General features: G+C 50.8%; 7 protein-coding genes and 1 long non-coding RNA gene across 10 annotated transcripts; 7 read left to right on the forward strand and 1 right to left on the reverse strand.

Moving 5' to 3' along the window:
• The first annotated feature begins 8,165 nt into the window (after window positions 1-8,165).
• On the forward strand, window positions 8,166-19,823 carry LOC102534737 (keratin, type II cytoskeletal 1b). The gene is made up of 9 exons (XM_031682953.2): window positions 8,166-8,888; window positions 12,070-12,284; window positions 13,465-13,525; window positions 14,058-14,153; window positions 15,108-15,272; window positions 16,779-16,904; window positions 17,024-17,244; window positions 17,645-17,679; window positions 18,126-19,823. Exons 1-9 carry the CDS (start codon window positions 8,280-8,282, stop codon window positions 18,452-18,454), a joined length of 1,857 nt encoding a protein of 618 aa, XP_031538813.2. The 5' UTR covers window positions 8,166-8,279; the 3' UTR covers window positions 18,455-19,823.
• Window positions 19,824-27,930: 8,107 nt separating this feature from the next.
• KRT1 (keratin 1) lies at window positions 27,931-33,525 on the forward strand. Its single transcript, XM_006203020.4, has 9 exons — window positions 27,931-28,579; window positions 29,642-29,856; window positions 30,175-30,235; window positions 30,652-30,747; window positions 30,915-31,079; window positions 31,196-31,321; window positions 31,869-32,089; window positions 32,608-32,642; window positions 32,740-33,525. The coding sequence occupies exons 1-9, from the start codon at window positions 28,004-28,006 to the stop codon at window positions 33,042-33,044; spliced, it is 1,800 nt and encodes a 599-aa protein (XP_006203082.2). The 5' UTR covers window positions 27,931-28,003; the 3' UTR covers window positions 33,045-33,525.
• Window positions 33,526-49,275: 15,750 nt separating this feature from the next.
• On the forward strand, window positions 49,276-57,053 carry KRT2 (keratin 2). Its single transcript, XM_006203019.4, has 9 exons — window positions 49,276-49,938; window positions 50,938-51,152; window positions 51,509-51,569; window positions 52,400-52,495; window positions 53,101-53,265; window positions 53,582-53,707; window positions 54,706-54,926; window positions 56,037-56,071; window positions 56,176-57,053. Exons 1-9 carry the CDS (start codon window positions 49,330-49,332, stop codon window positions 56,634-56,636), a joined length of 1,989 nt encoding a protein of 662 aa, XP_006203081.4. The 5' UTR covers window positions 49,276-49,329; the 3' UTR covers window positions 56,637-57,053.
• A 7,389-nt stretch (window positions 57,054-64,442) lies between these two features.
• LOC102533992 (keratin, type II cytoskeletal 73) lies at window positions 64,443-75,855 on the forward strand. Of its 2 annotated transcripts, none has more exons than XM_006203018.4 (9): window positions 64,443-64,973; window positions 66,189-66,403; window positions 67,227-67,287; window positions 67,915-68,010; window positions 68,736-68,900; window positions 71,506-71,631; window positions 72,019-72,239; window positions 73,270-73,304; window positions 74,072-75,855. In XM_006203018.4, the coding sequence occupies exons 1-9, from the start codon at window positions 64,527-64,529 to the stop codon at window positions 74,326-74,328; spliced, it is 1,623 nt and encodes a 540-aa protein (XP_006203080.2). In that variant the 5' UTR covers window positions 64,443-64,526; the 3' UTR covers window positions 74,329-75,855. The 2 variants fall into 2 exon arrangements, with proteins under 2 accessions (XP_006203080.2, XP_072828853.1); XM_072972752.1 differs by having other exon boundaries at window positions 74,075-75,855.
• Window positions 69,077-71,498, reverse strand: LOC140700114 (uncharacterized). The gene is made up of 2 exons (XR_012078337.1): window positions 69,717-71,498; window positions 69,077-69,534 (listed from the first exon to the last, which is right to left on the reverse strand). It is a non-coding gene; the product is annotated as an uncharacterized lncRNA (long non-coding RNA).
• A 3,635-nt stretch (window positions 75,856-79,490) lies between the features above and the next one.
• KRT72 (keratin 72) lies at window positions 79,491-90,602 on the forward strand. The gene is made up of 9 exons (XM_006203016.4): window positions 79,491-80,030; window positions 81,501-81,715; window positions 84,198-84,258; window positions 84,633-84,728; window positions 85,501-85,665; window positions 86,264-86,389; window positions 88,339-88,559; window positions 89,193-89,227; window positions 89,997-90,602. Exons 1-9 carry the CDS (start codon window positions 79,569-79,571, stop codon window positions 90,185-90,187), a joined length of 1,572 nt encoding a protein of 523 aa, XP_006203078.2. The 5' UTR covers window positions 79,491-79,568; the 3' UTR covers window positions 90,188-90,602.
• A 10,157-nt stretch (window positions 90,603-100,759) lies between these two features.
• LOC102525527 (keratin, type II cytoskeletal 74) lies at window positions 100,760-108,689 on the forward strand. Of its 2 annotated transcripts, XM_015238146.3 has the most exons (9): window positions 100,769-101,349; window positions 101,962-102,176; window positions 102,613-102,673; window positions 103,168-103,263; window positions 103,742-103,906; window positions 105,129-105,254; window positions 106,299-106,519; window positions 106,987-107,021; window positions 107,480-108,689. In XM_015238146.3, the coding sequence occupies exons 1-9, from the start codon at window positions 100,879-100,881 to the stop codon at window positions 107,683-107,685; spliced, it is 1,596 nt and encodes a 531-aa protein (XP_015093632.3). In that variant the 5' UTR covers window positions 100,769-100,878; the 3' UTR covers window positions 107,686-108,689. The 2 variants fall into 2 exon arrangements, with proteins under 2 accessions (XP_072828854.1, XP_015093632.3); XM_072972753.1 differs by lacking the exon at window positions 105,129-105,254 and having other exon boundaries at window positions 100,760-101,349.
• Window positions 108,690-119,087: 10,398 nt separating this feature from the next.
• On the forward strand, window positions 119,088-127,932 carry LOC102533318 (keratin, type II cytoskeletal 71). Its single transcript, XM_006203015.4, has 9 exons — window positions 119,088-119,616; window positions 122,002-122,216; window positions 122,688-122,748; window positions 123,259-123,354; window positions 123,711-123,875; window positions 124,071-124,196; window positions 125,385-125,605; window positions 126,266-126,300; window positions 127,109-127,932. The coding sequence occupies exons 1-9, from the start codon at window positions 119,170-119,172 to the stop codon at window positions 127,318-127,320; spliced, it is 1,578 nt and encodes a 525-aa protein (XP_006203077.1). The 5' UTR covers window positions 119,088-119,169; the 3' UTR covers window positions 127,321-127,932.
• Window positions 127,933-137,892: the final 9,960 nt, after the last annotated feature.

A 137,892-nucleotide genomic window follows, 5' to 3' on the forward strand; every position in this document is an offset into this window, starting at 1 on the left:
TTTCGGAGGACTGTTTCAGTGAGTTTTGACAAATGTACGTACCTGTGTGACTACAACCACAATCAAAATCTAGACCATCATCCAAAATGCTCTCCTGCCCCTTTGCAGTCAGTCACCCACCAGCCCTCAGGCCCAGGCTGGGCTTGCCTTCTGTCACTACAGCTTAGTTTTGCCTCTTCTAGAATTTCATACAAACGGGATCATACAGAGCATATTCTTTTCGTGTCCGGCTTCTTTCGTTCATCAGGATGTTTTTGAGATCCATCAGATTTATGTATTGTGAACATTTTGCCCCAGGCTCTGGTTTTGCCTTTTCTTGTTCTCAGTCATGTGTTTCGAAGCTCCCCGTCCCCTTTGAATCGCTCTGGTGGTGCTTTGCAACCATCGGCACCTGCATCTAAAGGCTGAATGGTGGGCCCAGTCTCTCGGACTAGATGGAACTTGACATCTGGTCTGAAGACAGAGCAAGTGACTGACTCTCCTTGTTCCCCCAGCCTTTCATAAAAATGTAGAATTTTCGTCCTTTAGGAAGTTCCTTGTTTTATAAAAATTAGTCCATCAGAATTAAAGCAAACTGGAGCTTTAAAAAAATACAGGTGCCAGGGCCACTTTCCCTAAGATTCTGATTCCGGAGGTCAGGAGTCAAGAGTGGGGCTTGAGGCTCTGGATTTGTAAAAGCTGTCCAGTGGGCCTGAGTTGCCGTCAGCACTGAGGGCCGATGCACATAGAGTGAAGGCTCAGTACTGCAGCACAGCACACAGAGACCATCATCAGTTTCAACCCACAACTTCATCTCCTTATCACATGTCTTCCTCCTCCATGTCCCCTGTTCTGCAAGCAGATGGGATCTGTCACCAACACTCCTCCCTCACCCATATTTGAAATGTTTTCCTGTCTATTGGGGGTGTCTGTCTCCTATTGTCTACCCACTGGGCCCTCTCCTACTCATCCCTCAATAGCCCACTCAAAATGACCTCTCTGATGCCTTTCTTCCTCTTCTGCCCATAGTCCTTTGATCTTCTGTCAAAAACACTGATTCCCAATGTACTCTAAGGCATTGTTTACACAACTGACCCCTCCTTCAGTACATCTGTGAGCTTCTCTAGACCATGGACCCTGTCTTGTGCATCATTGCATTCCTCTTGGGTAGCCTGGTGCCTGACATAAGTGGGGACTTGGCTAATGATTGCTGAGAGAATGAATGGATGTTTGGAGAGATGACTGAATGGGTAGTGGTCCATGTTGGATCCGTTGGAGAGAATGAAGTCGTAGGAAAACAAGGGCTGGGCACTGCTGTTGGGTCCTCTGAACACTGTGCCTGACCTTACTTCCTGCTCTAGTTTTCACTCTTTTTAGCAGAAAGCAAAGTCAATGGTTAGGCTGGGATAGCAGACAGGTTCTGACTGCATCAGTCTTCAAATCTAGTTCATGCTTAATGCTTGTGTCATTTCCATCTGGAGTCATGGGTTGTACGAAAGTATTTTGTCTGTGAGTCACAGGGGGATGTGTGTCTGCGGGCAGTGCGTTTGCCCATTTGTCTGTCGGGTCAGATAAGTGAAAGGGTTTTAAAAAGTTGAAGACAGTCCACAGATGTCAGATATTATTAAGTATCGGCATATATGATTGTTAGGCTGTGGCTTGGCTTTTTAGAGGAACCAAGAGCAGGCTTCCTGAGTTGTACATGGCTGACTGGGTGCTGGGGAGGTAGGGGGCTGTCCCAGGTGTGAGGCCGGCCCTCCAAGGGCCTCCACACAGGTTGAATGGAGGGAAGATGTTCTTGTTTGATTTATGAGTGTGGTAGGGGCAATGAGTGTCCCAGGTGCTATGGGACAGGAGAGGCCAAGGGGCCAGGCTGGTCATCAGAGGCATGACGGTGGGGCTGGGCTGCTCTTTGGTTCCTCAATGATGGGCCCGTTTGGGCTATAAAGGGAAGAGGGAAGGGGGTTTAAGTCCGAGGACTCTTCATGGTCTCTGGGACAGAGGCAGAGCCAGCCAGAAGAGGTCAGTGCAGTGCCCGGCAGGAAGGGGTGGCCAGGAGATGGATGAGGGGAGTGGCAGAGGGGCCTCCCACTTGGGCCTCATTTAGAGGCCGGGGGAGGCAAAAGTCACCAACTGTGCCCTTCTTAGTGTCCCAGTGGTCCATGGCTCCAGAATGTGGCCCACCAGCTCACAAAATCAGGCCCACGACCTTGACCAGGAAGGAAAGAGATGGTGCAGCACAAACCATCCCCTCCGCTGGGGACCTGATGCAAAGTGCCCTCCCGGGGACCATGCTCGCACCAGTGTGTGGTGGCATCTGTGACTTTGCTCCTGATTCCACACTCTGTTTTCACCTGCCATTTCCCAAACGCGATCAAGTCCGAGTCAACTGTTTAGAGTCAGGGCTTCCTCCACGTGCTGAGCTCTGGGCAGGAACAGACACAGGACAGCCCGTGGGGCCACAAGCCTGGGCTCTGGACTGGGACAGAACTGAGTTGGAGGCCTGGCTCTGCCACTCATGGCCTTGGACAAGTGACTTAACTTCCAAACTCTATTTTTCACTCATCTGTAAAACAGAGCTGTGAACCTTCCCCTCGGGAAGAGGTCTGTCCGATGTTAATTACAGAGCCTGCCGGCAGCCAGCGCCCCTGGACTTGCCTTTCTGCTGCTGTTGTAGCCCCTCAGTTCACACAGCGCTTCTGCTCTCCTGTTTATAAAGTCTTTTCCTCTACTTAAATCACCTCCCAACCTCTCTCTTCAATAGGCAGAGCAGAGAGTCATTACTTTCATTTCATGACTGACTAAATGGAGGCCCAGAGTGTCGGAAGCCTGGAGCCAGGGCCTCCTGCTTCTGGCCAGGGTGCTTCCCAGGACACCGCTCTGATGGCTCCCTGGGTGGGAGGGTCAGGGCACTTTGGGGAGGCTGCCCTGTCCCTCAGAGTGCTCTCCTTCAGGGCTAAGCCCAGTTCAAGGCTGCAGCTGCCCTGCCCAAGACCTTCTTTGCTGAGTCCCAGATGCCAGGGGGCTGGCCCCTCCTTGGTGAGACTCGGCTCAGAGCTCACCTGGTGTCGAGGAGCGGGTCTTCATGGGGCAGCCAGCATTCCCTCCGACTGCAGGCCACGGGGAAGACTCTGCCCAGAGCACCAGAGCTGAGCCCTTCACCTGGCCCTCCCTGCCAAGGCCTCCTGGCCCGGGGCCTGCAGCTGGATGCAGCCCCACATGCTTCTCCCTCTATATCTCTTTCCCACATGCTGTCCCCGGCCCAGCAGCATGTGTCAGCTACTGGGCCACGCGTTGTCAAGTCTGTCCTTAACCCTGAGCACCCACATCTAAGTGCCTGGCTCCCCAGAGAAGCTGAGCCTGCCCGCGGGCAGGAGGAAATGCTCCTCTGCCTCCCTCGTTCCCCAAGTGAGGCTTCAGCTTCCCCAGAGCAGAGGTGGCATTGGTCATGGTGCTGGCTTGGGGGCAAAGCCATGGCCGTGGAGAGGAGCGGGTGCAGGCCTGTGTCTCTCCTGGGATCCCTGTGCCTTCACCTCCTAAAGAGGCCCATCTGGGCTAATTACCTGGCCAGCAGCACACTTTGTTTCTCTCCCCAAGAGGTAGCCCAGGAGAGCAGCTGGGTTTTTATGGGGGTGGAGGGTTAGCAGTGGGTGTGGGGGATCTTTGGACCTTGGCCATGAGAATGCACAGGGCTGCTCTGACACCTTGTGAGGACTTCCGGTCCAAGAGCCCCTCTTAGATTTGATGTGAGAGATGCTGCCTGATCCTTGGTTTCCAGGGTGTGGGCTGGGATTCTAGTCAAAAGGATATCAGAGGTAGGGTCCTGGCTGGTTTGGGGCCTGAGGAGGAGACTGAAGTCTTAGTTATTGTCCCAAATATCCACACTCGCTGTAATCCAGAAATCAAGACAAGGATTCAGCAGGGGTGTTCCTGCGAGCCCAGCACCATCTTCCCACCCTGCAGGAACTGAAGGTGGAGCTCCCCAGGTACCCATCCCTCCCAGGCACAGAGGCTGCCAGGAATTCCTCCTAGGCCTCCGGTCCCCCTTTGGATTGGCAGGGAGGATATTGAAGCTCTCGTTCTAGCTACTCCACCAACTTTTCCTTGTGACCTTGGCCCAGTCCTTTCCTCTCTTTGTATCCATTTCCTTCTCATGAAATGAAGGCACTGGGCTGATGGTCTCTGTCACCTGTCCAGGTCTGACACTCCGTGGGGAAAACAGTGATCTGAGGGTGTGGGCAGCCAAGGCTGGGAGCTTCGATTCCACCCCTGTGGCTCTTCTCCTTCATCCCTGTCACATCATCACCTCCCTTTGGGCCCAGGGGTCCAAAAGCTCCCATTTCAAGGAGATTAAAGGCCCCCATACCTACACCAGGGCTGTAGCTCTCCCCTCCTCCCCAGGTGGGGGCTGGTAGGGAAATTCTCCCTCCCTCCCTTTCTCTGCCCAAGGGGTCCTGTCCCTGTCCCCGTGCCCTGCCACTCTTCTATGCTGCCCGGTGTTATCCTCCTCCAGACGTGGGCGACGCAGGGTGAGATGGGGAGCAGATATGCAGGAGCTGCCCCTGCCAGTCACACCAGCAACTCCTCTCGAACTCTGCCTCCCACTGCTGCCAGAGACTGCGATCTGGTGGCTGATAGCTGTCCTGGGCCTCACCCTCTTGGCAGCTCTGGGTTTCAGTACCTGGGAGACAGGCAGGGCAAGTTGGAGCCCTCAACTGACTTCACACTTACCTTTTAAGGACAGCATGGGTGGCAGGTGTGAAGAGACATGGAGCTGAGGGAAGGGGCGCCTGTCTCTCCAGAGACCCCACCTCTTCTGCAATACATGTGGTTCTGGAGTGGGAGTGCCTGGGTTCTCGTTTCCATTCCACCACTTTCATCGGTGGGTTCTTGGACAATTTCTTTTATCTCTCCAAGTCTCCTCTCTGCCATCTGTAAAGTAAGGGTAAGAATAAGAATCCCTTCCTGACAATGTTAGTTTTTAGATTCAATGAGACTCCCTGCTGTAGACCCAGCACAGTGCATGGGCCGCTGAAAACACTCGGGTAGCAACCTACGAAAAACAAAATGAAGATGAATCTATGTCTGTATATGTATGACTGAACTATTATGCTGTACACCAGAAAATTGACACATTGTACTGACTATACTTCAATTCAAAAAAAAAAAAAAAGAAAGGAAGCACTTGTAAGAGGTTAACTGTTAGTACAATGATCACTATCATTCTTTTGTTCTCGGACTGAATGGAATCTCAAGATGCCATTTCATTCTTCCCCCTGCTTCCTCCAGGCCGGCGATTCCCAAACTTGTCGGCCCATTAAAACCCCTGGGACCTTTTAAAAAATTCCAAAGCCCAGCCTGCCCCCCAGATGAGTGAAATCCCGGTCTCTAGGGATGGGCACAGGCACCCGAAGTTTTTGAAGCTCTCCAGGTGATTCCAACATGTAGCAAGTTTCGAAACTGCTGCTCCCTGCCATCCAACAAATTGAAGGGTTTTCTTTAGGGATAGCATTTTGACCTAGAAACCCCACCCACTGTCTAACACTGACCTGAGGTTAAGTAACTCCTTCAGTACAAGTGAACTCTCTCTTGCCTCACTTTAAGCCAACTTTCTCTTGTGTGGAGGGAAGAGAGAACAGCTATCGGCCTCCACCAAAGGCTCAGTTAGCAGCATTTGCTGGGCACCCCCTTACCCCAGCGCTTCATGGGAGTCACCACCTGACGAGTTAGATCGGGGTGTGGGCACTGGGTGCTGGTATAGTCACAGCCAGAGATCAAAGCGGTTTCCTAAACTCTGTTATTTCATCCCAATTGAATACTTCTCCCTATTCAGCCTGGCAGTAAGATAAACCTGGGGAAGATTCTTGTTTATTTCATTGGCAGTAGAGACACACATGAAGGGTTTAATTATGGGCATCCTTCATACCAAGAGTTGAAAGTGAGTGATGCAAAAAGCATCGCAGCAGGTGAGAGCTCAGCTCACGTGGTCCAGAGCCTCCAGGGAAGACGACGACGACGTGAGGGTGGCGGGGGCGGGAACTCCACTTGCATGACCCTTTGGAGTTTGCATATTGGGTCAGCTATCCACTAGAGTCAGCCTGTGAAGCTAGGATTATTGGCCTTATTTCACAGGCCAGGAAATTGAGGCTCAAGGAGCTAAGTGTCTAAGCCATGAGGCCGGGAAGGGGCAGACGCAGGATTCAAAGCTGGGTTTTGAGATGCCCAACCCAAGGATCTTTCCCACACCATTGCTGCTTCCTGCCCGGACCCCATTGTCCCTTCTCCATATATCCTTTGTTTTCTCTGCCCAGACGTGACTCAGTATCCATGCCTTCAGGCAACTCTGTCTCACTGACCTGTCTCAATCCCTGGCTCCACTTTCCTTTTCTTCTTCTGGTTCTCCTGGTTTTCTCCTTATGCCTCCTGTGTTTAGGGGCTGAGGCTTGGCTTCCTTCCCTTACCAAGAGCTCCCTGAGGGGGTTAGGGTCAGGACAGGGCTGTGCAGACCTGAGATGCCTGGACTAGGCTGGCAATTGTCCTGACTTGCCTGGGACTGTCCTGTTTAAGCACTGAAAGTCCAGGCCAGGTGGGACCATTGGTCATCCCAGCAGGATCTAAGAGTAGCTTTATCTATGCGTGTTTAATTATTAATGTGTTCTGGGCTTTTTCCAATGCCTTATAGTATTGACTCCATGAGAAGCAGACACTCTGATTCCTTTAAGTACTCAAGCCTCTGGAGGAGGTGAGATCACAGGCGGGTAGAAGCAGCGCTGGGAGCTGAAACCAGCTCGTGTGACTGAATTTCAAGCTCACTCTCTCTTCTGTCCCATGGTGGCTTCTGGAGATGGCCCACTAGATAGTTGCTGAGCAACTGGGAAGGCGTGGAGGCGTGGAGGCTGCCCTCAGAGCCCCTCCCAGCCCCGGGATGTTTCTCACTGCTGCTCCCCAGCACCTCTCTTGCTCTTTCCCACCACACAGCTTTTGGCAGCTGAGATTTCAGCTCCAACTTTATTGCACAAAAACAAAGGAGCGTGGGTACTAGGAAAAAACTCTCCTACAGCCTCAATAAATCAACTTACTTCCTATGTTACTTTTTAGGCCACTCATCTCTGCATTCTTAATTTTTCTGAGCTCTCAGGCTGCTCGTTGAATGAGCTTTGCCCATGGTTGCTGAGCGGCGTAGCGCTTCCTAGAACGACAGTCCATCCAGCAATGCTGGCTCACACGTGGTTTGCTACTGGTTTGAAAAGACATATAAACAAAATATGAGAATAACTGTTTAGAAAATTATTCCTTTTAGCAATAGAACAGTTTTGTGTCTGTTAAGTTTAAAATAATAAAATTGAGACTGGTATTTTGCATATCTTAAAAAAAATCTCCCTTTAAGGGTAATTTTTGAAATTCTATTTTAGAAAAGCATTGGTCCATGGTAGATTGGGAATTAAAAAAAAAAAAAAGAAAGAGAGAGAGATTTTTGGAATAATTTGTCTTTTGGTCCAGAAGACAATGGTAGGTCCTGGGAGATGCTCAATGAATCTGCAACCACAGAGCTTTAGTGGCATAGGACCTCAGCTGTTTTGTATTTGAGGAGCCCGAGGTATACAGAGCAGCACATGATGCACCCAGAAAAATGTGGGCAGTCTTGGGCAGGGTCTCTTGGCTTTCGTTTGCACCCAATGACCGCAGAACCATGTTTTTATGTGATTAAAATTTGCGGGGTGTGCATTGGGGGAAGAGTGGGGGACAGAAGCAGAGTGTGGGGAGGTCAGAACAGAACTGTTACCCCACCAGGATCATGCCATGGTGGCAGAAGTCTCCACCCTTGTCCCAGCTCTGGTCCCAAGGCAACTAGACAACCCCTTGCTTTGCCCCAGTCTCCTGGGCGCTCCCCAAAACAAACAACTCAATGGTGGCGTTTCTGAGGAAGCTATCAACCAGTGATTTGGAGGAAACCAGATAGGAGTTTCCAGCAACTCGATCAGGAGAGAATATCGCACTCTGATTTCTAAATGGCGAGAGATGAATGATAAATGATCAAGTTGGGGAAGTTTGTCTACAGTGTGATTTCTGCAACTCAGAGGTGTGAAGTTTTAAACAGATGTTGCTGGCAGGCAAACCAAACATAAATACTCCCCTCCCAGGCTTCAGAAAGTGCCCAGCCCAAACGAGTCCTTGTATATATAGGGACTGAGCCAGATCTCTTGCCAAAGGAGTCATAGTTCCTTCTCTCCCCGGTCTCTGCCTCCTTCTATCCGGTTGGGCCCTTTCTCTTGTCTGCTTCTCTGGATGCGCCAGGAACCATGAGCCGCCAGTTTAGTTCCCAGTCAGCGTTTAGCTCAAGGAGCAGGCGGGTTTACAGCGCTGGCTCCTCTGCGGGCTCCGGTGGTGGGAGTCAGGCTGTGGGGTCTGTGTGCCTGGTCGGAGGGAGGTGTGGCGGTGGTGGGTACGGGAGCCCGGCCAGGGGGTTTGGCTCCAGGAGCCTCTTCAATCTGGGTGGCAGCAGAAGCATCTGCTTCAGCCTAGTGGGGAGAAACGCTAGTGGTTTCCGCCAGGGTGGGGGAGCAGGAGGGGGGTTTGGAGGCGGCAGATGCTTCGGGGGTGGCAGCTTTGTGGGTAGCGGCCTTGGAGGTGGTGGCTTTGGGGGTGGTGGTGCCTTTGGGGGTGGTGGCTTTGGCGGTGGTGGCTATGGAGGAGGTGGCTTGGGGGGTGCTGTGTTTGGAGGCAGCAATTTCAGGCTTGGGGGCTTTGGTCCTTCTTGTCCCCCGGGGGGCATCCAAGAGGTGACCATTAACCAAAGCCTCTTACAACCACTTCACCTGGAGGTGGACCCTGAAATTCAGAGGGTTAAGACCCAGGAGCGGGAGCAGATCATGGTTCTCAATAATAAGTTTGCCTCCTTCATTGACAAGGTGAGTGCCCAGCGACAGGCAGAGTCTCTGGTCTCTGACCAGATGACCTTGTGCCCTGCCGCCTCTCAGCACACTCCGCTGTCTCAGTTTGGTGGTGACAGTCCCTTCCAGATGTCTTGGGACCTTAAGACAGCATTTACTTCACGTAGGCCTCAACTGAGCTCACTGAGGGGATTTTTCTCTATTTTTTCCTTTTGGCAGGAAAGCTGATACGAGGTGTGAAAATATCCAACAGAAAAAAATACATACTGTAATAACCTCATTCTCATCCATCATTTTTCACTTTCCATTCATTCATCCACCCATTCACCCATCCACTTATCTGTCCAGCCACTTATCCATCCACTCATTCACCATCCATCTGTTCATCCATTCATCCATCCACCCATTCTCCATCCATCCATCTGTCCATCCATTCAGCCATCCACCCATTCTCCATCCATCCATCTGTCCATCCATTCAGCCATCCACCCATTCACTATCCATCCATCTGTCCATCCAACATCCACCCATGCAGCCCACAAACATTACCAAGCATCTACTATATGCCCAACACCTCAGGTGCTACAGGGTGACAAGGACACAGGTCCTGCCCTCAAAGGGCCCCAGATGGAAAGGGAAGAGGATGATGACCAAGAGTGGAAAGTGTGTTAGTAGGGACAGAAATCTCTGGGCCATGGTGGCGCAAAGGAGGGTGTGATGGGCTCTGGGCTGACATAGGTCTTGAAGGAGGAGAGAGTCAAACAGGTTCTCAGGGGAGAGGAAATTTCCAGGGAGAAGAATCAGGAGGCATGAGAGTTTGACACTTTTAGGGAATTTCAAATGGTTAAAATTCCTGGAGAACATGGTTTAACGGAGGGAAGAGGAGAGGGGTGGGGATGGCGCTACAGAGACAGGGCAGGAGAAGCAGGGCGGGTGAACCATGGCAGAGCCAAGATGAGCGCCCTGGTGGGGAAGGCTGGGGGCGAAGGCCAATAGCAGACTATGCAGGATTCTGCGTCCATCATTTTAGCTCATCCTGGGCCAACAATGGGCCAGATGGAGCCAAGGAAGCCCTTCTCCCTAGTTCCTTGATTAAATCTCAGGTTAAGTCTGGTTGGGTCCCAATCACCAAGCAGAGGCTGCCCTAGAGGAAGAGCTACGGTAAAGATCTGCCTTCAGCATTTCCTTTTGTCCAGGGATGGAAGCATGGTAGCTGTTGGAGGATCTCTAGAAAGTTCCTTAACTCCTGGGATATGGAGGGAGGCACCCCGGGGCACAGAGGGCCCTATATGCTGGGTGACTTTCCCACAGGAGTTCAGTGTCAAGGACAGAGCTTGACTGGTGGCCTGACTGCAGAGTAGCCATGGCCAAAGTCCACCACTGGGTTGTGTCCCTGGCCTTTGAGATGTGGGCAAACGCTGGGGACAGGACAGTGTGTAGGCTGGGGGCAGAGGGGCCCCAGAGGTAGCCATAGTGCTTCTGGCTACTTCCGATCACTGTGGATGGGAAATTTGGCTGAACAGCATCACACCTCAGGCACAGGCAGGGACTGGGGGTCCTGACTGGAGCAAGGAGGTGACAAGTGAAGGAGACACTACTGGAAGGTCAAGGCTAGCTCAAGGGAGGAGTTGGGAGGAGAGAGGGCTGGGGGTGAGTGAAACGGCCATGGGCTGTGGGCAACGATGTCCTGAGACTCCCATTCGATTGTGCTCCCTGCCATTAACAGGACATCTGTTCTGTTTTATGGCACGGGGCTGAGGGCACAGGCCAGGGTACAGGTGACCAGGGCTTCCTGTCCTTCCTTATGGGCCTGGCCTGTGATGACCATGAGGGGAGAGTCCTCATCCAGGAGGGCTCTGGCCTGGCTGGAGGGGACGCAGGTTCTATTGCAGTGACTTCTGACCCTAGTTTCTGATCTGAGCTTCCTCCTTTTACTCTTAATCCTGTGCAGCTTATTCTCAGCACCACACCAGAGCCACCCTTTAAAAACATAACACATCACTCCTCCATTTGAATCCTCTGTTGGCTTCCTGTTTCATTAAGAACAAAAGCCAAGATCCTTTCCGGCCCTATATGGTCTGATCCTCTAACCCACAGCTGCTGGGAACCCCCTGCTTGCGCTTGTGAAAATCAGGCAACATTGTGGCCACCGGGTGCAACAGTCCTCAAGCTGAAAGGTTTAGTGAGCAGCGTGAAGGCTCTGGGTGCACACGTGCATGTGTGCGTGTGTGTGTGCGTGCGTGCATGTGTGTGTGTACACACCTGAGCAAAGCATGGAGACATCCATTGTCCTCACCTAAGACGTGGGAGGGAAGGCTCCCTCTGCAGGCAGCCAGCAGAGGTAAAATGAGAGTTGATCATCATGTGAAGGAGAGTCCATGCACTTGGTCTGTGTAGCCAACCAGCTCTCTGGACCCTGTACCTGACATTCACATGCACAGTGCTGGGGGGAGAGGCAGTGAGAATACAGAGTGATGTCCACTCTCCATCGTCCTTGCTAATGAAGGGGAGAGTTCCAAACATGAGACAACTCCCATTTCTTTACTTTGGGGCACCAGAGTGCATCACACATTGACATTTTTTTTTTCTTTTACTTTTAAGATTCTGTCTGGGTTATGAAAGCATTGAAATGAGGTGACCTTCTTGAAAAACATACCGGTCAGTGGCAGAGGTGGCGGGGTCTGCAGGGTGAGGACATGTGGGCAAGTTTGCTCAGGAATCAGTTTAATATTTTAAGCCGAATTGTCCCTCCGCTCTTATTTTCTCCTTTCCTCAATCACATGAAGTGCTTCAACCACAAAGAGAAATGAACCTTGGATGGGTCAGTGTTTCAGATGCTCTGGACCACCATTTCCTGATGTTGGCATGGAGAAACTGAGTGTGGGGAGGGACAGCTGTAAAACATAAATGGATGGAGCCAAAGGAAACAGGGCACTCAGTTGACAGGGACTTGCCTTCATTACCAGAGTCAGCTTAGTGTTAATTTTAGGGAGGTTGACTTTATGGTCATTCATCAACCATCAGAAACCACACTGGGTTCATGTGTCCTGGTTCCAGAAAGAGAGACTTCTGACCCCTAGGGGGGCTGTCCTGATTCTCTGAGGTCTGGATATACTGTGAGGCTGCTGATTCTCCTACCTGTGGAGGTGCTTCCCTAACTCACAGCCTGGGAGTGAACCTGGAGGTCTCTTGTTCTCAGGTGCGATTTCTGGAGCAGCAGAATCAGGTGCTACAAACAAAGTGGGAGCTGCTGCAGCAGGTAAACACGTCCACTAGGACCAACAACCTGGAGCCCATCTTGGAGAGCTATATCAGCAACCTGCGGAGGCAGGTGGATTTTCTCAATACGGAGAAGAAGCGCCAGAATATGGAGATCAGGAACATGCAGGACGCCGTGGAGGACTTCAAGAACAAGTGAGGCTCCCGGAGGAGCAAATGTGTCAGGAGCAGCGAGGCAGGGGACTGATTCACGGAGCAAGGGGTTCTGCTTACTATTAACGTGTTGGGGTGGTGGGGCCAGAGCCACCAGGTGCAGCCAGGCAGGGTCTGCGCTACACAACCATAGGGACACCATTTTGCTTATGGTAGCCCTGGCGATGGTATGGCCAGTCGGCTCCCAACTGTATCGGGTGGGGAGGGGACGCTTCATGGATGTTGGAGCCAGGTAAGCCCAAGTTCCAGTGTGGGCTTTTCACTTCCTGGCTGCCTGCAAGGTCATCTTTCTAAGCTTTTAGTTTTCACATTAGTAAAGGGGGGATAGTAAGTGCCATCCTTGTTGGATTGTTGTGAGGTGTAGACGGGTAGTATGCATCAGCTTGTTAAAATCAGATTGATCGAGTAGGTCTGGGATGGGGTCAGAGTGTTTGCCTTTCTAATATGCTTCCAAGTGATGCTGATGCTGATGCTGATGCTGGTGGACTGGGGACCATATGTGGAAAACCACTGGTTTAGACGAAATTATTCTTAATACGTTCTTAGGCTGTGTGTGCAGGTACGAAGCATTCAGTAAGCACTAGCTATTATTAATAATAATCGTAGGGGTGACAGGACTTGCCTGAATCTAGGTCAGCTGCTCCTGCACCGTGCAGGCAATTGAGCGGCCTCTCCCCTCCATGCTGGGGGTGCAAGATGCTTCTCTTTACATCACCTGGGCCAGTAGAGAGTCAGGTTCATGTGAGTCAACAGGCAGAGATGAAATGCACCCTGAAGTTGATGGGGGTGTAGAATGGCAGGTGAAAAAATTTTCTTGTTAAAAACATTTACTGAAAGTGATTATTACTTTAGTTCTTAGTTAAAAAAATGATCGAGCTTGACATATTTACAAAGGTCACACATCAAAATAAAAAGGACATTTGTGGGGCATTCTATGTGGCTTTGGGTTTTCCATATTGTGATGTTGCCCCTCTGTTGAGCTGGAGAGCCAGGAGGTGGTTCTAGCTGCTTGTCAGGGAGAGCGGCGGGCCCTGGCAGGGAATGTCGAGTCCAGGGCAGTAAAAGTTTGGGGAACTCCGAGCCTCCTGCTATGGCAGAATCTCAAGGTGCTCAGCTCAGCCCCTGCAGCCTGTCCGAGGTTCTGACACCCCCCTCCCCCCAGGTATGAGGAAGAAGTCAACCGGAGGAACAACAGCGAGAATGACTTTGTCGTCCTGAAGAAGGTGAGGATTAGGGGAGTCTCAGGGGGGACTGTGGGCTCAGGAGGCTGAGCAGAGGGAGGGCTTCCCGTGGGATGCTGTGTGACCGAGGGGTGGACAGGTGGGCTTGGGGCCAGCCTATTGAACATGTTTCCCAAATGCTGGGGCCCTGGCATTGAAGCAGTAAGCCTGAAAGCGATGCTAATATGAAGCTTTAGGAATCCTTGAGTTTTTCATCTCTCCAGGGTCCTGAATGTGGGATTCAATTAACAGGCAGCCTTTGAGTGTCAGTTCTGTGGAGACTTAGGACATGGGAAGGGACCTGGGGAGGGACCTGGGGTATTTTGTGTGACTGATGGGGCTGAAGAGCTGGTGAATGCTTCCTTATGACCAGGAAAGCCGGGGTTTACTGGTCTCTTATTTGAGTGAAGTGAGGAAATTTGCAGGCAGGGAAATAAACCCAGAGAGGCTTTGCCTCTTGCATGAGGTCACCCAGACAGCTGGTGGCAGGCAACACTTGGGCAATAAAGTCAGACTGTCTTGGCTTGCTGTTCAGGATGTGGATGCAGCTTATTTGAACAAAGAGGATCTGCAGTCCAAGTTGAATGTTCTGCTTCAGGAGGTCGATTTCCAGAATTGTGTAATTCAATCGGTGAGTGAATATCTCCACTACGTAGATGAGATGATGAGTTCAGTCCTCCTAAGAAACCCTTCTTTTTTCTACATCTGACAAGGGGTATAGGCTGTAAGAGGGGGAGGGCTGGAACCAAACATTTCCCACTAGGGGTGTCTCTCCTCAGTCACCTCAACTCAGTGGGCCTGACATCAGCCATCCTCCCAACCCCCAAAGCTCAAGATTCCAGGGTTGGGGAGCTGGAGATGGGAGGCAGGAGAAGGTGAAGCAGTCCCCACTTTGGTCTGGGAAATGAGGTTAACACCCGGGACATAGAGGGGCAACCAGAAATCTTCGTGGGTGCTGGGAAGTCAGTGGGGCTATCAGGGAACTCTGTGGGAGAGGACAGTGTGGATCTTAAAGGGAACAGAGATGAAGACTGTGGAGGTGGGCGATGACACGCTCCTACTCCCCTGGTCCCATTATTGAGGGTCTAACTTGGGGTTACCTGCTGTGGGCCAGATGCTGTGCTGGGAGCTTTCCTGGGTCTTGGGTATCCCCAGTCTACAGATGAGAGAACTGAGGCAAGAGACACCCAGCTGGTTAATGGTGGAGCCCAGACTCAAAAGCGAGTCTGAACGCCTACACAAATGGAATCTTATCTATTGCCTCTGAGAGTTTGTGTGGTTTCAAGGAGCAAGCCTGCCTGTCAAGATGGCAGCCAAGTCAGATAAGGCAAGGATGGAGGGTCCAGGAGAGGTGTGATGGGCTCTGAGTTCCGGCTCCTTTCTTCTCCCTGGAGGCTAGGTCTGGGTGCCTGTATCTTTAGTGAAGGTGCCTCTTGGTGCACAACAACAATCCAAGGAACTTTCCCCTGAGGCTCCTGTCTGACCCAGGCTTCTGGCTTCCCCAGAGAGCTTTGGGGACAGTGGAGGGAAACTGAAGTCCCAGGAGGTGAGCAGAAGAAGTCAGCCTGTGCTTCGTGCCTTGCAGGAGCCGTCTCACATGTATACTAATGTAACGAACACCAATGTCATCCTGTCCATGGACAATAACCGCTTCCTGGATCTGGACAGCATCATTGATGCGGTGCGGACGGAGTACGAGCTGATCACACAGAAGAGCAAGGCTGAGGCTGAGGCGCTATACCAGACCAAGGTGAGCACTGCCATCCCCAGCCCAGACTTGGCACCCCTGAACAAAACGTGCCTCCCAGAACACGTATGGACTTTCTAAAATAAAATATGTTTGTTATAGGAGATGTCAAGATTGCAGATAAAGATCACTCATATCCCACTACCATTTTAAATATGTCAGCATATTTTCCATCAGTTCTTGGCAGCTAACATGTATTGAAAACTCCCATGTACCTGGCATCGCTAAGTGCTTTACATATATTATTTCATGAACTCCTTACAACTACCCGACAAGGTAAAGATTTGATTATCCCTATTTTACAGATAATAGAGTCTGAAATCATCTAATTTCCCTCACGTCTTGTGGCTGGGAAGCAGCAGAGGCAGAATTTAATTAAACTCAAGTGTGCTACCTACCAATCCCTGCACTCAACCACCACAATGTTTTTTATTCTGATTTTTTCATAATGACATCTTTAAAAATACAGTTTTGTACTTGTCTCTTTCACTTATTGCTTATGAATGCCTTTCCGGACATCAAATATTCTATATCATTTTTAACAGCAGCATGGTATTCCATGGTAAGAACATGCCCCCAATTATCAGATAAACATCTTTGTAGCTAAGTCGTTGGGCACATCCTTGGTAACTTGTTTAACATAAATAGACCTGGACCTTTCTATAAGGTGAAGACTGAAGTTCAGAGTCAAAGGCTAGTCACTTAAATTCTGAACACCTAGCACTCGGACAGCTTTGTAGATTACCTGTGGCCAACTCCAATGCCCGCTGACCTCTGTCCCGCTGCCCTGTAGGCAGACGTTCTTAGTGGCATGGATTTTGGCATCATACTGGGGAGGCAGGTGGTCAACATGAAAGTTAAATGCAGAGATACCCGTGCGCCAGCCCTCCCCCTTGCTTCCTTCATTACAGTGGTTGAAAGCATGGGTTTGTAGAGGGGCTGTGGGTAGAGTTTCCATTGATGGGGCCACATAGATGCAGAAATGGAGACAGGAAGATGCGAATAATTGTGGAGCATGCTGAGGACCTGTGAGGAAATGAGGTCCTGATGTTAGGGAAATCATTCTGGAAAAGGGTAGGAAGGAATATGGTGGGGTAGAAAAAGTGAGAGGGCCCCCAAAGGGTAAGGCTTAGATGTGAGCAAAGGAGATAAAAGAGCATCAAGAAGCAGGTCTGTCTGTTGGGGATGTGGGTCTGGCCCAGGGACTGATGGGAATGAAGGAGGCTCATACCTTGGTGTTGATGGAGAGGGTGGACTTCCTGATTTTGAATCTCTGTCTCAAAACACAGGTGTGTGTGTATGTGTGTGTGTGTATGTTGTCACAGCTCAGATGAGGGAGGTTCTGTATAGGTGTGAGTGTGTATGTGGTCACAGCTCTAGGGAGACTTACTCTAGGACCTTGCCTGGGGAAGAGAGACTTGGGCGGGGTCTGGGAAGGCAGACCCACTCCTTCCTGGGGGAGCTGGTGTTGAGCAGCAGGCTGACCATGATGCTGCTCTTGACCCTCAGTACCAGGAGCTCCAGATCTCAGCGGGAAGACACGGAGATGAGCTGAAGACCAGCAAGATGGAGATCTCGGAGCTCAACCTCACCATCCAGAGGCTGCAGTCAGAGATCAGCAACATCAAGAAGCAGGTGAGATGGGTGTTCAGGGTGGCCGACCAGATGTGCCACTTCCCATAATGCTCTGCTTCTGGAGGCTCTTGAAACTCACCACCCTGCATGGTTCTTCTCCATGACCATCTCCCGAGCAGATCGACCAGATGCACATGGCCATTTCGGATGCAGAGGAGAGAGGAGATCGGGCCCTCCAGGATGCGCAGCAGAAGCTGCAGGACATAGAGGCCGCCCTGCAGCAGTCCAAGGAGGAGATGACTCGGCTGCTGCGTGACTACCAGGCGCTGCTGGGAGTCAAGCTGGCCCTGGACGTGGAGATCGCCACCTACCGCAAGCTGCTGGAGGGCGAGGAGTGCAGGTGGGCTTGTTTCTGGGGCCGAGGCGCAGGTTGCAGCTGGAGCAGTGGGACTATTTGGAGAGAAGACAATCCCAGCTTTTCTGGGAAGGTTGGTAGCCCAGGGTGAGCAGAAATGTTCAAGTCAGAAGCAGAGGGTGTGTGAGTTGGCCGGGTCATTGTCATCATTGCCCCGCCTCCAAGCAGACAGTCCCCGTACCCCAACCAAAGCTGCAGCCAGGTGGTGACCCCCCAGTGCTAAAAGACTTCACGAAAATGTTTAAAATCCCCTCTGGTCCCACCGGCTCCCCGACCTTCCTGCCCTGCACACGCCTTCCCTGCTCCCAATGTCTCCAGGCTGCTGCCTGTGTTCTGACCTTCAGGCCTTGTGAGTTTGGCTGATGTGTGGGCTTTGGTTTTACAGGATGTCAGGGGAGCTGCAGAGCCACGTCAGTGTCTGTAAGTAGCAGAACCCAGGAGTGGGCTTGGCTGGTGCCGGGAGAGGGAGGGTCCAGGAGGGCTGGCCAGCAGGGACCTGGCAGTGGGCATTTTCGTGTTCAGTCCTACACAATGAAAACCAAAGTAAATGAACACCACTGCAAAGCCGGGAGAAATTGGATGCAATAAATTGTTATGATGTTAGTTCTTCTTTGTCTTGATTTCTATGATACCTAATAATCAGCAGTGGCTTAGAACTCTTTAGGGTATAGCAATAATGAAAATGTGCCCTGACATCCCTTTGTAGCATGAGGAATACTTTTGAAATGGGGATACCTTCACCAATGTATCTTTTGTCAAGTCAGACGCTGCCAGTGATGAAGGATGTAGGGGGCTGCCTCAAGGGTGGGTGCAGGCGGGGCCCTCTGCCCAGTCCTGCTCACCCCAGTCCTACCCTCCCCCCACAGCTGTGCACAGCAGCCAAGTGAGCGTCAGCGGAGGGGGCCGAGGCTCTGGAGGTTACAGCGGTATTTACAGCGGCGGCAGCAGCGGAGGCTACAGCGGCGGCGGCGGCTCCCGCGGGGGCGCGGGCGGCTCCGGAGGGGGCTCCCGAGGGGGCAGTGGAGGTGGTTATGGAAGTGGCAGCGGCGGGAGCTACGGAGGGAGCAGCAGAGGCAGCAGCAGAGGCAGCAGCAAAGGCAGCAGCAAGTACCAGGGCAGAAGCGGCGGCGGCTCCTCCCCCGTGCAGATCATCCAAACGTCTACCAACACGACCCACAGGCGAATCCTGGAGTAGAGGCCACGGCTTCTGCGACAGAGGGGCCTCTTGGCTCACAGGCCCTCACAAGGCAGAGCTCTCTCCTGTGCCCTCCCGCATGTCCCTCTTGACCCCTCTCACTTACCTTTTCACGATGGGTCTCAGCAATTTTGCCACTCTCCATAGGGAAGCAGGTGCATAACCCCAAACAGCAGATCTCTCTTTGGAGGGCACTGGCTGGCAGTCAAAACACCGCCTGTACATTCTCAACTCAGACTCCACTCAGCTGGCCCTTCTTCTGTCCCTGGAGATACCCAGGGGTCCAGTTTAGCCATGGAAAAGAAGAGCCTGTAGAGCGTCTGCAAGGTGGATAATGGAGAGTTGGTGCCAGGAACACCAGGTTTCTCACTCCCAGGCTCCGTCCTTTTCCTGGATCTGGGCTACTCTGTGAACAATAACCTAGCCCTTAGGGAACCTGCAAAATGAGACCTTTGGGCAAGTGGTTGATGACAAGGCAAGCTAGCTTGGCAAGGAGAACCTCTGTATCAGGGACCGATTCTTGCCTCTTGGTCTGTAGCCTCACACTTTATTATTAATGGAGAGTATGGATATACTGCCCACATCAGACACCTGTAAGTCCTGTCTGGTCTTGATTCTGGGTCTCTGTCTTAAGACATTAATAAGCATTATCCTCTGGGTTTATAGCCCAAGGTGGAGGTATTCAGAGACCAAGAGTCCTTGTTCATGGGGAGGATCGTAATTAACGGCGAGTGGAAGAGGTGATGGACAGCAATCCAGTTCTGTTCTGTCCTACCCCTCCTGCCAGCGCCATTCTTTGCAAGTGTGGCCCCTCCTGAACTCTGCTCCATACAAGCCCTTGAGAATTGTCCAACAGGCTGGGTGTGTGCAGCCCAGCACTGCTCTATCCAGGTGCCCAGGTCCTGAGGAATCTGAGAATTAGACTTGGATCTGAACCAGTCTGCAAGCTGCCTGTTGTTTGCAAGGTAGCTTAATGCTCTTTCCCAGATGATGAAGTCCCTTCTGCCTCTTGATCTCTGTTATGCTGAGCACTTTCTGAGAATGTGACTCTTTATTTGGGGTCTCACATAAGATGCTTGAGATGTGCTCAAGGGGGACAGGAAGGACAGCCAATGAACGGGGGGACCTTGTGGGCCCTAAGAGAGGAAAGGTGGCTTTGCTTCTAAGACCTGAAGTTGCCTCCACTTGCTTGCTGAGTCCCAACACAGTGTGCATGGCGTGATTCTCTTGGGGCAGCTCCTGGGCTGAGCCTGGGTCCTCTGGAGAGTGCTGTGACTCATCATTTCCTGGTTGAAGTTTGTACCTTGAAGGGATCGCCATTTCTGTTGTTTCTACAGTAAATTTCCTGTGATCTCAAACTGTTGTTTGGTCAGATGAGTTACTCTTCTTAACTTTTTGCAGGCCTCTGAAATCATTCACTTTGGGAAAGTAGAGTTTACTATTTTTATTATGATTTTTGAGTGCATAAGTAACACTCGATCTTCAAAAACCTGGCATGCATAATCATACTCATGTGATCCTTAAAGTGGCTGGTCATTCAAAAGTCAGGTACACATTTGTTTCCTAGGCATTTCTTCTGCTCCTACTGTGTGACAGGCAGTGGTCAGGCACTGGGAGTGCGATGGTGAATGAACACACTTCTGAATCTGAAGGCACTCACAACCCAAAAGATACGTCATGGAGGGTAGGGGGAGGAAATCCGAGTGTGGGCCCCCGTGGACCTCCTGGCCTGACGGTGGAAGCAAGGCTATATTGAGGACACAGGCAGACCCACCACACAGGAGCAGCGGGACCTGCAGGAGGTGTTAATGCTAGGGATGGGAAGTCTGGTCCCTGTGGGCTCCTGAGGGGGTGGGAAGTGGAACAATGTGAACAGAAGCAGGACAGGTATGAGCAGGGAGTCAGGGAAGGGCCCTCCAGACAGGGGAACAATTGGCTCAGATAGTCAAAGATAAGAGAGGGTGGGTGTATGTGAGTGACGGAGGGGCGCACACAGGAGAAACTGAGCTGAGGAGATAAGAGGCTGAGGCCATTGACTCAGCAAGGCTCATGGACAGGGCTGTCTTTGATTGATGCCCCTGAGGGAGGCATAGATGCAGAAATTCAAGAACGGAGGAAGTGGTCGGGGTTTCGTGAGTACCAGAGCAACAACCTCGCTGAGATCTACTGAAAGTCAGCCCTTGACACAAGAGTTAGTATTAAAAAAAAAAAAACCAAACAAACAAACAAACAAAAAGAATGGAGCAACTTAAGCTGTCCCCTTACCCTGTGTGATATTCCTAAGCCTGTGTAAAGGAGTCACAGAAATGATGTGACCTACTTTCTCATTCCCTGAAGGAATATAGTTGGAATTTGGATATGGGATGAATTCCAACATGACTGCAACTCACTGATAAGACGCTGTGTTCCCACGCACAATCCTACATTCTCTCTGAGAAGTTTCTCCCCCTCTTGCTTGTCTTGGCAGCAGGCCTGGGGGTGGGGGAACGAGGTGGGAAGGGGAAAGGTGGGCAGAGGAGCTGCCCGAAGGGAAGGAGAGAGGGAGCAAATAGATTTCTATACTTGAAGTCAAAGACCAAGAGCACGAAGACAAGAATGGGAAGATAAGGATAAACAGCAGTGGATACAAAAGTGATTTAGAATATTCAGCTGATGGTGACAGCACGTGAGCGAATAGGATGCAGTGGCCGCTGGGACTGGCACGGGGACAGGAGGAGCAAGTGTGTACAGCCTGCTTTGGCTCTTCTGTAGTCAGGCTGCGCTGAGGCCATGACTCTGTAGGAACCAGGACTATTTAGGGGCTGGGACTTGATGAATCAGAAACCTGATCACCTGAGGAGCTGTGGGAGGCTCTGGAGAAGGAAGTCTTGCGGGGGAGGGGAGGGAGATGTGTTAACTAACTGCAGAGATTTGAAGAGCTTCGCTAGCAAAGAGGAGTTTGCTGATGATCCCGATGGACAGGTGGGAACGCAGCAGATTTGGCCCAGAATAAGAAGCATGTTTTCATTGATGCTGATATGGGAGAGGCCACGTAGGGACTTAGCACATTTTAAGCAGAGATTTGCTAACCGTTTGGCAGGAGGTTGAGGGAGGGAGTGAAAGATGGGTGGGGTTGTGTGTACGGCAGCATTTCACGTCTTTGCTGCCCTACGAGTTTATGTGATGGAGCCGGAGAAAAAAAGGAATTTTACTCTCTATTTTATGTTTGGGGAAATTAAAGTCAGATACTAAGGAAGGATCAAGCCACGGAGAGGCCAAGAGCCCTAGCCAGGATTATAATGTGAACTCAGGTTTTCTGGCACTACCAGATCTATTCCAGGGCGGGGACTTGATTATCCTGGGGCCATGCAGGTGTGTCTGACATTCTTAGGATATCCAGATTGGCTTTGGAAAAAAGATACAAAGGCCAGGCCAACCAGAGGCCGTTGGGATTGACCCAGAAAACATGGCCCTTCCTATTCTCTTTAGAAGCCTTGACCATCTTAATCATGGAAGACTGGGGGACAGATGGAGGACAACATGTGCCTGAATCTTTGGCAAGTAGGGGCATGAGAAATGAAGGCCAAGGAGAGAAGAGTTAATCAAGGAGGATCTTGGGCTCCAATGAGACGTCTCAATGTGATATTCTGGGGCTGAGCACTAAAAGACACCGGAGGAGGTTTTCTGGTGTAAACAGTGTTCCTGTTAGAGACAATGAGTGCTCCCATCTGGAGCAAATGCCTCTTAGCTGAACTCACCCCAGTGGGGAAGAGACCTGAGCAATTTCATAGCCTTTGACCAAGTACAAAATGCTTGCCCCTGTGTTATCTCAGATGACCCTCACTGGCTCTGGGAGAGGGCTGGGGAGACACACGTGGTCCCTTCCAGGGACCAGGGGGCACTCCATCTCTGCTTCTGGTCAATGCTGTTCCCACAAGACAGATACTCGGAGAGCCTACAGCCCCAACCACTAATCAGCAGGGGGGCAGGTAGGAGGGAGCACAGCACTCAGGGAGGCAAGACTCCCAGGGAAAGTTTGCCAAGGGTTCCTCCCTCTGAGAGGCTGTGGTAAGGGCGGGGGCTCTGGGAATCTAAATTTAATCCCACTGTCTTCTCATTTACATAGATTTTGATCTCGAGATGTGGTGAACAGGAGGAGCAACCATAGCTCAAAAAAATTAACTCTGTCTGACCTTGGACAAGGCATACGTTTCTGGGCTGGGAAAGTCTTTGGTCTAAGGACATCTCTCAAGAATGCTGCCTTACCCTCAATTACTGGCCCTTCGGCCCAGGATGTATCGTCAGATTATGAGCCGGGTACGCTGATGTTTCCTCTTCAAACTGAGCGTTAATGCCCATTCTTTGGTTGGATCTGCTGCCCTGATCAGTCCAGGAAACTGCGTGTCTTCAGGTTGATCAATGCTGTGTTGCAAAGCTTGCAATGTTGGGAGGTTCTCGGGCGTGGAGGATCTGTTCTGAACATCCCAGTGCTGAGCCTGAAGGGCTTCTGGGAGCCTCCGATTGCATGCCTAGCCCAGTGTGCTCAGCCCTGGGGATCATCCCCACCCTGCAGAGCAGGCATCCCACTGCCAGAGTAATTCCCAGTCTAGTCTTGCTCCCATCAGCTCAGGTGCACTCAACACTTCTTCCTGTATGTGATGGCCCCCTCGCTTCCTATTACGGATTAATGGTCCACTGTTCCCCCTACTCCAGATTCCCTAAGACTTCCTCCCACAAGGTGTCCTCATTTCAAGAACTTGAAATTCCTTTCCAGGTCTTTTCACTGTTTCCAGTGAAACAGGGGCTTGTTCCAAAGCTTTTCCTGATTGTTGTATCATTTTCTGAGTCCTTCCAAATGCAAAGATGAGAAAGAATCCCTTCTTCTTCTCTCTGTCATCTATTCTACCTCAATCTCCCTGTAAAATAGATATAATCTCTATTTTACAGATGAGAAAACCAGGCTCAGAGAGGGTAAGTGACCTGCTTAGGGTCACACAGCTAGAAATTTGCAGTCTGGAGTGGGACCCAGTCTGGCTGATTCCATGCCTTAAAGTAAGACAACCTCCACCTCTTCTACATGCTCATCTTTGGCTTCCCCCTTTCTGACCTCTGCTCTCCTCCAGCACTGCCGGTGAGGGACTCCGGGGGGCCTCCTTTGCTGTCTGTCTTGGAACAGGCTGCCCCTAGTTCTGCATCTCTTCCTCCTGTATAAGAAGCCTCGACCCCTCCTCGGCTGGCTGCCAGCTTTCGACATCTCACCCCGCCTCCCCATTGTGTGTGATTCTTCTTTACGCCTTCCAGCCTTCAGCTTTCCCCACTGCTGTGACATTTTCTCCTCCTACGTCCCTGGTGGAGTCCCGCAGGGCTGGGCGGCTTGTCATTGCATGTTGCTCTTCGACACTTTTCTCAGTCCCATCCCTCCAAAAGCTCTCCAAATGTCACCACACCTGCCCTGACCTGTCCCCACAGCCTGCTAGTGGCAGCCCCATCTCAGTGACCGGTTCTGGAGTATGAGTGAGGGTCTTTGGGATTGGAGGTGTTCTGGTACTCTGTTATCCGGCTCTGGTGGGGGTACCCCTCAGAGGTAGGAAACCATGTGGATGGCTGGGCAAAGAGGGAGCCTGGGAGGGTACCCAAAGACAGAGGACTTAGTCTTGACTTCAGAAGGCTTACAGAGCAATTAGGAGACCAGCAAATACACAAACACACACATACATGAAAATGAGCCAATCAATACATACTTGAATCTGACAGCAACTGAGCTTAGGAAAAGAAACCATTGGTGCAGCTGAGTGGTGTTAATCAAGGAACACTCCCTGGAGGAGAGGGCCTGTCTACTGCCTGATGGAGCAAAGGAGATGTAGGCATTTGCCTTCAAGGCCCAGTGGACCAAAAGCAGATATTCAGGCCCAAATGCTCAAGAATTGCGATCATAGGTGCCCCAGAGCTTGACTGTGGATGGGAGTTTGAAGATAGTTGCCAAGGCAACTGCAAGGCCTGTTAGACAAGCGTAGAAATGGGCTTGGAAGAGAGAGAGGGACAGAGAAAAAGGGAGGAAGAGGATTTCATGGTGTGGGCAAAGCATGTGAGTGGAAAGGTCAAATGTGAGGCCTGGTGAGAGGGTGACGGGGAAAGCTGCAGGTGATGCAGCTGGCGGAGGCGGGCCAATGACCAGTGGAGGCTCACAGGATGCAGGCAGGCGTCCACTCAGAGTTTGATGAGCTGGGCTTGTCAGTTACCACCTAGGGGAACTTGGGCACATATTTATGAGCCTCAGTTGCCTTTTCTTTAAAATGGGGCTAATAACTACCACCAGGTGCATTTTTGTGATACTTAAATGAATTGTAGCTCCTAGCACATGGTTGGTGCCTGTTGATGGTAGTGTTTCTTTCTGCTTTCATTTTGTCTTTATTTTATAAATGCGGAGAACACAAACAAGCCAGGAATAAGGGAGTGTGGTTAACAACCTTCTCCTATATTTGCTTTTTAACATCAGCGCACACTCACCACAATCCTGGGGCCATCGTAGGATGTGATGAACGTGGTAGTGGGCAGCCTTACAGTTTCCCATCCTAGTAGGTAGCCTCAAAAGTGAGTGCTGGAAAGAGGATGGACATTTGATTCAGAAATTGGACGATTCCCAGGAATTGATTGCATAACTTGGAGAAATGTTTTGACTTCTGTGGATCTGCCTTCTCACTTCTTTCATAGGTGGGTTAGATGATGAGGTCTTGGAGTCTCTGCACATGGGAATATCTTGTGATTCTTTGCCCACTCATTTACAGGAACCAGTTCCCCCTTGTACAACCATGAGCCTCTTCTCCAGTTTTGGAGGAAGAGCGCTTGAATTGAAACCAGAAAACTCAGCTTCTAGTCCCAGGTGTGTCTTTTCTGAGCTGGAGTGTCTAAGCAAGTCACAATCTCTCTGAGCCTCGGTTCTCTATTTTGTCAAATGGGTTGAAAGCAGTTTAACGGCTTAGTTCTCAGGGCTCTTGTGGGGATAGTGTTTGTGTATACTCTTGGTGACCTGAAAGGGCAAATGTAAACTGATGGTAGTTTTGTGCCTTTTGGTCCCTTGCGGCTCCTGTGTCTCTCCCTCCCTCTGGTAGCAGCTAGAGTGAGGTTTGCAGCTCTGTAAATTGTCTATTGATTGCCTGACCATCCACTTCTTTGGTTTTCTCTGTGTCAGTTTCTTAGTTTGAGACTGGACCCACGGATCCCTGCAAAGACTGGCTGTGGGCTGCCGGAAGTAGGAGACGGACACACACCGAGAGACAAGCACACATGCAGGCATATCCATATGCACACCCCTCCAAACTGCTAGAAGGAATCAATTGTGCAGAGTGGTTTGTCTCAGGAGGGAGTTTGCTGAACTGAAAGAATTTTGATTGCCTCTCTCAGAAGATGATTAGGCAACAGTCATTACCACGCCAAGACCATCCCAGGTCCCATTGTTCCAAGTGAGGAACCAGATCTGGATTACTCATTCCGTAAGAGATGGTTGGTTTAGCAGCCCAAGGATGTTAGGGTTGGAACAGAGTCCTGGACAACAGTGCCATGGAGATGGGGAGCAGGCAGGGGCAGTGGAGAGGTGAGGTGAGGGGTGCTCTCTGGAGGACAGCGTGGGGCAAAAACTGCAGGAGAAGAGGAGGGACAGGGCGCAGTGGTGAGGAGCAAGATGGCGAGGGCTGATGCTCGGCCGTCCTGGTTCAGAATCACAGGGCGATGGGACCAGATGGTCTTCACAACCCCCCCTTCTCTTGCATAGTTTGTATTCCACAGTGCAGACCTCCCATGTGGGTCTGTGATTTACCACTCAGAGGTGCTTAGAGCCAGCTGAAGTTAGAGCTGGCCTCTCCTCACTGAGTCTTTAATTCTGTGTCTAGATGCAAGTGTGGGGAGCATGCCAAGCTTCTGAGAAGTCTCAGAATGAAAGTCTGTGTAGGGTTCAGGTCTTTCCAGATCCCAATGCCACTTCTACCCAGTTACGCTGATCAAGGACTGCTCTCCAGGAAGGCCCCTGGAGGTTTCTGGCCCGTCGCAATGCATGCTAGGTCCTCTTGCACCTGGATGGAAGCAAAATCTCCCCACTGAATTCTGTGCCTTGAATCTCCCCTTCTCAAGGTGAACTGAAGAAATGTTTTCCAAGCAGTTGCATGTGCTGGGAGCCATAGTTTCAAAGGGATCAAATGAGCTTTCTGCCCTTGGAGCTCTCTCCAGGGGAACCGATTCCCATGCTGTCTGTTTTACACACAGCGGGCAGCACGCCCTGAGTTCAGCTTTGTGCTGTCCTAAAACACATTAGGATCTTGTACACTATAGCTCAGCATCCTTTGTTCAAACCCCAGCCACGCCACTTACTGCCTATGTAAACTGGGGCTGGCTGTCCAACCTCCGTGCCTCAGTTTCCTCATTTAAAAAATGGGTGGCATAATCCCAACTATCTCAAGATTTTTTTGTGAAAGTTCAGCAAGTTAATACATATAAAATATGCAGACCAGCCCCTGGTACATGGCCAGTTTTTGATACATTATGATTAATTAGCTACTCTTATTCTAGTTAACTACTACTATTATTATTTCTATTGCCCAGAAACAATTTTACTTCTCAGGCCGGCTCTCCAGACTCCCATCATTGTCATCTCTTTCAAACCTACATTCATCTCACCATATAGTCTCGTGTGAGGCTGGAACCACCTATCAAATTTCACCCCCACCCCCTTGTTTTACAAAATGTATGAAATAATGTCCATCTGTTCATTTCGCTGACCACATGGTTTTCCAGCTGGCATTTGCATGCCATCCGTTTGTATTGTTTTCTGTTGCTGGTGTCACTTTCTCCTACCTGGGTCAATCTTTGAGGAGAAAGAAAAACTGGAAAACTAGAAAGGAACATGTGTCTCCCTTCTGGGCTTTCCAGAACATCTACCCATCCAACCTGTTTGCTGACAGTTTCTCCTCCTTCAACATTAATGCAACCAGTTTATAAATCTTACATTTAATAAAAATAACTCCTTTAATTTTTTCACTTATTAAAGATATAACTTGGTGAGCACTGAGGTTTGGAAGGCAGAGCTCAGAAATGGGCCAGAGAACTCCTTCCAAGATTCAAGTGTAGGGAATTGCACCTGCCAGGTCTGAGGAGTGTGTGCTTAGTAGCTTACAAGGGCAAGACACGAATGGTAACTTACATATCTTTGTGACAGGTGGTTATGAAATCTTACCAAGAAGTATCAGGTGGCAGATGTAGGGTCCTGTTTTCCCAAGTCACAGTCACTCGAAGGGAGATTTTGTCTGATAACATGATTACCACTTGAACAATCTCGCATACACAGCAATTTCGAGAGCCATTCTGGGAGCTAGGTGTGTAGTGTTTATCGTGTTGTTGAGGCTCGTAAAAATCTTGTATGGCTGCAGGCAAGCCGTTTGGAGAGGCGCTGTATCCCGCTGACTCGAGGACCAAGCCCTACTTACTCCCTGTATATAAGGGGAAGTCTCTGTGCTTGGGGTAGAGGAGTGTCAGCTCCTTTCCTTTCTCGACCTTGCTCCTTCCTACTCTCTCCAAGTCAACATGAGTCGACACTTTAGCTCCAGGTCTGGGTACCGCTGCGGAAAGGGCTTCAGCTCTGGCTCCGCCGGGGTGGTCAGCTACCAGCGCAGATCCACCAGCAGCTCCACGCGCCGCAGTGGGGGAGGTGGTGGGAGATTTACGAGTGGAGTATGTGGTGTTGGGGGTGCTGGTGGTGGTTTTGGGAGTCGGAGTCTTGTTAACCTTGGTGGCGGTAAAGCCATCTCTATAAGTGTGGCTGGAGGAGGTGGACGTGCTGGTTTTGGTGGTGGTTATGGTGGCAGTTTTGGTGGTGGTGGCTTTGGGAGTGGTGGTTTTGGTGGTGGTGGCTTTGGGGGTGGTGGTTTTGGTGGTGGTGGCTTTGGTGGTGGCGGCTTTGGTGGTGGCTTTGGCAGTGGAGGTTTTGGTGGAGGTGGTTTTGGGCCTGGCTATCCTGGTGGCATACACGAAGTCACCGTCAACCAGAGCCTTCTGCAACCCCTCAATGTGGAGATTGATCCCGAGATCCAAAAAGTAAAGTCACAAGAAAGGGAGCAAATCAAGTCCCTCAACAACCGGTTTGCTTCCTTCATCGACAAGGTGAGTCTCTCTGCTCAGGCACTGGGGGAGTTTCTCCTGGTCCATGTGGGATTGGCGCAGCCAAGGCGCGTTTGGCTTTGAGCCTCAAGGTGCTGAGTTTGGATGATTTAAAGGACAGTTTGTGGAACTGCCTTCTAGAAGATATATTAGAAGTATGTTTGTGAATGATGCTAGGGACTAAACTCTCTCTTGGACAAGGAGGTCTGTGGTCTACTGAAGTGTGGGTCAATTTGACATCACCTTAAACTGTTTTATATTCAGCTCCTCAGCTGAATTGGGCTTCATATATGTTGAATGAAGATCATAGAAACGGGGCTAACTCAATCTTTTGGTGTGTAAATGAGAACCCTGGAAAGGTCTTTCTAATCATAAAAAGGAAGTTTGAATGTGAAGAGAGGGCGCTGTGATATTATAGCAGAAAGTATGTAGCAAGTCAGTGCCAAACAGAGGGGAAGCACGGCACCCTGCAGATTTTACATTGGCACTGGATCAGGGTGGAGATTTTTTTATGCTTATCTCTCCAAGTCTCTGCTCTGGAAAAACCTGTAAATCACTTTTTAATTTTTGCTAGATCATCAATAATGTCAATACAATAGATTTGGAATTCAATTTTGGATTTTCCCAACACTTTTGAACTGTATGTATGCTCAGGGGATGCAAACCAAATTTTTTTTTATGGTAATCTACCTAAAAATAATTACAAGGCAACCTTGTAAGTATCGCGTGCCTATTTCCAAGTACAACTGCAGTAATTTTATATGTGCTTTGCTATTTGGTATTTGTGTAGCTGCTCCCTTCTAAAGTTCCAACTGAAACAGTACTATAGTTGCCATTCTCAGGGAAATTAAGTCTTCTCTGAATTAACAGTGAGGTGGAGTTTGTTATGAAGGTGATGCTAACTTGACCATCTTCTTCCTATTTCTCTGTCTGCCATGGCTGGCAAACAGTCATTGAAATTCTTTTCCAAATAAGGCAGGGCCTTGCTGTGTGGTAGCCCTCGGTAGTTAATGGTCCTAGGACTCCACTTCTGCACCAGTAGGTAATGGGGTCTTGTGCTCTTAGGTGAGATTCTTGGAGCAGCAGAACCAGGTACTGCAAACAAAATGGGAGCTGCTGCAGCAGGTAGACACCACCACTAGGACCCAAAACTTAGAACCCCTCTTTGAGGCATACATCAGCAATCTTAGAAACAAAGTGGACCTACTGAAAAGCGACCGATCTCGGATGGATTCAGAATTGAAGAACATGCAAGACATGGTGGAGGATTTCCGGAACAAGTAAGGATAACTGGCTGGGTAGCTCTTGACTTTCGTCCTAAAATATTTTGTGAAAATGGCAAGCTAAGACTATGAACAGGATGTAACAGTAACTTTTCTTAGGTTAGAGGCAAGTCAATTTGGCATTTTTAGAAATTTTAATTTTCTCAGAAGCTGGTAATAGTTCAGTGGTTTTATTGCTTAGAAGCAAGGGATGGCCAAGATGTCCTAGGTTAGTAATAGAAGGGCAATGACAGGCAAAGCCGATTTTAGTTCAGAAAGCTAGATTTCAGGCCTCACCTCCTCTGAATCTCCTAATCACTTCTGATTTCCTTGCAGGTATGAGGATGAGATCAATAAGCGGACAAATGCGGAGAATGAATTTGTGAACATCAAGAAGGTGAGAAAATTCTGTAGGGTGGATATCACCCCTGAAATAAGTAATAAATGAGAGTCACCAAAAACTAAGCGGAGAGAAGTCATGATGTGGAGAACCAGGTAGTGGGCTGAAGAATAGCTGAAGTGGAGTTTTTCTCCCACGTTACGTGGACTTGGACTCATCCAGGCACTCTGCTGTTCCAGATTGCCCAGCATTTCATGAAGTAAGCGAGGAGGCGGTTCTTAGCAAGTCAGGCAAGATATTTATGATTGTGATACCAATGGGTGGGGGTAGTCTAAGGATTGTGATCTGCCTGGCGTATAAAGGTGTGGAGAAGACCCCAAACACCTCTTCTACTTGGAAAATCCCCTCCACAGATGGTGAGAGGGGCTTGCCCTGGAATGAATATGACTTCACGATGTCCATTGTTCTTCTAGGATGTGGATGCTGCTTACATCACTAAGGTGGACCTTCAAGCCAAAGTTGACACCTTGCAGCAGGAAATTGACTTCTTAACAACATTGTACCAAGCGGTATGCTCTCTAATTTCAACCAAGTTTACCCAAAAGGAGAGCCTTTAAGCCTGAGCCCACCACTATCTAGAAGAATAGAGATAGATGTTCCACCTCCTGACCCTTCCCCTCTCTAAGTTGTCTTTTGTTTTATGCTATAAGGGTCACTGAAATATTCTGTCTTGCAGGAGCTGTCTCAGATGCAGACTCATATCAGCGAAACCAATGTCATCCTCTCCATGGACAACAACCGCAGCCTGGACCTGGACAGCATCATCGCCGAGGTCAAAGCCCAGTATGAGGAGATCGCTCAGAAGAGCAAGGCTGAGGCTGAGACCCTGTACCAGACCAAGGTGAGTGAGCTGAATGCCTGGCCAGTTTTCCTGAAATGCCTTGTCTTGCTATCTTGTGTTTTCTCTTCTATTGTGTGCGTGAGCCTCACCTAATTGACTTGATCCACCTCCTTTAGTATGAAGAGCTCCAGCTCACTGCCGGCAGACAGGGAGACAGCTTGAAGAGTTCAAAGATGGAGATTTCGGAGCTGAATCGGGTGATCCAGAGACTGAGATCTGAAATTGATAATGTCAAGAAGCAGGTACGTGCTTCCTTCTTCTACCGCTCAGCTCTATGGAAGCAGGGTGGGGTGCCCGGGTAACTGGAGGACAGATTCCTAACTTTGAATCTTGCAATCCATACCAATGTTGTGTTATTACCCTAGTTCCTTTGGTGACTAAGTTGGTTTCTAGAATTTGGCCATCATGCCGAGTTCTCCTTAGGGAAATTTGTGAAAGATGTGATGATCTTGAGTCATCTAGCCCACAGCCCGAAGAAAGACTTACACAGTGGTGAGTGAGAGGAAAGGCAGCCAGAGTAGACATTTAGAAAAATGTCAAGTCTGTAAGGGGTGAGGGAGCCTCAACTCACGGCCAAGAGAGGCTGCTGCATTACCTGTATTTAAGGAAATCGACACAGTGATGTGTTATCCACAGGCAGGTGAATTCATGAGATGATGTAAGCTCCTGTGGTTCTGTTGGACCCAGAGTACTGGCCTCGCTGGGTGGAAAGATCCATCTGAGATAAAAAGGCCAAGGTGGGATAAGGTAACTGGAGAGTGTATAACATGCTGGATTCTCCTTTCTCAGATCTCTTCGCTGCAGCAGTCCATCAGTGATGCTGAGCAGCGTGGTGAGAACGCCCTCAAAGATGCCCAGAAGAAGCTGGCTGAGCTGGAGGACGCCCTGCAGAAGAACAAGGAGGACCTGGCCCGCCTGCTGCGCGACTACCAGGAGCTGATGAACACCAAGCTGGCCCTGGATGTGGAGATTGCCACCTACAGGACCCTCCTGGAAGGAGAGGAAATCAGGTAAGGAAGGGACGCTGGGCAGTTTGGTCACTTCCTAGATGCTTCCTCCTTTGGAAACTGATCGAAGACGCAGCCATGTGACTGCAGCTTGTCCTGGGTATGGGGAAGGAGAGGTACACAGCCCAGGAGGAAAGAATTGGTTTCACTTTGGGAGCCAGATTCCCCAGCTTCCCTTTTTTGAGGGCTGTAGCATCCCCATGAAGTTCTTTGAAATTGAGCAGCTTACTCTCCATCTGGGCTGGCTCAGATGTCATCTGGCCTAAAGCCAACGCCTTTGGAGGTGACAAGCATTCGCTACAAGACTCTTGTCTAATTTACATGGAGATTTCGCTCTGTTTGTACTCATGCTGAAATAAATGATGGCGCTTGGGGAGGACAGAGGGGACTGGATTCGGTTTCAGATCCAGTGGATTAGAGGAGCCCCAGATGGGAAGGCTCCTGGAGGTGGCGGAGTGGGGGCTGGGGAAGCGGTTTGTGAAGCAGAAGTCCCGAGGGATTCGCTTTTCTTTCTCCTGCAGGATGTCTGGCGAGTGTGTCCCGAACGTGAGTGTGTGTAAGTACAAGCCGATGTCTCGGGGGTGGGGCATGCACAGGTTTTGCTGGGTTGGAAGGGAAGCGGGGATTGATGATAACTGAGTGCTCCCTTGCAGCTGTGAGCACCAGCCACACCAGCGTCAGTGGAAGCAGTAGCCGTGGAGGCGGTGGTTATAGCTCTGGCGGCGGCGGCGGCTACAGCTACAGCTCCGGGGGCGGCGGCAGCTACAGCTCTGGAGGCGGCGGCGGCGGCGGCGGCAGCTACAGCTCCGGGGGCAGCAGTGTGAGCCGTAGAGGGGGCTCTGGAGGTAGCTTCAGCTCCTCCGGAGGCCGAGGGTCCAGCTCTGGGGGCACCAAGACCTCTGGTGGCAGTTCCAGCGTGAAGTTTGTTTCCACCAGCTATTCCCGAGGAACCAGATAAAGAGAGGCACTCTCCATCCCCGTTAGCTCTCCCTCTCCATCGCTACCAAATCTGGCAAGACCAAGGCCAACTGCTCCGGTCTTACTGGAGAAAAGGGCTATGGTTAGTTACACTGGTTCATCCTAGTCCCCCAGCTCTTTCCTTTCTGCTCTGCTTCCCAAAGAAGTTTTTAGATCAGTGGCAATCTCAGCCCCCCAGCTGTGACCCTGCTTTGTGCTTTGCCAGTTCAGCAATCACCACTCCACACATTACATTTCAAAGCACCTCATTAAGTCAGCCAGGGGAGGGCTGGTCAGATCCACAACTTCTTTGTCATGCATGGAGCGCATGCTCTGGGCAGCATCTTAGTATCTGAACTCTTGCAGCAAACTCTGTGCTGCTTTGGTTTTGTACATAAGGTGTAAGCAAGTTGTCTTTTGTGGAGAAGTCTTTAATTCCCCGTTTCCTTGCATTGCTGCAATAAACTGCATTTGAAATTCTCTCTGAGTCTCAATCTCCTTTGTTCACGGCACTGTCTATCCTGCATGGGTGCTGTATTTGGGGCAGAAGACTGGAGCCCCATGGCGCGTGGGGGAGTGGGGACGCATGAACATGAGCAGGATGGGGAGGCTGGGCAGGCAACATTTAACTTGAAACATTTAACATTTAACTAGAACAAGCTCTTTCCCAGAGGATGGAGGTGTCGTGGAGAAGTGGAGAGACTGGGGTAGCAGGTTTTACTCATCTGAGAAGGCTTTCTTGAAAAGGGCAGTGAACAAGTCAGTTGGGAAGGAGAAGAGGGGACAGTATTACATGGAAGAGTAATTGTTCATGTGGAACAGCCAGTGACGAGAGGGTTGTGGGTAACATGGGGTCGGCAGCTACTACAGCCGGAATGCAGACTTTGGGGATTTCAAGAACCAAGAGTGGTAATGGAGAGCTGGATAATCATTTCCCCTCTCTTTCAGGCCACCATCCAAAGCCCTGCTTAGTGGTAGAAGAAGTGCATCCGTGGACATGTAGCCCATGCTAGTGAAGCAGTGAGGTGGGATAGCAGCTTGGCCAGAAGCATGGACACTTGGAATCAGATGTTCTTGGCTTTGGACCACCACCATTTACTAGCTCAGTGTTGATGAGAAGTTATAGACCTCTCTACACCTCAGCTTTATTACCTCTAAAATGGGGACAATAATGCCTTCCTGGTAGAAATTATTGTGAGGACTGAATGAGATAATGAACGAACATGACTTAGCACATAGTAAGCACTTGGAGAGTGCCAATTTTAATGATAATGGTGATGATGATGATGATGATGATAATGATCTGCCTGTTGTAACATTGTTAGTGGTCTCCAGGCAGCTCAGTAGATGTTTATTCTAAAGAAAAAACGAACATCAGCTTCCCAGCGATTCCATGATCACGAAAAAGTTCAGCCAACTTCTCTGAGGAGCAATTTTCTTAACCTCCAATTAGGAAAAGCATTTCTAGCTCCAGCGTCAGCTAGGGCTGAGGGGAACAGGGAGGGTATAGATTGATACGAGTATCATGTAAGTACCATCAGTGAGTGCTCTCCCTGCTCCCCAGTCACGCTTTCATCAGAGCTGCTTCCTGTCTGACTGGTGTGAGAGCCTGGAAGGTATTTTGGTGGATGGAAAGAACAAGGAACTTTGATTCTGAGACCCTGGGTTTAATCCACTGTGATGCTTATGAGGCAGAAAAAGGAAGACAATTCACAGCTTGTGTGGGTCATTGGACAAGTCACTTGCCCCTTCTGAGCTTCAGCTGCTTGTAGGTGAAATGAGAATGAGGACATTTGCCTCCAGACATTAAGAGGATAAAATACACAAGTTGAAAATGCTTTGTGAGCTGTGAAGGTGTTATACAGTAGCTAAATGAAATTAAAAGGGAATGACAAATGAGTAGACAGTGGTGGCTCGCTGTCAGGGTCACCAAGGAGGGAAGTACCTTGACATGATCACTGTGGCCCTTCATAGCTCTGCAGGGACATAAAATTGATATTGTTAGTGAACCCAAGTTGAATCTGCTCTTCAGGCCTGATCCTTGTAGGCCAAACATAGTAGAGACGGATGTATGGACCAGACCGTGTATTAGCTTGTGAGGAATTCACATTTTCGGTGACCAAAACACCAGAGCATCACCATCCTGTTATCAATATACCTGGGGAACTGAATTAGTCACAGTGGGTGGCTTGGTGCTTGTGGATTTAGAACAAGGGTTGGATGGTCTTGAGGGAAGTGGTTTCCTCTCCTGCATGGGAGGACAGACCTCTGAGGTCACCAGATACAGCATGGGGGACTCTGTTGGATGAACAGTGATGTATTCTAGTGCTCTGGCACACACATTTTCTAATCTCTCTTTAGGTTACAAGTTTCTTTAGTCACATTTCAGTATTGGGAATACCCTTGTTTGTCTTGTTTGGACTTGGGTTTTCTTGATAACATCAGATAGGAAATAGAAATCACTATAGTTTATAGTGAAACTTATCAAAAGTTGTAAGGTCACAGGACTATATGAAGACCCTGTGTTAGTCACTATATAATGAAGAACTAAAATGAGTATGATCAAGTGCCCAAATGCGTTAGTACTAGAAAGGCAGCGAAGGAAAAATCTGGATACTGATTAGTTCAAAAAACAGTTCTTGCAAACATACTATGTGTCTGGGAAACATTGGCGAAACATTGAAGGTATTCTGATGAGTGAGACATGGTTCTTGCTCTCAAAGACTTGGGTGATGAGGAGTATGAAAACGTGTCATAATGCATATGACTCATGCAATGGTAAAAACACGTACACGGAATAGAAATGGTACAATACAGAAGTGAGAGTGATGAAAAGTTATGCCTGGCTGGGTTTTAGAGGATAAACGGGAGTTTTTCAGGCAGACAAGGAAAGTCAAGACAGACAAGGACGTTTAGAGAAGGACACTCCAGGTAGAAGGAAAAATATGGATAAAGACACAGAAGAGTAAAATTGCATGAAGTAATTGATCATCTGAAGGATCATGAAGTTAGTGACAAGAAATGAGGGTGAAGCATTAGAGCCAATCAAGAAGGGCCTTATATATGTTCAACAGAGTCCAGATGCTAGCTTGTGAGTCAGAAGTTCTTAGAAGGGATTTTGGGACCTACTGGCTTATTGTAACCTGCTAGGTACTGGGTCAGTGGGAGGGAAAGGAGTTGCCTTACTGCTAGTGGAATAAGAATTGAGCATGAACCACAGTTTGTCTTGTACCTGATTATCCTCTAAGAAATCTGGACTCCTTCTGGGAGATCTGTTCATGAGAGTATCATTTAAAAAATATTGTATGACTGAAACAGCTATGAAAGATGAGGAAGAGACAGCAAAGGGATTTAATGGGGAAGTGACATGGTTAGATTGGTGTTTAGAGGGATCATTCAGATCAAATTGGAGGGGCCCATATTAGAGGTAGGAAGAATCATTAGAAGATTATTGCAAAGGTGCAGACAAAAGACAATCAAGGCTTGCACATCAGTTCAAGCCCTTAGAAGTGGTAGAGTGGCCAGAAATGAGGATCTGCATTCCACGTAGTTAGGAGTCAGATCATCAGGACTTGGTGATGGATGGATGTGGGCTGGGGAGGCGGGTGAGGTGAAGGGAGGAGTGGAGGGTGGCTGCACATTCCTGGCTTGAGTAATAACAGGGAACATAGCAAGAGGGCTAGTGGGGAGAAATGCTAAGTTAAGCTTTTGAGGTGCTGCCACTATCCCATGTAATTTTGGGCCTAGGGGTATAAACTGAAGAGTCATCAAAGTTCAAAAGTTAGAGTAAACCATCAGATAACTCAGGAGGAAGGGGTAGAGGGAGAACTGCAGAGAACCCCCAGTAGGAAAGCCAGAAATATGCCGGAGAAACTTGCTCAAATGGAGAAAACTTAAAAGACTGTGAGACCAAACATAATCTTTCAGGGATGATGTAGCCAAGATACTGAGGTCCCCCAGATCGAGTGATGACCTCCCAAAATCTTAGACTCCATTATTTCACCCTTGGGTAGGTTCAGTGTGGATTTGTTGTTTGGTGCTTATCCCAGTAATAATATTCAGGGGTAAAATCCACAAGTACAACTGGGTGATAAAAATTCTCCTATCCTGAGCCACCAAGGTCCCTTTTTCTACAGCAACTATAGTTTCTTGGGAATCCTTCCAAAAATATCTATGTACCTGCAAGTAAAAATGGACAGATAGATTTATTCTCTGTTCTCAGATGTCCTGTGTTCTTTAGCAGATAAGCCTTTTAGGATCTGGCTGTGAGGGTTCTGTCCATATGCTACATCCTATGACCCAGTTTAGCATCTGCCCTTACCTTAAGATATCTGCACACGTCTCCTCTCCCTGGGTCTGGATCCATGTGTCTTGCTGCTAGAGTCCCAGCTGGAAGGACAGAATCCTTCCCTCTGCCCACTGGCTGATGTTGACTTGGGGCTCCTCATGGGCCATTCTTCTTCCTTGAATGGTCACAATGTTGCAACCGTTAGTTCAGTGGCCAGTCTTCCTTCCATAAGTAGCCAGCTTCTTTTCATAACTGTGTGACCCTCACACAGTCACCTCTCTAACAGAGTCCTGAGATTCATCTAACTCGAGAGAATGGACTTCCCACCTTCTCCCTTCCTCACACATCAACTCCCTCCTGTCCCGCATCCCAGGACTAAGACAACCATCTAGGGCCCCTGGGGAAACAGCAGAAGCCAGCAAGTCTTCCTGCAACCCTTGCTTCCCAGATTCTAGTTCAACTTAGCTCAGTTCTGCCATCCCTACTCCTTCCCTTGGGGGAAGGTCTTCACGAGCCTCAAGGGCTGTTCTCTAGCCCCTGGGATAGAGAATTCCAAAAGGTGATCTTAAACCAGAGCCCATGGTTTTGCATGAAATTTTAGGAACCATAACTTCCAGAACAGTCTTCACTGGCATGAGGATCTTCTGTTGGTCCCTTGGAGGAACTATGAGGAAGTCTTTTAGTTCCATGGCCCTGTTCAAGCAAAACACGTGTGGAAATATTAACAAGAAATTTAGGGACATTGCTAAAAATTTATTTTGAAAAAAGACTTTTTTTTTCCTGTAGAATAGATAAACAAGATTGCACTGTGTAGCACAGGGAAATATACACGGGATCTTGTGGTGGCTCACAGCAAAAGAGAATGTGACCATGAATATATGTATGTTCATGTATAACTGAAAAACTGTGCTCTACACTGGAATTTGACACAACATTGTAAAATGACTATAACTCAATAAAAAATGTTTAAAATAAAAGACTTTTTTCATTTTAGGTCAGTTTCTCTAGAGGTTGCAGTCTCATTGCCTGATGTTTTACAACAAAAGTTAAAGTACCACCCTATTACTGTCAGGAAAAGAAAAACACTGATGGTATTATATGTTACAATCATATGCAATAAAAACAAATCAACACAATGCCTCAACTGCAATATGAAGGAGACATAAACTGAAAAAAAAAACCTGGTAATAACATCCTGTGTATTTCACTTGGCGTATTCTCAAGTAGGGCCCTATTAGAAAACATAGGAAGCATCAGCTGTTTGAACCAACAGGTAGAATGTGTTCAACCAGCTGCAAATGTGGACTGGTGCAGGTAAGCTGTATTGACAAACCTAAATACCATGAGCAACTTTGCAACTGATGACATAATTTTCCCAAAAGGTGAACACTCCCCAAGATTCGTAATGAAAGGAAACTACAGCCTTCTCTTGATTACCATAGCAGTAGCACCCCTCAAACACTCAGTGTATCTGCAAACTGAGGGAAGCCACTTTGCATGTGTATGTGATACGGTTTGGGTTCTGGGCTGAGCTATTATACATGGCGGGGCATGCAAAAGCCCAGGAGGTCCAGTAGCATCTGGATCATGCTTACTAAATGTCAGTAATAGCCCCCCATATCACGGTGACAAGCAAAACATGTCTCCACAGATTTCCAAAAGATCCCTAGAGAAGTATTGCTGCTTCAGGACATTTTTGTGGCTGGGCTATCAAGCTGCTTCCTAGAGCTAAAGTTGGCTGAAGGTTTGTGCCAGGTGAAAGGGAGAGTAAAGATGCCCATGAGACATTTGGGTGGTGCCTGCAATTTTTGGTTGTTCCTTGGAAGGATGGATACCCAAGCTACCCTGGGATGCTCTGTGTCACTGTGTTTGCCCCTCCCATATCTGCTGCAGGGAACATGACACTCCCTCCCAACCCATTATCAGAAAAATGGCACAGTCTTAGTCAACTTGTGACCTTCCCAGGTTCACCCAGGGTTACCCCAGTCTTCCTTGGTGCCCACGCCCAGTTTCCAACCTGTCAATTGGCCCTGTTAATCCTTTCAAGACAGTATGGAGTGTCCTCTGCTGGCACAAAAGTTCGTTTACACAGTGATGGGACCTGTGCTGGTTATCGTAAAGCAGCAGCTCCCAAGGGCAGTGAGAGCGAAGAGTATGTAATTTGAGTGTTTCAGAAAGCTTCTTGGGAATGATAAAAAGAAAAAGGCCTTTTCTTGGTTCTGTTCTGTTGGTTGTAAAGACATAAGGAAGCAGCTGAATCCTTTTTGGCATAGAGATCTCTGGTAGTGGAAGAAATGTCTTCCCGCTGGGTGTTGCGTTAGGTCCTGGGCATTTGGAAAGTTCAGATGATCCCCTGAAAAGCTAGTGTGAGCTCAGGGGCAAGAACTGGGATAGAGGAGACTTGAAAGGAGATCAAAGGTGACTGAGGGTGTCCGTGGTGGTCACTTTCACCGAGGATGGACCACACCATTGTTGTGTAGAAGAAGATGAGGTCTGTTCTTGCTTGGAAGTGATGGGGTCACTCGGAAGAACGCTCACCCAGGTCCAGCTGTCTGGCGGTGGCAGGGGCTCCCTGTGAACTGATGAGTGAATCTTCATTGAGTAGACCGGCTTTTCCTGAGGCAGGGGTGCTTCAGAAGATTCAAACCCTGAATGGAACCACTTCCAACCCTGAGAACTCATTCCATCTTTCCCCATCATTTTCCCCAATCCTCCAAGTTCCTCTTCCTCTCTTTTCCTTCTCCAAGTTTCTTATTCCACTTCCAAAATATTTTGACTAGTTAAAAAAAGTGTGTAAGTGGGGTGTCAGCCTGAGCTGATCTGATAGGTGATTTGGAGAACAATTTTGTTGGTTCAGTTAAGAAGACACTGGAATGCAGTCCTTGACCATGGGTTGTTCATGGCAGGGTGTGGGTGAGGTGAGGACTGAGGTGAGGCCATTCCTGTCCCTCCTCTAAGTTACAAGTACTTAATTAACCCCAGTTATTTGGAAGATGAGGAGTGGGTGTGGCAGGGGTAGAGCAGGTCCCCAGCTAAGCTTTCTGGATCCAACAAGCTATATATCCTGGCTGTCCTCACTCATACTGTGTAAGCAATGGGGTAGTTCTTTGATTAGTCCCTTTGGTTGTCAGTCTTAAGTCCCTTGTGTTGCCAGCACAGCTGACTTCCTTTTGTCCTACACCTGGTGGAGCTGGAAGAACATCCTGGGCAAGTGGAGAACATAGTGTACTACTTCTATGCTCCCAAAGGAAGCAGGAGATGGTCCTGGAGTTGAAACCACCCCTTATCAACAGGTTAACATTTGAGTGCCTCCTCTCACACTGTGCTAACTGCTAAGATGTTTTGGGGATTAGAGAAACCCCTCTTGGCTTCAGGAAAGTGCCTTGTTTTTGGCTGCCTTCTCCTCCATAATCCTGTCTCTTGGCTTTATAATGCACAAACAAGGTTTCCGTGGTGAGGACATCTGGCTTTGAGGCAAGGTGGTGTGGCAGGAGCCTTATGCCACCTCACTGGCACTAGTGACCTGCCACATGCCACCACGGGGAGGTGTATACCTGGAAGACTGGGTGGAGAAATGTAGTCCATCCCTTGGCAGGACAATCACCAGCCTGTAAGTTGAGGGCCTGAGGGAGTGAGGGTTGGATTATCTTGCTCCTAGATTCAGCCTATTAGCCCCTTTCCTGGCCACCCCGAGGGGCGTGAATAGGAGGGGCAGTCAGTTCGATGCCTTAACAGCCTAGGGGAAGCATTGCAATGACAGATTTAGCAGCCTGGAAAGGACGCTGTTTACCTATTTCCCATCATTGTGGGTAACTGCGCATTGGTGGTGCTGTGTGCTAAGCCCCTGCTGTTGGTTTACCTGAAGACTTTCTGGCTCTGAAATCCTGTGCTCTTAGGAGTAATGTGGCTTGGTGGCAGAGCTGCGGGGCTAGGTTCTTGACATTTCCCTTTAGTTATATGACCTTGACATGTTGCTGAACTGTTTTTTCATCTTAAAAAGGAAGGTATCAGTTAGTTGGGCTCTAACATGTTCCTGAGCTGTTAGTAATACAGATGCTAGAACGGGCTGGAGAGCCTTTCAAGGGACAGAGCACTCTCATTAGAGCTCTGTGTTGGGAACAGGGATCAGGCAGATGAGGGTGGGTGGGCAGAAGTGGGGCTCACAGAAGGAGGTAGAACCTGAAAACTCGGGTACAAGCCCTAGGTCAGCCACATTACTCACCTGGTGACCTTAGGCAGGTCTCTGCACTGTCTTAGGGGCTCAGTTTGCTCATGTGTGAAATGGCTGTATTAATACCTGCCCTATTTTTTTCAGAAGGAGATGGGCAAGATGAAATGACATCTTCGAGGGTGCTCTAGAGCGTCACATGAAGGGAGCTTTTAGTCCCACTGTGGTTCTTCCTTGAGAAGGTGCTGGGGTGGGGGTGGGGGTGGGTGGGGCATGAGCAGAGGTGCAGCTGGGGACCTGGGAAAGGCTGCTTCCTTGGGGACAAGGTGGAGTCCCGACTCTCATTCTTCGCTGTGGCTTCATTCTTTGGGTCTTGAAGCATTCAAGAGTCCCTCTTTTAAAAGAAATATTCATGGAGTGGTGGGTAAGGCTTACAACCTAGAGCCATGATCACTAGTTCTGCAATGAGTGGCTGGTTAACACCCAAGCAGGGCTGAGCCGACTGCCAGCTGGGACCTGGGCTTGGTAAGGGACAGGAGCTCCAGGGAGAAGGGGGGCCTGGGAGGTGGGCTCGTGAGCATTCAGGTCAGGCTGTGTGGACAGGTGGCAAGATGCCACTGGAAAGGTGATGTTGTTTTAATTTTATTACCGGAAGGTTGGAATTTTTAGACATTTTCTGCCACTCCTATAGCCCATGGAAAAGTGGAAACATGTGTTTCCTGCTGGAAATTATGCTGAGTGTTACCTGTATTATTTCAATTATTTTATTTCAAAATTTCATTTCAATTATTTTATTTATATCAACTCTCTTAAGGAATTAGTGCTATTATGCCCACTTTATAGGTGAGGAAATGGTGGCCATCAAAGTGTAGGTAACTAGAAGGTCAAGAAGCTACCAGGTTGTGGGGCTGGGATTCAATCCAGGTGTGTGACACAAATCTGAGTCCTTAACCAGCACACAGAGCCACCTTTGTTTATTACAGCCCCCTGCAAGGGTACTTTATCATTAGAGCTGTTCTTTCTCTAAACAGAGAATCCCTCAGAATCTTTTCCCTTGGGACACTGTGATCTCTTTTTATGCTGGGACAGAGGACAAGGAAACCTATGAGATGGGAAGAGGCCCCACCAGCCCAGTGTCTGGAAGCCTGTGTCTCTACCACCCAGTTAGAGCAGGGCAGCTCAGCCTTGGTCCAGCCTCAGAGCTCCCTCCTCATGCCTTTTCCTGCCAGGAATCTCACAGAGGTGGATGAACAGCCCTGCCCTCACAGTCCTTTGAGAACCCCTGGTCTGCCTGGCACTGGGAGGCTGCTCCCCACAACGCCAGGCAGGGAGTCGCATGCTGCTGTATGATGCCAGCGAGGGAACCTCACAGAGGCACAGAGGGAGCACAGGGTTGGGGCAGTGGGCTAGGTCAGCAAATGCTTTTGAGTAAAGGGGATTCCGACATGAGAAGGAGGAAGGTGGCTGTTCTCAACCATCGGCCCCCAGTATCTGGAGAGATGCTGGGGAGCCTTGTGACAAACAAAACAACATGTGTGCTGGGCACAAGCCCTGTGCCATTACAGCAAACCCTCCCAGGTCTCTGTTTCTCCATCTGTAATAATTCTTGTCTCACTGAATTGTTGGCAGATTGAAATGAGACCAGGAATGGAAAAACAAACATGCCACTGAGGACAGGGTGCTGTGCAAATGGAAATATTTAAGGTCCTATCAAGGAGGTCAAACCAGGTGACAAACGACGCCTGTCCCCTCCAGGGGTCCATAACTTCAGAAGCCACGTCTACTGCCCAAGTGGAAGGGGATCCCCAGGGACACTTGCTTGGGTAAACTGGACACCCCTTTCTGCTGCCCATGGGTGAGAGGACCTGTGCTTGGTTAGTGTCTACACAGAACAGGGTGACAGACAGTGTCAGTAGCGAGCCACTCTGATCCCCTTGCCTAGAAACCCTTCCACAACATCACGAAATTCTGACACTAGCATCTCGCTTATCAGAGAAGCATTATTTCTGCTCACTAGTGAATGGCATGGAGTCAAATCTAGAGAGAGAAGTACAGACACCATCCTGGCCCTCTGGGGACATCCAATGCATGGACAGTGAGCCAACTCCATGGATACAGAAATGGGTCCCCAGAGGACAGGCCCTGACCAGAGGGTGTGGCTGTGTGGGGCCCTCCCTGGAAGATGGGGGCGTGGGAAGCCCTCAGCATATGACACTCTAGTGTGTAGGGGCCCGTTGAGAGCCTGATACAGAGGGTTGGTGAGGAAGGTGGGGTTCATACAGACTGCCTCCCCCCCACTCATCCTCTGCCCCAAGGATGCAAGCCCAAACCAATTAGGGTGTTTAGACAAATACCAGAAACACCCAAGGTATTCCCACCCAAGGAAAGGGAGCCTGGAGATGTTACACCCCAGGGACTCCAATTCTCAGATGGACAGATTTTTACTAAAATTTTTAAGAAAAAGTTTTATGGCTAATGTGGAGCCTCAGAAGAAGAGGTGAAGTTCTCTGCCTGCTTCCAGATATGCTGCTGAGCTCTGACACCAAGAATAGAAGAATGAAAAATAGAGGAAGAGTTAAAGGAGAAGCAACAGACCCGGGTTTTAGCTGCTACAGTCAGTGTTTGGAGGTGGTGAAATGCTTTCTTTCTTTCTTTCTTTTTAACCTATCAATAGTGTTTCTATTTTTGATGAAAGTATAGTTGCTGTACAATGTAACAAAAGTTACAGGTGTACAATAAAGTGCTTCACAATTTTTAAAAGTTATATTCCATTTAAAGTTAGTATAAAATACTGGCGATATTCCCTGTGTTGCACAGTCTATCCCTGCAGCTTATCTTCTGCCTAATAGTTTGTACCCAGGTGAAATGCTATTTCAAAGAGACAACTATTCATCAATCAACTCTGTTTCTTTGAAACAGAGACATATCAACATCTTTGAAAAATGGACATATCAACTCCTGAGGAACTTACGGTTGGGGAATCAAGACATAATGAAATCGTGCCTTTCAGATCCCAGTTGCCCAGCCCTGCAGGCTTGTCTCAGTTCCCACCTGATGCCCAAATGCTCCTTGGTTCGCTGAAGCCATACGTGTCTGCCCTTCTCCCTTCTCTCTGCCTTCCCTCTGCCTGCCTTGCTGCCGCCATTCCTTCCCTTGTCCCTCAGCGAGGAAAGAAATGAAAGCAGGGTGTGGGCTCTGCTTTCTAAGTTCTCCCAGTTTGTTTCAGCAGAGTTGGGCTTTGCTTGTTCACGTCCGTTTGAAGCGCAAACTGTCTTCTGAACTGGAGAGGCCCTTAGGGATCTGGGGTCCAGCACCTTGATTGTACAGATGAGAAAACCAAGGCTTAGAAAAGCTGAGAGCTGCGGGCTCTGGAGTCAGCTGGTTGTGGCTTCTCTGACCCCCTCATCTGACGTTCCTCCCTCTCCTGTTGGTTTCATGACCCCTCAGTCTGTAAGTGAGGAGGGTGGGGCCTGGCAAGAGAGATAAGCCAAGGTCATGCGGTTTAGTTTCTGGCAGAAGGACTCGACCTTTACAACTAAATATGCTCTTCCCAGTTTATCACACAGCTTCCCTTAAAAAAAGTACTGCTAAATAGAGACAAATCTACTGCTTTGAGTACCTGATGGGCTGGGAAGTGTGCCTAAGGCTCGTAAAAATATAATTCGTGTCATGGTGTCATGAATTTAATACATCTCAAGTGAGTGACTGTACTAGCTCTATGAAACATGTGCCGCTCAATTAGCAATGATTTCACTTGCATCTTTAGAAATTAAAAGGCTTTTAAAGAAGAGTTTGGAAGATCCATGGCTTTTGATGTGAAAAAAAAAAAAGCTGTCCAGAGAGTTTTGAACAGTTGTCTTCCTCTTCCTCCTCCTCTTCCTCTGTCTTCTTCTCCTTTTTTTCTTCTGGATAAAAACCCTGTAGAAAGGAGGCCATTTAGAATCAAGCCCTTTGGCTGTTCCTTCCAAAACGAGGCACCCCAGTGCCCACAGTTCTGAAGGCATCTTGCAGAACTTTGTTGCTAGACTGAGGAGCAGGAGTCTCCTGAATTTGGTCTTTTACAATTCCATTTTTTCTATGCTTTTCTCTCTTTCTTATTTTTTTGGGGGGGTGGGGGAGAGTGCCTCCTCCCACCAATATTCCCATCCAAGCCAACTCAGGAAGCCTTGAAAGAAATAAAGTGGGGTTGGGGGCAGCCTTAAGTCATGGGAAAGAGTGAGGCGGAGGCTGAGGGTGGGGGGGAAGGTGCGGGCTGGAAGCATCTGATGGAACTCCCAGGGGGCGCTCGGCATAGGGCGCTGCTGAGGAAATGGCAGGTGCCCAGGGAGGGGCACTGCAGGTGAATCACAGCTGTCACTGGTGGCAGAACAGTCTGGGATCAGTAGGAAGGCCCCCCAAGAATGAGGGGTGGGTAAGAAGGAGGCAGCATTAAATCTAGGGAAACCTGGGGAAACCTCTGAACTGCAGGGAGGAAGTGAGTGGTGTAATTACGATGACTCCATTTTTCTGAAATCTCAGCCAGGATGAGATGGAATCTCTGATGGCTGTCTTGTCCTTCCGTGTTATGGTGGCTACATAGGTAACGAGCAAGAGTAAGAATATTAGTGCTGGAGCTGGCGAGGGAGAACTTGATCTGGGAAGTAGCTTGGCTGGAAGGAGGGCTGGGCTGCAAACAGCAAGAACTATTCGTGAAAACCCCCTTTTGACTCTTCCTGTGTGAATGAAGGTGAGAATACATGGCACCACGTCCGAGTGATGTCATTAATTGTATGGCACTTGAGCCCACAAGGTACACACCACAATGAGTTGTAGGGGGGATTGATCCCATGGAAAACACTGTTTGGGTCAGATCTGCTGGGATTAGAAAATTAGAACTACATGGGACATCCATGGCCACAGCAGTGGGAAAGGAAGTGACATTTTTCCCTGCAGAAGCCCAGGATGCAGCTCTGTGTAACACAGGAGGATGGAGAGGAGGCTCTCAGAGAGGTACACAGGAGGCGAAGGGAGTGTGGGCAGGGGGAAATTAATTCCCCCTGGGAGAATCTGGAGTTGCAGCCACACCAGCTTCCTGTCAGCTAAGCAGTTCACCCTCTCTACTTAATGCTGGGAGCTCGCTTTTCTGTTCCGGGGGCCAAGATCGGATGTGCCAAGGTTTTCAAAAGAACATCTCAGGGGACAAGCATTTAGGAGCCTGGGCTTGCTGGCAGCTTGTTGAAAGGAGAATTAGGGAGCAGGAGGAAGGATTTTATCCTATCTGTTCCCCGTCTGTTCTCAGAAACAGTAAAGCTTAAAATCCTTCATAACAACAGGTCAGTGTCCTCGTGAGACATTAGGCATCTAGGATAAACGTACCCATCTTATAGACGAAGAAATTGAGGAAGTTAGCCACAAAATCATAGCCAGAACCAGGAGTCTTTACTCCCATTTCATTTCCTTAAAGAATGCGAAACATGAAATCTAGAAAAGCACATTGAGATTATGTAAAAGGTAAAATTAAAAAAAATACGGAAATGGGGGAAGGGTATATTTCAGTGGTAGAGCATGTGCTTAGCATGCATGAGGTCTTGGGTTCAGTCCCCAGTACCTCCATTGAAATAAATAAATAAAAACCTAATTACTCTCCAAATATGGAAATTAAATGTTATATAATATCTGAGTTGCATTAATTCTACCCTCACATTTCAAGAGAAGAGGAGGATGCTTCCTCTTCAAATCTGACTTTTAAAATCTGGCCAGTGGGTCTAGAAAGGGAAGGTGCCCAGCGGTGAGGATGGGAGGGAGACCCGGTGTGAAAGCAGAATCATAGAGCAGTAAAACTTGCAGATCGTGTGCCCGGCACGAGCCTGGGGCAGGGTAGATGCTCAACAAATGTTTGTTCCTTTCCTCCAAGGAGGGACTAAAAGCTCCCCTGCCTCCCCAACAACTATCACTCAGCAAGCTGGCGTGGCCTCGGCACAGTCACAGTGGATTAATGGACAATTAGGACGTTGTTCAGATACCTGCAGATAACATTTGACATTGGACGGAGGCTCACTCTAAAGCTTTTTGCTTTATGAATTGTTTGCATGATTATGATCATATAAGCCGGATTGGGAAAAAAAAAATCACATGCATTTGCTTCCTTCAGCATTCTCTTCTTGCAAATCAGATATCCTGAATAGCATCTCCGTGTTTTTCACCCGTATCCTCACCTCGACCATGTAGTTAAGACATGGGATTGAAGTCTTGGGGGAGGGGGTATAAGAACACAAATAACACGAATTAAGTTTCTGCTATTAACTGGGAACTGTGCTTGGGACATATGTTTGTCTTGGTCTGGTTTTACAACAGCCATCTTCTTCTCATTCACAATTATAGATGAGGAAACCAGGGCTCAAAGAGGATTATGAATTATCCAAGGTCATTTAACTAAAATATGATGAAACTGGGGCTTAACTGCAAAGCGTAGGTTTTTTATATTCTTTTATGCTAACTCTGTCCTAGGAGTTGAGAAGTCCTGGTTCTGTAACTCGTGGTGCCTGTGTGGAGGGTGTTGTCGTAGCTGTCAGAAGGGGGAATACCAGGCCCAGGGCGAAAGGAAGAGAAGGTATCTTTGCTTCACCCAAAACAATATTGAGACCTAACATTAGTATCGTGTGTCACGGTTTTCAAAATACTTCCATGAACTTCCCATTTTATAGCTAAGGATACAGAGCCTCAGCATTTAACTCAAAGTCACAGAGCCAGTAAACGGCAAAACTGGGACTCAAACCCTGAACGTCCGACGTTAAGTTCAATTCTAGCATGCCACAGGGCCTCTCCCGTGTAGTTGGCCGCCTGGACCAAGGAAGGACCGTGGGTGAGTTTAGGTGTGGATGCTCTGTATCCTCGGTGACTTGATGGGTCTTATTATTATTTTTTAAATTGAGGTATAGTCAGTTACGATGTGTCGATTTCTGGTGTACAGCATAATGTCCCAGTCATGCATATATAGTGTTCATCCACCTCTGGGTGTCACTGAGGAGCCCGACTTCCTAATCATTTAATGTGACCATCGGGCAATACATGATTACTGGCTGGCCAGAGCAATATGCCCTTGGATCTTGGAGTGGCAGAGCTGATGGTTTTAAAGACTTCTGGTTACAGGAAAGAAAATTCTCTGCTCTTTGACTGGCTACAGTGTATTCAGGTGTGGCGTGGGAAGGAAAGAGTCAAGATCGTTTGCAAACTGACAACTCTTTTGAAACGTCCTAGTTCAGCTTCTTTCTGGAAGAGGATGTGAATTTCCCCATATCACATTTGTGCTCTCCAAAATCACTTGTTGAAACTCTTCCTGGCTCAGATGGAAAAGCAAGGGGAACTTGAAGGCTGGTATTGAGGGCCTCTGGCAGTCTCTAAACCCGTCATCTCTTTCATCAGCTGAACTGGGTGGCGAGACTCCCCAGGCCTGAGTGGTAGCTAGCCTCCCTTGGGTTGGTCCAGAGCAGGGAGCAGCATTCTGTAGAAGTTCCTTTTTCAGATTGAGAAACTCACGTTCTAATCTCCTCTTTTGATGATTTTACAAAAATCGAATTGCATGACAGATGCCCAGATAAACAGAAGTTTGCAATCAAAGCAAGTTCTGGGATGGAACTGATTAGTAGATTTTTAATGGCTATTTGCTTGATAATCACCAGCAGTAGCTTCCAGGCAGACCAAACCCATTAATAAGCGAGCTCACACCCATGCACACAACACCTAGTTGGCGGATATAAAAGAGGACCATGTCAGTCTCCTGACAGCAGAATCGAGTCTCCAGCCTTAACGCTTCTCAGGAAACTTCACTTTTCCTCTCTGGGCAAAGGCATCATGAGTTGTCAGATCTCGTGCAAATCTCGAGGAATAGGAGGAGGAGGTGGAGGAGGATTCCGGGGCTTCAGCAGTGGTTCAGCTGTGGTCTCCGGTGGGAGCCGGCGATCAGCCACCAGCTTCTCCTGCTTGAGCCGGCACGGTGGTGGCGGCTTTGGCAGTCAGAGCCTTGCTGGTCTTGGAGGGACCAAGTACATCTCCGCTAGTGTGGCTGGAGGAGGTAGAAGCTTTAGCTCCATTGGAGGATTTGGTGGCAGAAGAGGTGGCTTTGGAGGTGGCATCGGCTTTGGAAGTGGCATCGGCTTTGGAGGAGGCAGTGGCTTTGGAGGAGGCAGTGGCTTTGGAGGAGGCAGCGGCTTTGGAGGCAGCCGTTTTGGTGGAGGTGGTAGAGGCCGGTTTGGAGGTGGTGGTGGCTTTGGAGGTTTTGGAGGTCCTGGTGGCTTTGGGCCTGGAGGATTCCCTGGTGGAGGCATCCACGAAGTGTCTATCAACCAGAGCCTCCTGCAGCCTCTCAACGTGAAAGTTGACCCAGAAATACATAATGTGAAGTCCCAGGAGCGGGAGCAGATCAAAACTCTCAACAACAAATTTGCTTCCTTCATCGACAAGGTGAGTCACGAGAAGCTGACTCCATCTGATGCTCAGGATTGCCCTACTTTCAGTGCTAATCGGACAGCAAATGACAGAGATTTTTTATTTTAGGAGCCATGGGTGTGGTCATACTGACCTGAGTAGTTGCCAATACCCACGTGGGAAAGATGCTGACTTCGTGGGCTACATCTTTCATAACAGTCTGCAGTCAGGGATTATTTGTGCCTTTGGCTTTATTGTTTCAGCCTAAACAAACAATACTTATGGAAAATTCTGAAAATCACAGAACAGATATAGACAAGTAATAGACGGACTAGTTTAGGCCAAGTGATAGCAGGTTTTGGAAGGGATTAGTAAGACATCTTCTGAGATCGTCCTTCCTTCCCTAGAACTGACTGCTGTATTACATTCGGGGAAGTTGAACCTGAGGTGTCTACTTGGGGATGAACGCAACTCCTGACTTCAAGAGAAGTGTTCTCAGTTTTGTGACTCATAAGGCCTTTATTGGTGCCACTTTGGAGTGTGACAGGCTTTCTCCCATTTCAAGGCTGAGGAACCTGTCTAAGGGATTTACAAGGCTCTTCAAAACCAGGTCAAGGAACCCTGCCCTCCAGGGCTCTCACACTCATAACCCTTAGGAGCGGTGCCAGTGGATGCCTGGCTTTTGGTTTTCCCCAGAATTTATGGGACCTTTGCCAGGAATTCAACTAGAATCGGGAGGGAGATGGCCTGGAGTGCTGGGAGCAGCTGGAACCAAAATAGTGGGCAGTGAAGTAGGGGAGAGTTCTCTGTGTGGAGAGCACCAGGCATCACACTAGGAGCCTACTGAACTTTCCAAGTGTGGAGGCAGAGAGCTCAGAACCTCTGTCTGGCAGGATCTGGCCTCCCGCTGGTGAGGATGAAGCCACATAGTTGTCTCCATCACCCGAGGCAGGACCAGAGCTGACTCTGGCGTGTGTGGCCTGTTGAAGGGAGGGGCAACCCAGAGCTCACGCGCTTTCCCTCTGGTCACCGCAGGTGAGGTTCCTGGAGCAGCAGAACCAGGTGCTGCAGACCAAATGGGAGCTGCTGCAACAAATTGACGTCAGCACCCGTACCACCCGCCTGGACCCCCTCTTTCAGGAGTACATTGGCAAACTGCAGACTTACGTGAACACGCTTTCTGCAGAAAGAACATCACAAGATTCAGAGCTGAACAACATGCAGGATCTTGTCGAGGATTTTAAGAAGAAGTAGGTGGCAGAGTAAAAACTCTACGTGGAGACAAATGTTGATCTGAGCTGTCCAGTCGTTGCCCCAGAAAACCACTCATCTTCCAGTTGCATTTATGGTGATGAAGGGGAGGAGCATCTGTATCTTTGCTGGTTGTTTGTGAGGAAGACAGTTAGGGCTTTAGAGATAATGTTTTTTACATGTTTTCAATGATAGAAAAGCATCCTCATTTGGGGATATCATACTTTCAGTTTAAACCAAAGTGTTTTACATTCCCAGAGAATGGAGTCTTTTGGGTGAATCCAGTAGGAAAAAGAAAAGAAAAAAGTAAACAAACCAGAGCTAATCTAACAGCTGCGTCCCTGTGTCCCAACAGGTATGAGGATGAAATCAACAAGCGCACAGATGCTGAGAATGATTTTGTGAAACTTAAAAAGGTGAGTGAGAGAATGTCATGGCCGAGGTGGGAGTGAGGGCGCTTCAGCAGCCCGCTGGGCTCAGACAGACAGGCCGGAGCACACCTCTGCATGACAACAGCAGTAACCAGGGAGAGGGGTGAGGTGCATCCATGGCTGGTTCTCCTGGAATAAGGGTATCTCTGTAGGTCAAGCTTCTGGACACGTTCTGCACATTTGCTAGAGCATTTCCTATCAACAGCCGACTCGAAGCCTATATTGAATCATGCAAGATGCAAACAGAGAAAGCACTTCATTCGTCTTCTAAAGGGCTGAGAAGGGAATGGGACTTCCTTAGAATGCCTGTTTAAAGATGCTATCAGTTGGGCCGACCAAGGTTTGAGCCAGAAGGCAAAAGTGTGGATTTTCAGCCTGGTTCCTGCAGAGGCTTTGGTGTAAAATTCAGAGAATTCAGGAGAGGTGGGATGGACAGGCAGGGTGGGAGAATTGAGGACTGTTAAAAGCCACAGAGGCCATTGCACTCCTTAGTAGAAAAACACGTCTCAAGCCAGAGGGAGAGAATGCTTGACAAAGCTTGGTCCCATCAGAGCTCTGATGGTCTTGGGCGAGTGTGAGCAGTGACGGGGGAGTGTGAGCAGTGACGTGGGCGTGGAGCCCCCAGCAGACGTGCACTGCAGACTCCATGCCAAATGAGGTCCTGTGGGGATGTGGCTTATCTGGGATTTTGGAGAGCAGCTAACAGGGACTGGCTGGAGGAGCGGCAGGGAGGGGGCAGGGCCCGTACACAGAGTGCTGCAAGATGAGGGGTGGGGGGCATGAAATTCATCAAGGGCCCCTGACCTCCCCTGTAGGACGTGGACAATGCCTACAAGAACAAGGTGGACCTGCAGGTCAAGGTGGACATGATAAACCAGGAGATTGACTTCTTGAAAATCCTCTTTGATGCGGTAAGGAGGCTGCTCCTAGAGAGATCCTTATTTCCACCCTTCTCACCAAAGGAAGTCCCTCCCTGTTGGTGGGTGGAATTCATTGACGGCTGACTTCAGCTTGCCCTGGTTCCAGGCCACAGGGAGCATCTGTGGAGTAGATCTTGGAGGAGAGAAACTTTTTCCTCTGATGTCACAACTTCTCTCTCCAGCTCCTCTTAGGAAGAGACCTGTCCTGTTTCTATCCCTATGTCCAAAATTCTTCAAAGGTCAAAATGTAATATATTTACCATTTACCTGCCCAAGTGCACACACGTGACTTCTGAAACAGGAAGTACAATTTAAGGCATTTGCCATCGACTGACTTCTTCCTGGGGGCACTTTATCAAAACTGCATAAATGGTGAAGGCTGTTAACTAGGAGGCTCAGAAATGCAGAGTCCTCCCCATAATTCTCAGTGCGACCTGGCAGAGACCTAAAAAATGGCAGCTGTATTGTTTTAAATCCCCCTCAGTGCACGACTAGTCCGAGAGTCTGTATTTTCCAAACAGCGAGAAGGGGAATCTCCCTTAATTGCCTTTGACTGTGGGCAGGGATGCCATGGCCAGACCTCTTGTGTGTTGCAGGAGCTGTCTCAGCTGCAACAGAATGTCACGGACACCAATGTCATCCTGTCCATGGACAACAACCGCAGCCTGAACCTGGACAGCATCATCTCCGAGGTCAAGAGCCAGTATGAAGAGATCGCCCAGAAGAGTAAGGCTGAGGCTGAGGCGCTGTACCACAGCAAGGCAAGTTCTGGGAGGGCAGGGAGAGCCCCGGCTTCGTCTAGCAAGCTGGGCTCCACCCCGGCTAGAAGGGTACCATCAGCTTAGCGGTGTTTTTATCTAGTGGAAATCGGGCATCATTCCCAAGAAGGAGTGTCCACAGTGCCCCAAATGCCCTCAGTCGAAAATGGCAGAGTCCTTTTCGGGGTGTGAGATGGTTCCCCATCACCTAAGGAAGCAGACATGACTTTCGGCTTGGCTGACCCTCCCTGGACAGTATCAGACTTTCTTGGCTCCTGCCAAGCTACCCCCAAGCTGCCACTGTCCTCTCCCTGCACAGTACGAGGAGCTGCAGATCACTGCTGGGAAGCACGGAGACAGCCTGAAGGAGGTCAAGATGGAGATCAGCGAGCTGAACCGTGTGATCCAGAGGCTGCAAGGGGAGATCTCCCAAGTGAAGAAGCAGGTGGGGCGCGGCCCGGGAACTCCGGTGGCTCCCCTGGCTGAGTGGGGCTCGGGGTAGGGTGGGAGGCTGGGTATAGATGTGTGTGTGAAAGAGAGAGAGAGAGAACTGAGAAATCGAATCTAGCAGGTGCTAATCCCAAACGCCTCAAGTGTAATATAATTTAAGATTTATAACAATTTTTAGAGTGGTCTAAGAGGCATCCTTAAGTGGGGATTAGTGCAGGGAGAGAACTGTGTTTGACTTCTGGATTGCTTTCACAGGTGAAATGGAACAATAACACATAATATATGAAGCTAGAGGTCATGGCTTGCTGTGTATCGCAGGCATCGCTTCCTGTTCATACCCGTTTGTCCTTGGAAAAAGCCCTAAGCACCAGCCAGCTGTGTGACGCAGGGGCAGTGAGGGTTGCAGGCACTTGGCCTGGGGTTGGACATTAGCTTTTTAAAAAATGAAAAAAGATTTGTTTTGTTTTGTTGGTTTTCTTGGTGGTGGTGGATAATTGGGTTTGTTTGTTTATTTATTTGATGGAGGTACTGGGGATTGAACCCAGGACCTCGTGCGTGCTAAGCATGCGCCTTACCACTGAGCTATACCCTCCCACATTGGACAGTAGCTTTGGAAGAGATAATGGGGCAGAGAGTGGGGCAGAGAGTCAACTCCGCAAGGAACAGAAGTTCTGGGAAGTGCCACACATTGCATGTTTTCGTCTGCAGCTGTAAAGTGGGATAATGACTCTGGTCCTGGGTTATGAGGATCAGAGGTCATTATGGAGAAGGTGTATGGGTCCAGTCAAAGATGACTTGGGAAGACAGGGGATCAGAGACAGCAACAAGTCTCAGCAGGCTGTTTGCGGCTTGCATTAACTCCAAGGGGACCCAACACTTTTACGGCCAGTGGTTGTGGCTTCTCACACCCTGTACACCTCTGCTCCCTCTTCCCCTCTGCCAGATAGACTCTACTTTCTGCACCAACAGAAACCTTTTCTCCTTCTCTCCTAGTGTAAGAATGTGCAAGACTCCATAGCAGATGCTGAGCAGAGGGGAGAGGATGCCCTCAAAGATGCCCAGAACAAGCTGTCTGAGCTGGAGGACACCCTGCAGAAGAACAAGGAGGACCTGGCCCACCTGCTGCGTGACTACCAGGAGCTGCTGAGCACCAAGCTGGCCCTGGACGTGGAGATCGCCACCTACCGCAAGCTGCTGGAGGGCGAGGAGTGCCGGTGAGGGGCCCTGGGTCCACCCTTTCCTCTCCCGGAGCCAGGGCTGGAGGCAAAGGCAGGGAAAGCGGGGCTGGGGCAGAGCCGTCTGATGGCTGAGAGCCGACGTCACTGTGTTCCTCGAGCAGAGATTCAGAACACAAAGTAACACTAAGAGCTGTAGACTTCTCAGTTTGGAACAACTAACAAGGCAGATGAAATTTTAAATTAAATTAAGCAGTAAGTTAATCTTGGTCTTTTCTGAGAGAGAAAACAACTTCTATCTGCACAGATCAGTCCTAGACAGTCTCTGGGTCTGCAGGGTGTGTGGCCTTTTCCTCCCTCTGCTTTGTGACCCAGAATAGGGAGGTTGTGGGTGGGAAGGAGCTGACTGGCTGGGGCATGTGCACCCAGAGCAGGTGCTCAATCTAGTTCTTTGCAGGTATCTGGAGTGACAAATGGAACCATTCACTAACTTCCAAAGGGAGCCTTTCACTCCTCTGTGGTCTGAGACCTTTGTCAGTGCCCTCAGCATCCCTGGTGACTAAATCCCGCAGAAGGGACTAGAAGGGAAAAGCTACCAGGGCCACCAGCAAGCCAGTGTGACAGAGACGGAGGGCTTTGCTCTGGCTGTGGCTCGGTACCCGTTGGCGAGGCCAGGCCTCCTCTCTCCAGCTTGCAAGAGGAAGTGGGAAAGATTTCAGATGAAGCGAGGAGGGTCGGGCAGGAGGGCGGGATAGGGAGGTTGCACAGAGTCACAGTTCTCTCTGAATTGCATGTTCACAGTGTAGCCTTGCTTCAGAGTTTCTGCTGTGGCTTGGATTCTGAGTATCAGACTCCCTAAAATGGATTTAAATAAAACTGTGGCTTGTCAGGTCAGAAGTGAATTTGCTTTTGACCATTTTTATCAGAGAGAAAAATTGAGAGCTGGATTGGGATGCCAGGTCTTGTGGAAACGTGAAGCCCGTCCCCCTCTCTGTGACCTGGCAACGCAGAGGAAAAAGGAGCTGTGTAAGGCCCTGGTGGCTGAGTTTCGAGGCTGATAGGCACGTGCGTAGGGAGGCTGTAAAATAACATGTAGGCTATACCTAAGCGCTCTGCCAGGAGTTAACATTCTCTCCCTCTCTCTGACAGGATGTCTGGAGACCTCAGCAGCAGTGTGACTGTGTGTAAGTGATGGGGTGTGGTCCTGCCCGAGGGGGCGGTGCGTCCAGCGGGCGGAGGCGGGGCCGAGGCAGTCAGAACTGCCGCGTAACAGCATCTCTCTCTGCAGCTGTCACGAGCAGCACCGTCTCTTCGAACGTGGGGTCCAGGGCTGGTTTTGGAGGCCATGGTGCTGGAGGTAGAGGGTCCGGTTCTGGAGGAGGAGGATACAGCTCTGGAAGCAGCAGTTATGGCTCCGGAGGCCGAAGGTCCAGCTCCAGAGGCAGTGGTGGAGGAGGCTCTGGCTCTGGTGGCGGGTATGGCTCTGGAGGAGGATATGGTTCTGGAGGAAAACACAGCTCTGGAGGCGGCTCCAGAGGAGTCTCTGGCTCTGGGGGAGGGTCTGGTTCTGGAGGAGGATACAGTTCTGGAGGTGGCTCCATAGGGGGCTCTGGCTCTGGGGGAGGGTACGGCTCTGGGGGCGGCTCCAAAGCGGACTTTAGCTCCGGAAGGGGAGGTTCTAGCTCAGTAAAGGGTGGTTCTGGCTCAGGTGAAGGTCACGGTTCCAGCGTGACCTTCTCTTTTAGATAAAGATGGAGTCCTGCCCTTGACTCTCCCACTCCAGAATGTAGATTACTGTCTCTGTCCATCTGATTGACAGGAAGTCAAATCTGGTCATTCACCTCTGATGGTATCTTTTGGGGGAGAGGGATGCCCACATACAGTTTCTGAAATATTTTCTCTCCAAACCAGTTAGCTGGAGCCAGTGACACCCTCAGTCCCCGAGGGAAGAGTCACACATTGTTAGGTGTGTGCTTCCAGCTGTGCCCCCATTCCTGGCCCCTTCTTGCATTGCCCATTGGGCGGTCCTTTTTCCAACCAATATTCCATTGAGGACCCCATCTCGAAGCCTGCACCTTTCCCCTGGCAGTGCCCCCAGGGAAATGTGTTTCTGTGTACATAGCCCTCTTGTTGGCTCAGTGTCTAAAGTGCTGTGGTCTTGGTGTCTGTGCAATAAACTTCATTTGCAATTCACAGCATGTGGTGTGTGTTTAATGTCAAACCTTGGCAGAGGTGGGTAACCAGGAGCTGCAACTCATTGCTATCTAACTTAAGACACCAGAAAATGGAGAGCTTTGGAAAGGATGGGGAGGGGAGGCTTCCTGGAGGAGGAACATGCCACCCAGGGGCAATGTGGCCCAGAGAAGCCAAGGGTGTTTTCTTCTGGAAGTCTTTAAGAACAGAGGCGAGCAGGGGCTAGCTCTGGAGTCAAGAGATGGGTGTGGTGTTCTTGAAAAGTATTCGCCAGACCTGGGGACTGTGATATTGATAAGAAATCGACAGGGGAACTTGTAGAAAATTCTCTTTTCCAGAAAAAGCCACTCTTCTTAAGCATTTTCCCACAGACTGCCCCCCTCCCCTTCTCACAGGAGCTCTGATCTGAGGCTCCTTCTCCTCAGGGTGAACCAGTGGAAGCCCCTGAGCTCCCATCCAGGCTGTCTGCAGCTCTGAGCTGCCTTGGAAGCCTCTTTCCTTCTCTGCACCATACTCTTTCTTCCCTGTCAACTCAAATGAGTCTTTAGCTTGCCTGCTCCAGGAAGCCCTCTTGAATGGAATGTTCATGTTTCTTCTACTTGCTGTGATGTGGGGAAGGCCTTGCATAGGAGTTGAGAGACTTGAATGCTGATCTTCATCTTGGAGGAATTGTTGGGCACTGGATGAGTCATTCTTCCTCCCAAGGCTCAAGTTTTGCACCAGTTAAAGGAGATGAAAAGAGAGAATCTCTACAGATCCCTCCAGCTCTGATAAAAAGAGTGCTGTCTGTGCTGCTAGGTCAGCCAGGCTCCTTTATTAAGCCTCCCCACCTAATGGGGGGTCTGGGACACAGAGTCAGGAGAGAGGCTTAGAAGCACTGGGTGTGGATGGGTGTGAGCACCTGAAGCTCCATGATATTTTCATCCTATTTCATTTGAGTTCAGCAAATGTCTGTTGGACAGTACTGCATTTGGCTGTTTTGGGGGTACCAACACTTACAAGAGACTGCATCCTGCCAGGAGCTTACAGTCCAGTTAGGGAACAGGTAAGATATTTACAAATAGCTATCAAGACAAGGCAGTATATAATTAAGAGCTACTCGGAGTAAAGGCGGTACCTTAAAATCACCAGGGGAGCTCATTTAAAATGCACATTCCTGGTTCCAATGACCCCCTCTGCCCTGAGTTTTCACTACAGAAGATTGGAGTGGAGCCCAGAAATATGCATTTTAAACAAGCTTCTAGATGAGTCTGATGTTGGTGATGCGGGGAATCATGCTTTGAGCAAGGAGGGTACAGGATGATGGCGCAGGGGAGATAGCTCAGATTCCTGGCTGGGGTCCAGAGGAGGAGACCAACCAGGCGAGGTGGCTGAGTCCTGCCAGTGTGCACAGGTGTGTGGAATGACTTCTGCCAGGCCTGCAGCTTTAGGGGGAAGGGGAGAATTAAAGGTCCGAGATGGGACCACTGGCCAGTGTAGTAACCTGCTTTTTCCTGGCCTGAGTGAAAAGTCATGGGTGGAGCCTGGGTCCAGAATGTTCCCTCAGACAGCTGCTGTCATAGTTATGGTGTGACCAAAGGAAGAGATCAGGGTCCCTGGCCTGCCGGAGTGTTTTCTAAAGGAAAGGCTGCTTCGCTTCCCTGCGGTGGGGTTTGGAGTCTCACAGGGCTTGACTGCTTCTATTATAAAAATAATACTTGCTCATTATCTCAAACTTGGAAAAATAGTTGAAAAATTGAAAAACTAGCCATTACAGGAAATAACTAGCATTAACATACACACACACACACACACACACATATATATATAATATTTTGAATGCATTTTTCTAAATTATTTAGCTTTAGTCATTTTATTTACTTCTTTATTTAATGTTGAATATTTTTTTACTGAGTTATAGTCAGTTTACAATGTTGTGTCAATTTCCAGTGTAGAGCACAATTTTTCAGTTATACATGAGCATACCTGTATTCATTGTTGCATTCTTTTTCTCTGTGAGCTACCACAAGATCTTGTAAATATTTCCCTGTGCTATACAGTATAATCTTGTTTATCTATTCTGCATATGCCTGTCAGTATCTACAAATTTCGAACTCCCAGTCTGTCCCTTCCCATCCCCCTCCCCCTTGGCAACCACAAGTTTGTTTTCTATGTCTATGAGTCTGTTTCTGTTTTGTATTTATGTTCTTTTTTTTTTTTTTTTTAGATTCCACATATGAGTGATCTCATATGGCATTTTTCTTTCTCTTTCTGACTCACTTCACTTAGAATGACATTCTCCAGGGACATCCATGTTGCTGCAAATGGCGTTATGTTGTTTTTTATGGCTGAATAGTATTCCATTGTATAAATATACCACATCTTCTCTATTCAATCATCTGTCAATGGACATTTAGGCTGTTTCCATGTCTTGGGTATTGTAAATAGTGCTGCTATGAACATTGGGGTGCAGGTGTCATTTTGAAGTAGGGTTCCTTCTGGATATGTGCCCAGGAGCGGGATTCCTGGGTCATATGGTAAGTCTATTCCTAGTCTTTTGAGGACTCTCCATACTGTTTTCCACAGTAGCTGCACCAAACTGTATTCCCACCAGCAGTGTAGGAGGGTTCCCTTTTCTCCACAGCCTCTCCAGCATTTGTCATTTGTGGACTTTTGATAGCCATTGTGGCAGGTGTAAAGTGATACCTCATTGTAGCTTTGATTTGCATTTCTCTGATAATTAGTGATGTTGAGCATTTTTTCATGTGCCTGTTGATAATTTGTATTTCTTCCTAGTCCCACTACACACCCTCTGGCAATTGACCTGATAATAATCTTCATAACAATAATGATAACAACACAATTACCCCTTAATTAGGTGATAATGACACCAACTTGACTGCCAAGCAAGGCTTGAGGACCTGACATTAATTATTTTACAAACAAAAGCTAAGCTTTCCCATAAAGAGGGAAAATAAGGGTCACTTTTGCTCACCTTCTAAAGCCAAATAGAAATAACATGCCATCTCATTGGCACAGGTGACAGAGCAGGGAGAGAACAGAGGGTGAGCATGTGCGTATGTGGATATGAGTGTGTTGCAGAGCAGTGATTAGGGATGAAAATCTGGTTAGTGTATAAAGTTCCCAAACAGAATGAATTTCCCATAAGTGTATTAGAAAGTATGGCAGAGATGGGGAAGATCAAGGTGGGTGACGGAAAAGTAGGCAAGTCTTTAAAAGGAAACCTAGGATACAAGATCTTCTCCATAGACAGTGGGGACCCAGGGCTCTATTCACACCCCTTCTAGCCTGGCAGTTCTCACTGGACCTTTATTTCAAACTGAACTCCACCTGGACTGTGGTTCTAAGATGTATTTGCTTCTCTTATATTTTTATCCTCATCTCTGGAGAAGGGGAGACCCATGAACTCAGATCTCATGTTATCTCCAGGTGGACGATCCACACTGGCTTTCCCAGGGGATGAGGTGGGGCCAGGCAGGCATGCCTGCCTCCTCCAGGTCCCTGCAGATCTTCCTCTCCCCTCCCACCTTGGTTGAGCACCCAGGGTCTGTGAATCTTCCGGAGGACTGGATGCCCCAGAATGAGTCAAATGGGGCTTTAGAAAAGCAAATCAAAACAAGTTTTTGATAAACCATGTTTGCAGGTTCCCGGGGTGATGACCATCAACGTGGATGACTGAGAATTGATAGTGCTAATGGAAAAGTGTGCGCCTGTCCATACTTCAGGACTAAAGTAGAAGTGGAGCTTTGCTTTTGCACTTGGCAGTGGTTGCTGCTCTTGCAGATCAACAGCAAGCTTCCTGCCCCTCCCGGCAATACAGCTGAGCCATTGCTGAAGCCGCTGAAGCTGCTGAAGCTTTTGCTCTGGTACCTCCAGGCATAGCTCTGTCTGCTCATGGTGACTCAGGGGACTGAGTGACACTGAGAAGGTGGGAAGAAGGTGTCTCAATGTTTCCCTGCTGGGGTGCAGAGGGCTCCCCTTACATATCTCCTGGAGTCGGCAGCTGGCTCCAAGTTCATGGGTTTGACTCCCTTGAAGCTGAAAATGGCAAGAAAATAAATCATGCTGTCTACTTTGGAACAGTACTTCAGATGATTACTGCTGAGTTAGCAGGGTTTTTTAATTATTATTTATCAACTATCTGCTGACCAAGGTAATATGAAGCATGTGCGATTATACCCCCAAATCTCTCAGATAAGGTGTTTTCTGGCATCTATTGGTTATCTCTTTTCATTGACTTTGAGATCTTCTTTGTTCTTGTTATGACAAGTGATTTCTGGTCAGAACTTGGGTCTTTGGGTCTTATTTTTGTTGCCTTCTCTGACATTACCCTAGCAGGGGAAAAGGGAATAGTGCCACCCCATTACTGCCAGGTGGAATGTGAAGCCTAGGTTCCCTACCTGGTGTCTGCCATCACTGCCATCACTGCCATCACTGATGGATCTGGGACTTGTTCCTGTCTGGTGGGGGTGAAAGTCCCGGCTCCCACCTTGGCCTTCCCTGACATCCCCAGATGCCAGGGGAAAGGGGCAGTTGGGGTACCTTATAGCCTGATGGGTACAGAGTCCAGGATTCTTGCTCTGCTTTAGCTGGAGGGCGACGGGGAGGGGCTGCAGTGTATTTTGTGGTGTTTGGTTGGAGTAGAGTGGTTACTCTCTGTAAGTTTTCTGTCTTGCTAGGCTGCCCCATCCCTGGCGCTTTGGCTAGAGAGATTAGGCTTCTGTTAGGGCTTTAAAAAAACATCTGTGCCCTCTTCTTCTAGGTTGTCACTTTCTTCTGTTCCAAGTCTGAAATACAAGAAACAAATAGAAAACCCAGAGAACCCACTACCACGTCTTCCTTTGGCTCCTGAGGTCCCTAGCTGGCATACCTTCTTCTCTTGTCCTTTAAGAGTTTTCCTACATTTGTTTTATATATAATATCCAGGTTTTTATTTGTTGTAAGTGGAAGAATGATGTTTACACCATTTCTTCTGCTAGAGCTGTGTCAGAAAAAAATATGTCTATTCTATTTTCTTGGATGAGAAATACTAAATATTCTTTTAAAACATGATTTTATTGCTCCTGAGGCTGATGGGGGTTGATTTTCTGCCTCCTTTGTGCTGACTCATCAGAGATACCTGCCCTAGAGACCTAGGCAGAAGCTAATGGCAGAACTGCCCCTCTGTGGGAAACGGGGCTGACTGAGTCATTGTGTGAAGATTAGATGAGGGTTCAGCAGGCATTGAACTTCCCCTGGTAAGGGCAGTGACAGGGTATGAGATGTAAGGGGCCCACTGTTTGAAAACCCGCTAAGGAGAGTTTAAGGTAGGTGCTAAGGAGCCTGTCCTTAGAGGGAATGACTTTCTGAGGATCCTTCACCACTGATTCTGGGTGGAAGGTAAAGAGGACTTGGGGAGGACAGGATTAGGGTCTTGTCCTCAGGAAACTTTCTGGCAGTTTGGGAGGGTTGGCACACACCTGGGATACAGGCAGAGACATGGAATTAGAGCAGACAATTGGTACAATTTGGGGAGGCTGGCCAGAGAGGAGTGGCTGGATTGAGATGAGACAGAGAAGAGTCCCTGGGGGGGGGCCTCTGTGGCAGGTTCCCAATGAGGGAAGGCCAGGGTGGGAGAGGGGAAGCAAGGCCCATGTGGGGCGAGGGGCTGGCTGCACTCACGCACTGCACTGCAGAGCTGGCATTCAGAGTGCGAACACTTGCTTTCAGCCCTTAGGGAGTGAGCTCAGGGCATGTAACAGCAGTTTGCAGTTTTGCTGAGACACGGGTCTGGATCACGTTCATCCTGATGCTGACGTGTGGAAAGGGGCCAATTAGGGAGGGATCCTGGCTGGGACACTCAGCATCCTCATCACAGCACTGCCTTGCCTCACTCACTGTGCTGTATGAAGAAATTGCAAAAGGATAAAGCCTTGTGTCTAGTGAGAAAAGACCAAAAGGATTGCCAAGTACCATGCTGCTATAGTGAAATTGAGACCATCTAAGAAAATAGTTCTTCTTACCTAGAAAATAGCTGTTTTGTATAAAAAAGAAAGGGAGGTTGAATTTGGCAATTGCTTGTTATAATAGCAGTAGAAACATCATAATACAGAATAAGGTCAAAATCTCTGCACAGAAATGGAAACAAGAGATTGGTAAATTGAACATTATATGGAGGAAATTACATTCTGCATATGTTTGGGATTTGGGAATTGTGAAACTCTTGGTCACATACTTTGGTAACATCAAGGGTCTCATAGAATTCAAATGTTTGTCCTCCTCTCTAGAATTGTGACCTAGGCTTCTGTCTTATTAATTCATGACCCCAGAGCCTATTACAGTACCTTGGACAGAGTCAGCCCTCAACATAAGTGTGTTAAATGAATGGATGGATGAATGAACAAGTATGTGGATGGCTGGCTGGCTGGCTGGACAATATATAAGGCCTGCAGAGCTCTGAATGTGGGATCAGAAGATCAGTCAAATAGGTCTGCAAGGCTGGGGACTGCGTTTTGTTTGTTGGACGTTTGCATCCCGTGGGATTCATACAAAGAAGGGCTTATGAAATGTTTGTTGTCCTCAACCATCTGAGCCTTCGTTTTCCCATTTGTGAAAGGTGGATCCTCACATCTCCTTTCCAGGTCAAGTAGGTTAAATGAGCTTCTGTGTCTGAGGAGCTCTTTTAATGCTGGAAAGCCCTGCACCAGTGTCAGCCACCATGAATGGTGACAATTCCAATATTTCAAGGTCAAGGGTGGAGGCAAGGGGAGGGTACAGGGACAAAGTCAGTGCATGAAGGTGAAGGCATGCAGGGCAGCCTGGCTGGCCCAGAGGGGCAGGAGACGAGCCTGGGAGGGCACAGCAGGGGCCTGCAGCCAGAGGGCTGGGCGTGGATTCCTAGTGGGCTCGTTGCCCAGGGCCTTGGCCGGCCTTGAGAACTGTCTCCAGGAACCCTGGGAAGCCAGATTGCGGAGTCTCTTCCTAGCCACATAAAAGCAGTTCAGCCAGGGTCCCTGGAGCAGCCCATCTGATGCTGGTACAGTTGTGAGATCTCTCACAGATGATGCTGTCAATTAAAGGTCTCCCCTCTGCACCCCCGCAGTCCAGTACCCCCTGCCAAAGCCCTGGCGAGAGGCAGTTGAGGCTGTGAGAAGCCTCACAGCCAAGATCTTTCTAGGGATAATTTGGTCAGCCTAATTACCCCATGTTAATTAGATAAGACTCAAATTACAGGAGCAAGGCTTGCAAACCCTGCACTTTGGGGGATTTCAAGTTATTTACCCGATGTCTCTGATTTTGTTGGGAGAAAATGATTTCTTGCTTGCAGGCAAACTAAACCCACAAATTAGGGCAGTGTCTCCCTCCTGAGCCCTATAAAGCTCAGGTCTCCCGCCTGAGACCACAGGCTGGTGAACTGCATCTCATCTAAGGGTTAGCTGCTCTTTCCAGCTCTCTGGCCTCCCCAGCATGAGCCGCCAATTCACCTGCAAGTCGGGAGCTGCTGCCAAGGGGGGCTTCAGTGGCTGCTCAGCTGTGCTCTCAGGGGGCAGCTCGTCCTCCTATCGAGCGATGCACAAAGGGCTCGGCGGGGGCTTTGGAAGCCGGAGCCTGTACAGCCTGGGGGGTGCCCGGATCACCTCCTTCAACATGGCCAGCGGCAGTGGGCGGGAAGGGGTTTATGGTTTTAGCCGAGGCCGGGCCAGCGGCTTTGCTGGCAGCATGTTTGGCAGTGCGGCCCTGGGGCCTGTGTGCCCGACTGTGTGCCCTCCAGGGGGCATCCATCAGGTCACCATCAACAAGAGCCTCCTGGCCCCACTCAACGTGGAACTGGACCCCAAGATCCAGAAAGTTCGTGCGCAGGAGCGGGAGCAGATCAAGGCACTGAACAACAAGTTCGCCTCCTTCATCGACAAGGTGGGACTTTCTGGAGAAAGCTAAGCCCTAGGATATCTACAAAGCCGTAAAGCCTGGCCACTCCTCTCATGGGAGCCAGACCAGCTCAGACTCTGGTCGAAAAACAGACTTGTAGCCCATATGATACACCCCAAACTATATAGCGAGGCAGATGGGGATGAGTGGTGCCCTAGAGCAGTGGTTCTCCAAAGTGGTACCCAAACTGGCTGCGCCAGCATCACCTGAGCACTCGTTAGAAATGCACATTCTCAGACCCCACCTGGTATCTACTGAATCACAAACTCTGGGAGTTGGGCCCAGGACTTGTGTGTTAACAAGCCCCCAGGTGAAGCTGATGCACACTTGAGAACCACTGAGGAACAAAGGGGTAGGAGGGTTTTGGGAAGCGGAGACTTCCAGAGCTTAGACGAGCAGGGGACACTTATCAGGGGTGACGGTGAGGTAGGGTGGTGAGGCATGAGTAGGAGTTTGCAGGATGGAGGTGGAGAAAGGCAACCTGGGGAGAGAGAGCAGTCACATGAAGAACAATAGGCCTTGTCTGGAGACTGGGGAGACCTTGGGTTTGGGTGTTGGGTGAACGGTGGCATATTGTGAAGAGCACAAGAAGAAGTTTGAACTTGACCCTGTAGGTCAGGTGGAACCATCAGGGGGTTTTAAGCAAGGGAATAGTATGATGCTTGTAGACGTAACTTGAGAAGGCTGCTTCTCCCCTTGGGGAAATGCTCTGAGTTCACAGAGAACTGGACATAAAAGCCACACAGGAGGGCCCAAGACTCCAGATCAGCTGAGCACCTGCCTCTGGCTGGGCTGGGAGAGGCCATGACTGGGGAGATGGAGAGCAGGCAGAGCACAGGCCGGGCCACCAGGCCGGGAGTCAAGGTGCACAAGAACCAGTACGGGCCAGCTTACGTGTCTAAGGACTCACCCCACAGAGGGGGTCCAGGCTGACCATCAGCACTAGTCCAGGCAGGTGAGGACAGGTGCACAGGGAACAGATCTTGACTAGAGGGAAAGGAAGATGGTGAGGCCCCCTCCTGAGGCCACTCCTGCCCCCCAAAAGAGAACCTCGGTTGGACGAAGGGCCCAGGTGGGGAGGGGTACAAGTGCCATTTTCTGAAGGATGAAGCTTATGGAGCATCAGAGAACACAGCCACCGTCCAGGAAAGGAAACCCTACGGCCTCTCACCATTAACTGTCTGTTGATTGGGGTTCCAGGTGCGGTTCCTGGAGCAGCAGAACCAGGTACTGGAGACCAAGTGGGAGCTGCTGCAGCAGCTGGACCTGAACAACTGCAAGAACCACCTGGAGCCCATCCTCGAGGGCTACATCGGCAACCTGCGGAAGCAGCTGGAGGCGCTGTCCGGGGACAGGGTGAGGCTGGACTCGGAGCTGAGGAGCATGCGGGACGTGGTGGAGGACTACAAGAAGAGGTGAACGGAGACCCTGGGCCCAGGCCGACAGCTTCCCGGGACTGGGCTTTCCCCGCAGACACTGCAATGTCTGCCTCTGACGTCGGGGCACTGAGCTCAGGTGGGAGTGATCTGTCCTGAGCTCCTCTGCCCGGGCAAGATGAGGCCCTTCTCTCGGTGGCCAGGAGGGCTGGGCAGTGGGCAGCCAGCCTCTTGGGCAGTGGTGGGGCTGTCCTGGTGGGCGGCCGCCTCCTTGGCCCACTCCCTCCTGCTTCCCAATAGCGAGATTCCAAGGGTGAGTACCCCACAGCCGCTTGGGTCTTAAGCTCATCAGGTTGCCCCCAAGGTCCAAGGAACCCCCCCAGGCAGGGCAGGGAGATGGAATTTCTGCTGGGCTTCCTCGTCTCCCTCAGGCCCTGGACATTTGGGCCATGCTCCTCTGCCTGTCCCAGGGGACAGTCCGCCCAGCTTCCTCGGGACTAATGCTTGGGGAGGTGGGTGGGGTTACTGGTAGCGGTGTCAGGCAGCCAGGTGACACAAGAATGGTGGCTGAGAGGGGCAGTGGCGTGTGCCTGGGATTTGGACACTGAGTGGGAGGAGGAAGAACCTATTCACTCTTTAGGCTCCAGAGGAAAGCTAGAGCCAAACCATCGGTCACTTGGCCCGGAAGGGCGTTACTTCCTACCCCACCCACAATGCTGGCCATATATTCCTAGTGAGTTGGGCAGAGCTGCAAAGATGTAGAATAATATCTGTCAAAAGGTGTATAACTTGGACATCTCGGTAGTCCTTTCACATGAGGACACACACACACGCACACTCTTCCCTCTGATGTTTCCTGCAGGTATGAGGAGGAAATAAACAAGCGCACGGCTGCTGAGAATGAATTTGTGGTGCTTAAGAAGGTGAGGAGAGGGTGCATGCCCCTCGGTCTCCCAGGGAGTGGAGTGTGGGGGGCGCGGGGAGACTGGGGCCTGTGCTCCCTACAGAAGGGCCTGGAGCCGAAGTTCCAGAAGAAGGTGGGGGGGATTTGCAGCTTGGGGACATCTTGGGACACCTTGGTGTTTATCTAGCACACATCGCTTTGTCTGTCCCGTGTTTTGTGTAAATGGGCAGAAGTGCAGGTGTGGATGGTCCCTCCCCGGGCCATGCCCAGGGTGGATTGGAGAACAGGACATGCTTTGAGACGGGCTGCCGGGTTCCCCCTCCAACTCAGCCTGTCTTTGGCAAATTGCCCTTGGCTCTGACTGATCAACCATGTCGGGGATAGGGCTTTTTTCTGTATCTTTGAAAATAGAGACAGTAAAAGGATTCCATCCTTGGATGGGGCAGAAGGCGTTCCAGGGGCATGAGGGTCTTGCTCAAAGTCTCGCAGTGAGTCCTGGGTGGAAGTTAGGTTCCTGCCTGTCGGGCCTTGACTCCACTCCCTGGGGCAGCCAGCCACAGAGCTGAGTGCCGGGGTGCCAAGTTCTTGGAAAGCCCTGTCTGGGCTTGAAGAAGGGTGACGTCAGGGGGTCTCTGGGGTCCCTTAGGACGTGGATGCAGCTTACATGAGCAAGGTGGAGCTGCAGGCCAAGGTGGACGCTCTGGACAGAGAAATCAAGTTCTTTAAGTGCCTGTATGAGGGGGTAAGTGTCCCCCAACCCCGCTCCCAGCTCTGCCTTGTGAAAGGACAGACATGGCAATGAGCGGTTACTTATCAGGAAATTTAAGAGTGCAGAGAATCCCCAACATTTGGAGGCTGGGAGCTCTGTAGATCAAAGCAAGAATGACATTTAACCTGATACCTCCAACTGACGTGTGCCATCAGTCCCAGCCTGGCCTCCAGATCTCCCAGTCTCACATATTTCTGGAAGCCATGGGACCCTAAGGGGCTCCCACTGATCTTCAGCCAAGCGCATTCTCATTTCTTCCTATCTTCCCTCTGCTGCCTGGGGTACTTCCTCAGGTCTTAAGTATGCATCCCCAGGGATGGATGTGGGAAGTCCTCACACCCTTTCCACCATGTCTATGACCATTTGTCTGTTGGCCAAGCTTCCATGAGCTCCCAGGTCCTTAGCGTCTCCTGTGTGGTGGCCGAGCTGTTTCCCCTCTGCCTTTTCCTCTTCTAACCTGTCTCAGGTGACAGACACAGGGGTTTTTACCATCTTGGGCTTTTTCAAACCCATCCAGCAGTTTTCAGATGTGCTGTTGGAACCTCTGGACTGGTGGGCTCCATCTTTGTAAGTTTTGGGGGGTACAGCTTGCATCTGTTTGGGAGGGTCTAGGAGCACCCCTGCCGGGGCAGGTCCATCACCTTGGTACCTTCCTCTGCTCACAAAAGGCATTTCAGGCTTCCTTGTTTCCCCTGCAGGAGATCGCTCAGATCCAGTCCCACATCAGCGACACATCTGTAATCCTGTCCATGGACAACAACCGGGACCTGGACCTGGACAGCATCATCTCCGAGGTCCGTGCCCAGTACGAGGAGATCGCCCTGAGGAGCAAAGCTGAGGCTGAGGCGCTGTACCAGACCAAGGTGGGGCAGCACGCCTCCCCAGAGTCACGTGTTCTGGGGTCTCTGGTCCGATCCCATGATCCACCATGGCCCCCTTGCTCTCTGAGAGCACAGCGTGGTCCCAGGCACTGGAGGAGGAGACAGCTCTGACCTTATGATCCACTGAGACCACGCAGTCATGAGAGGACACACACAGCTGAGTCTAAATGAACGTGTCATAGCATCATGAATGCTAGTGAGACAGAGGTTAGGGAACCAGGACCAGGTGGGGCAAGTCAGGAACAACGTCCTTGGAGGCAGAGAGTTTTGAACTGAGTCTGGGAAGGAGGAAAACATGGATAGTCAGCATCTCAACCCCCTCATTAATTACAATAAATTATGGGGTCTCTTCAGTGTGATCTGAGACCAGGGAACTCCTACCTTTCCATTCAAGTCCAACTCCAAGGAGAATGGGGGAGTTTGAGTCTCTTAGATGTTAACTCCTCTAATGGGTCGTGGGTGGGAAAATGAGTCTTTAGATAACTTGGTTTCTCAGATCAAGAAGGCGGCTTCCTAATTGTCCTTTCTGTTTATCAGGATCCTTCTCAAGGGAAATCCATATTCTTGAGACCTTATCTTGTCCCTCCTTGCTACCCTAGGAGCAGAAGGATTTGACCTGCAGAGGCGGGAGGGAGGGAGGGTGGGAGACTTTCAAGGCCTAGGAGACAACTCAGGCCAGGGCTTCTTGAGAAAAGTTCAAACTCAAGTCCCCAGTTTCCAAATCCCTCTACATTCCTGCTGCCAGCAGAATCGGAGGTGGCCATGTGGCCTTACCCCTCTGGATTGTTAATGACTAACGTTTAACTCCAGGGTCCTTCTGGAAGCGTTAGGCAGGTCTGCACAGACATGACTTGGGATCAGTTGCTGCTTGAAGTTAGTCACACGTGCGCTTCTCCCGTCAGGGGCAAGCGCTCACCGAGCAGAAGGTCATCAGTGTCGTCCTAGCGACGGAGTTCTGAGGGCTTGTTGTTGTTGTTATTCCCCTTTTGATGGGAACACAGATGGAGGAGCTGGGGCTCAAGGAGTCTAAGTAACCTGCTAAGGCCATTGAGCTGCTAAGTGATGGAGCTGGATCTGAATCTCCATGGCTGACTGCCAATTCCATGGCTCTGGTTAAGACGCATTTAGGATAAGGGCTTGGGGTGGGCTGGGAGCTGAATGGCAGGAGTTTACTCTCAATTTGCCTCAGGAGGAGATGGCCTGGTATCAGAACTGGGGAATCAGTGCCTCTGTTCTGGCCCGTAAAAGATGGGGGCAGTGTGACCAGAAGCGGGAAAAGGCCGCCTATCCTGGCACAGTGTTAACCGCCCAAGACTAGCAGCAAAGATAAGACACAGGAGCACAGTGAGAAGCCCCCCACCTTCCAGGGGACTTGGTATCTTTAAGAAGGACCCTGAATCTAGGGCCACCCTGGGGCCAGATAAGAGACAACTGATAAGGCCAAGCACCCAAAGACAGGCAGGCAGTTACAGCTGCCAAAGTTCTGAATGTTATGTTTTTTTCTGTTTCCCAGTTCTGGGGTGCAAGTGTTGTGCTCTCTGTTGACTATTTAATGGATGACATCAAAGGCAGGACTAATCCCAAACTAGTAGATGATCCAAAATTCATGACTGGTGGTGGTGGGGTAAAGTGGAGTCTCCCCCTGCCACACACACACACACACACACACACAATGTGTTTCCATGCTCAGCAAGACTGCCAGTAACCTAGGGCTCAGCGGAGCTATGAAGGGAGGAAGTCACAGAAAATACAGGTGGGCAGCCCATCAGCTCCCTCTTTGTTTCATGCACGCATGCATGCATGCATTCATTCATTCATCAGACCTACTCTGAGTACCAGCCAGACCCTGTACTAGGTCCTGGGAATTCAGAAATAAAATAAGAGATCCCTGCTATTTAGTCATTCTGGGTTTGATGGGAAAGACACAGAAACTGTGCTCACAGTACAGTATGGTAGGACCTATGGACTGGTATGCTGGGGGCTATGGGCACAGAAGTACACCCAACTTGGGGATTGAGGAAGGCCTTCTGGAGGAAATGAGTCTGCACTGGCCGAGTTGGAGCTGGCTAGGGCAAAAGGGAGGGTGAAGGGGAAGGGTTGTCCAGCTGGAAGGAGAGGCTCATGCAAAGACTCAGAGACTTGAGAGCACACGGGAAATTTCTGGAACTTGGGACTATTTGGCATGGGTGGAGAGCCAAGGAGGTGACAGGTAGGGTAAGTGAGAAGTACGTCTGGAGAGGCTGGTGGATGCCAGATCTCCAAGTATGTCGATGCCAGGCTAGGAGTTTGAATTTGACCTTGACTTTGAAGGGCTATAGGCAGAGGAGTATCATAATTGGAGTTGTACATTATTAAGTTGCAGCGTGGAGAGTATGGGACTTTTCGATAGTCCTAATGGCCAAATCTAACCATCAGTGTGGTCAACTGTGTTTGAGGCAAATAAATACATCCAACGAACAGATGGTTGGGTGGCAGGCTGTTGAGAGGACTGGTGAAGCTGGGACCCCTGCCCACCTCTGCCACACTCCCTGGGTAAAGACACAGTCTGCTGGTGAGCTCAGCTCCCTGTTTTGCTCTCTTCCCCTAGTTCCAGGAGCTGCAGCTGGCAGCTGGCCGGCATGGGGATGACCTCAAATACACCAAGAACGAGATCTCAGAGCTGACTCGGCTCATCCAAAGGCTGCGCTCGGAGATCGAGAGTGTGAAGAAGCAGGTGAGGGGTTCTGGGAGTTCCCAGCTCACTCCCGAGGGAGGGGTTGTCAGCACTGTCAGTCACACACGTTCCTCCAGGCCCTTCTCCTTCTCTGGATCCTCTGCCTCAGAACCCCTTCCTCAAATGGAAGCCTTGCTCTCATCCCTCACACTTAGCTCCTACCTGAATTCTGGAACAATTGGAAGGCTCTTTCTGGAAAGCCAAGTGGCTGAGAATGACAAGCCTCCCAGTCCCGGGCTGACAAGTCCCCATTGCCATGGATGTGGCTTTGCCCTAGGAGGTGGGGCAGGATGGGGGAGGGTCCAACCACAGTGAGAACTTGGTAGGGTGAAGGGAGGCTCAGGGTGCCTCAGAACTCAGGGAGAGAAAGTACCTCCCTGCCCTCAGTGCTCCAACCTGGAGACGGCCATTGCCGATGCTGAGCAGCGGGGCGACTGTGCCCTGAAAGACGCCCGGGCCAAGCTGGACGAGCTAGAGGCTGCCCTGCACCAGGGCAAGGAGGAGCTGGCCCGGATGCTGCGCGAGTACCAGGAGCTGATGAGCACCAAGCTGGCCCTGGACATCGAGATTGCCACCTACCGCAAGCTGCTGGAGGGCGAGGAGTGCCGGTGGGTGATGGAAGGGATCTTAGAATGTTGGAGCTGGAAGGACTTTAGGAATCCTCTGACTTAATTTCCCAGATGGGAGGTTGAGATCAGGCTGCTGGAGGGGCTGGAAATGCTTTTCAGGTCACCCACAAACATAGTCTTAACCGGCATCCAATAATGAGAGAGCGATCTCCTTTATAATTCTCCTTCCCGTCTTCAGACTATGATAGGGAGAAAGCTTCAGTGTGGTGCTGTTGTGTCTTTAACACTACCCTGACACTTGCAAATATCCCTATTTAGTAAAGAGAGAGCAGATCCTAGGTTTAGAGTCTCTAGGCAGACAGCAATATCTAGTCAAAAATTTTTTTTAATTGTTTTATTTTTATTATATTTATTTTTACTGCTACTGTTTTGGTCTTTTTTGTTCAGGTAGTACTGGTTTCTATTTACCCCGCTGATCTAAAACTTCCTTTTAAGCCAAATCATTTTTGTTTCAAAAGGCAGAATCAAAGAAAAATACTAAATTTATGACAGGATGAGTTGTCCATGGTCATAGCAATACCAGGAAGGGTGGTAGATGAAGCACTAACATTTGAAAACCCCTGTTTTAACCCATTTTATAAATAACTATTTTATAAATAACTATTTTATAAATAAAACCCAGTTTTATATAAGTGACTGCTCCTAAAATCGTACAGTGAGTTCCTTAGTGGCAACTCCTGAGGCTCATATTTCCACACGCGCACTTATTCGGGCAGTAGACCCACAGGGGTGAAGCAGCGAGCTGAAGAGGAACTCAGTGGGAGGGCACCCGGGAGGCGGTGCTGCTGCTGGGGGCTCCGGGGTTGCAAGTTTGTACATCTCTGAAGTGGGAGGAGCGGGCTGAGGAAGGAGAGAGAGGATCTCAGAGACACGCAGGCGCGGTGCATGCCACCTGGCCAGCTGAGGGCTTGTGGAGGCCAAGCTAGGCTGGCTGATGACTTCAGGCTGGGCTGAGGGTAACCTGGATGCCACGTGATAGAGAAGCAGCTGTGTTTTTCTCCCCATGCAGGATGTCTGGAGAATACACCAATTCTGTGAGCATCTGTGAGTAGTTCACACCCCTGAAGGAATATTTTTAGCCCATTAATGAGCACAAAGTAAGTGGTCCTCTACCACCAAGACCCCCATGGAACAGCCTGGGTTGTGCCTGGCAGAGCACCATTGCCGTAATCGCCTCCTTTGATGAGACCTGCTGCCTCTTCCTCTGTGGAGTCAGCTCCGCATCGCATTCTGACACTCCACATTGACCCCTTCCCGGAAATCTCACCCATGCTAGGATGAGATTCTCCCCATTCTCTTCTGCCCCACCCCGGCCTTCCTGCATGACAGAAGCTGGGAGCAGGAAGAGCGGTACCTTCTGACTCTGATAGAGACCCATCCACAGATTCACTGCATAATCAGTTTTGAGCTTCCCCACTGGTCTCCTAAGATAAGCTGGCAAAACCTCCTCTGAGTCAAGCAATCAGGAAATTCTTTGAAAAAAGTTAAGAAAGTATTCTTAAGTTAAATGACAGACTTGTCGGCTTACATGATGGTTGGGCATCACCTGTCCTTTGAGAGAAGCTGTTGCTACTCCTGTTTGTTCAAACAAAGAGAAGGCTCTGGGTTTCGGGGTCCTATGGGATCTGGGCTGTTTCTCCTGATGATGCTTGAGCAGCTCAGGAGTTGAGCACATGCCACTAAGACCACAGTTGATGGTGAGTGTTAAGAGGGAGGCATTTAAGCTAGTTGAGGCTGGGAGGCTGGAGAGGACTTCGGGTCACCCCTGACCTGGGACACGCACTTATCCTTCCTACCCCCATCCTCCACAGCAGTCATCAGCAGCTCCACGGCTGGGACCGCGGGCGCAGGAGCCGGCTTTGGGAACAGCGGCGCCGGCGCCTATGGCTACTGGCCCAGCTCTGTCGGTGGGGGCTGTGGCATCCCACCTGCAGGCTGTGTCACTGGCAGTGGGAACTGCAGCCCCCGTGGGGAGGCCAGAAGCAGGCTGCTGAGTGCAAATGAATTTAAGGACCCACCAGGAAAGACCCCAGCTCTGAGCTCACCCACCAAGAAAACCACGAGATAGAGTGAAGCAGTCGTCTGGGCACCTTGCTCTGGTTTCTCCTGAACCCTCTTGTCCAGGAAATTCCTGTCATGCATGTTACCGTCATCTTGCTTTCCTTTGCCACTGACATTTCCTCTCTTTGCAACTCCCTGCCTTAATCTTTCTTCATCTAGAATCAGGATGCTGGCCCCTTCTTCTGCCTCCATCCCAAGGGACCTCTCTTAACCCAGCCTCCCCTTCCTGAAGCGTTGCCAAGGACAGAGAGCCGACCCTTTCTCTGGACGGCATGCCCCCTTGCCGAGGAAGGTTTTCTTTGAAGGGCAATCCTAGTTGCTCCGCTGCTCCTTCCATGCCCTGGCTTAGGTAGTTGTTGGGCCATGTGCCCCACGAGACTGCAGGTCCACGGATAGACCTGCAAGGACCGTCTCCTGTTAGAGCCACATCAGCTCTGGTTGTCACTGTACCTGGCCTGGTCCCCGCGGACTGTCCGGCTGGGAGTACCCCTGCCCGCTGGTCCCATCAACGAAGGGATTTGTGCTCAGTATGTGAGTTCTGGTCCACGTTCAAGCTTCTCTTCCCTGCTTCCCCATCTCACCAAAAAATCCGTACAACTCATGCAGGCCCGGGCTGCTTCTCTCTTCAAAGGAATCCTTGTCTCAGACCACACCTCTTCTGTATGTAGAGGTCAGCAGCTTGGAACACGGGGCTTTGAAGGTCCAGTGTCTTCCAGAGTCCCAAAGCATCTTTTGATCTGACTACAAGAGATCCTTGCATGGACAGCAGGCCCCACCATCACCAATACTGGATTTGGTGACACGCAGGATTCATCTCTGTCCCCCATCCCCAGCAGAAGCACCTTCTAGGTCGTGCTTTTCTCAGGTCAGTGCTCCAGTGAGTGGGCACCCTTAAGAACATTCAGATGACCAGCAGAGGGAGGGAGCCAACACCTGTCTTGTGGCAAGATTTAAAACTCAAGAGGCAGCAAAAGGCCACTTCCAGAAAGCCTGGGACTCTGGTCATGGCTCTCCCTTGTTTCCTGGGGAAAAGCCAAGGGTAGATTCTCTTTAAAGTAATGACCCATGTTCTCTTGGTCCTTGGTGACGTGTCACCGTGTTGAGAATGGATGGGATTGTCTGTGTACGTGTGTATGAGTCGTGTTTAAGCAGGGGGCCATCTCTGTTTCACACCACTCGGTTTCCAAAACACTCTGTGCTCAGAGATTTGCCATAGGTCCCCAGGCCATGAGGATGTTGTCAGGATGGGACAGGAGACAGACAAAGTGAGAGGCCAGCGCACATTCATGCTGGGGTTCCCAGGTGCATCAGAGCAGGGTCACTGTGGGTCCAGAGAGAATCTGAGAGTTCAAGTCAATAGACTTGAATTCAGATTCAGTCCCTGTGACTAAGTGATGATCATGAGCGAAGCTCTCAATCTTTTTGACCCTCATTTGTTTTTCCAGCTATAAAATAAGCAGAATTACACCCCCGGGTTGTTTTGTGCAATTCCTGGTAAAAAGTTCACGCCTAATAAATGTTAGTGGAAATGGAATCTTGTCTTCAGTCTTTTTGGTTCAAAAATGTAATTAGCTCACTGAAAGAGGTGTTTGGTTGCTGTTAAAGCAGTTCACAAAATCTAAACTTTAAAGAAACCATCTTATAAATGATATGCAGTTTATTTATTGCCTAAAGGAGAACTGGCTGGCAGAATAACTAATCTCAAGGAGGACACTCTTGGGACCACTAAAAAAATTGTGATCCATTCAAGGAATATTTAGTAAGTCTCTATCGTGTGGCTGGTATGAGTTAGCACTGGGGACATAGTGATCTATAAACTGGTCCATGCTCTTGATGGAAATGTAACCATAAAAATGTAACTATAACACAGATAAGATATTGGCAACACAAGAAAATACAGAGGCGGCACAGAGGAGGGAGTAGGCATGGTAGCCAGAGGCACTAGCATGGTGAAATTAGCTCGTGGTTGCTGGACGGGGAAGGACAGGCTGAGGAGTTTCAGCAGGTGGAGAGGGAGGGGGCAGCGGCCCCTGGTGCTGGGGAGGCAGGCACAGCCACATCAGAGAAGCCCTTTCAAGTCTGCTAAGGAGCTGGGGTTTCACGCTGTAGAGCTCATGGGAGAAGCTACAGATGGACTAGGCGAGAGCCCCCCTCTGCCACTCCCTCACTGAGTGACTCAGGCAAGCTACTTCTGTGCCATGAGCCTCAGTTTCCTCCTCTGTAAAAAGGAGTCAGTAAGAGCAGTTCCCTCGTGAAGTTGCCACGAGAATTACATTTAATGAAAGAATGTAGGAGAATTATTTAACTTAGCGACTGCATGTAGTATGTGCTCAATAAACGGTTGCTATTAAACTGTTGTTGTGATCAGAAGAATATCTGATGAACCAGATAAAGAGTATTGGCTATTAAGAGACATTTCTACCATCCAACTTCTATGCTTGGATTCAGATAATTAACACTGATGGCCTCCAAGGGCAAGCCTGGAAATCTTAGTGGCTTAATTGAACACAAAAGAGTGTTTTTCGCTCACAGTGCAAAGCAGGTTGAGGCAGCTCTCCTATGTGGTTCTCCCAATGGATGTCTCAGGAACCTAGACTCTCCTGTCTTGCAGCCCTGCCACTTGGAACACACCGCCTCCAAGGTTACTGGGACAGAGGAAAAGACAGATGGAGGTGGCACGTGGGCTGTGAACTGTCTCGCCCTACTCGTGACACACTTCAATGCCATTCGCACTCAATTGGCCAATATGACCCCATGCCCCAGCCAAAGTCCAAAGGAGGCCAGGAAATGAGGAGGAACCAAGGGCACTTGGTGAGACTAATGGTCTCTGGCATAACCTTCAGTGAAGGCACTTGACATCAGTCACTGCCAGAATTCTTTCTCCCTTGGGCAGTGCTGGGGTGATGCTGGCACATGCCCTCCAGTCCATGCAAACAACCCCTCTTTGGTTCTGACAGTGGAACTGGGGCATATTGCTGTAAACTAGACCAGGCTGCATATATGTTTATACTTGGATCTCCTTCATGTTTTAAAGGAGATATTGTACGTCTGTTTGGATTAGGGATATTTAGTTTATCTAACAGCAAAATGGAGATAACTTGTTCAATGTTTCTTAAAGTCTATTCCTTGAAACCCTGGTTCCTATATTTGGTCAAGGAGAGGGCTGTATGGTCAAAAGTTATGGAAAGCATTGAGGTTTTTGTTTGTTTGTTTACAAAAACAGTACTTTAGGGGAAAGGGTATAGCTCAAATGGTAGAGTATATACCCAGCATGCATGAGGTCCTGGGTTCAATCCCCAGTACCTCATCTAAGTATAAATAAATAAATACACCTAATTACCTCCCCTTCATAAAACAAACAAAAAACCAAAAAACAAAACCCAGTACTTTAATTACTGACACTAGCATCAGCCTTCTTCTCCTTTCTTTTGTAGTTTTCTTTTTTTTTTTAACCAGGTTACCAGTAAGGGGGGGGTTGTATAATAGAGGAATGCGAGGTGGGAGGCGTAAGCTATTGGGTGTAAGGGAGGCTCACTCAGCCACACTGACACTGTCCCTCCCCTCTCCAGAGAGAATGGACTATAGTATCACCTCTTAGGCAGCACAGAGAGTCCACCCTCTTTCTCACGCAGGACACCCCAGACTCTTCTATCTGTTGATCTGTGGCCGGCGCCATCTCCATCACTCACCAATGCCCACCACCCCTGGCCTTATTCCCCGTGGGGTGAACACCTTGGCTGTTATTACACCCTATGATTGGTTCAGTGGAGGCTGTGTCAGTCATTTACCCCCAGGCACCATCTGGCTACCCCATTAGGGCCCTAGGAAGTCCAGGCTCCACACTATAACCCAGGGCACAGCATGAGCCCCATCCTGAGCACCAGCCTGTTTCACATTCAGCCTGAATGTCCCTGGTGCCAAGGCCTGGGATGAGCCCCAGGAGAGCAGGGGAGGAAAGAGTTAATCAGAGGGAACTGCCAATCTGATGGAGGAGTGGGACACCTGCCCAGGACTCAGATGAACTGAGATATAAGAGTGATGAACCAGAACCCCACCTGGATGCCATGTAGGATTGTGGCTGCTTCTAACAGAAGAGAACTGAAGGCAACTTAGGTTTGAGAAAAGGAAATTGAGTTAGATGGAAGAAGATATTCTCGAGCGTATATGGAATCAGTTTCTAGAATTGAGCTCTAGACTCAGTTCAGGCTGGAGGAGTCTCCCTTGGCTTTTCTTGACCCGTTCCTGACAATCCATCACATTTGGATCCAGAATCAGAGATGCCAGGGCAGCAAATGTCCTGACCAGACGTTCCTTGATTGGATGAATGACCCTCCTCTGCTTTTAGAAAAAAACTGAACAAAATATAAAATCGAAACCAAAAGAAAAAAGAAAAGGAAAAAAAATCCAATCCTAAAACCTCAGGAAAGACCACTGTCCCAAAGCTTTTCCTGTGCCATCTTCCCAGGCCGCCTTCCTTTCTCTATGCTAGCTAGTATCTCCCCAACTCTGGTTCCAGAAATGCTTCTCTGGAGAAAGCTTTCAGCTCTGGCCCCAAATCACTCCCCCAGCACTTGTGACCAGAAATCTCACTGGCCTTATCTGTCTCTGAGTCCCGCCTCCCCCAACAGAATGAGAAGTCACTGCAGATGGGCCGGAAGTCTTTACCCTCAGAACTTCCTTCCAGCACTCAGGACAGAGACATCTTCATCCAGAGGCCTGGAGGAGCAGCAGGGGACAGGCTAAGAAAGTTTCTCTGGAATATTCTTGACCGTGTTTATGTCCTGAAGCAGAGCCAGCCTGGGCATCCGCTCCCCTGTTACCACCCCACCCCCACCCCGCAAACACACATACCCAGAGAGGCCAGACCTACTGAGAGCTTCCACCAGAGATCTGGGCAGTGATCATCCCCGTAATTGCAGGGCAGCAAGGGGAGATAAGGTAGTCAAATTACCATGATGCAGGAGGTAAGCAAAGCAAATGCAGGGTTCTGGGCCATTTTATAGGGGATTCATGGGAAGTTCAGGGTGGAAGAGACAAAAATCTCAGAGAGGAGATGGTAATTTCCTCAATGAAGAATCCAAGAGGGCCCATGTGGCCTAAAAGGTGTTCCCCACCTACAAATTAGGCTGACTCCCGCCAGGCCCCGCGCTCCAGCTATTTAAGGGGCGAGCGCGGACCGACAGCCCAGCCGCTCTCTGCGCCCTCTTCTGTCTCCCGCGCCGCCCATCACTCCGCGACCTCCCAGCCATGAGCCGCCAGCTGCATCTTTACCAGGGCGGAGAGCGCCTGGCTTTCAGCGGCTGCTCCGCCGTCATCTCGGGCCGGGTCAGCAGCAGCTCTGCTTCCTTCCGGCCTGGCGTCAAGGGCACGGCCACCTTCGGCAGCCGGAGCCTCTTCAGCCCGGGGAGCTGCCGGCGCCTGGCCCTGAGCACCGCTGCCGGGCGGGGCGGCTCTGCGCTGGGTCCCTGCGCCGCGGCCACGGGACACGGCCGTCTGGGTGGCCTGGTGGGCACCGTCTTTGGCAGCACCGGGCTGGGGCCCGCGTGTCCATCCGTGTGCCTGCCCAGCAGCATCCCTCAAGTCACCGTCAACAAGAGTCTCCTGGCCCCTCTCAACGTGGAACTGGACCCCGAGATCCAAAAGGTGCGCGCGCTGGAGCGGGAGCAGATCAAGGCGCTGAACAACAAGTTTGCCTCCTTCATCGACAAGGTGGGTCCTGGAGCGGCTGCTTGTCCCTGCATTGGTGACCAGTGTACATGGGGTCTCCCTCTGCCACTGACCAGGGCGTGGGAACTTGGGCGAGTTAGATAACCTCTCTGAGCTTCCCTTTCCTTTTCTGTAAAATGGGTGGCTCTAACCCCATAGGGTTGTCATAAGGACAAACCAGATGTTTCTAAGGTGTTTAAAACTGTGCCTGGCACACCCTCCCTGTAAAGGGGAGCTTTGTTCCGTCTTTGCAGGAGCGGACCCCGGGAAGGGAGAGGGATGTTTCAGGGGCAGGAAATGGTGGAACGGGCCATCTGAGGGTCTCCATATGAGACAGAGAGATAGGGACACACATCCAGGACAGAGGGTGTCCCAGGACATGATGCTTGGTGGCTGGGGAAGACTTGGAAGATAGGAAGTGGGATAAGGATGTTAGCTGGGAAGGCTTCTAGTGGAAGTGAGAGGAAAGGGCCAGAACATTGAAGGATGGGGCTGAGGGGAGAAGATTAGAAGGAGGGCCTGTCAAATTATATGTGTGTATGATGTAGGTGTGCGTGTGCCCAGAACTTGAGGTAACAGGGAAGAGGGCTCTGGAGATTCAGACTCAGTGACCCAGTGAATGGGAGGAGACAAAGACTGGGCTTCTTGTCTCTGCCCGGGAAGGTCTAGACCATGAGTGATAGAGGACATAATACACTAATGGCAACTGACATCCGTCAGTGCCTGGGTGAGTCCCAAGTGGTTCTCATTCATCAGTGCACCACCTGTGATTCAGTTATCATTCTGCCTTGCAGTGAAGAAACTGAGGCAGAGAGAGGCCAAGCAATATGCCCGGTCACTAGAACAGGCAGCAGTAGCCTGTGTCCCTCACGCCTATGCTTGGGAAAAGGAAGTAAGGGGGTTGGTGGAGAGAGGGCGGGAGTGGAAAAAACATAGCCAAAGAGATTGGCGAGAAGAGGGATGCTGATAAGTAGCAGAGGGCTGAGAGTTATTCAGGACAAAAATGTGAAACCTTCAATCAAGTATAAAGGAAACTGGTAAAAGATGTGATAATCTGCTTCAGAAACCAAAGAAACAAACTGAGAGCTAATTAGGCTGCATGTAAGACAGAATATGGTCACCACCAAAGTGACTTTCCCGTGCCATTCCCCAGGCCCTGCTTCCTTGCTTCCCCTTTCCCTTCACTCTGAAAACAGCAGCATTAATAGCAAAAGAAGCTGCCCCAATCACGTGTTAAGTCATGGTAGCGGATGATAGCATTGCTTAAGTCCACCTTTAAGACTGGGTCTTATTTCTTGTCTTACAGACAAGATGGGCACGTCCTCCTGGCTGAATCCACTCTGATGAACCTTGCTCTTTCCCGCCCTTCACTCCAGGACAATGGCATCAGATTTCTGGGGCCCTGTCCCCACCCTTGAGAGGAAACAGCATTGGAGGAGGGGATTTGGGGCTATGATTGCCTTTGGGTTCCAGGTGCGGTTCCTGGAGCAGCAGAACCAGGTACTGGAAACCAAGTGGGAGCTGCTGCAGCAGCTGGACCTGAACAACTGTAAGAACCACTTGGAGCACGTCTTCGAGGGCTACACCAGCAACCTGCGGAAGCAGCTGGAGGCGCTGTCCGGGGACAGGGTGAGGCTGGACTCGGAGCTGAGGAGCATGCGGGATGTGGTGGAGGACTACAAGAAGAGGTGAGCGGGAAGGCAGAGAAACACCACTGGGGGGTCTTGAGTACAGATGAGGTTATGATTTGGAGCCAGCATTTTTGCCTTCTTGGATCTTTTGCTGATACCATTGCTACTTCCTTTCCTGTAGGGGAGGGAGAGAGATATGGACAGAATGAGACTTAGGAAGAGAAAAGATCTACCCAAAATGGTGCTCCAAGTTGCCTAGGAAATGTGCTCAATTTTTAACATTGTAAATGGAGGAATGGAGGGGAAGAGAATTGTCTCAAAACCAGATGGGTAACCCAAATGGCTTTACACCTCTTCTTAAATGAGGTGTTCCATGGGAATTCCTGGAATGTGAGACATCCTTTCCAATCCTAGAAGAAATCTTCAAGCTAAGCAAAAACGAGTTTGTAAAACTTTTTTTTCATGATGAGGCATATCTGTGCTGCTGAATCCCACCATTAAAGAGAACAATTGAGGTTATACTTGGAACTAGAGATGGTTTCTCCCTCCAAGTTGAGCTAGTGAGGTGCGAGTGGTGTATCTAGGCTCAGTGTGATCTGCTATTTTGGGGGTTTGCTTCCAGGTGCCAGGATTTCTAGGGACAGATGACTTCTTCCATGAGGGAGTAGAGATGGTCAGAATTGAGCTCTTTGTCTTGGTCCACGTTCAACCGGCTTGTCCAGCCCTATGCTGAAGTCCCCTCAAACCTGGACTCTAGCCTGAGCCCTACATGGAGAGCCTGAGGGAGGAGGAGACATGGGCCCAGAGCTCTGAAAGCACACAGATTGTGGGGACAGGCTTAAAGAACACCTCCAGAGAGCCCCCACTTTTTACTTGTGTGTACACACTCAAACACAGTTTCCAAAACCTTAGCTCATTCAATTTATAGAAAACATTTGCTTAATTGAAAAAGCCAGCTTTCATTGTCAGACCAGAGAGGTTAAGAGCTGCTTTCTATCAGAAAAAGTTTGGCTTCACTTCTAAATACAAAGAAAAATATAAACATGTACTTCTGGGGACTATTTTAAAATCCGTCAGCAATAAACTTAGGATGACCTCTTGTACAGTAGGTTATTGAAAACATTAAAGATTAAAATGATGTAGACTTAATATAATTAATACATCTACTTATGTTCTAAAACAAGATAAATCAATATGTACTTTGTCAGGGTTTAACTTTTAGTTAGCTTTGTAATGTATTTTTAAAATTAGAAGCTACTTATAAAGTTGATAGTAATAAAAATGCATTGCTTTTCTTTGTAAATGCTGTATGTGTGTATTGAACTCTGATATTTGGTTTCTAGAGTAAATAATGAAAAGTTATTTATAGCATATGAAGGTCATTAATTTTGAGAGCCATCTCAAATGATCAAACCTTTTCTACGTATTTTATGAAATAGAAAGATATAAATTGCTAAAAGCTAATTGGTCTGCAAGTAGCATATATACTTTTATTTCTGTTAACAGGAATATAATATGATAAAGTAAGATAATATGAGATAAAGAGTGACTGTAATAGAAAAAACTATTTCCTAGTATAATTTGATAAAAAGAAGTTTTCAATTATCTTTTGAATAACACACAAAGCGCCTGAGATAAATCCTGTAAACTATGTTCTGAGTGTTTTATCCAGGGAACCTAGAAAAATCTGACAGTCTCAGAAAATGTTCCAGTCACATTTTATTTTATTTATTTATTTTTTAAATTGAAATATAGTCAGTTGCAATGTGTCAATTTCTGGTGTACAGCACAGTGTCCCAGTCATGCATATACATGCATACATTCGTTTTCATTCCAGTCACATTTGAAATAACCCACTTCACGAAAGTGTACTACTTCAACCATTCAACAAATTCTTTCTTGGCAACCAGGGCCTTAGGAAGGAGTAAAAGCTGGAAAGAATCGCTCATGTCAAAGTACATGCAAAAAGCTCTTTTCTAGCATGACTTACTTCTTTCCAATGCTCTCTTCTGTTTGTTCTCACAAATGTCCTGTAATATGCTTTTTGACAATAGTGAGGGATGGAATAGTGAGGTCTGTAAGGGCAATGATCAATACTCTTACCTCTCCCCAAGCTGGAATATCTGTGGATTAAGACCGTCCCATTCCCATCTGTCTGGATGTATTTCTAAGACCCTGCTTTACCTGGCACAGAACTCTGTCAGAAACAAGTAGAACATACAGCTTGAAGGTGGGGATAGTGTTCTGTTGGTGCCTGGGAGGCTTTGCCCCCTGGGCTAAGGCACATGGTGAGGCCCAGGCAGATGCACTGCAGGGCAGGCTGCCTGTCAGCAAAGGAGCTGGATGTTGATTCCCTGAAGCCTGTTCTTCCCATCCCCTTTGGGAAGGCTCTGCGTGCCCCGGGGATACATCGTGCCCAATTTGCAGACCACTGTCCCACAGCTGCGGGCACAGAGGCGTTCACTGACTGCTCAGGCAGCGTCTGCAGAACTGACCTATCCCAGCGGCAACGCTGTCTCCTTTCTCTCACCCCACACAGGTACGAGGTGGAGATTAACAGACGCACAGCTGCTGAGAACGAGTTTGTGGTGCTCAAGAAGGTAAGAGTGGAGCAGGAAGGGCTGGAAGCAGCCCAGAGGCTCCCTCAGCGCCCAGGACAGTGCTGTTCGTCGGCTGAGGGAAGGGACCTTATGGGTCACTTAGTCCCTCGGGCAGGGGCGACTAGGATTGTAATTGCCCACTCCTCTCCAAGTCTCTTGCCTGGGATGGAGCTGCTCCCAGATCCTTCTAGACCCAGGCACTGGCCATACTTCTGGTGCGGCCATTGCCCTGCTCATTGGTTGCGTTTGCTCTCAGGGATTGGGCCTCCCATTGAAGCATGGGGTGGGGGAGTGGAGAGAGCAGGGAACCTAGGGCTCCTGGTGGCAGGAGGGAGGATACAGGGAGGCAGCTGGCCCCTCTCTGTCTTCCCCAGGACGTGGATGCGGCCTACATGAACAAGGCTGAGCTCCAGGCCAAGGTGGACGCCTTGACAGAGGAGATCAAATTCTTCAAGTGCCTCTATGAAGGGGTAAGGTCATCCCTGACCTCTCTGGGGTGCCCTGCTCCTCTTATAAGTAGCTTCTGGCCCTTGGCTTGGACGGTTGTGTGGACCAAAGGTTGGCAGAGGGACCTTTGGACTCAGTACAGCTGCCATTTGCTGAGGCCCTACTATGTGCTGAGCAGTGGGGTAGGCTCAGAGGAGAATGTGATGGAGAAGAAACGATTCCTATCTCCAGAAATCTGCAGCCTGGCAGGGAAACAGCATGTAGGGAGCTTTAGCAGAGCAGTGGAAGGAATGGTGAGCTCTGCCCGAGCTGTCAGAGAAGGGTCCTGGAGAAAGCTGTGCAAGGTGTCCGAGGTGCTGGGAAGGGCACGATGCCCTGGCCTGAAGGAGCAGAGCAAGGGGAGATCTGGAGGCCAGAGCTGCGCTGCAGCATGAGAGGCCCAGAGAAGGGGAGGTTGTTGGCGACTTCGTAGAGGATGCTGAGTGCCACGTAAGGAGTTCAGACTGATTCCACAGGTGAAGGGTGGCCATTGCTGCAGAGGGAGTGGACTAGGGTGGGAGCAGCCCTGAGTGCACGATGGAGAGGGCGGTCCCACGCTAGGGCCGGGAGCTGCATGCGTTCATCTCACACCCGTGGGCACTGGCACTCCAAGGATCTGCTGAAGGCAGAGTTCAAATGCCAAGGAAGGGCAGGAAGGGGCGGGGAGGTGGGAGTGAATTTGCCAAGAAGGATCCAGAGAAGATCCTCCCTCATGGGAACCCTTTAACTGGCTCTGCTCCCCTAACTGTCCCCCAGGAGATCGCTCAGATCCAGTCCCACATCAGCGACACATCTGTCGTCCTGTCTATGGACAACAACCGGGACCTGGACCTGGACAGCATCATCGCCGAGGTCCGCGCCCAGTACGAGGAGATCGCCCTGAAGAGCAAGGCCGAGGCCGAGGCGCTGTACCAGACCAAGGTGGGCCGAGTGCCAGGTGTGCCAAGGCCCAGTGACCACAGCTGCCCCCTGCTGTCGTGTGTGCATGCTCGCATGCAGGTGCTTCTGTGTGTGCGTGCATCTTTGGGCTGGGCAGGGACTTCCTTCCTCTTGGAGCTGGGCCTTGTGGAAATGCCTTCCTGTGATCCTGAGAGATCAACCATAGTCTTGGCATGTGTTGAGGACATATAGGGGTTTAGCCCTTCCCCTGCCATGGCCCTTGATGACAGCTGAGGCCACACAAGCCACAACCCTGATAAGATTCTGGCGCTGTTTTTGTGGCTAATCCACCTGTCTCAGCTTTTCTTCTGTTTCCAGTTTTGTTGAAGTGAGGACAGGAAATTCAGACTCCACCAAGGCTCGCACATTTGACAATTGGGGTACCTGCTGACCTGGGGCAGGGCCTGCCTACCCAGAAGGAAAGGGCTGTCTTCCCCCTTCCCCCCACCCTCCCTCCTCTTGCGCCTGTGCAGCTTGGATAAAGAGAACTGCATGCGGTCCCCCTCCCCCTCCTGGAAAACCCTTAGTGGGTGAATTCTCAACCGTCCTGTGCTCCTTGTCTCTGACCCCCCAACCTCAGATTCAGGAGCTGCAGGTCACGGCCGGCCAGCATGGGGATGACCTCAAACTCACCAAGGCTGAGATCTCAGATCTCAACCGGCTGATCCAGAGGCTCCGCTCGGAGATCGGGAACGTGAAGAAGCAGGTGGGTTGGATGAAATGAGTTCACTCCTAGGGTTTGTTGAGCACCAATCAGTATGAGACCAACTATGGAGAAAAGGCAGACAAGGGTCCTCCTTCAGGAGTTTACAGTTCGGGATGAGGGAGCAGTCGGGACTCCTAGGGAAGGATGAAGCCCCCCGCTCTGGACAGCTCGCGCTGTGAGTGCTGCAGGGCTCCAGGGGGCTCTGGCTGAGTGAGGACCGGAGTGGGGCCTCCTCGAGCAGGTGGGGTTACACCAGGGTGAATTTTAGGAAAAAGCTGGGAAGGAAGAGCCTCTCAGGCTAGACGTGGCCCAGGGGCTGTGCTCTGGGTTTGCCTCTCCTGGTGGTCGTGCTGTGGGGGCACCCACACCACGTGCCACCCACAGGGGCACATTATTGGGGCCGTACCTGTGATTCCGAAGCAAGCGAACCCATGAGTTTCCCAGAGTTTGTGGAGGCCGGTGCAAGGATTTAGGGTCTCAGCTTCTTGGGCAATCAAGTCATCCATCTCCTTGCCCTTCCCCTGTACCACTTCCTCCCTCTCTGTGCGCCACACACACATACGCACACATCTCCCTCCTCAGTGCAGTAGGCTCAAGGCAGTGCAGAGAAATAAGAGCAGATTAAATAAGAACCTCTGGTGTTTTTATTTAATCAAATTCTGCATAAGTGAAAGAAAATCACCAGATGTTTGAAGCTACCTTTGGTACCCAATCACCATATTTCACCATATTTATCTGCTAAAATGCTACATGGTCACGGCTGGGTGAGCTTATGAGCAGCAAGTGACTTTTTGCGATGAGAATGCCACTGTGCTTTGGAGGTCAGGGGAGATGTCCTCCGTGGGGGAGCCATTGGGAATCACTCTCGATGCTCGGTCCCCAGGGCAGCTCCTCTTGGGGGCTCACAAGACCCAAGCTTCCGGAGTCCCCCAGGTTCACCTGCAGGGTCTGGGGCAGTGCAGGGCAAAGGACAGGTTGGCTGAACTCAGGTCGTAGAGCTTACTGCCGCCGCCTTGAATACTTAGATCCCCGCAGCCCTGAGGATGAAACTTGCTTTTTGATGGTTAGGAAGCTGGGTTTTAGGCATTTCTGCTGAGGCTGTGAGCCACTCCCCCAAACCACTATGGGTGCTTGCACGGCTGGGGGCCTGCCTGGAAGAGGAGGGTGGCATTGGCCAGATAACAGTCAAAAATTCCATCTGGCCTTGGGATCAGCTGCGCTCCTTGGGGTGAAGCAAATTTGACTTCAGAAGAAGGGGACACACTGGAAAAAGAAGACTTTGATCCCACTAAAACTTTAGTCCAGTGACCAGAACACACACCGAAGACTGAAAGACTCCAGAAGCACCTTCCTCCCCCCAGATTTCAGGTGGACGCATCGCTGCACCTCACCTGCAGTTTTCTTCTGTAAGCAACACCTAACAGTGATGTTTGTAAACTTGTACAAAGTGTCAGTTATGCAAAAGTATCTTTTAAGGCTGAGGCCGGTGGCATGATCCTCTGGGGATTTTAGAGGCCAGATTCTCAGTGTGGTAGCTTTATTGGACAGACCTTTTATTAATAGGCACTTTTTGGTCCCCAGGTTTTTTTTTTCCCCCACAACTTACTGTATCTCCCAAGACAACCTTCACACTGTGGGGCAAAATTAAAGCTAGTGACCCAGAGACTTTACAGGGTAGGCGTTAGAATCTTACAGTCGAGGTTATAGACCAGGAGGGAGGGTGGGGCCAGGCTCCCAGGTCGTCACCTTCTCCGTCCCTCCGTCCCTCCTCTCTCCCGAGGAAGGACACTCCACCTTCACATGCAGAATTCACCTCTAGTGATGTCCAAAGGTGGAGAAACCAGGAGGACCTCAAAGCATTTACTGTCAGTCAGGACCTAATGAGGTCTTCTGAGCAGATTCTCAGCATTGTGCTCTGACCCAAAGCACTGAATCCATTTGCTCCTCAGTGTTCCAACCTGGAGATGGCCATCGCCGACGCCGAGCAGCGGGGCAACTGTGCCCTGAAGGACGCCCGGGCCAAGCTCGACGAGCTAGAGGCTGCCCTGCATCAGTCCAAGGAGGAGCTGGCTCGGATGCTGCGGGAATACCAAGAGCTGATGAGCACCAAGCTGGCCCTGGACGTGGAGATCGCCACCTACCGCAAGCTGCTGGAGGGCGAGGAGTGCCGGTGAGGGTCGGAGGGTATCTATTGTCTGGAGCATCCTCTCTGTGCTTTAGTAGGGAGGTTGAAGGCAAACAGTTTGGTTTTGTTCAGGTACTACTGAGATAAAATCTTATAGAGAATGGTCTTGAAATGGTACAGTAAGAAAGAGCAAAGTTAGACTGCAAGAGGGACTGGATTGTAAAAATCCCAAAGTGGTAGGAGAGGAATTAGAGAAATTAGTAAATAGAACATTCCTGACCCTTCATGATGCATTCTTAAGGGGGGACAGGGCAAAATGGCCTCCAAGAGTCACCCAAGTTCAAGGTTACTCTCGAAAAGCCTAAGTCCCAGTGACGATGTGAGCTCATTCCTCTTGATCGTCTAAGACCAATGACATCACTGGCCAGAAGCAGAGGCACAACTGTCCCACGTATCAGATACTCCCAAAGCCACTTTGAAGGAGAGCTGCCTCCTTGTAGCCCATATTCTTGAGAGGTCTCTTGAGAGGTCCCCCTGGGGTGTTTGGGAAGAAAGGAGGCTGGGCTGGGGTGGGAGGTGGTACGTCTGAGAAGAGAGGCTGATTCACAGAGGTGATTCCCTGGATCAATGGGGTGATGGTTTATGGAGGGTTTATCTGCTTTTCTTCTCCCTCTTCAGGATGTCTGGTGAATATCCAAATTCCGTGAGCATCTGTGAGTATCTGCAGGATGCTGGTTCTACCCTTGTCCCCGACCAGAAGTCTGTCTCTCTAATTCCACGACACCAAAGAGAAGTCAGAATAACAGAATAACAGAGTGGGTTCAGGGGAGCCTTAGGGACACAGAGAGGGCTGGCTTTAGTAACCAAGGAGGAAAATAATATCATGAAATATAAAAGTGTAACCTATAGAAAGATCAAGTGACACCCAACAGGATATAATCCAAAGTTCTGTTGTGAGAATGATGCCTAATGACTCCAAGCTATTTCTGTTGAGGCCAGTCCATAGAAAAGGCGCTCAATTGCAGTAAGAGGGATTGAGGGGCGCCTGAAAGGGTGAATGATGAAAAGGCAGAAATAACCTCCTCCAGAGTGAAAAGCTAGAGTCAGTGCAGGGGAGGTGCTCTACTGTGAGAGGCAGGGATACTCCCAGCAGCCCATTCTTCAGCAGCAGCATCAGAAGGCCTCTGTGAAGTGCCTTTCTTCATCTGGCCCTGCCCCGGGGGAAACGTCACTGACAGAGCTTGCTAATGCATACAGCCCGATATTGACAGATTGACACAGACGAATTAGGGAAAGGTCAAACACATGGGACCAAGTACATGAAAAATGACTCGTGCTGGTGCTGATGCAGATCTCTTACTAAACTAAAAATACCCAATGGAGACTGTGTTGCCATGTGAAGCCACCCCAAGGGAGAACTAAGGGAGAAGTCAGGATGCCCCAAGAGGCTGACCGGGCTGGGTCTTCTCTCGTCCGTTGCAGCCGTCATCAGCAACACCAGCCCCGGGGCAGGAGGGCCTGGCTTCAGCGTGGGCTTTGGCACCTCAACTGGTTACAGCTACAAAGCCTCGGCGGTGGATGTCAAAACCAAAGGCAGCTGCGGCAGCGAGTTCAAGGCTCTCCCTGCTAAAACCTCAGGCGGCAGCTGTGCAACCAAAAAGGCTTCAAGATAAAGGGCAGGCGATGGCTGGCTCTGCGAGCATAGAGCTGCAGACTCCATCTGTCTCCTCCCGCTGTCCTCATCTCCTCCCCTGGGTCCCCTTCCCAAGTCAGGAAAGCGCTTCTTCTGTAACCACAATCCCAGTCCCATCCCCTCTTCCTGTTGCCCTCAGCAGGGCGGTGCTCTGGTGCAGGAGGTCCAGCTGTGGGCTCTCTTGGTGAGCTCTCCTCCTCGATCACCTTTCACTGGGTCCCTGCCTCCAATGCAGGTATAACACACATACCCAGGATGCTTCCCTGCAGCCACGGGCCAGCCCCTCTGTCCCTGTGCCTTTCTGCGTCTTCACAGCCAAGGGGCTCTCATTGTCCTCTGACTGGGGTCATGTCTAGGTCCTGCTTCCCCCACAATAAATGGTCAATGCCAGTGGATTCTGTGTGCTGTCGAATCTGTTGCCAGGGATGTCGACATCTGAGCTGCCCTGTCCAACTTTTCTTGGCCCAGCTCTTGCTTCCTTCAGGGTCCCTGGCCTGACACGGATCTTTGCCGTCTGCTCCTGGCCAGGTAGGCATTGGGTAACAGCTGCTCCTTGTAAACAGCTAAGATTTGTTACTGACGCGCCTCCGGGCAGGCTTGGGGTTCCCAGCACACCGGGGCGCCTCTCCACAACGGCCTGCAAGACAGGAGCTATCATCCCCGACACCAAGAGGCTCAGGCCGCTGAGATCAAGGAGCCATCACCCAGGACTGTCAGGCGTTCGAGCTTCGGAGTGGCCTCCTGTTCCCCTTCTCAAAAGCTCCCACAGTGTCCCACCCCACCTGCCTCCTGTTGCCAGAGCGATCACTCCTTTCTTTTCCTTTCCTCCTGACTCTCCTGCCTACCCACCACCTGGTCCTGTTCCCCTACACCGGCCCTGCTTTCCTCTTTTTCCAGCCAATTCCTTTCCACTATAAGTTGGAGGCCTGCACGTTCACCTTGTGGGTCTGTGTCTGTTATGTCTGCAGAGCAGTGGCTCACTGGACCAGGCTTTAGCGAGCGGGCCACGGCTCTGGCCCTGGGAAGACTGGAGCAAGCAAGCAGGTGCACACAGCCTGTCCTCACAGAGCTCCCAGTCTCTACGTTAGACAATAAAACTAAGCAACCAGCAAAGAGACACACGACACACTGTCAGGTAGTGATGGCGGCTGTAAGAAAGATTAAGTGGAGTAAGAAGGGTGCTCTTTGAAGCGCATGCGTGTTTCTGTAAGACTGTTTTCTCAGGAGCATTTAGCACCATTGCCTTGAGCAAGGTGCAAAACAGGAGAGTTGAGGGCGAGCTCACCTTCCAAGGATAAGCCTCATATGAGGGTGGCATTCAAGGCCCATGGCCCCTTCTCCGCCCCATCATTCTCCAGCCTCACACTCCAGTCTTCCTTCCTGCAGGCCAGGGCTTTTCACAGCCCAGGACCTTGGCAAAGATGACTTTTCAACCTCAGATGCCCACTTTCCATTTACTGACAGCCACACCTCCTTTGTGGCCCTGCTGAAATGCCGCCTCCCATGGGCATGCATTTTCTGTTCCCCCCAGGTGGACTCCTTCAAGTTATCCAGCATTAAATGGGAAGGAACATTAGAGCTAGTGGCCCAACCACTCCCCCAAGGCCTCCACTTCATAGGCGAGCAAAGGGCGGCCCGGATGGCTAAGTGCTCTGCCCCAAGTTCACAGCGCTGGTGAGCAGCAGGGTGGGGATTGGGGCCCTGCACATCCACAGCACTGTTCCCGAACCTGGATTACAGTTGGTGCTTTATTTTCCTGGTGTCACATTAGCTGTGCACATGTCTGTCCCCTCCTCTCACCCCTCACAGCCCCTCCCTCTATTCCAGGGCCCTCTGTCTGGCTCACAGGCTGCACTCGGTTTGCCGCAGGAAGGCATAGAGTCCACTCTTCTAGGCACGATGCCTCATTGCCTGTCAAAGTTTTCGCTGTAGAGGAGAGCTGAAAATATGAAAATGGATAACGGAAATGCCTAGAATATAGTTTGCAGCCGATAGATGTTAGTTGTTATTATAATAATTACTATTAATGCGTGTTCATGGGGACTTTTGTGTTTGCCCTCTGTGCTCTGGGTCGGGCACAGTCCTGCTGTGGAAAGTTGGCTCCGATGGACTAAGTGCAGGGCCAGGACCAGCACTGGGTCTGTTCATTGACACACATTCCCATTCAGCCACCAACTGCTGATTTCCAAGCAGAAAGAGTGACTCCCCGGTGCCTGTATTTTGTGCATCCACTGCCCTCTGCTGTCAGCCCCAGGTACTGCACCTTCCATCTCTGGCTCTGGAGGAAAGATTTTTCCCTAAAACGGAGAGGGTGTGGGATGAACTTGGAAAGGATTTGTGCCCACCAGCAGAGCTGCCAGCTGGAGGGGATGCTGTTTCCCTCCCTGGCATGCTCAGGCTGGTCTCAGCAGCCATGTTGCCCTGGTCCTGACTCCTGTCTCCCCCACCTCTCTCTCACAGAATTGCCGTGGGGGCTGGCGCTGGTGTTGCTGCTGCCTGAACCTCCTCAGCGCTAGTCAGAGAATTCAGGGCTTTCAGATAGCTCTTCCACACTGGACACCTGAGAATCTTGGTGCTGATTCAGAGGTCCTGGGAATGAGAGCCCCCATCCTTCAGCAATACTGCCTCCCAGCCCCACCTGCACTGTGTGCAAACTCCTGTCCTGGCTGCAGGGGTGGGGTGGGGGGAGAGCCTCTGAGGTGTCTCTCTCTCTCTCTCTCTAATGCAGTGGATGGTCCAGGTATGGAGGCACTGGCGAGGCACAGCCAAGGGGCTACAGAAGGAAAGGATCAGAACTGCATATGGTCTGGGAAGGCTTCCTGGAGGAGGTGCAGGGGTCATGACTTGTTGGAGACTGGGAGAGTCTTAAAGACCTTTTAGGTCACATTTGGCAGCTGCTCTGAGGTTTGAGCTGCCCTTTACCGGCTGCCTCCAGTTTCCCTTCCAGGGCCTCCACCTCTTCTGCCACCTCAGGTCTACAGCTGCTGGTAGGATGATCAGTCTGTCTCTGGCACCATCCCTCAGCCCTTGCACTCACGCTCGGCAGGTGCTTCATGGACTAGCAGAGACGCTGAGGGTCTCTCCTCTCCGGCAGACCCATTTCCACTGCCCCGGCCACCCCTCCCTCCCTGGTGGGTATCCATCCACATTACACCCCTGGTAGATCTGGTCCCTCTCAGAGGCTCATTGCTATAACCCCTCCTTCTTACTGCACATCCATCCATCTCTAGGAGGGCTGTCGGGGAGTCCAGATCCTTTCTGCTGGAACTCCAGTTGCAGCACTAAGCTCCAGGTTAAAGCTGTTCCCAACTCAGCAGACCTGAAAGAACCATGGCTCAGTGGATCCAGGCTGGAAGGGACCTCTGAGTAGGAATTCATCCAGTCTGTAGGGACATACACTTTGCGGGCAGCAAGAGTTTGTTCCTTTCTCCATTTATAACGTGGGCAAATCAGTCTCCCTGCTCCTCTGTCTCCTTGTGTATAAAGTGGGAAAATAAGAGTATTTATTTTGCAGGATTGGTGTGAGGATGAAATGTACAGAGCAAGCCCTCAACCAATGATCTACCATGTCTACACCTGCGTCAGGCTAGCTTCCAGCTCAATTCCGATCCCAGGCCAGCAACTCTTCCTGCTTTCTCCCACCCCACATCCATTTCCAGAAGGTTCTCTCCCATGGCTGCTGGTCCCTCTCGGCCCTCTCCTTGGCTCTCTGCTTTGGCATGCAGCCCCCCACCTTGCTCCATGCTACCCCTCTCTTTCCTTCCCCTTAACTGGGAGCCTGTGTGCCCCGGTCCTCTGTGCTCGCTGGCTCAGACTTCACACTGCTCCTGGTGGCTCTCACCCTCCCCCATCTCTGATCTGCAGGATCTTTTCACAACCAGACTCCTGAATCCACAGCTGTGTGTCACACCTTGTAGCTGAGACATAACATCCTACTTGCTTCAGTAGGGGGCCCATGACTCTGGGGAGATGGGGGCTTGGTCCCTGGGCCTCCTTCTCCGCAAGGGAAGATGGATGAAACTTTTCAAAGGGGCTCCAGCTGTGGTCTCAGCTCTAGATGGGGGAGCTCAGAAGTCAGGACCTCAGGCGCCAGTGTTATCACATGCTGGAGCCCCTAAATCTGGGGCAGGCTTACATCCTGGAGGGTGGTGCTTCCGCAGAGCAGGGAGGAGGTTCCTTGTAGCCAGCAGGTAACTCATCCCTTCCACCCAGGCTGGCGCTGGATGGAAATGCCTGTCGTGGGTCCATGGAGGGCTCTGACTAAGCTTCTGCCTCCAGCCTTGGGGCTCATCCTCCACCCGCTCCACCCTTTGGCTCCTCCCCTCAGGACCAACCCCTCCCTCCCCACTGCCCAGTTTTTTCTAGCTTCCTTTTCCTAAAACACCACTTCTTATTTCTTATGCTTCTTTCTGCACATCCTACTTTCAGATTCCCTCCCAGTTCCAACCTTGCCTGTGGCCATCCAGGCCCCTTGGTGCTTCTGCCCTGCCTGCGTGTTCCTTGCTTTCTCCTGTCCCTCTCCTAACTCCTGTCCCCCCGACACCAGAGGCAGATGCCCCCCAGCCCCAGCCCCCTCTGGCTTCTCCCTGCAGGATGGGGTGAGGGTGGGCCGCTCCCTCCCGCTTGGACAGGGCTGCGTGGTGCTCGAGTGGGAGATGCAGGGCATGCCATTAGTGATGACTGGCTTAATTACCGCCCGCTGCGCAGCCCTCTTGTTTGCTTTGGAAATGGGCAAAGGAAGAGGCAGATCAAGCATGAGACTTCATAGCCATGATCAAAAGATTAAGGCATTTCCCTCAGCCTCCTTGTTCTCCTTCCAAAAAAAGAGTCACTTGATAAAGGGGTTTGGGGATCAGAAAATGCCTTACAAACTTCTTCCAGAAGCGGCTGGGGTAGGGGTGGGGGTCTGAGGTTAGGAGATGGAGGACATAATAAGGGCATAGGGGTTGGTGGTATTTTGAAAAGAGCAAATTGAAGCAAACGTGTCCTTCCCAGAGCAAGACGGGGCTTGCCTCCACATACCTCTGTGCCTTTGAGCTGAGGAAGCTCCCGCCGATGACTAAGCAGGGGGTGGGGTGGAGTTGTAAAGACTCCAGAGAGCTTTTCTCTCTCAAAAAGGAGAGAAAGAGAACTAGAGTACGGAAGGGCTGGGGGTCTGTCTGGTCCTCAAAGGCTTAGGAACCAGAGTAGGAAGACAGGGTGAGAACTGAGAATGAGAAGCTTAGTGAGGCACACCCAGGGGTGCTGAAGGCAAAAGACACGTAGGCTGGGGATGTGGAAAGCTAGTCTGCAGATCCCAAAGGCAGAGGGAAGCTGGGCTGGGCCGAGCTCCCAGAGGACAGAGCCTGCAGTGGGCAGCGGTGGGAGCCAGGGACCATCACTGTCCCCCAGGGGCTCAGAGAGGAAAAGACTTGGGACTGGAAGACAGAGCTCAGGCCTGGAGAAGCAGCGAGAGCTGGGTGGCGGGGTGGGGATGCAGGGAGCCAGGACTCTGATGACCCTCGCCTTGGGAGGAGGGGGAATCTGGTTACCGGCTCCAGTTCACCTCTATGTCATGATTCAGGCAAGGTTGTGAGCAGCACCAGGGCCTGGCAAGGGGGCAGATGGGTGCTGAAATCCAGCTGTACACCCCGGCAAAGGGCTGCATCTGCCCAGAAGAGGCGCCTTTTTGTAACTGGCACAAAGGCGCTGTGTAAGGGCCCTGCAGCCACTTGGCTAAACTGTGCTGACGTTTGTCTCTTGAGGAGGGCAGGCTGGTCAGGCCCTTCAGGAGCTGGACCGCAGCAGGGAGAAAGGAAGAGATGCTGATGCTGAGGGGAGAACGTGGGGAAGGCCCGAGACTCAGAGATGGGGCTTGCGGACACGTGCCGTGAAGGGCCAGTAGAAAGTTCTTTGAGGCCAGTGGTGATAAGGGAACCATCGTTAGGTTTCCAGTCACTAAATATCCCCTGCTAAGTTTTAATAAATAGAGGCTTATTACACAATGTCTTCTACACTGACGTGGCACCAAGAAGTGGAAATTTTGACCATGCTGACTGCCCTTCTGCGTTTTCACCCAGCGTGGCGCCTTGTAACAGAGCGGGACTTGAATAAATGAGAGTGGAAGTGAATCTGATGGATGGCATCCGGCTCCCTGTTTTCTTAATAATCTGGAGAGTTCGTGTTCACACGTGTGTTGGGGATGGGAGGAAATGACTAGTAGGGATGGAGAGAGACCAGGGAATGGCTTGAGTATTTAAGTTTTACTTGGAGCGATGTTACTTCAGCGACGCCCATAAGCTACTGGAGAATTTGGGACTTTCTACTCTGCAGTATGGTGGGTGATGTTAACGTGATCAGCCATCCAGGTTCTCCAGAACTGTCCAGCTTGTAGCCTGGAAAGTCTCATATCTTGGAAAACCCCTCAGTCCCAGGCAAAGTAGGCTAGTTGGTCACCCTACAAAACAGTCTTTAGCTGCTCTTGGTCTGGGGTGCTTGCCCTCACCTTCTGTGCCCAGGCTGCCCCTCTCCCTTCTTACAAACACTGAACTTTCTGCTTCAGTCTCTGCACATCCTCTCCCACCCGCTGTGCCCCCAGCCATGTGTCTTGGCCTCAGATTTCAGGTGCATGTCCCACCTGCTGTTGAACTGGATAACCCAGGACTCAGAGAATTTCATAGAGAGAGGGGGGAAGAGCAGGTGAAATCTCTTGTTTAGGCTAGCTAACTTTTGACAAGGATGGAAAAACAGGCTCCTTTCAAACTGGTTCAGACAGGCTGAGAGTATGAGGTTTCTGCTCTGAGCTCATTGTCAAAGGGAAATCAGACAACTCAGGTTTCGGGTCCTTTCCCTTTCTAAAGTGCCATGATTTACCCCCAAGTCTTAGTACCCTTCAAGCTTCCTTCAAGAATCCTTCAAACTTCTGTCCATTAATGACCTTGATCTACAGAATGCTGGTTCCCTTGACTGTGTCCAGGAAGAGTCAGAAGACCAATGGACTAGAGAGAAAAGACTTTGGTATCCGTTCTCAAACTAAGCAGACGTGACGTCAGTTATGTTCATTTGGCATTATCCATGGTACTGCTTTTTATTTACCTCCAGTGTGGTGTGCAGAGTGGGACTCTTTGCCTCCATGGAAATCCTTAACCAAGATGGCGGGAGATTATGGTGCACAGGGGCTCAGGTAGCTCGGGGCTCCCTCAGGTACCTGCCTCCCCCACAGTTCTCCTCATGCAACACAGAGCCTGCTCTTTCATCTAGAGCACAGGCTCTGTGAAGTTTCTTCCCTGGAGGACCCTCACGTGATTCCGCAGTGTCTGCAGGGAGGCCACTGTCTTGGCCCACTCCACCATCTTTCTCCCGTCAACCTCTGCTCTCCAAGTCAAATCTTCCCCTCCAGTCCACCTGGGCTGCTCACCACCTCTGGGATGCTCTGTGTACCTGTCCAATCTGGCCCACCCTCCACTTCCCAACCCCTACCTCAGAGAGCCCAGTGTATTTTATTCTGATTTTTAAATAAAATCAGAATTTCAGTAACAGCTTGTCTGAGTCATTCATTTAAGCACATAGAGTTAAATCGTAGCAATAACAACAGCAAAACAACTTTCACATACTTATATTTTGCCTCCTCTGGTTCGATTTCAACATTTTAGGAAGAAGGGGAGTGTCTTAGATGTTTCTCTCTCCATGTCTAGCATAGAGCAATTCACGTAGTAGCGCTCAATTTTCTACTTATTGAGTGAACCTATCTCTTCAAGCCTTGGAACACTCATTAGTCCAATGAACTCAATGACCGGGGTGTGGAGTGTGATGACTAATTAAAGGGTAGCTAACACCGTGAAGACTGGAACTGTCAGAGATCCTACTGTGCAGGCCAAAGGCAATTTTCTGCAATTAAATGCTCTAGGAGGGGTATCTGTGTTGGTCATGGTCACACTGCTGTCTGGAAATCCCCCTCAGTCTCCTCTTCTTGCTTCAGTGTCACCGCCACCACCACCACAGCCATCACCATCATCACCATCACTAGACCCTTACTGGCCAGCCCAGTGCAGGGCCAGACACACCAAGGCATTCACTGAGTGCTCACAGACTGAGGTCAAAGAGCACCAGGACCCCCAGCCCTGGCCCTGGCTCTCCCCAGGACGGATGGGCTCAGCTCCTTCTGTAGCTTTTCCTGGGCACCTGACACTCTGCTTTCTATTTACTCTAAGTCTTCTCCAGCCTGGAAGATCCAGCCTCATGCCTTACCTGTAAATGCTCTTCTGCGGATGTCCCTGCTAAGGGGTCTGGCTCCCCTAGCAGACTGGGGCTCACACTCAGCCAGGCAGCGAGGTGCAGACTTGGTCCAGGAGACTCCGATCAGCAGAACCATGCGGATTTCCCCTTTGGGGCCCCTCAGTGAAGGCCCAGCTACTGGGGATTCTAGACTAAAATAGCCCCCCATCCAAGTGAGTTTTTCTCCCTCTGCCCATCCCCGTTTTGACTGCCTTTCTCTCTGAACCCGACTGCTGTTTTGTCTAGAGCAACCACTTTACATAAGTCCCCAGTTCAGAGGCAACTTCCTCTCCTCCTCCTGTCATCAGCTCATCTCAACAACAGATGGAAACGTGAGCACAGGGACTCAGCCCGTGACTGCCGCGCCTGCCTCCTGCATCAGACAGTCTTTGCATCCATGGCCGTAACTCTTACCTCCATCACAGAATGAACGACATGGTGATGGTTAGGGATGTGGACTTTGAAGCCAGACACACTGGCTTTCCAGTCCCAGCTCCGATTTGCTAGCCGAGTGAGCTTGGGCAAGCTCCTTAATGCCTCTCAGCCTCAGTTTCTTCAACTGTAAAGTGACATTAGTGACAAGAGGACTAAATTAGAAATCCCGGCAGTGCTCAGCACAAGGCCTGGCACACCCGACATGAGCAATCAAAGCTGACTCTTTGTTGCCACTGTCACTACTGTCACAGTGGATACTGGCGCTGCCACCATTGCTACCATGACTGCAAGTCATACTTCACCCCCCGCTGCCGGAGAGCGCCTAGCCCGCCAGCCCCTGCCATGAGTGTCGTTGGGGGATAAGCCTTCTGGATGTCCCTAAAACCCCATCAGAGTTAGCCTCTCCTCCTCAGCACACCTCTGATCCTTTGTTCCCAACAATCATCTGTTAGTCTACAGCTTAGACCTGGGATTGAGTTCTTTGTGTAGATTCTGCTCACTGCTCTGCAGGCTCCTTGGAGGCTGGGACCTGATGTTAGTCACTGTCGTCAAGGGTTTTCATCGTTTGCTGACATTCATTCAATAGCACTTGTGATCTGGCTTAGAAAACCGTAAGAAACCACTTCAGTTTACACCCTCGCCTGCCCTACAGTAGGCCTTGCTGGGAAGGCTGGGAGACATGGCCCCTGGAGGAGTTTTCTTGCTGCCTCTGGGGCTGTAGGGAGAACACTGGACAGGAAACCCTCAGATGCAGTTTCCAGGCAAACGCTCATCCCCTCTGCCCAGCTCACGGCCCCCTCCTCCCCTCCCAGGAGGGGAAAGGTTGTCTACTATCATTGGCCAGTCCAGTGGGTCAAACCTCCCGAATTTAGTTACCCAGAGTGGTCAGAACAAGCAGATGTCTGTTTTTGAAATGATTTTTTAACATTTCACCTCACCAGGACGATCTGAGCTAAAGGACTTGTTTTGCCTGTCCCCAAACTAAGTGGCTTCCTAAAGCGGTCAAGAAAGTGACAGAACAGCCACCCTGAACCCAGAAGTGAGACTTAGGGGCTCCTGTACCTTGGTTCCTGGGCTTAGAGTGTTTCCCTAGGGAGCTGGGGGGAGATGTTCTCCCCCGGGAGAGTCAACGTCCCAGCTCCTGGGAACGCTGCATGGCCCGACCTCCTTGGAAGGGGCAGATAACCTCGTCCAGGAGAAAAAAGTCAGCTGCAGAGAGTGGTGGCTGCCTGAAAAGTTTCTCACCATTGACAAAGCAATGTCAAGGTGACGGCCACCCAGGTCCTGCCCAGTACAGAAAGCCCCGATGGTCCCCTGCTGGGGGGGCATGCAGACCCCATGTGGCCATTCCACCCTCTCCCTTGGCTCTGTTCCATTGCTAGGCAGCTGTAGTCTTTACAGACCCAGTCAATGAACCCTGGAACTTCCTTCTTGGATCTAGATCTTTGAAGACAGCCATTGTGTCCTTTCTGAGTCTCCTCTTCTCCAGCGCTAACACCCCAGTTCCTCAACCAGACCAGATACTAGGGAGCTGGGTTCTCCGGGGAGGAGAGCTGGGGTTTTCTGATAAGCCCTCTTTGGACAAAGGCAGGCATTTCCCCTGCTTCTTGCTAATAGATAAGCAAGAAAGACGCAGCCCTGGAAAAATAAAAGTAGGCGATCTCTGAAGGGGATAACTCTCCAGGCCCCTAATTAGGAGCGCAGATAAATGCCTGATTAGACCGCTCCGGTCTGCAAGGGCAGCACATCCTGCTCGCCGTCAAAGCACTTTGTTGCTGCATAGGGCTTGGAGAGCTGCATTCCACAAATGGCCCACGGCCCCGGGCCCTTCAGCAGGAGGCAAGGAGATAGTGGAGGGACGCCCTTTCCGGCGTCCAGGGATGGACGGGATAAAAGGAAGCGGCGCTCCGGGCGCCCCATCGAGCGTTCTCTCTCCATTGGTGACTGTATTTCTCCAATTCCATCAACTCCATCTTTGCCACCATGAGCCAGCAACTGAGCATCAAGTCTCGTGGCGACAAGGGTGGCTTCAGTGGGCGCTCGGCAGTGGTGCTGAGGAAGGCGGTGGGCAGTGCGCCTTCTTACCGTGCAGCTGGCAAAGGAGCAGGGGCTGGCTTTGGCAGTCGAAGCTTCTATGGTCTCAAAGGGAATCAGTGTAGTTCCCTCAGCGTGGCTGGTGGCGGTGTTTGGACTGGAGGTTACAGCTTCGGGCTTGGCTCTGGGTACGGAGAGGGCCAGGCCAGGGGCTTTGCTGGCAGCATGTTTGGCAGTGTGGTCCTGGGGCCTGTGTGCTCATCCATGTGCCCACCTGGGGGCATCCACCAGGTCACCGTCAACAAGAGCCTCCTGGCCCCGCTCAACGTGGAGCTGGACCCCGAGATCCAGAAAGTGCGGGCGCAGGAGCGGGAGCAGATCAAGGCACTGAACAACAAGTTTGCCTCCTTCATTGACAAGGTGGGTCTCACAGAAGGATAAGACGGTCTGGTGAGATGTGAGTGATTCCTTGCTGCCTGGGAGTGCCCAGGGCACTGTGGGTGGAAAGGTTGATGCTGGACCTCAGGAAGGGCTCCCTGATCAGAACAGGAAGAACAGAACTGTGAGCTGGGTAGCACAGAGGAAGAAGTGAATGTGTTGCTTTCTTTGGGGATTTTACAGTGAAGGATGGGAAATTGGCCAAAGGGTAGCCCTACCTTGAGAAAGAAGCCATGGAACTCCGGAGGGCAGCTGCATGCATCTCTAGCTCTTTAAAGAAGATGAAAGGCTGACAGAATCAGCACTATTCAGAGGGAAGGGCTCATGGTGCAGAAGAAACACCTAGCTGAGACTTAGGAAGTATCTCTGGGTCAGGCAAGAGAAGAATGTGTGGAGTCTCAGTCTTCAGTGAGTTTTCAGTGATTGGTTTTGTCCAAAAAGTTATGGAATGAGCACTTGTAAAGGATCTAGTTTGCCTGGAATTCCGTGAGTAGAGAGTCAGGACTGGAGCCAACAACTTTAGAAAAATCTGTATTACCTGGGGAGGTAGTGGTGTTTGTCCACAGGACACGGCATCATCCACTGTGGTACCAGGTGCGGTTCCTGGAGCAGCAGAACCAGGTGCTGGAGACCAAGTGGGCGCTGCTGCAGCAGCTGGACCTGAGCAACTGCAAGAACCACCTGGAGCCCATCCTCGAGCGCTACATCGGCAACCTGCGGAAGCAGCTGGAGGCGCTGTCCGGGGACAGGGTGAGGCTGGACTCGGAGCTGGGGAACGTGCGGGACGTGGTGGAGGACTACAAGAAGAGGTGAGCGGGGACCACCAAAGGTCATGGGTCATGGTCCCAGGGCTCCTGCACTCACTCAATCTCTGTGCCGCTTATTGGGAGGGGAGCGAGCACCAGGGTCAGGGGCTCACAGCCCCCCTCTGGCTGCGGGAGAAGGACCCCACCTGTCTGGAGAGGACTTCCTATCTGGGTGATAGGAGGGAGTTCTATGCTTGTTGATCCACTGATTGGTTCAGTGGCCAGTTTGAGGCATTTGCATGTTGTCCTAGGATCCAGAGAGTGGGATGGAAATGAGGCAAGTCAGGGACAGAGGATGGCCATCAACGGCCTCTGCAGTGCTCACCTCCAGGAGGTCCTGCGAGACCCTGAATCTCGAGCACTTGCCTGGCCAGGGGGAAGAGGTGGTCACTTGGCCGAAGGGGCAGAGGCCTCTGCTATCTTCTCTCCTTGCCGACAGGTACGAGGTGGAGATTAATCGGCGCACAGCAGCTGAGAATGAGTTTGTGGTGCTCAAGAAGGTAAGGGAGAAAAGAGCCTATGGGTTTCGGTCTCTCTTGTACCCCCATCCTAACCAGCCCTGCTCAGGACTCCAGCCCCCGTCTCCTGGGGAGGGGCTGGTACGTAAAAGGGGAGGGAGTCATATTTCGGCCTCTAGAAGTTGGAAAGGCAGGACACACACCCAGGAAATGGATAGTGACAGACAGGAGAGAATTCTGGTCTGGGAATCAGGAGACTCTGGTCCAGCTTGACCTTCCTGTGTGACTTGAGGAAACTCACTCTACCTCTCTGAGCTTTGTTTTCTCTAGGTGTAACAGAGGAAGAGCTGGTCTTCTTTCCCTATTCCCAAAGATGCAGTGAATCTAAGAGAAAAGCAGTATTGAGGGATTGTATTCATCAACATGCTTCCTTCTGTGTGCAAAAATTAGGAAATCAGATAGCTTTGGGAGCAGGGGCAGGCAAGCTGATGGGATGAGGATTGTATTGACTGATGGTTCTGGGTGCCTCTTGGCAGGATGCAGATGCAGCCTACACAGCCAAGATGGAGCTTCAGGCCAAAGTGGACTCTCTGGACAAAGATATCAAGTTCCTCAAGTGCCTGTACGATGCGGTGAGGACACTCCTACCCCTCCCACACCCTGCCCTTTCCATCTGAGGGCTTCACCTGGCTCTTCCAGGGAGATGCCAGCAGGAGGGGTTTAGGATAAAGAGAATGAAAGATGGTTTGATGGTAGCGTGCAAAATTGTGCACTAGGAGACCATGGGAGTGTAGGGTTCTGGCCCCCAGAGGCCATACACACAGGAGACAATCCTCTCGGGGCCACGTTAATGACCTTGCCCGCAGGCAGGAAAGAATGAACCATGACATCCTGCTAAAGCACAGATTCTTGATTCCGTGAATTGTAGGCAATGCGTCCCACGGCCTGCTGCCCATTTGGGGTGTATCCTGCCGTGTGAGCCTCTTCCTCAGCTCTGACAGACAGATCTCCAGCTTTGGCCAATTCTGCCTGTGGTCACAGGCCCAGAAGACTGAGGGGCAGAGAAAGGAGGTGGGGAGACCTTGACTCTGTCCTCACCTCTCAACTCAGGAGATGGGCCAGATCCAGACTCACACCAGTGAGACCTCCGTCATCCTGTCCATGGACAACAACCGGGACCTAGACCTGGACAGCATCATCACCGAGGTCCGCGCCCAATACGAGGAGATCGCCCTGAAGAGCAAGGCCGAGGCCGAGGCGCTGTACCAGACCAAGGTGGGCACCGGGTGGGTCTCCCTCCTCCACCAGCCCTCCTTTCCTGGGACAGGACTCCTCCACCAGTGAGTGTGAGAGATCCCTAAGTAGATGTGTTGAATGAAAGAAGGGTTATAATCAATGCTTTAACGACATTCTGCTCAAAAAGGATTCTTGGCAGAGACTGGTATCAAAGATAAATCATAAAACTGGTACAGATGGGCATTTCCAACAGAAGGGACAGGCAATCTTCCAATGGAGGAAAAAAGGGAGGTGTTCCTGCTGTAAAACAGGGAATGGGTCATGTCACCATGGGCAGAAGGAGAGTACCAAATATGGAGGCGAAAGGCTGTGACCTGGGGTGGGGCAGGGAGTGAAGACAAGGATGCTGTGAGCTTTCCTCTGACCAGCATGGGAGGACTTCCAAGAGGGAAAAATGGAATTCTAGGAGTCTTCTGGGGAACAGGAGTTACCCATTGAAGTAAAACACTTCTGGGCTGTCACTGAGCAGACCCTTTATGTGGGCACTCTCCAGGGCTTCACACCTGCTCTGCTCTTCACACCTGCTCTGCTCCTCACACCTTCCTTGACATGGCCATTAAATCCCACCAACAGCAAGGATCACAGCTTCCTTGGTCCCCTGTCTATGGCTGTGTTATCCCCTCTCCTCTGGAGGACTGGTCCAGGGAGAGGGGAAGATCTGAGCTATAAGTCCTGAGCCGACAATCCCTCTAGGGTACATGAGGTCCTTGGCCTGGACCCTCCAAGAAAGAGCTACAGGAGGATGGAAATTTCATGGGCCCAGAGACCTCATCTATCTTGCCCACTGCTGTCTCTCCAGTACTTGGAGCAGAACCTGGTCTTTAAAATATGCCTCTGTGAAGAGGTGTTAAATCAGTCGAGCGAGTCAGAATTCTTCTAATGTTTTCAGAAGTGTTCAATAAATGTGAGTTGCTTCTTCCCTTGATCCACCGTAGGAAAGACTGTAGGCAGGGAGATGAGAAAGGAGGGTAGGCCCAGAAAATAGGTTCTACATAGAGAGACAGGTGGGTTTCTTGGGCAGAATCAGCACCAAACAGCTGGAAGGATGCCCAGATCCTGGCTCCATGACCTGCTCCAGGGCCACCTCCCCGGCTCGTTCCGCTGGTGGAAGTATTTGATCAGGACCCTTCCCCTGCCTCGGGTGGGTGGGAGTGGGAGGAACACCTGTCTCCTCACCCACTTCCTGTTTCTGGGAAACCAGATCCAGCAGCTGCAGCAGGCAGCCGGTTGGCATGGTGATGACCTCAAACACACCAAGAACGAGATGTCGGAGCTGAACCGGCTCATCCAGAGGATCCGGTGTGAGATAGCAAATGTGAAGAAGCAGGTGCGCAGCCACCCCGCGGAGACCACCGAGGCTCTGTTTCACTCTCTGTGATGGAGAAACTGGAGCCCTCCCTTAGCAAAAAGCAAATCTCCCCCTCCTGGCTTGGGAACCCCTGGGCCACCCACAGCCCCTCTTCCCCACCCCTGCGGTCGGAGCTGGCACCCTGCTCAGAACTGGGGGGGCCTCAAGCTTATTTCATCTGACTCTGACTGTTTAGATTAGGAAACTGGGCTGGAGAAGGAAAGGGACTTGCCCAGGGTCCCCAGCTGGTTATTAACAGAGCCAGGGTTAGGCTTCAGACTTCCTCTTTCTTTTTTCCATCTTTCTCAGACTTTGGGTGCAACCAACCTGCCCCACGTCCCCTTCAGTTGTGCCCCTCTGAGGTTGGGCCCCACGCCTCCTTCTCCCACTGGACACTCAACATATGTGCAGGGTGTGGGGCGTCCGTCTGGGACCACGTTAAGTTCCTGCCCTCCTGGTCCTGGTGGCCAGTGAGCAAGCCCGCAGATGCAGCTGTCTTGGGTCCCCTGCCCTGCGCTGTGGAGCATTGCCTTTCCACCTAGGGGGTCCTGTCTTACTTGCCATCTGGTTGGTACTTGCCATCCCAGTGCTGCTAGATGCTCGTTAGAACCCAAAGGCTCTGTCTGAGGTTGTGGGTATAATTTCAGACCCTTAACCTCCTGCTCTAAGGGAAACCTCCCTTACTCGTTAGACCAGACCTGAGGAGCATTTAGACAGACCGTCCATGCAGAGTGCTGGAACAGTCCAGAGCCACTCACTCTTGGTGCTAATGATTAGGAGGTGTCCCCTCTGCAAGATGCCCTACAGGCAGGAATCCAACCATAGTGGTGCCTCACCGTGCTGTCTGATCCTTGGAGGCGTCCTGGCTGGGATCTCAGTGTGGTTCTCCAGGACCTGGCAGACTTGGAACCTACAGTCATTGGTGGCCTCCAATGGGGCCCTCCATGGGGATTCTGCTACCTAACCTATAAGATCTAAAAATTATTTTATGTTCCGATGATCTCCTCATTCTTTGCTTTTTAGTGTTCCAACCTGGAGACAGCCATCGCCAACGCCGAGCAGCGGGGGGACAATGCCCTGAAGGATGCCCGGGCCAAGCTGGATGAGCTGGAGGCCGCCCTGCTCCAGGGCAAGGAGGAGATGGCCCGGCTGCTGAAGGAGTACCAGGAGCTCATGAGCCTGAAGCTGGCCCTGGACATGGAGATCGCCACCTATCGCAAGCTGCTGGAGGGCGAGGAGTGCTGGTGAGGGGGTAGGGGAAGGGGAATGCTGGGTGCCAAGGGAGAATGGGCTGTAGGTGGCTCTCCAATGGGCTGAGGGGCCATTTGGGAGGCAAAAAAGTGAAAGACAGCAGTGCTGGTGACATGAACACGGAAGGGATGCTTTGACTGTTGAGCTCAGTTGCAACTTCCTACAAGGGGAGGTCAGACACGAACCATGAAGCACAGGAGGTTGGGTAGTGGAGTGAAAAGAGCCAGTGGGGTCAGATGGATCTCAGTTTCATGACTGGCTTTGCCATATGCCAGCTGTATGGTCCTGGTCTCTGTGCCTCTATTAGCTCATCCATAAAATGGGGATTATAATCTCCATCTTGTGGATTGTTGGAAGGAGAATTCAAATGATAGGCATATAAAAGCAGAAGCCCATAATATTTAGCAGAATCTAGACACTTCCCTGTGGATTTATCTTTCTCTAACTTTTGGAATTACAGGATGTCTGGTGAGAATCCTTCCTCTGTGAGCATCTGTGAGTATGCCTGGAAGCAGGTTGGGTTGGGGATCCCAGCTAGATGGGAAAGCTGGGGACCCTAGGAAAAGGTGATGCCACCTCCACTCATTGTCTCCACCCATTCAGAAGCTTCTGGCACTGTCTTGTGAAGGTTCTCTGACTTCAAAGGAAGCCCATTTGCCTTTTGTCCCAGGGAAGCAGTGCCTGAGGTCATGCACACACCATTTCTTTCCTGTTTTTCTCCTGGGCCCATCGTCATCTTGGACTTGGGAGCCAGATGGCTTTAGAATCTCTAGGAGGGCAGAGACCGTGTCTGTCCTGTGTGGTCCTCATCTCACAGAGCCGACCATGTAACTGGGTCTCGGTCCACCTTTGTGGTGTTTCTTGACTGCTGAGGGCTGCTGTGGGATGAGGCGGGTGGCTCACTGACTGACACTGCTCCCCTCCTTCCCCTGTTCTTGGCTCTCCCTCCCCAGCTGTCAGCAGCAGCAGTACCAGCGGCTTTGGCTACCACCCTGGCTCCTCGGCGAGCGCCAACCTCGGGGCCAGCGCCACGGTGGGCAGCTCCGGCAGTACCCGAGGCGGGCAGACCAGGGCCAAAGGAGCACGAGCGGGAGACCCCGAGGACTCCCAAGGCGAAAGCGCCCCAGTCACCGGCCCGGCCAGGAAAGCCGCTCCGTAAGCCCCAAGTCCCCACTCACCTCAGCACCTGGGAGAAGAGACGCTCCTGCTGCCGCCCTGCCTGAAGATGTCTGCCACGCCCACCCTCCCTCCGAGTCCTGGGACCGCTCGGCCACCTGCACACACCATGGCTTGTCTCCCTGTCAAGTTCTGATTGGCGCCATCACCTCCCCATTTCCTCTGGTCCCGTGCGGACTTTGTGACTGCCCCTCTCCCCTGCTGCCTTCAGCTGGTAGGAGGCTTTGGGGCACAGGCTGTAATTACCTCCTTGGCCCTGGGAAGCTGTGATCATCCCTGGAGAGAGAGAAGAGGAGGGAGGACAGGGAGAAGGAGGGGTGGGGCAGGGGGGTCGGGGTAGTTTCGTTCTGTGCTGCGGTGGAGTCAGCAGTGGTGCACAGGCTTACTTCCGGTGAACCCGGAGATGTGCAACCAAGAGGTGATAGCTGCTCCTCTGTGTTAAGCACCCATTACATGCCAGGCTCCCTGTTTCCATTGCCTCTAATTCTCACCCAATCCTGCAAAGTGGATGCAATCAGCATCCTTGGGACAGATGAGAAGCTCCAGCCTCTGAGAGGCTGCAGAGCTTGCCCCCATCACTCACTGTGTGCCAGGGTCAGGAGTTGAGCCCAGGTAGGGCCGACTCCAGGGTCTGTGTGCTTCCCATGGCACACTCGCGCCTCTTTAACAAAGGGAATGTCAGATTCATGGTTCTTCTGATGAGGGTAGCTGACTTAGGTTGCCTTTCTGTTAGTGGGTATGTGGTTTCTCTTTGGGCCTCTCTCTGGGACTGTGTCCTGTAGAAGCTTCTGATTCTCAATTCCTGTTGCCAGAAGCTGTGTTCAGTGAAGGGAATTTAATCTGTCTCTGGTGGTACCGCCCAGTCCAGAAGTCCTAGCTCTTGTTGTAAATGTTTCTAAGAATGGCAACACCCAGTTCCTCCTTTGCTTAAGTGAAGAACTCTGAATTTCTGCTGTGTATTCAATAAACTGCCCTGGAGTAATGTCAGAGGTGCGATCCTGTCAATGTGTCAATCTCTCCCAATTGCCCAACCCCTGATTATGATGTGCCCCACCCAGAACATGTGCACAAGCCTTTCGGGGAGCCAAGAGGCAGAGCAGAGCATGGAGGCTGCTCTGGAGGTGATCTTAGCCTGATAGGAGAAATGGACAAGTATGCAAAGCCACACACTCATACAAATCAGGGAAGGGCAGCCCAGTGCGGCAGTGCTGAGAAATGATGGAATGGAGAAGCTAAGCAAGGAAGGCTTCCTGGAGGGGGAGGCATTTAATCAAATAACTAGAAAGGTGGGCATATAGACTCCTGGAGACAGAATTTAAATCATACCTCACAATGGGTCTGGGCACAGGTTTTGTGGGCTTGTTTTGGGGGGTGGAGGGAAGGTGGGAGGTCTCAGATTTTCTGAAGTTGGAAGTAGAGCTTTGGCCAGCAGAATTCAGCCCTCTTGTCAGCTTTCTGATCAGTCTTATGGTAAGGGTGTGACCAGAGATACTTTCCCCTGCAGTCCTCCACGAGGTGGGGTCTTGTAAGGGCAGGGCCTCTGGTCCCAAGCTGCCACCTCCATTGACCTCACTGTGCCTTTTAAGTATTAAGGTGTGAAATCTGTGTCTGTCAGGATATAATAAACCTCGGGAAGCACAAGAGCCCAGGAGTATGGCGGGCTTCCTGCCCAAATGCCTCCTTCTGATGTCACTGCTGTCATCACTGTAGGTACTAGGAATAGTGCCTCGGGGTCATGGGGGTTCGGTGGCTGCTCCACCACTAACCAGTCGCCTGTCATGCTCAGAGCGAACCAGTGCTTCTCAACCTTGTGAGTCATGGACCTTTTTGAGTTCTGTTGAAAGCTACGGACTTTTCCTCCTGAAAAGTGTACAGAATTATGTCTGTCTGCACGTTCAGAAATTCACAGACCCCTGAAGTCCATCTGTGGACTCCCTGGGTCTCGTACACCAGGACAAGCTACCCCTAAGGTCTTCCAAGCACTGATGCTCTGCCTTTCCCAAAAGACCAAATTCCTAGTGATCCAGTAAGAGGGGCTGGGGTGAGGGGGTGAGTGGGACCCACACCCTGAAATAATCTTTAGAGGACTCTGTGACCCATCAGTGGATGGTCTCCCCCAGGGTCCCAGTGCAGGCACCCCTTGACTGCTGGGCTTGAGGCCTGAGTGCTGCGCCCAGCCCCGGGTGCGTGGTGAGCGGCCCAGAGCCTGCGGGATGTGCTTTGGGGAATGGAGGTTACACGTCCTGTGCTGGGCTGTTGAGGAGGGCAGAGGGCAGCCCCCTTTATGCAGCTTATCCGCCTGAGAGATGGGGAGTCTTTGTCATCTGGGGCTTAATTAGGATCCTGAGAATTGTGCAGGGTGCCTGTGCTCTTGCTTTAGGACTCAGCTTGGAGGTTCCTTTGAAGCCCAAGACAGAAATCATGGAGGCGGGACCAGTGGCGATCAACTTCAATTCTGTGGGTCAGACTCCAGCGCACAGGGCAAAGAGACCGGAAGGAATGGGCACGTGTGGCAGTGTTGGTAGGAGAGCAGCCCAGGGCAGTGAGGGAGCCCCACACTGTCTACAAGGGTAAGCATCTGGTTCACTTGCTCTGTGTAGACCTCAAGTGAAGATCCCTCTGGGATCTGAGTCATCTGGCCGAATGATGCTCATGCACATCGGTTCTTGTTTTTTCCGTTGCCATTCACACCTTTTGTTATTGGACTTTTACTCTTCCTTTGAGATTCTGTTCAGGTACCCACTCTACGTGGAAGATTTCCTGAACCCCCACGCTGAGCTGAGTGCTTATCTCCTAGGATCTCGCAGTGCGCAATGTTCACCTCCACCATAATACTTCCACAGGTGATTGGGATGATCTCTGTGTGTGACTGATTCCATCACTACCAGATTTGGGGGCCCCAAAGGCAAGGACTGCTCTTATTCTTTGCCGGGCTTAGCAATTTGTAGGCACATGAAAGAGCTTCATCAAACAGACACACATAGAGGATGTTGTTCCTAGAATCTTTCTATCCAGCACAAATGTGTTTAAAAGATTTTGGGGGGTTAAATCCATACACCTATGGCCATTTTGACAAGAATACCAAGACCATTCAGTGCAGGAACAAACAACCTCTTCAATAAATAGTCCTGGGACAACTGGATTTGCACATACAGAAGAATGAAGTTGGACTCCTACTTCACACCGTATACAAAAATTAACTCAAATTTGATTAACAACCTAAATCTAGGAGCTAACACCATAAAACTCTTAAAAGGAAATGTAGAGGTGAATCCTCATGATCTGGGATTTGGCAGTGGATTCTTAGATATGGCACCAAAAGCCCAGGAAACAAAAGAGAAAATGGAGAAACTAGATTTCATCAAAATTAAAGATCGCTGTACATCAAAGGGCATTGCCAAGAAAGCTGACAAGGTAACTTACAGAATGAGAGAAAGTATTTGCAAATCATATATCTGATTAGGGTCTAGTACCTAAAACACAGAAAGAACTCTTACAACTCAATAACAAAAAGACAGACAGCCCAATTTTAAAATGAGCAGAGGAATTTAAGGGACCTTCCTTCAGAGAAGATACACAAACAGCCGACAAGCAGACGAAAAGATGCTCAACGTGATTAGTCATCAGGGAAATGCAAATCCAAACCTCAAAGCAGTGCTGCTTCACGCCCATTAGGATGGTGGCAATAAAAAAATAATGGAAAATAAAAGGTGCTGGTGAGGTGTGGAGAAACTGGAACCTTCGTACATGGCTGGAGGGAATGTAAAATGGTTCAGCCACCGTGGAAAATGGTTGGGCAGTTCCTCTTAAAGTTAAACATAGAAATATCATATAACAGCAATTTCACTCCTAGGTCTGTATCTAAGAGTTGAAAACAGGTGCTTAAACATATGTATGTATGTGCATATCCATAGCAGCACAGTTCACAATAGCCAAAGGTGGAAATAGCCTCTGTGGTCTGAACATGTGTGTCTTCCCAGAATTCATGTGTTAAAATCCCACCCCCAGAGATGATGGTATTAGGAGGTGGGGCCTTCGGGAGGCGCTTATGTCATGAGGGCGGTTGCTAAAGAGAACTGGCAGTCACAATGTCTGTGCCCTGTCTCCTGGAACCCCCTCCGCTCTTTCCTGCCCCTCCTCTCTGCACCTCTCCTTCCGCCTTTGACCTTTCCATTTCCTGATCTTTGTGAACATTCCAAGCTTAGTTCCAAGCATGGTATAGAGTAAGGCTTTAACTGACTCATCCATGTTCATTGGTAGAGAAAGTCACATTGAAACGGATGCTCTGACCTTGAGAAGTCACCTTGTCCATCCTCCTGCCCATGGGAAGTGATAATCTTTCCGGTGCAGCTAAGTAGAACCTCTCCTGCTTTCATGGTCTCAGGGACATTGAATGAGTGAATAAATTTGATTCTGTCAGTTGGTTTCCAGCTGGGAGTCACCACATCCCCCAAGGCTATTATTCTAAAAGAATATAATAAAAACAGGACAATTGACTCATGCTAGTTGCCCCTAATGGGGAGGAACAGAGACATGGACGTCTGAAAGCGATAGCTAAATCAAGATGGGGCCCAGCGTCAGGTGGATTGTCATCAGAAACCTGGGTACTCTCGCATAGACACGTGCTCATCCGCTCAAGTGGATGGCCCAAGTCTATGGAAGGTACTCAAAATACTTAACAACTGGTACAATCAGGCACTAACCCATCACAGTAGGTGTCAGCTACAGACAACCAGGACAGCTATACTAGTCCCTACCAGGTGGACACCATCCTGCTCACGTCTGTGTTCACAGTCACTGGCACACAGACGTGCACCCCCACATGGCCTCTGACACGTGTGGGAGCACGTCTGTCAGCTGGCCAGCAGAACTCACAGTTCATACCACGAGCCCCAACCTCAGAGGGACCTGTTAGATAACTTTAGGCTGGAGGGATGTGCACAGCACCTGGGCGATAGGGTTGTGTGCAGAAAGCTGCAGCTGACCCAGGCAGGGCTGAGGGGAGGTCTCTTAGCAGAGAGGTGTCTTGGTTTGTCTTTTTAAAGATATCTTTAATGAAATTTTTTTTTATTGAAGTGTAGTTGATTTACAATGTTGGTTTCAGGTGTATAGCAAAGTGATTCAGTTATACCTATACATACATACATATTTTTTAAGATTCTTTTCCATTATATGTTATTACAATAAATTGAATATAGTTCCCTGTGTTATACAGCAGGTCCTTGTTGCTTATCTATTTCATATATAGTAATGTGTATCTGCTAATCTCCAATGCCTAATTTATCCCTCCCCACCTTTCCCCTTTGGCAACCATGGTTTGTTTTCTATGTCCATGAGTCTGTTTTTGGTTTGTAAACAGAATTTGTATCATTTTTTAAAGATTCCACATATAAATGAGATCATATGATATTTGTCTTTCTCGGTCAGACTTCATTCAGCATGATAACCTCTAGGTCTATCCATGTTGCTGCAAATGGCATTATTTCATTCTTTTTTATGGCTGAGTAATATTCCATTGAATGTATATATCACACCTTCTTTATCCATTCATCTATCAATGGACATTTAGGTTGCTTCCATGCCATGGCTATTGTAAACAGAGCTGCTGTGAACAGTGGGTGCATGTGCCTTTTTGAATTATAGTTTTCTCTGGACATATGCTTAGGAGTGGGGTTGCTGGATCATATGGTAAGTCTATCTTTAGTTTTTTAAGGAACCTCCATACTGTCCTCCACAGTGGCTGCACCAGTTTACATTCACACCAACAGTGTAGGAGGGTTCCGTTTTTTGGTTTGTCTTAAAGAAAAGAACAAGCCTGCCTTGGTGGGCAGGAGTCTGGGACACCAGCCCAGAGCATGTCATCAGGGAAAAGCATGATGCGTGTGAGAAACACACAATGGTCTTACGAGCACTCCTCACCCAAGTCCTGAAATTGCCTTCAATTGAGCAATTGTCTTCAAAAGAGCAAAGCAGGCTGTGAAGGGGAGTTGGGGTCAGATCCGCTGGCTGGAGGGCCTGGGGCAGGAAGAAGATTTGTGGGAAGAGTAAGTCTGTGCTGGGGAGCTCAGTTTTCTACCCTGTGGTTCAGGTGTCAGAGGGAATGGGAACTGGGCTGTGGGAGGCTAGAGTCGGCTGTGTACACCTGGAACAGGGCAGGCACCTGCACTGGACATTCACACACAAGAAAGCCAGGACCGGGTGAAGGCTGAGGATGCAGATTGCAGTCAGGCTGCCTGGGTTGGACTCTGGTTCAAATCCTGGTTCAGCTGCTCACTAGCTGAATGAATGCGAGTAAGTTACTTAACTTCCTTGTGCCTCAGTATCTTCATCTGTAAAATGGGGATAATAATAGTACCTGCCTCATGGGGCTGTTGTGAGGATTAAATGAGTTCATATATGTGTCGTGCTCAGAGCAGTGTCTGGCAGAGCTCGCACTGTATGTTAGCTATTATTACTATTATTATTATTATTATTACTGTTATTATCACTATTATTTACCAGGTGCCTCCCATTCACCTCAGGGAGTAGGTGGAGTGGATGTTAGTCCCCTCTTTCTTAGAGATGTGGAAACAGAGGCTTAGGAAGTTGGGAGAACTGCCCATGGTCACACGGCAGGACCGGAACCTGGGTCCTCAGAGTCCCAAGTCCACATACTTCGCCAGAGGCTTGGGTGGGGCTAGAGGAAGGAGATGGCCAGCAAAGCTCAAAGGGGATGGTCGCGGCCACGGAGCTGAGAGAGGAGAAAACGAGGGGGATGGGGCTACCCTGGCAGCGAAACGGCAGGATGGGAGCAGAGCTGAGTAGCCAGCAAGACAGCCTTCCTCCCACCTTTATATCCCAGCTCCTCTGGTGAGGTCACTTTTGGCCTTGCCAGCTGCAAACCTGCTGACAGCTATCCTGCCCCCGATGAGTAGCTTTGATTGTGGCCAAGTCCCCCCAGGAACTGCGCACCGTCCAGCTGGCTTGGGGATACGTGCCCTGCCCGCCCGAAATTACAGGAGGATGTAGGGGGATGAGGAGGGGGGCTTGTGAGGGATTCACAGACAACAGGCTCATTTCCTGGGTCCATCTGCTGAGGAGGGTTGGCAGGGCCTGAGCTGATGTCATCCAAACAGACTAGCTCATTCTCTCTAATTTTGGAGACAATTACTTACTCAGAGTACCACCTGCCCTTCTCTCCGTGCCTGCAGCCTCTCTGCATGACCCCTCACTCCCAACTCCTACCCACATGGCAGCTAGATTCTGCTTCCTCAAACATGTATCACTCAGGCTCTGCCTGGCTCCAGAGTCCTCAATGGCTCCCTATTGCTCTCCCTGTCATATGTGCAGCTTGGGATCTAGGATCCCTCTACCCCTTTACTCATAATTACTCCACACTGAAGGGTTTTTTCCTCACAGATGCCCTTCCTCCTGCCAGCCTGGGCTGCATTCACCATTCCTCACTGCCAGTCTACCCAAGTCTTTTTCACTTTAAAGACTGGAATCTAAACCCCTCCTCCAGACAGCCCTTGTGGATTCAATGTCCCCGGTCTTGCCTCTCCTTTGTGCATTCCCTTTGCCTCTCACCCAGCAATCACTCTCTTGGATTGTACCAGATTTTCTCACCCTTCCCTCTCTGAGACCTCCTCTGGAGACTTATCAGACCCCAGAACAATGAGAAGGGGGAGTCAGTGGGTCCTGTTGGAGGCTGTGGAACCACACAAACATGCCAAACTTATCATTGTCCAGAAGTAAACACAAAACCACAAAGAAAGCGACAGATTGTGTAAATGGAATAAAACATTTTGGCCATAAAACCAAGGGCCATACAAATGTAATTTATTTGACAAGGAATTTAAATTTTCCTTGAATCTTCAAGCTAGATATTCCTGATAACTTGAGGATGTGATTCTCTGATCTGACACACTTCCTTCCACCAATTCACAGGTGGGTTAAACTGCAGCTCAGAGATGCCCGTACCTGGCCAAGCATCGCTCAGAATCTGATTCCCACCTCAAAAAGGTGGGAGACCCTGGTACTGCGGAGGGCGTCAGGGAAGATGAAGCTGGAATGTGGGACGTTGTAGATCTCACCCTCTGAGAGGCCTCCCAAAGCTGAGAGCTCTGTTTCCTCCTGCCCCTAAGTCTCCCTGGGTCTCAGTTAAAGTGAGGGCAGGGTCTTTGGAACCTTGGTGACCTGCCACCCTGCCCTGGTTTTCTTCAATCCCTCCCTCCCTCCCTCTTTTCCTCCAGGAAAAACACAAGCACCCCAGGAGCCCCACCTGGGCCCACCCTTCCTGTGGGTGGCCCGGAAGGCCTCTCCTTCCTCTGCTACCATTATCCTCATCAACAACATTGGGTGTTTCATTCTTAATGGTCACTGTCTAATTACCTAGTTTATGCTAAGGTGTTAATGACTTGTTCATAGCTTGATGAGAGGTTTTTCCCAAGGATACCTGTGTTTGGACGGATCCAGAAAGCTCTCTGAGGGTAGAATAATTTGTCTTGCCTCCCTCAGCACTTGGTGGGGATTAAGTGAGTTTTTGATAAAAGGATCAATTCCAACCCACTCCATGTTTGAAAAGGGCTTCCTACCGAGTCTTGTAATGTGGAAAGTACTTATTAGACAGTGTCTATTAGTGTTTCAAATGGTGAATTTTTCATGATCATAGGTGGTCTGAGTGGAGACATTCCTTGAGCTTGGGACCTCTGGGAACACCAGCCCCTCCTGGTCCCCCAACAGCAGGTGTCACTGTATGGGACTGATCTAGACATCCTCTGCCAGAGGAGAGGAAGGAGGGAGAGGAGAGGACAGGCCGATTCCTACATTCTACTTTATGCTCTCCTTTTGGTCATTGATAATAACATTTACGGAACACTGACTATGTACCAGGCACTTACCAAGGCTTTACATGAATTAACACCTGTAATCGTCACAGCCACCCCACATGGAGATTATCCCAGTTAGAATTGGGAAGCTGAGGCTTAAAGAGGTTACGCACTACTGGGTGGTGGAATTCAGGCCCTTAGAACCAGCTCCTGGAGCCTGGGTTCCTGCCTGGCGCCATTCGAGGTGGATGCAAACCCAGGAGCTTCCCCAAAAGGCACCAGCCCTGCCGTTTCGCTGCTGCTCCAACAACTGTCAGTCCTCTCGCACCTAGGAAGGGATGTCCAGAGGCTGGTCATGGGCCCTGAGGGAAGCTATGGAAGGAGGAGTCGAGTGGGGGACATGGAACCCTCACCTAGGCCCCTGGCCCTAGGGAACATGGCTGCCTCCACACAGGTGTCAGTGGACAGAGGGGTTCAGGGCACCGGGAGGACATGAGGCTAAGTCCACGGTTTAAGCAGGATGTTGAAAGAGCAGAAGAATTTGGGTCAGAAGAGATGGGATGAGAAGGTGCTCTAGGCTGAGTAATAATATTTTGGCAAAATTTTGGAGGTATTTGAAGATGAGGCCCATGGGTGACCTGGCCTTGGCCGCAGTAAGGAGCACATCAAACACACAGCCAGCAAAGCCATCGAGGGGACCATGTGAGGACAGGGTTCCACGAGCTGTGACAGCCTTTGGTGCTATAGCACAAGCTCCTGTGTCCCCGGCACTGGGCACAATGACTGGCACACGGTAAGCGCTTCCAGAGGTTTACTGAGGGAGAAGGGGAGGGAGGGAGGCATGCAGTAGGCGGAGGCTGATCTGGGACCCTTCCACTCCCCCCACAAAGGAAGCTGAGATGACATGTGACGTAGCCTTCAGAGGAAGCTCGTGGGAGCTGCCCACAGAGGCACATGCCAAGAACACACTAGGGGCTGAGGGAGATGGGAGAGTAAGATCAGGGAAATGATGACCTGGGAAGACCTCCGGGAAGAGAGCAGGACAGGGGAGCAGCAGAGCAAGAAGGAGACAGGGAGGATGGATGGAAGATGGAGAGGAGGGATGAGGCTGGATGGAGACAGGAGAGGGGAGAGAGAGAAGTGAGGGAAAGAAATGCTGGTGAACCAAGAAGACAAAACAGCAGGGGGAAGGCTGGGGAGGAGCGCAGAGGAAGGGATTCCAGGTTAACCCCCTAAACAAAGTGAGAGAGGACACACCAGCCTGGCCCCAGATTCCCCTCTGTCCTGTGGTCACACTCAACCCACCCACAGGGCCCCAGGAGAGATCCCTGGGCAATGGCAGTGTCTAGGAGGAGAGCTGGCCGTGGGCAGAACAGGGGCCACAGCAGCAGCGACAATCATCGGAGAGCACTGGGGTCCACTGCGGGAGCCAGTGACCCAGCAGGGAGGGGACAGCAGGCAGTCTGGGAAGGGATCGCAGGACTGTTTGGAGCAGGAGGCACCGTGCTCACCGGGCCACCCTTCTTGGCCAGACCTGCACTCCTGGGGAGGCCCCAGCCCGCCTGCATTCTTGGCTTGCCTGGGTCCACAGGGATGTGATGAGTCCAGTCTCACCTTCTAAAGACACAGCTTTATTCAAACTCTAAACAGGTAATTCCTGTCCTCAAGTTGCTCCTGGTCTTATTAGCAAACACACCTTGGAGAAAAGACAGAAAGGATGACATGGACCCCCTAGGCGGCTTCGCCTGAAACCCCAGGCCCTGGATGAGCCCCTCCTCCCAGTTGACTTCAGGGAATTTCTCAGCTACCTGTCCAACTCCGTCCTCCTCTTCTCTTCTTCATTCTGTCCAGTGCTCGCAAGGCTGGATGTCGCGTGTCCCTTGAATAGCCTCTGGCCTGCCTTAGAATGGGAATTGGGAAGAGGTAAAGTTCGGCAATCCCACTTCCTGGAGAACTTGCAGAAGCACCAAGGTTCCCTGTGTCCTCAGCTGGCTCTGGCCTGGGATGCTCATGACCCAGGGAGAGAGAGGGCCACTCCATCCCTAATAGCCACCCCGAGAGGGCTGCTGTCCTCTGTGGGTTAGGAGAAGAGGCCAGCAGTGGGGTGTCTCCAGGAGGCCTGGGGGAGGGGTGAGCAGCTGAATGAACGGCCCTTCTCCAGGAGACAGGAGGACACAGCTGTGGTTGCAGCCCTCACATACTCTACCCAGCAGCCGGCCCTGTCCAGGGCAGTTCTTCCTCTCCTGGACCCCCAAGAGGAAGCCCACAACCGAGAGAAGTTTCATCAGGAGAGGGATGGTGACGAGCCAGTGACATCCCCCTGGAGAGGCTGGGGCCTGGGGCAAATTACCCTGTAACAGCAGGTTAATTAATTAGATAAGACCCAAATTACATGAGCAAGGCTTGCAAGGCCAGCAATTTGAAGGTTTCGTGTTGTCTCAGAGGTGGGGAGGCTTGATCTCTGGCTCAGCACAGAGAAAATGACTTCTTGCTCCCAGGCAAGCCAAACCCACGAATTAAGCTCTTGACTGGCCAGCCACGAGCCCCAGTGCCCAGCACATATAAAGGAGGGCACCTGCCAGTCCTCACTGCAACCTGCAGAACCGTGTGGGAGTTTGCCTTCGTCCCTCCTGCGTCTGAGCTCCGTCTCCACTGGAAGCATGAGCCGCCAATTCACCTGCAAGTCGGGAGCTGCTGCCAAGGGGGGCTTCAGTGGCTGCTCGGCTGTGCTCTCGGGGGGCAGCTCGTCCTCCTACAGGGTAGGGGGCAAAGGGCTCAGCGGGGGCTTCGGAAGCCGGAGCCTGTACAACCTGGGCGGCGTCCGGAGCATCACCCTCAACCTGGCCAGCGGCAGCGGGAAGAGCGGAGGGTATGGATTTGGCCGGGGCCGGGCCAGCGGCTTTGCTGGCAGCATGTTTGGCAGTGTGGCCCTGGGACCTGTGTGCCCGACTGTGTGCCCGCCTGGAGGCATCCACCAGGTCACCGTCAACGAGAGCCTCCTGGCCCCGCTCAACGTGGAGCTGGACCCCGAGATCCAGAAAGTGCGGGCGCAGGAGCGGGAGCAGATCAAGGCTCTGAACAACAAGTTCGCCTCCTTCATCGATAAGGTGGGTCTGCTAGGACCTGGGGGAACTGTGGACAGCCCTTCTCTTTTCTTCTTGAACACAAACTTTTGTTGCAGCAGAAGGGATTGGGTTAGAAATGAGGAGGCACTTACGGTGGACAAGGCAGATACTTCCTATCCTCAGAGTGACTTATGCAAGATTCCCTGTGTAGTCTTTCTTGTGAGAAGACAGAGGTAGGTCAGTTTCTACTGGCAGGAGCTCCAAAGAGAAGGCCCCTGCTTCTTACCCTTGAGGGCTGGCTTGCCGCCATAGCTAAGCTGGGGCCCATGCAGGCTGGCTACAGAAAAAGCCAGCCATGGGGATCTGTTCCAGAGTGACCAGGGACGCTGTCCTCCTCCCGTATGTTGCAGGCTGATCTCGTCCACTTGTCATTTGACTGCTGGATTGGAAGCATCAGTGTATGGTCTTCATGGGTGGCTTGGCCACTGGCATTAGTTTTGTTCAGCTAAGGACTCCCACAAGAGGCAGAACAGTGTGATGGAGAAGAGGACTCCACAGTGCCCCAAAGTCAGACCTGCCTTTGACCGTGGCCCCATCACTTATCAGCTGTGTGACTCTGGTAGCTAAGCTGGCCACATACCAAGCTGTGTGACTGTGGGGAGAGGCATTCATCCCGTCTGTGCCCATGTTTCCTCATGTCTACAGTGGAGATAATAATCTACCTCTTGGGGTCATTGTCAGGTTCATGAAAGAAAATGTGTATGAAGATCTTGGCACAACACCTGACACATGCTAAGTACTCCTCAGACGGCAGTCATTGTGATTATCATTTCTATCTCTGAGAGCTAGGGGAGGGGTGTTGAGAAGGAGAGGAATCAAAGGTCTGGAAGAGGTCTCACAGGCGCTTGACTTTCGGTGATAAAAAATAATTGCTCCCATTTTGCGGGTCAGCAAAAGAGTGGAGGTAATGCCGTGCCCAAGGTCATCTCGTAGGGAAGGGCAGGTGAGGCTGGACACTCAGCCTCCTGCTTCCAGACCCAGTACTGGGGACTGGAGGGCTACGCTGATTACATGACAGTCAGGCACCAAGAATGGGTCAGCCCAGGACATGGCTTATTGAGATGGTCAGTGGCGGTCAGACCCCCGCCCCCCCAGCTCCAGACTCCTGCTCAGAGGATTCCCTGATGGCCCTGAATGGTCTCTGTAGCCTCTTACCTCTAAGCTTTTTCACATCTAGAAGAGCACAGTGTTCTGAGGTTTGGAGTCTGGGAGGACAGGAGAGAACTGACCTTTGGCTGGGCTGGTCCAATCTCATTAAGAAGTAAAGTCTGGAGACATGGAAAGAAAGACAAACAAGAAGACAGTTACTTCTGTGGAAACGGTGGTCTGCCTTGGGTGGGGGGAAGCAGGCTCAAAGGCCTGGAGAGTTCCCAAATAATTTTAGTCTCTAGAGGAGGACAATCCCATAAACCGAGGCAGCCAGAGAAGATGGGTGCATCCTGTCTGCATCTGGATGTGGAGTCCGAATGTGTACTGCGGTGTCCTGGGTGCAGGGTTTTCTCTGTGGTCAGTGCTAAGTCTCATGGACAGACATGGAAAAACTCAGGACTGGTTAAACCAAACCTGGTTGGTCTCCTGGAGACAGGCTGTTTGGTGGCCAATCCCATCACAACACTGAATCCCAGACAGTTTTCCAATGTCCTGTGTTTTAACTTTAAGGAAAACAACCTTATTTAACCAGTAGCTGTGCTCATGTAGGATTAAGGGAAATCACGTTTTTTAAATTGCCACCCCTGCAATCAAAGATCTACCTTCTCTAGTGAGTTTCCTGGCCCAGTGAGGCCACATAGCATGGGGAGGTCTGTCCGTCCATCTTGCTCCGTGTGATATGCTTGCTCTAGGGAAGATGGTTCTGAGGAGCAGGACTAGGAAAGAAGGAAGAGGCCATAGCAAAGATGGAGTTGGGGCCCGATGCCGGAATTTAGGATACTCAGAAGCTCGTGAACTGTTGAGCCTGGCTGAGCTTGAGATGATATAAAATGAAGAGCAGATTCCCTTCTTCAGAATGGTCAGCCTTTCCAAAGATGGACCCAGCCCGACTCTGCCCTGGCATTTTCAGGCCCACTCCTGACCTGGGCTGGTTTGGTCATGGTGGGTTCCAAGTGACCAGTTGCATGGGTGATGGAGATACATGTCTGGGTTTAGTTCTGATCTCCACCACTTATTAAACCGTTGGACCTTGGAAAGAGGCTCAACTCTCTGCCTCAGTTTCCTTCCCATGAAGCAGGATTAATGATTCACCCACCTCAGGTGGTTGTTGTGAGGGGTAAAGGAGAAGACATGGGGAGAGCTATTTGTCCAGCCCCCAGGGAGTGACAGGTGTGACTGTTTCCGTGGGGCTCAGCACTGATGGGTGTTGGGTTCCAGGTGCGGTTCCTGGAGCAGCAGAACCAGGTGCTGGAGACCAAGTGGGAGCTGCTGCAGCAGCTGGACCTGAACAACTGCAAGAACAACCTGGAGCCCATCCTCGAGAGCTACATTGGCAACCTGCGGAAGCAGCTGGAGGTGCTGTCCGGGGACAGGGTGAGGCTGGACTCGGAGCTGAGGAACGTGCGGGACGTGGTGGAGGACTACAAGAAGAGGTGAGCGGGGACCCCCTGTAACTGCATGACTGCCCAATGCCTCTGAGCTCATCCCACAGGAGTGGGCCCCTTGGGGCACCAGAAGCTCCCCCAGTTTAAAGTTTTTGGAGGTGGGGGCAGTGTTCCTCATACCAAGCAGAATCATCACCCCCCCCCAACACTGGAACTTGCTTCCTGCTCCTACAGCCTGGCACTTGGGACAAATGTGAGATTTCCCACAGGACATTTGCACCACATGCTCCTTCCTCATTTTTGAGGCTGGATCTTTCACAGTCTCCTTCCAAATTTGATGATCACATCCCTTCCTCCTGGAAGTCTCCCTTGCCTGGTTGGCCCCACTGGCCTTGGACTCTGCAGCCCCTCAGCACCTGCGCCCTCTGACAGACACACTGCCCTTGCTCAGGGTCTTCCTGGGCAAACGAGGGTTCCCAGTGAGACGAATTAACCGATTGAGTCCCAATATTCCCACAGGTACGAGGAAGAAATCAACAGGCGGACGGCTGCAGAGAACGAGTTTGTGCTGCTCAAGAAGGTGAGGGGTGGGCAGGCCCTGGTCTGGGGCTGGTCCAGGACCAGGAGGAGCTGAGCCTGCTGGCATGCTCTCCTCTCAAAGAAGGTGACCTGATCCAGAAATAGAAAAGGAAGGCAGGGGAAAACCACAATGTAGGACTATCCAGGGAAGGGACTAAAACAGCAGAGAGGATAAAGGCATCCTTGAGAATTTAATGAGGATGGGGTTGACTGCAGTGAGGAACAACAGAGGACGACACACGGGCTCCCTCTGCAGCCTTGGGGCCTTGCTTGGAAGTCACAGGGGTGACTGACAGCTTCCCTTCCTTAGAGGAGGACCCATCCCTGCTGTGGAGGGAGCCCATTCTTAGGATGGGGCAGGGCTGGGGCTTTTGCTCTGTCCTCCCCTTTTCCATGAGCTTCCCAAAGAGAAGAGGTGGCTATTTCCCCATGCAGGGGACCCAGGCTGGGGTGCATGTTGCCTTCTTGGCTGCACCAGCATTGATCTGGGGATGTCTGGGGCATCTTTCAGGATGTGGATGCGGCTTATGCCAATAAGGTGGAGCTGCAGGCCAAGGTGGACTCCATGGACCAGGAGATCAAGTTCTTCAAGTGTCTCTATGAAGCCGTAAGTCTGTCCCTCCACCCATCCCTCTGAGGGTGGTCAGTGGGGAAAATTCTATTCTGGGGTTGGGAGGGGCACCCGGGACCTCAGGGAGGCTTACCTGCTCAGCTCTTCATCTCCATTTCGACCCTGAGAGGCTCTTCATCTCCACCCTCTGGGTGAGAAGGAAATGGCCCAGGTCCTGGCTTCATGGTGATGGAAATCTGTCTGGGGCCCAGAAGGAACTGACTTTGCCCAGGGAGCAACAGCCTTGGTTTGGAGCCTCTAAACTGGCACCACCAGGATTTGCTCACCTTGCTTGGGGGAGGTTGCAGGCCTCTGACAGTCAAGTCCCAAGACCGTCCCTGTTTCCCCTGTAGGAGATCGCTCAGATCCAGTCCCACATCAGCGACATGTCTGTCATCCTGTCCATGGACAACAACCGGGACCTGAACCTGGACAGCATCATTGATGAGGTCCGTGCCCAGTATGAGGAAATCGCCCTCAAGAGCAAGGCCGAGGCCGAGGCGCTGTACCAGACCAAGGTGAGCTGGACTAAAGGCCTGCCAGGAAGGGTGGCGACCTCAGCTGGCATGAGGGATGGTGCTGATCGTTCCCAGAGTGGAGGCAGTGTCCAGTTACATGTCCAGCATGGCCTGCCCGCATGGCATCACCAGCCGCGAGCCACCATGCACGCCCACCACATGGGACCCATCCATGACTGCGCTTTGGGTCTCCAGTTCCAGGAGCTGCAGCTGGCGGCTGGCCGGCATGGGGATGACCTCAAAAACACCAAGAACGAGATCTCGGAGCTCACTCGGCTCATCCAGAGGATCCGCTCAGAGATTGAGAATGTGAAGAAGCAGGTGAGGTGACCAATTGCCTGTGGCCTCGGGCAGGCAGGCACAAGTGGAGAGGGGAGGAGCGGGCTGAGGACGCCAGCCTCCCAGATCTCTGCCGATGAGAGGAAAGGAGCCAAAGGGGTCACTGCATCAAACCCTTACAGCAAGGGTCCCTGGGGCACCTCATCTGCTGTTCACCCCAAGGATCTCTGCTTTGAAGCCCCCTCCCCCAGAAAGCCTTCTCTCATCACCCAGAGTGAGCTAGGACCACATCGCTCTGCCCTTCCTGACCCGATCAATGTGCTCTCCCAGCACCCATGCCTCCCCTGCACTTGTCACGCTTCTATAACTGCCCAGCACCTGTCTTTCCTTCTTCTGCTGGACTGGAGGGAGGCAGGGAGCTGGCTGATTTTCTCCCATTGTTTTCACAGCATCTAGTACAGGGCCTAGCACATACTAGCTGCTTAATAAACATTTTCTGATTAAATTGTTACAGAGAAGGAAACTGAGGCTCAGAGAGGTTGAGTGGGTTGCACAGCAATAAGTGGCAGAGTGTGATCTGAACCAAGGTCTCTTAGCTCCCAGTCCAGTGCTTTTTCCACTCTCCCATGGGTTTTAACTCTCCATAGCTCTGGGACCTTGGGCAAGTTACTTGTCCCTACTGCATTGGGTGTTGTTAGGACTGGATGAGCTAAGGTATATAAAGGGCATGTGTAGGGCTGAGCACAGTGTCAGGTGTATGGTAAGCACTTGGGAAATAATAGTTGGTCCTAGAGAATTGCCTTCCCGGTGCCCTTGTCTATGGTCCCATGCATCGGGGCAGTCACTGCTGTGCCTGCGACACTGTATCCCAGTGATCTCTCCTCCTGGGCTTTAAACAGCTCAAGAGCAGAAGGTCAAGTTTACTTTTCCTCATTTTGTGTCCTTAGCACAAGGTGGCCAGGTAAATGAATTTGTAATGAACTAAAGTGGTGCTAAGCTGGCCATCATCTCAGGAGGGCAGAATGCACTATTGTTCATCACCACCAATGTCCAAACCCAAGGGAGTGGAGATAAAGCTAAGGAAGGGGCTCCAATCTAGAAGAGGATCATGGGGTCAGAAGGGTGGAGGTGGGCATCTCTGCCCCAGAATTTCAAAGAATGAGTAGGATTTGGATGTGCATGACTCCAATGAGCCCTTCCAGGTTCCAACTTCTCCAATTCCCCATTTAGGCTTCCAATCTGGAGACGGCCATTGCTGATGCCGAGCAGCGGGGGGACAATGCCCTGAAGGACGCCCGGGCCAAGCTGGATGAGCTGGAGGCTGCCCTGCACCAGGGCAAGGAGGAGCTGGCTCGGATGCTGCGCGAGTACCAGGAGCTCATGAGCCTGAAGCTGGCCCTGGACATGGAGATCGCCACCTACCGCAAGCTGCTGGAGAGCGAGGAGTGCCGGTGAGGGGGGAAGCTCTGGCAGGAAGGCTCCAAGGGTTTGGGAAGGATCAAAACTCATCAGAAAAGATGAGTTTTAGGGAAGAGAATGAGTAATGATGCTAGAAATAATAACAGTAATCAATAATACCTACCCAGACATGAGAGCTTACTTCATACCAGGCAGTGTGCTATGTGGATTGGCTCATTTATTCCTCATGACTTCCCTGTGTGGACCTGGGCACATTCCCACCCTCCACTCCTCCATCTCTCCCCGCCCCAGAAAAACCCATTACTATATTAGGCCTTTTTGTCCTACCTTCCTTACCTGTCTGGATACAAGATGAGCTTGTCAGAGATGTCCCAGAGAAGCCACTCCAACTCCCCAATGTTCTAGGAAGAAGGAAGGGCTCAGTGGCTGGGCCTGACCCTTGGGAGGTGTACATGCCACCCCCACATGTGCTCCTAGGAGAACAACTGTTTTATTTCAATTATTGCCTGGTTACCCCAAAGGTTCAGGGGGCCCTACAGTTTCTCAGGCTCTGCTTGTGCCAAAGAAGCCCTGGAATTTTCATGGCTTCCCACTGAGTTCAGAAACCCACATTAGGCTGGTGGGGGCACTCGCTTTGAGGTTAATAGACTGTGGGTTGGATAACTGCTCTTATTTTATTTCTCCCCTAACAGGATGTCAGGAGAATTTCCCTCCCCCGTCAGCATCTGTAAGTACTTGTACACTTGGACCTAAAACTGTAGAATCTGTGGACCGTAGAGGGCCTTAGTTACACCTTGTGTGTGTAGATGAGCAATCTAAGGACCAGAGAGGGAAAAACTTTGCCTGAGATCACACAGCCAGATGGCAGAGGCATGGCCAGCAATCAGGCCTTCTGATTCTCAACCCAGGGCTCCTTCCCCCTTATGACTCGGTCTCCCTGTTTCCAGGGGATGGCGGCTACAAGGATATTATCATGGGGATGGGAAATCAAAGGACATGGTGCAAGAAAATGAGCATGGGTGTGTGTGAGGCTTGGGAAGCCAGACCTGTGATCAGACCTGGGCTGGGGAATTAGTGAATGGGGTACCTCGGAGGTCAAGTTGACAGTGTTAGCTCTCTGGGTATCTCAGCAAGGCTAAGAATTCAATCAGAGCTTCTGAAAGATGCCATCTGTAGAACGGCTGGCAGGACGGAGAGGTCGGAGGGTGGGAAGTTTAGGAAAAGAAAGGCTAATAGAAGAGGAAGGAGTGTCCAGCATGACAGGCAGGTCTATCGGTACCTAAACCAAAGAGATGGACTTCTGCGAGTTAAGAATGAGCTAGATTGGGTACAAGCTGGGCAAGGCAAGGGCAGGGCATGGGGGAAGCTGTCTCTGAGATATTTTTCCCAATGCGGAGAGGCTTGGCTATGACCAGATCCCCCATCCAATCCATTGTTCCAAGAAGAGCCCCATCTTTCCAAGGGGCAAGGTGGCCTCATCTGGCCCTGCCTCCCGCTCTGCCTGTGGGGAGCTGACCCTGCTCTCTCCCCTGCAGCCATCATCAGCAGCACCAGCGGCAGCGCTGGCTATGGCTACCGGCCCAGCTCGGTCAGCGGAGGCTACGTGGCCAACAGCAGCAGCTGCATCTCCGGAGTGTGCAGTGTCCGCGGTGGGGAGGGCCGGAGCCGGAGCAGCACCAGCGACTCCAAGGATGCCCTGGGGAAGGGCTCCAGCCTGAGCGCCCCCTCCAAGAAGGCCAGTCGGTAGAGAGGGCTGCCCCATGCCCCTCCGCCGTCCCTGTGTCCCGCATCTGGCTCCCCCAGCCACTGTCAGCCCTACCCCAACCCTGCCAGCCCTGCTCTTGTACCTCTGGTGCTGGACTTGGCCACCTACTCCTCCCAACCTGTGTCTTCCCCAGCCTGGATGGTGTGGACGACTAAGCTTGGTGAAATTCCTCTCTGCACCAGCTGGTGTTTGCCTCCTTGGCTGTGGTCCCCCAGCCATGCCACCAGCGCAGCCCCTGGTTCCCAGCCTTCTGTCCTCTGCACAGCTTCTGGCTCAGTTGCTAATTACTCTGTCTGGCTCCATGGATCTCAGACTGAGACCCCCTTTCACACTGGGGCCTTTGTCCCAGCTCCTGCCCCATGAGGGGAGCTGGTTCTGTGTTCAGGAAAAAGAGGGCTGGAGGGTAAATGACCAGGCGAGGCCATCCCCACCCCACCCTGGCTGTCTCGCGGCTCATTCTGAGTGGACCAAGTGCAACCCAGGGTCTCTTTCTCCCCTCTCCTGCATCCACAAGCAGAGAAGAGGAGGCCCGTTCCTTTCTCCTTTCTTCTTAAAGGCCCTCCCACTGCATCCTCAATAAACAGCAGAGTCTGATGGCTTGGTCTCTGAGTAATCAAGGTGTGCACGTGTACCTCAGTTCACCTGCTCACATGAACAAGTGTCACACAGCCACCCGGACACACACAGAACAGCGCTGCGTGTCGCCTGTACACCCCATGTTTCAAGGGTAATCTTCTCTGTAAAGCAGAAAAAGAAGCTTTCAGAGCACACACGGCGGAGGGGCTGTGAGTACCATCGGGGCTGCAGGGAGATGAAGTGTGGAGCAGAGTTTGAGAAGAGGGATGGAGAAAGGGTGGGGAGAGAGGAACGGAAAAGCACGGAGAGGTGTGTGTGAGGTCTGGTTTGTGGCTTTCAACAGAAGTGTTACCTGTGTCCACTGGCAGAAGGGGTCCTGCTCCCAACAGGAACCCTGGCCTCTTTATAAGAACTGGATCTTTCCTAGAGGAAAGGTAGGGGCTTGATGGACAGGTGTCTGCATTTATTCCACTTGCTCCTCACTTTCAGAGACCTGGCCTCCCGGGGGGTCACCCAGGACAGGTGGAGCTATGGGGGGCCCCATGCACTGGACCCTTCTGCTAGAAAATCTAAGGGAACAACTTCTTGGAACCTGAAGCTAGACTGAGGAGGAGTGAGTTGGGGGTGGGGCGGGCTGTGAAATTTAGTGATGATGCAGTTAGCCAGTCCTGCCCTGTGGTGAGGAGAGGTGTGAGGACAGATGGACAGATTCCCCAGCGACCAGTGTGAGCCAGCAAACCTCAGCCAGGGAGTCCTTGGAGGCCCGAGGGGTTTCTAGCAATGGAGGTGGAGGGGCAGCCACTATGTTACATGAATCTACGTGGTCATTGGATTGTGGTTGCCAAGAGCAGTGGTTCTTTACATCAGTTGAAAAATAACCTGGAAACTTCAAAACATACTGATACCTGAGCCTCTCCTCCAAGCTGATTAAGTCAGGCTACTGGGTGGGGCCCACGTTTCATTGGTATCTTTTGAAGGCTAGTGAAGGAATTCTAAGGAGCCACTGGCCTAGGGTGTGGATCCAGGATCCAGAGGGGAGGAAGGGCTGATGGATTAGTAATGCCTGCCATGGCCACGGGTGGAGGGAGTGGCGGTACATGATTCCCTCTCTTGTCGGTGCCCACATGTGGCTTTGCAGTTACCAAGTACGTTCACATCCATTGTCTAAACAGTGCTGAGAGTGACAGAAGGATGCTGCTGCTCTTTTGCAGACAAAAAGATTGTTTATCAGGTCACCCATCTATCAACAAGCACCCTGGGCTGGAGAAGACCCCAAAGGTGCCCTGTGGCTTGCCTGCCTAATTTTAGAGGGCTGAGGTGGAGAGTGGGGGCAGGGCTCTGGCTCCAGCATGTGAGTCTGGACAGGAGCTTGTCCTTGGCAGTGCTGCCACCTGCCTGCTCCTCCTTCCTGGCAGGTTCCAGGAGGACATCTACTGCAGGGTGAATGTGGAAGAGGGCTCAGTGCTGCCCTGGGTCCTCACACAGCTCCTACATCCTGATGTGGGGGGCCCTCTGTATTGCAGCAGGGGCCTCTCTATTTCACCAGTGAAGGAACTGAGACCCAGGGAGGAACAGGGATCTTGTCTAAATTCACCTAGGTTGTCAGGGGCAGAGCCAGGCTAAGACCCCAAAGTCCTGTGCTCTTTTCAACACACCCATGGCAGGATGGCACTGGTCTCCAATACTGGCAAGGGGTCCTGCCCACGGTGGGCAGATTAGGGACCTGTGTAGTCTCGGGAGCAGAGGGGCTGCTGGACAGTCAGACAGAGGCGAGCACTTGGCAGCATTCAATGGCATCAGTGGGGTGGAGGGGTGCAGGTGGGCCTGTATCACATCAGGGGGGTGGGGGGAGGAGGCAGCATGAGGTGTGGTAGGAGGTAGGGTAGAGTTGTCTGGGGAAGCCAGAAGGTATACTGTGTATAGCCAGTCAGTTCTTCCCCAATCAGGCCTCTGCTCCCTCTATTCAGTTCCTTCCCTCTGTTCGGGAGGAGCAGAGGGAAGGGACAGGGTCTCTGGAGGCATCCGAGGCAGAGGAAGAGATGCTGGTTCACGTGGTTGTAGGGATGAGGCCCATGGTCCTTCCTACCCTCAGAGTGTGGAGGAGCCTTCACTCGGAGGGTGGAAGTGGAGGCCCAGTTGGAAGGGCTGTGCAGGAGACCTGCTTCCAGGGGTCGCATTGGGGCTGGCCCTGGGAGTCTCGACTGAGCCGGTCCTGATCTCTGCCTGGACGACACGGGCCTGTAGGTGACCTTTGGGTTAACAGGGGCTTCATTTTCCTCTGCTGCTGAGCCGCTTCCATCCCCACCCCTGCCCCAAGGATCACACCTCACGCCCATTTCCCACTCATATATGCTGAAACTGAAGGGGTACGTGACGGTGCCTGGCCCAAGCCGCTGACCCCAAATCCACTGCTTCTGGGCTATTACTACCTGTCATAACAATTCCTGCTGGATGCCCAAAGCCAGCTGGTATGAGCACCAACAGGGCAAAGGCCTGCTCATGTGCACCCAGAGTGTGAAGTGTCAGGGTGTTCCTCGTGCTGCTGTGTGCAGAGAGCTGGCCTGTTAGCCTAGGGCTGGGCTTCCCGCCACTTTGCAGAAGGGGACCAGCAGGACTGGGCCTCAGACACATCCGTGTTCCTGTCCATGGGCAATAAGCAGCTGGTGGACCTGGCTGCGTCATCCCAGTAGGAGAACATGGTCCTGGGGAGGGAGGCCCAGGCCCTGGAAGACCAGGAGGCCCCCACAGTGTTCTCTGGCTGGGCTCCCTCTGCCTTCTGAGAACTCCAAGACAAAGGTCAATAGTACTAAAATCCAGGCTTAAAAGACACTAGGCAGGAAGATTAATAAAAATTGGGCAGGAAATTCACTGAAACGGGATCCCCCTTGACCTTCTCAGTGGGATTCTATGGGTTTGGGCTTGGAGTGAATTCCTGGAGTGATTGATAGAGGTATTGAGTCCCTGGAGCCATGAGAGGGTGAAAGTAAGGGATGGGACGTGGGGAAGCCGAGGACAAGGGCAAAGTGGGGGACCTGTACATTGAGGACTGATGGAAACCATACTCAAGATGGGATGGGCTGCGTTAAGAGATAGGGTGTTTGCCATCACAGGAGATACTCAAGAACAAATTCTGATATTATAGAGCACTTGAGAGTTGGATGGACAGTTTGATCAGACCAATGCTTCTCACGCTTTCATTGGCGTATCAGTCTTCTGGGAGTCTTGCTAAAATGCACCTTATGTTTCAGCAGGACCAGCTGGGGCCTAAGAGTCTGCACTTCAACCGAGCTTGTAGGTCAAGTTGATGCTGCTGGTCCTTGAACTTCACTTTGAGTGGCATTCAAGGTCCCATCTAACATGACAGAATTAAATTCTCTGAAAACTGAACTATTTCTGCTCCAACTTGGCTACTAAGTCCCAGCAGGAGATTTTACTGAGAGAGCCAAGCCCAGAGGGAAGGGATGAAGGGCATTTATATCCAGAGCAGTGTCCATATTTGGACTCTGTTTTCCTTCAGCTTCTTCACTGGAAATTTGTTAAGTTTCCGTACAGTGTAAGTTTCATCTGGGCAGTTGGCCATTTCCCCGAGGGGCTGGGACTCTTCTCAGGGAGAGGAGAGAGGACAAGAATCACCAGGGGCCACCTTGGAGGCTGCCCACCATAGTGACGGTGGGTAGTTGAGGGATAAGTGTCCAGGAAGACACTGGGGTTTCTAGCTTAGGTGATGGGCAGTAACACCATTTACAGGGAAAGGGAATATAGGAAGAGGATTGGGTTCTGAAAGGAAGATGTGGAGTTCAGGCTTGGAGAAGCCGAGTTGGAGGTGCCTGTAGTATTGTCAAGGGGAGATGGTCAGTAAGTTATTGGATTTTTTCAAAAGAAAGGTCAGGGCTGGGATTCAGATTTGGCAATCAGAATTGGGGGCCAGAGGGCACACCCAGAGAGATCATTACAGGGTCTAGAACAGAGCCCTGGGGCAAAGGGAAAGGAGACTGGGGAGGAGTAGTCAGAGAGAGAGGCGGAGAACAGGAGAGGGCATTTGGGAATCAAGAAAGGAAAAATTCTTAGGGTGAAGAAATGGATCGAGAGGGACTAATCTGCAGAAAGGCCAAGAAAGGGCAAGATCCAAAAGATGGCTTTGGGTCTAATGATGAGGGTGGGAGGGGACCTCACCCAAGTGGGCTCCGGCAAGAGTTGGGCAGAAGGCCTATTGAAATGGGAGTGGGATGGGTCAGAGTCAACTAGACCATGAAGGGAAAAAGAGAGATGCGGCAGGAGGTAGAGAGTAATGAGTGCACACAGTGCGTTATTTAGAGTCTCCAGGAACGTGATCAGTGGAGAAAGAGGTTCAAATTCCAGCCAACATAGGAAGGTCTTGGAATAAGGGAGTAGCGATGGGATCTAGGGACCACAGAGGGCAGGATGAGCTCTTAAAGTTACATGGGGATGGAGAGCTGAGAAAGCTCATACCTAAGAGCCTAGTTTTTTGTGTGTCAAATAAAAGGCATGGCCATGTGCTGAGCGATGGTGTGGGGGTGGGGCATGCGCATAAGCAGAGGGTGAGGGGCAGGAAGGGAGCTGATCCCAGGGGTGGAAGGGCATTGTGATGAGCCTCAAGTCCTGCCTCCACATCTGTCCCAATTTACTGCCTTCCTCACATCGAAGTGATGCTCTGTGGAGTGGATGCAGGAGAAAGAGAAAGCAAGTCATAGTCCCTGCAGTCAGGAAGCTTCTGGTCCTACAGGCAGGAGGAGCCACTCAGGAAGGGTACAGGTACAGGAAAAATTGGTGCAGAGGAATAAAGTGTGAGATGCACTCGCTCGTAGAGGCTGAGCCCAGAGTGGGAGCCAAGAAAGCTGCAGGGCACAGAGCTGTGTCGCATTCTGACTAAAGGGCCAGATCAGGGCCCAAGACACGTTAAATGGGCTCCCACAGTGGGAAGGGGGTGAGCAGGGGAGGCCCACCTGACACCCAGTCACTGAGACTGCAGAGAGGAACTGAAATATCAGATCAATCACCAAGTGTGATGGAGATGCTGGAACATCTCTTGGGCTGGAGACTGGCCCAAGGCAGCCCTGGAAACAGCTGGAAAGCTCCACTGGATAGAATGGCTTGTGCAAGAGGGAGCCTGGAGTGGGCATGAGGGGCAAGAACAGGGCTGGGGGCCATCTCAGGGGTAGAGGTGCTGTGGTTGGCCACAATTATGGGAGAAGAGGAGAGAGAGGAATGTATTCCTTTCCTCAAATGCAGATAGTGAAGGCCTATGATACTTGGCAAGTGTCCCTTGCCTTCTGAGACCTTGTCTCTGCTCCCCTACCCACCTTACTCATCCCTTTCATCACCTCCCCCAAAACGAGTGACGGGGACTGAATTGTCTACACCTTTATACTCCTGTACCTGGCACATCATTTGCACTAAGCAAGATCTGGTGGACTGCCCATCCCCCAACCCCCACAGGCTGCCACTGTGGCTACTGATGGGAGCCGGTCCTTGGGACACCCTGCTGGAAGCCTCTGCAGCAAAAAGGCCAGACACAGCAGCAGCCCAGCTGGGGGACTATCAGGGGCTGTTGGGAGTCAGGCTGGCTGTAGACGGGGATGTTGGCACCCTCAGGACATCTCTAGAGGGCAAGGAGAGTAAAAACGGGTCCCCCACCGCACCTGCAGATCCTGCTGAGGGGCTGAAACCTCCTGACCTTGACCTCAGCTCCTTTTTTTCATCTGTGAAGCCTCATCCCCCAGACCCCTTCCTGTACTTCAGGCCCAGAGTACCAGGTGGCGCTCCAAGGGGAGGGACTGGAAACTGATGTTCTTGGAGCTCCTACTGTGGACGAGTCTCCCTGGGCTGGGAACCTCTCTCTGAGGCAGGTGTTGTTATTCTTGAGATAGACATGCTAAATCCAGGGCGCCAGAGCCAGTGTTTGGAGCCAGGATTCCATGAGACCTGTCTCTCCAAAGCCCACACTCTTTCCACATCACCATCCCGCCTCCTGGTGTGGGAACCGCCTGCCTCTGCCCACCCAGCTGCTGTGTGTTTGTTCCCACCCTACCCTGACATCCCGCGGGCTCCCTGCCCATTCCCTATTGGAACTTTCATCATATTCCATCATCTGAAGCCTGATGTCTCTGGGTTCCTAGGCACTGGGCTAGGTTCCCTTGTCACTTCCTGGTTGCCATGTAACCTGTCTCAGTTTTACAAACTGCAGGCTTCCTGCAGAGGCTATGGCCCTGTTGTCACCTGTCAATCATAGAAGCCCATCCCCTCAGTGGTAGAGGTCATCAAGGCAGTACCTTTATCAAGCTCCTCTTGAAGTCCTGGTCTCCCGCGCTAGAGGGGGCCAGGGCAGTGGGGTGGTGCTGGCCCTGGAGCAGGAGCAGGAGGGGTTGAGGAGAGAGGCTGAGAGGAGGTGGGCTAAGTGTAACGGAGCAGGGGTGCTTTTGGAGGGAATGGGGCTGAAGCAGACTGGGGTGGGCAGTTTGTCCGGAGAAGCTGGCAGGGCTCTGTGAGCAGAAGCATCAAAATGAAATCCTAGACCAGCTAGAAGGATCTGGAGATGCATGAAGGAGACGGCCCGGCCATGCAAGTTGGCTTTTCTGGGCACTGTCCTTTGTCCAGACATCGGCATGATGGCCAGTCCATCCAGCAGAAGACGGCCACCACCTCTGCAATCACCCCTGACAAAGGCACCTCCACTTTTACTGAGCACCTTCTGCGGAGGCTCGAGTCCTCATGTCTCACAGCCTGTCCTTAGAAAAGTTCTGCTTCATGTCTGACCCCCCACCCCCACCCCAGCCACACTGGACTCTGACTCCTTACCACGTATGCGTTACCTTGCCCAGCAATGAGGACTATTTCTTGTCTGCCTCACCCACCAGCTGCCTCTCAGGGCTGAAGATTCTCGGGTCCTGTAGCCTGACCCTGCTGGTCCAAATCTCTAGGTTCCCTCATTCAGCTGTGGGTTTACCAACACCAGCTTGAGGAGAGGTGATGTTTCCAAGTCTAGGTGTTTCCCTTTCTCTGCCTTAATTATTTCTGTTCTCCCCATTCTAGACTGAATCCGATCACTGTCCACTGTCAGTGCTAGCAGAAGAGGAAGAAAAAGTCATCCAAAAGTGAAGACCAGGCCACAAAGCAGCTAATTCAGAAGCATAGATGATCCAAGGATTATTTTCATCACAAGAAATTAAAAAAATATATTTATCCTCTAGAGACTCACTCTCCTCACTGGGTCCTGATTTTTTTTGTTTGCTTGTTTGCTTGTTTGAATAGTCTTGGAATCCAGTCAAGCCAGGGAAGAGGGGCCTCAATGTTGCCGTAGAAAATCCTCAAGACAAATAAAAGGTGGATGAATCATGGCTCTGATGGCCCGAGGGATGGCTGGGACAAGGATGGATGGTGGGAAGATTCCTGTTCGGTCCCCCACCTCCCCACCTCGAGTAAGCAAATAGACTGTCAGGCAAAGGGGGCCCATGCAGGCTGAGGCAGGTTTGAAAATGAGAGTTGGTGGGGACAGTGCATTCTCTGAAGCCAGAAAGACTGGGGTGTTCCTTCCTCAGCTGGCAGGAGGGCCCAGGCATCTCTCTGACGCCCCTTTCTCCATAGTCAGGGCTGAAGGAGGTTGAGCCCTACCCGTATTTTCTCAGCAGCTTAGGTGCACTTGGTTAATTCCCCCGCCCCCTGCCCAGAGGAAGTGTGTGGTGAGGCAGCACCGAGCAAGCCAGGATGTGCCAGGCCCAGGGTCCACGACCAAGCAGCGTTTCAAATCAGATGCTAGGGCTGCCAGCCTCTTCTGTTGCCAAAATGGGACATAAAACAGACAACAGTGACCATCTCCTGCCTTCATCATTTCATAAAAGAAAGGACCAATTTAATAGGAGGAAGGACACGCTCTCAGAACAAGTCCAGTCCTTGAGGTTAAATGAAGTCAGCCCCCTGAGAAATATACAGCATGGCACTGACTTTTCTCCCTTAGCTCCAGACCAAAGAAAGCTGGTCCCAGAGCAGGCCCTGCCTCGGCATGTGTGGCACAACCGCTTCCTTTCTCAGGTCCTCATCCAAACAATGAGAATAAAGCCACTCTGTCAACTACACGACATTGAGAAAATCATCAAAAGGAACAACAAAGGGGAAGCCTGTGGGAAAACAGCCTGAGCTGAGGGATAAAGGAGAGATGATGATGGTGATCCTGCAGAGGTGGTGCTGCAGGGCCCGGGGCGCGGGCGCTGGTCCCAGACTCCGCCCTGGGGGCTTCGCTCTTAGCAAGTGCATCATCCCCTGTGTCTGCTTTCTTTTCAGCAAAAACCGGAATCATAATAACCATCTCCTGACATTGTTGTGATTGAGACATAAAATGCTGGGCCCATGATAACTGTTAACTATTATTATTGTTACTGTTACTATTAGAGACGGTGATAGCCAGGAAACCACGGGTAATTTTTAGGGGTGCACTGGGACTCTGATCCCAATTTGATTTCCTAGCAGCAGGAGTGCTTGTCCCCTCCTCTCTTGGCCTTGTCCCCTAGACCGATGTATTTGAGCCCACGTTTCTGAAACTGCCTCTCCTGGAGAACTAGCCAAGGTCTTCAGAAACCATGGCTTCCTTCTCAGTTTCTCCGCATCAGAATGGAGCTTTTGCCCCTGGACTTTTCCCCGAACCAAACCCACGGAATCTCCTCCTAAAACCCTGCCTGGCTCCTGACGCGTATATGCTGCCGTGTTTGTGGTTTACTTTAAGCAGGAGTTGCTACTTTACCCTCAAGGGCCCCTTGGCATATTCGTTAGTAGTCTCGGTGGATGTCTTTTCCTCTGGGATCCCTGGTGGGCACAGCCTGGGAGGTGCAGTGTTTTCCTCTGCGGATTTCAGGACAGAACTGTCCCAAGGCGAGCTCCGTTGTCAATGATGGTGGGAAGAAGACGCCTGCAGAGCCGTGTCCCCAGCGCTCCAAACACCACTCACCTGCACCGCTCCTCTCTGCGGCTCAGCCACCCCTCTGCCTTGCTCTTTTCCTTTCTTTTTCTTTTTTTTCTGAGACAGGTCTGGGAACTGCCACCTTTCATCCCCGAGGGCCAGGTGTGTCAGGAGTCACTGCCAACGCTGACTTCCAGCTGTGAGGGTCTCAGGGCAAGAGCAGGCAGGCAGGGCTCGGGCTAAGCACCAAGGCCGGGAACAGAATCTCCGTGGCACCGTGACTGACTATTCAGAGCTGGTGTCGGGAAACTGGGGTGTGAGCCAGGATGGGCCAGAGGAGAGTAGGCTGAAAAGAGGCATCCTGAGTGGAACAAAGCGGGGCCTGGAGAAGGGTCCCATGGCTGAGAACTACTTATTTACAAAGTGAAGGATGGGGAGGGGCAGCGAGTGACACAAAGGGCAGGACCTGGTGCAGGAGGGTCGTAGACAGTGGTGTGCTGGTAAATGTCTATATAGCTTTTTGAAAAAAGTGTGTATACATAAATATCCAGATACACACATGCATGTATGTGCATATGTACACACGTACATCATGTTTAACTGATATAAAAGCTGTGTAGCACACAATTTACAAATAATAAAATATACAATACTCTTTTATTAATTGATGTAAGGTCAGGTACAATATGCAAATAGAACAAAAATGCTGAGTAAGAAGGAAATTTGCCAGCTTGACTATGTGAGCTGGGACATCGGTCTTCTCCCTAGAACTGGAATTTATACCATTGCTTCGTTTAGTTCTCCAGCCTTCAAACACAGACTGGAACTACACCACTGGCTCATCTGGGTCTCCAGCTTGGCAACTGCAGATCTTGAAACTTCTCAGTCCCCCTAATCACATGAACCAATGCTTTATAGTAATACACGTGTGTGTGCATATATGTATAATACATTGAGGTCCCATCTGGCACAGGGCTGTGCTGGAGATCTGGTGCCGGGCAGGGGTGGGGATGGAGACTAGAATGAACACAGTATGATTCCAGCCTCAGAGGTCTTGTGACCTAAGGGAG

This window comes from Vicugna pacos, chromosome 12, assembly GCF_048564905.1.
Source record: "Vicugna pacos chromosome 12, VicPac4, whole genome shotgun sequence".
NCBI classification, from domain to species: domain Eukaryota; kingdom Metazoa; phylum Chordata; class Mammalia; order Artiodactyla; family Camelidae; genus Vicugna; species Vicugna pacos.

Coding starts and splice junctions, on each gene's coding strand:
- LOC102534737 (XM_031682953.2), top strand. CDS start 8,280: ATGAGCCGCCAGTTTAGTTCCCAGTCAGCGTTTAGCTCAAGGAGCAGG. Junction 12,285..13,464: donor GTGGAGGACTTCAAGAACAA/GTGAGGCTCCCG, acceptor CCCTCCCCCCAG/GTATGAGGAAGAAGTCAACC. Junction 14,154..15,107: donor AGAATTGTGTAATTCAATCG/GTGAGTGAATAT, acceptor CGTGCCTTGCAG/GAGCCGTCTCACATGTATAC.
- KRT1 (XM_006203020.4), top strand. CDS start 28,004: ATGAGTCGACACTTTAGCTCCAGGTCTGGGTACCGCTGCGGAAAGGGC. Junction 30,748..30,914: donor TAACAACATTGTACCAAGCG/GTATGCTCTCTA, acceptor TCTGTCTTGCAG/GAGCTGTCTCAGATGCAGAC. Junction 32,090..32,607: donor CTGGAAGGAGAGGAAATCAG/GTAAGGAAGGGA, acceptor TTTCTCCTGCAG/GATGTCTGGCGAGTGTGTCC.
- KRT2 (XM_006203019.4), top strand. CDS start 49,330: ATGAGTTGTCAGATCTCGTGCAAATCTCGAGGAATAGGAGGAGGAGGT. Junction 53,266..53,581: donor AGGCGCTGTACCACAGCAAG/GCAAGTTCTGGG, acceptor CTCCCTGCACAG/TACGAGGAGCTGCAGATCAC. Junction 53,708..54,705: donor TCTCCCAAGTGAAGAAGCAG/GTGGGGCGCGGC, acceptor CTTCTCTCCTAG/TGTAAGAATGTGCAAGACTC.
- LOC102533992 (XM_006203018.4), top strand. CDS start 64,527: ATGAGCCGCCAATTCACCTGCAAGTCGGGAGCTGCTGCCAAGGGGGGC. Junction 67,288..67,914: donor AATTTGTGGTGCTTAAGAAG/GTGAGGAGAGGG, acceptor GGGGTCCCTTAG/GACGTGGATGCAGCTTACAT. Junction 72,240..73,269: donor CTGGAGGGCGAGGAGTGCCG/GTGGGTGATGGA, acceptor CTCCCCATGCAG/GATGTCTGGAGAATACACCA.
- KRT72 (XM_006203016.4), top strand. CDS start 79,569: ATGAGCCGCCAGCTGCATCTTTACCAGGGCGGAGAGCGCCTGGCTTTC. Junction 80,031..81,500: donor TTGCCTCCTTCATCGACAAG/GTGGGTCCTGGA, acceptor TTTGGGTTCCAG/GTGCGGTTCCTGGAGCAGCA. Junction 81,716..84,197: donor GTGGAGGACTACAAGAAGAG/GTGAGCGGGAAG, acceptor CACCCCACACAG/GTACGAGGTGGAGATTAACA.
- LOC102525527 (XM_015238146.3), top strand. CDS start 100,879: ATGAGCCAGCAACTGAGCATCAAGTCTCGTGGCGACAAGGGTGGCTTC. Junction 102,177..102,612: donor GTGGAGGACTACAAGAAGAG/GTGAGCGGGGAC, acceptor CCTTGCCGACAG/GTACGAGGTGGAGATTAATC. Junction 102,674..103,167: donor AGTTTGTGGTGCTCAAGAAG/GTAAGGGAGAAA, acceptor GCCTCTTGGCAG/GATGCAGATGCAGCCTACAC.
- LOC102533318 (XM_006203015.4), top strand. CDS start 119,170: ATGAGCCGCCAATTCACCTGCAAGTCGGGAGCTGCTGCCAAGGGGGGC. Junction 122,749..123,258: donor AGTTTGTGCTGCTCAAGAAG/GTGAGGGGTGGG, acceptor GGCATCTTTCAG/GATGTGGATGCGGCTTATGC. Junction 125,606..126,265: donor CTGGAGAGCGAGGAGTGCCG/GTGAGGGGGGAA, acceptor CTCCCCTAACAG/GATGTCAGGAGAATTTCCCT.